General features: G+C 39.0%; 1 long non-coding RNA gene across 1 annotated transcript; it reads right to left on the bottom strand.

The window, feature by feature from the left end:
• Window positions 1-55725: 55725 nt before the first annotated feature.
• Window positions 55726-132868, bottom strand: LOC110468948 (uncharacterized). The gene is made up of 2 exons (XR_013339626.1): window positions 132826-132868; window positions 55726-56023 (listed from the first exon to the last, which is right to left on the bottom strand). It is a non-coding gene; the product is annotated as an uncharacterized LOC110468948 (long non-coding RNA).
• Window positions 132869-144179: the final 11311 nt, after the last annotated feature.

The raw sequence follows: 144179 nt of genomic DNA, 5'->3' as shown, positions 1-144179 counted from the left end.
GGGTAGGACATCCATAACTACTCTGGGCAACCTATTCCTGGGCCTCATCACCCTCACAGTAAAGAATTTTTTCTGATATCTAATCTAAACCTACTCTTTCATAGTTTGAAGCATTCCCTCTTGTCATCTCACTCTTGTAGAAAGTCTCTCTCCATCATTTTTTGGCTCCCTTCAGGCACTGGAAGGCCACAGTTAGGTCACCCTGAAGCCTTCTCTTCTCCAGGGTGAACAATCCCAATTCTCTCAGCCTTCCCTCATAGCAGAGCTACTCCATCCCTCTGATCAACTTGGTGCCTCCTCTGGGCTCTGGCTAGGAGCTCCATGTCCTTCCTGTGCTGGGAACACCAGAGATGGAGGCAGCTTTGCAGGTAGGTCTCACCAGAGTGGAGTATGTTTCTATCTATCTATCTATTATCTATCTATCTATCTATCTATCTATCTATCTATCTATCTATCTATCTATCTATCTATCTATCTAATCTATATATCTATCTATTTATCTATCTATCCAAACATTCTAAATACACAGTTGGTAGAGTCCATCTCCTCTTGTAATTTAACTGTATATATTCCCTGAAAAGGTACAGCAATCCATGGCATTGGGAAAAAGCCAACACTTTGTTTTCTGAATAAGCTTAGATGACAATTTCAAAACTTAAGTTGAATTTTTGCTCGGAAAACAAGTTTTTCTGTCAAGAAAACAGACTTATAAGGGAAAATTGTTCAAAACAAAAGATTTTTTTTTCATTTTTCTCCTTTTGAAGTATGAAATGTGTTTTGGAAAACAGCTCTGTGAACTATCAATGTCACAAGGACAGAGGGACAAGGAGGGAGCCAAGCAAAGCCTCTTCAGAGAGAGCTTCAAAGCGATGTCTTCCCTCCCAAGTGTAGCTGTTTGAGTCAGTCCCTTTGTGTGCTGCTCCCACTAACTAGGTCTAAACTGCATTTCAGGCTCAGAGAGCCAGCAGAACCATGTGGACATGCTACAGGCATCCTGGAGGCAGCAATCCACAACATTAGAGCTGGGTCAGGCAGCAGGCTCTGTCTGACGTGGCTTCCTGCCTCACACCCTCAGGCAAACCTCTGAAATTTCTTCTCTCCCAGGGTTTGAGGCACCTGAACCAGGTAAAGAGCAGGAAGAGGAAAGCAGGAGATCATCTGACTGGGGAGAAGCCACAGAGCTGGGTTGCAAACAGGGGTATGAGCATTAAAGGAGATACCTGGAGGACAAGGTCTCACCTGGTTCCAGCTCCTGGCAGCTTGTGGCACATGGAGGTGGCCTCTGCTTTCCATTCCTGACCCTATAAATTCATCCTCACATTACCAGACAAGCTCACTGGCACCTAAAATTCCAGCCACGGAGCAGAAGTGATGCATAAGTGCCAAGATGCAAATAAGCAAGAAACACAACATTTATCAAGAAAATAATTGTGCAAAAGTGAGACATCAGAAGTTTGGGTAAGGTCAGGATAGATGTAAATATCAACAACACTACAACATTTTTAGCTGAATCCCTTTTCTCTCTTTAACAAAGCATCTTGATAAATGAGAATATGGTATGAGACTATATCAAATTAATTTTTCAATGTCCATTACTAATAAACACCCTTTAAAAATAATTTTTACTTTTTCATTATGATTACATAGAAATTATGCATTAAAATGAAATCTTCAGTTAAATTAATACTGAACATATGTATATAACTGTATATATACCCTTTCTAAGGTAGTCTCCTTTTGCATCCTAGAAGATAAACAGATAAATTTTGATGTCTATATTTCAGTATTGTGTATTCATACATGCATGTACATATTTTGTTCTAATATTGATATTAGAAAATTAAAAATTTCGATTACTAAGAAAATCTTCACCTGCATTTTTCACATTTTATGCACCATTTTTTTGTGATATATCTTTCAGAATCTCTTAGTATCATAATCCTAACTGCTGAGCACCATGAGGAAAGATGGAAATAATTCAGATAGTTGTCATTTTTGAAACATTTCTCCTTTCTTCTTTTCCTACTTTTACGTTTTTTAGCTATCCCGCTATGGAAGAAATGGTCATCCTTATCCATACCCATCCACAGACTGAACTTCACAATAGAGTAACACTGCCAGCCATGGAACTATCATGAATTCCCTTTTCCCTCCCTGTGGTCACTGATTTCCACCTCTGTACTCCAGCCTGTCTCCTCCTCAGGTACTTGGCACTAACATTCATGGTCCTGCACTTGAAAGACCAAGAGCTATCCATGCTTCTTCTTGGATAATATTTTTTTTTTCTGGCATAAAAAGCAAATCCTTCTAAAGAGGACTAAGACCGGTGGAAAGCAGAGGTCATGTAAGACCATCAAGCCAGAAAAAAAGGGAAGAGAATGTAAGGATTGGAATAATCTCTTTTAGAAAGGAGCAATTTATAATATAGTCATAGAATCACAGAATGATCTGGTATGAAAGGGACCTTAAAGATCATCCAGTTCCACCCCATGCCCTGGGCAGGAACACCTTCCACCAACCCAGGCTGCTCCAAACCACATCCAACTTGGTCTTGGATACTCCCAGGGATGGGGCAGCCTTTTCTGGGCAACCTGTGCCACCACCCCAACAGGAAAGATTGTTTTTTTTCTTAATGTCTAATATAAATCTCTCCTCTTTTAATTTAAAAACATTCCTCCTTGTCTTATCCCTATTTGCTTTCCCTTTTTTTTTGTGAGTCCCCTTTGTGCACTGTTCATCAACTTTGCCTTTTTACCTAAATGTCTCCGTGGCTTTTAAAAGGAGCAGGTGCAGGGTGGGGGTGACTTCCTGTCTCGCTGGGTCTTTGTAAAGAAATTGTCTAAGAATCATAAAATCATTAAAGTATTTTACTAAACTTAATTCTCAAAGTGATCCCATGGCTTTAATAGGGAGATGTTAGTCCTAGGAATGAAGCACTATCAGACCCTGTCCTCTGTTCCTGAGGCCAAATATCCTAGTCTATTTCAGAAGCATAAATATTTTTTTAAATGCTCACAGACTCTCCCCATTTTTAGGTGCTCTTTGTGATTATTTTTTCCCCCCCATGATTATTAAGTACTAGCAGAATTATTTTAATGAATAATTTTCAGACATTTTGTTGCTTATGAGCTGTTTGCTGCAACTATTTGATGTTTGTTACTCAAGATGTATGATTAGATGTGTAAGTCATGCATAATTCCTTCTGATTCTCCCTTCTGAGATTATTTTTTTAAAGTAGATGGTGAAGCATGGTGTCTTGTATAAATGTTTGGAAGAATATTATGTTGTACTAACATTTGTGAGAACATCATAATTTATGGAAGATTTCACAAATACTCATTCTTTGTCCACCTGAGCACTCACTGACTTTTTTTTTCAAGGGTTTCTGAAGTTTTTTGCACATTCAATTTTTTTTTCTTGATACCTCATGATGGCTTATTTTAGGCTCTGCCACAACCAAGGTGCTAAAAAAAAATGGAAAAAGTGTAATGAAAAATTTTGTAAATGAAATATAAAAGTTTTCCTTTCCCATATGAAAATATCCACAAATTGGAGTTTTTACTATTTCTACCATTCTACTTTTCTGTGGTGAGTTTTCTTGCTTCGCTTTATGAACAGTTAATTCTATTAGGTGGAACGGCTGGATCCTGGGCTAGCCACAAAATTTCCTAATTAACTTAATTTTCTTGCACTATTTACTATCCTTTGATTTTTCTCCCACTAAGACTTCTGTAAAGTGAAAAAAGAAAATATTAGAAATATGTTTCAACCTAATTTCTTTTTATTCTTTATGTTGTGGGTTTATTGTTTTGGGTTGTTTTTTTTATTATTTTTTCATGTTCTTATAATTCTCAGAGGAAAATTCACTTTTTTTATACCAGAATTAAGCCCTGAAATAAGAAATAATATGCAAAGGAAATCACAGCTTTCTATTAAGCCTCAGAGTTTTTGGATTTTCCTATCAGATTTTTCAGTGTTCCTTCAGTGGGATATTCAGTGGAGGGATACAAGAGTTTGCAAAGTGGAATGTGCACTTTTATTAGTATTTAATGAAAAGGAAAAAAGAAGGTAAAAGATCTTCTCAGCCCATGAGGTGGGTTATTCCTGAAGTAGCCCACCTAAAACGTGCTCTTTCTGCAAACAATATAATCACCACACCATGATGGTGCAGGAGGTACAAAGGCTCCAAGAGGATTGTAAGAAGATACATGCAAATTTAAGGCTCAATTTAACAGCCCCTATCAGATTTAGCAAAACCTAAACCATAACAAAAGAACTTTAAATTAATATTCCAGGAGCATAAACCCATTCCTCTGCCTGTGGTAAAAGAACAGCAAGCTGCAGACCATGACTACAGTTTGACAGCTAAGCTGGCAAATTCCTCAGTCACAGCAACTAAATTTGACAGGGATCATCAGTCAGAGTCTTTAGCAGGTCCACTTGCTCCTTCCTCCAGAGAGGAGCTCATGCCATCCACTGGCTTGCTGCAGTTTGGAGCCCTATCACCTTCACCCACCTATTACTGGAGGCTTCTAGGAGATTTTTTCCTTCCCTTGCTTCCCTCCTCTGTCAAAGCACTACTGCTTCTATTTTATATTTGCAAAGACTTAAAAAGTATAATTCTACAAGGGACCAAAGAAAGTTCTTACTTTTTTTCCCCCCCCTTGATGGAAGTATTGTCACAAAGATGAGCGAAACCCAAGAAATTAAAATAAAAAATTGACTAACGCTTCCAAGAGCTGGGTTAATTTTTAAGTGATAAACTCTTCTAACTCTTAATGATTCAATTCTGTTGATTTGTACAAAAACTTCAGAGAATCATATAATGGTTTGAGTTGGAGGTAATCTTGAAGCTCATCTCATTCCACTCCCATGTCATGGGCAGAGACACTTTCCACTACTCCTGGTTGCTCAGAGCCCCATCCAACCTGACCTTGAAATAAAACTTGAAATTAAATTTGAGTAAAACTCATCTAAAGCTTCTACCTTTGATTTGTGACAGAAAAAACCTGTGGATCTCCCATGAATATACATATTTTTTGCAAGGAGCTCCAGAAGCACAGGAATTTGTAAGTTCTATTCATTACTGTTTGGTTTTACGTTTTTAGGGCTGCCTCCTGTGATTTTCCAGTTGTGCAGAGATGAGGCAATGTTCGCTCCGCCGTGATTCCTTGTTCCACTTCAGACTTTGAGAATGCCTTTGCTTTTCCTTGTCCAAATTCATTAAAATCCTATAAAGCTTCCCCCAAATGGAAATTATTCAAAATCATGGCCTGCAGTTGCTTGGGTTTGTTTTTATTTTTCTGTTTGTTTGTTTGCTTGTTTGTTTGAGCTGGGCACCAGGGATGTCACACTTAATTACAGTGACCTTCCAAGCACAGACTAGCTTGTGTTCCGAGTTTACAAAAGGGTTACAAATAAAAAGAAAAATTTACCTACTGCCTCGATTTTCCTTCCTGGATTTTTATATTACCGTTCCTGTTGCACATTCTAACAGATTTTAAAGACTGGCTTTGCTGGTAGCACTTGCAAATGCCCAAACTGAGAACCACCAAATTACTACAACCACTAAAAAGCCTTGTCCAAAGAATAATGTAATGAGGAGCAGCTGAGGGAGCTGGGGGAGGTTGTCTCATCTTAGAGAAAAGGGGGCTCAGGAGGACCTTATAGTTCTCTACAGGTACCTGAAAGGAGGCTGTGGGCTCGGGGTTGGCCTCTGCTCCCAGCAGAGGATAGGACAATGGGAAATGGTCTCAAGTCAAACCAGGAGAGTTTTAGATGGAACATTATGGTCATTTTTTTCACAAGAGGAGTGGTCAGGCAATGGAACATCCTAATCAGAGCAGTGGTAGAGTCACCATCCCTGGAAGTTTTAAAAAAATGAGTAGATGTGGTACTTCACAACGTGATACTAATCCATGTGAATATTCAAAGGCTGGATTGATGATCTTAGAGGTCTTTTTCAGCCTTAATGATTCCATGTGTGATTCCATGACTAGGGGACATCAGGGAGATCTCCTTAGCAACTTTTGAACCAAGACCATAATTTCCAGCTGCAAAGCACTAAAAAGTGCATTTTCAGGAATTTTTGTAGCTAATAGGAGATACTCTGAGCTCTGCAATGCTTATCTCAGGCAGCCAGCACAGATTTATGCTGAACTCATAGAACCACAGAATCATAAAATTGTTTGGGTTGCAGGAGACTTTAAAAATCATCCTGTTCCACCCCCTGGCGTGGGCAGGGGCAACTTCCTTTATCCCAGGCTGTACCCAGCCCCAGCCAAGCCAGCCTTGAACACTTCCAGGATGGAGCAGCCCCAATTTTTCTAGGCAAGAGCAGTATAACATCTCTTATGCTCAATGTACAAAGCCCCTGCTGCAAGTACTGCAGAAAAATCACCTACTGAGTGGGACACAAGCTGGAAGCATCACATCCCCTACTTCAGTTGGAGTCAGGATAATCTGCTAAACAGTGACAAGGTGCACATTCTGTGCATCTCAGCACAGCTTTTGCAGCATGCAGAGGATGAGGAGAGCACGTTGACACATAACACACACACGAGTCGAACAGCCTTAAAAGTCTGCAGCAAAGGCAGTGCTGGAGAGGGAAAAGGAAAGTCTCTGAAAGCCAAGATCTGCCTGGGAGTGAAGCTTAAAACAGCTGAAGAGCACTCCAGTGTGAAGTGCAGCTTTGACAGAAACTCTGCCATGCAGGGAGGAAAACCAGCAAAGTGATTTTTTGTGTTGAGCAGAGCAGGAGTTAAAATGATGAATAGTCCTAATGCATAATCCCTGGAAGGGGGGGCTCTACGGTACTAAACCAGATTTGTGTAATCGTTTCTCATTTCAGTTCTGCTGTTAGTTTAAAGAAATTGAATGAATTACTGAGATTCCTAATGAGACAAGCCTGTTTTTCTGGAGATAATTGATATAGTAGCTCACAGTAAATAATAGTGACTTTAAATATTGCCAGTGCTAAATGCTATAAAGTTTAAAGTGTTTTCATCAGTCAGGAAAAAAGGGAGCTGGGGAGAGCAGATCTCTTCTTCTGTGCATAAACAAACATAAGAATTGGTTGAATTCAGGACATTTGTTTTTTATGAAGGAAAAAAATAAAAGTACCAACTAAAAATATTCTCCCCTGAAAGTTCTGTAGATCCTACAGAATAAATGTTGTAAACAAACTTTGTTCCCTGACTTTGAAGTCTTCCTTACCCGTTTCCCCCAACTTATAAAAATTAGACTATTTATAAAAGTGCATAAATTGTAATTTAAGTAAAAAGCCTTGAAATTTTTATCAAAAGCATTCAAATTAGTCTCTCCCCAGGTCAACTAATGAGTTGTCATGAGCTGGCCTCTTACTGTAGTGCACCTCCTGCAGACTAAGACAGTGAACCATGTTTTCATCAAAGGAAATGCTCATTAGTAGAGCTTTCAGAAACTGATTTGATTATAGTTTCACTTGTTAAAGTGAAATATTTTCAGCTCATTAGGATGATTATGATTCAAGGTCATCTTTTGAAGCTAGTCCTGTCAATATGAGATAAATGGGCCCTCATCTTTTTCCCTTCTTTACGTCTGTGCTTTTTAAACTCTTCTGTGCAAAAGTTCCATAGCCATAATTAATTTTTAGTTCTTCTTTTACAAAGCTGCTTAAAAAAAAAAAAAAAAAAGAACAAAGATTTTGGCTACCAAAAAGGCATTGAAGAACTATTAAGAGGAGGAGGAGGCTATCTTGTTTTAGAGAAATCAGAGAAAATCCTTGAAAAGTTCAGCTTTTGAAATCCAGCTATTTTCTCCTTGACCTCTTCCAAAGTTTCTAAAAGGTACTTTGTACATATTTTTGCATGTATCTTTTAATCTCAAAAGTGTAAAACGAAACTGAAAAACCACCCAAGAAGTACTGGTGGCTTATTAGATATCTTTGCTTTTATGGCACATGATAAATTTAACACCTTTTAAAGTCCTTTTTTTGGTCTCTCCCTTTATATTCACCACTTAATCTCTAAGTGGCTAAAAAAGCAATTTAAACATAAAGGGAAATACTACTGACTTCTATCCACATCCTGAAAAATATTCCATCTACATAGGGCTTGCAACTAAAGCATAATTGGTCAGATATTGCCTCATGCTTCAGCTTGAAAGATGAGGTCAGGAGGTCAGTTTTTGTGCCCAAAATACCAGACTTGAAAGCTGCATATTAGAAAAGGAAATCAGGCAGGAAAAAAATAATAATAAAAAAGGAAGATTTGGTCTCTCCAGTAGTAGGAAAATGAATTTAAAAGTGACATAAATTTCAATTCCCCACAGTGAGCCTGCAAGTGGCCCACCAGTCTGGATGATTGGGCCAGACTGGGATATGTAATGTGAGTGCTGGGGAGAGAGTCTGGGGAGGAGTAAGAAGTGAATTAATAGACTTGGAGATTAACTGTCAAATGATAAATGATTAATCATTTTGTCAACAAATTATCCACAATGAAGCCTTGCCTCCACACCAAAGCACTACCAATTATACCAGTGTAATTGCATCTGGGCAACCTCCCTAGCCAGAGCCCAGTAATAGAACTATTTATCCAATATGGTTTGCTCCCGAAAGGGGAATACTCTTAGTGCAGCATCCTTGTACTTGTATAGCTGAGCTCATGTTTAGGCTTAACCACCAGCCTTCTGATTAAAAGAAATCAATAAATTCACCTGTAAATGAAATTATGTATGAACAAAGGTTACTTTTTCTGCTCACATCATTAAGACACTTTTTAATAAGGACAGTTATAAAGTCTGGTTGCAGAACCCAAAAATGCCTTGCCCTTCCTGCTGGATACACACCTTTCTTGCGATGGGTCCATCTCCGAGGAGCTTCTTCTATGCTGGGGTTCAGTAACAAATAGTTCTACAATTACTGAACTAATTAAACTTATCCTAAAGATTTATGTCTTCAGGTTGAGTTTTCAAACTGACTCTTGAAATCACCAAGCTGCTTAATCTAATAGATCAATCGGAGAGGTTTTTTTGTTTTTATATGTTTGCTTGGGGTGGGTTTTTGATGTATGCATTTTTAAATATTTTATTTAATATTTTATTTAATATTTTATTTTATTTTATTTTATTTTATTTTATTTTATTTTATTTTATTTTAAATAGGGACCTTGACAGAACTCCAGTGTTGTACAAACTCCCCAGTAAGGTGGTTCATTCTACCTGGAGGTTTATCTACAATGTAGCTCCAGCTATTTTCAAAACTGATTGAAGTGCTCTGGGTCCTGTTGTTGCCATTTGCTTGTCCTGTGACTTTGAATAAATCACTTCATGCTTCTGTGATTCAGGTTTTTTTTTGTTGTTGTTGGGTTTTTTTTGGGGTTTTTTTGTATCATTGGTATTAATTTCAAACCAAACAAAACAGAAAATATTTGCATTAGCCATGCACACTGAGGTAGCCAAGCAAATATACTTTGAGAATTCTATTTAGCCAATGGAGGTAGGTAAGGACTTTCAAAAAGAATTATCAATTCTTAGAAGAAAGAGTGAGCAGGATGAATTACCTGTCGGATATGTCTGCTTTAGACTTTCTAAATAAGAAGTTCATTTAGCAATTCTCATCTTAAATCTGCCAGCTTGTGTGCAAGCACAGCACTTTTAAAGGAAGAGCTGATGGTTTTAAGCTGAGGTCTCCAAAAAGCGAACAATTTATCATTTCTTTCAGTAATTTGTCCCAGTGTTGAACAACCAAGGTTACTTCATATGTCTGTCTTTAATTTCTTAATTAATTTCCAGCTTGTGCTTTACTTTTTGGTTTTCTCTTTTCAGTCATGAACTTGAAACCATTGACAACACAGGACTTCAGAATATTTATTTTCTGGAGTTTTTATAGCTCCCCAGGGAATTATCACAGCCCCAGTGCTGACATAACTCAATAAGTGTTTGGACAAAGCTCTCAGGCACAGCGTGGTATTGTCTGGGTTGTCTTGGGCAGGACCAGAAGTTGGACTGGATGGTCCTTGTGGATCCTTTCAACTCAGGATATTCCATGATTTTATGACAAATGAAAGCCACAGCTTCACTGAGACGTGAGTTCTTTCCAGGAGTAACAGAATAGTGACAGAAAGAGAAGAGCTGCTCTGACCAGCTGATAATCCCCTTGTCCTCAGTATCAGTATTTGTATCTGTGCCTCAGTTTGCTTAGAAAGCAGTCACTGTGTCCTGCCGGGCGGATTAATTTTTCATTCTACATTAAAACAAACAAACAAACAAACAAACAAAAACAAACAAACAAAAAAACCAACCAGATCGAAAAGAGGAAAGGGATTCCAGACAGATAAACTTATTCCCAAAGTCTTGGGAGGGAAGAAGATGTTCACAGAAAGCTGAATTAAATAAAGATATTGTATTAAAAGGCATTTATAATCAAGATTTTCAAATCATTTCAATATTCTGAAGGAGTTCAGATTTTCAGGAGCAGACAAATATCTGATTTCAAATATCCTGTTTCAGTGAGTAAAATGTATTGTGTGAAAACAAATAAAGCATTTGCAGTTATTTCACAGGGTGTGTCAGAACCATAAACAGAACCAGAACTCTTCTGCTTTACCAGGTTTGCCGCACAATGGGCTTTATTCTTTAATCAAATGAGCAACAGGGAAGAATTTTTTTATTATGACAAAAAAGATCCCTCATGTGGAGCTATAAAATCATCAGGAGGGAAGTTGTTCTGATTTCTTTAACCAGACAGGCTGAAAGTTGCCAGCCTCCACAAAGTTGTTTCCTAATTTTCAGAGTCGGTGTGAAACTCTGTTTGTGTGGAACCCTGCAGGCTCACTCCAGGGGAATTTGGTTCATACCTGTCAAAGACCAAACAATGAGGATGCTGAGGTGTATTTTTGTTTTTTTCCTGTGCTAGTATGGTGACACTGATTTCCAAGCACATCATTCAGAGGAAACCAAAGCTGGAATAAATGCTCCTACAATGCTACCAGAAGCACTGATCTCAGTACTCTATCAAGAAATATCTCGGTGGTCTCAGTACTCTATCAAGAAACACCATTACTTACAGGAAAATTAAGAAAACTATAGTTTCAAAGATGAAAACAATTATTTCATTTCTTTATTAGCAGAGATTCAAAAGATAAAGAATAGCTTAAGAAAATGAAGGAGAGGAAAATTGTGGCAGTGCAGAATCAAGGTAATGATTAAAAATCAGGATCTGATGGGAAGTAAAACAAACCAAATACAGACAAATCACAAAATCATACACTTTGTAATCATCAATGGCCACTAGAACTTACTATTATTATGGTCTTAGAAATGTTATAGTCTTACTACTGGCTAAATCATATGGTGTATCTTTCATTTATTTAGTGCCTAAAAATTTCCTTAAAAAGATTTCTAGAGAAGATATTTAAGATGCACCTCATAACACAAGGTAAGTCTAAATGTATTTAATGTTTAGTTTCTCAAAGAGCTAGCTTGGGGTTTTTGTATCAGTACATGCAAAAGATCACCATGGGCAAGAAAAAGCTTTGCATATTTTCTCTTTGACTTGGGAATGTCCATTTCTGACAGGACTTGTGTTGTCCAGTTTTCAATATTTGTATCATAATTCCTTAAGTATAACTAATGTCTCATTTTCTCCCTTTTTCCAAGCCTTTTAGGTATATCTGAGTTAAAAACTTCCTTAAAGTATATTTAAAAAACACCTAAACCCTCTCTTAAAAACGATCAGGATTTTTATTGTAGGATATTGTTATTAGGAGTTGGACTCAATGATCCTTGTGGGTCCCTTCCAACTCAGGATATTCTATGATCAGATAACAGCAGGCCACTCTTGTGCAAGGCTCTTCATGATCTCCCAGAATGAAACTCTTCCTTATTTATCCAGAAACACTGTGGGATTCATCCAATCCACCTATAACAATCTGAAACTTCACCTCTGATCTGAACCATCAAGTCCTGGCCCCTGATCAATAAAGAATCAACTCATTTCACCTTGAAAAGTTTATTTTGAGGAAGTGCTGTGGATGCCCTTATGGAGAGGTTTCCTTCATGAATAACTGAGGGAGCCTGACAACTCTTTCAGAGAAAACTTGAACCACCTAAAATTAAGACAGAAATTAAGTGAAATGAATTCCTTAATGTATAAGCCTGAAGGATACCTCAAAACCACACCATGGAAAAGTGAGGCCACGGAAAGACAAGAAATATTGTTTTACCAGCATGGAAAGGAGAAGCTGTGGAGGAATCATTCATTTTGGTTAAATGCAGAGCATTTTCCTGCCTTCTGAGTCACAGGAGTAGTTCAGAACCTCCTGAACTCACCAAATTTTGCCTGGAAATGTCTTTAGCCATAAGGAACTTAACATGGGTTACACAATACTTCACAATATGGGGACCCACTCCAGCCTGAGATAATACTTCAAACAACATTAAAAGTTTTAACAACTCTGGGACTTTTCCCAAAATGCCCTGTTTTCCTCAGATTAGCATTTCAGCCTGGACATCATCAATGGAGGCCCCTGAACCTTGGAGTTTGTTTCCTGCACTTGGCCCACGCCAGTCTTTATCAACTTGCAGAGCAGTGCATGAAGCTCATCTATGTTCTCTGGCTTTTGCCTGAGGGGCTGGAGATAGGGAACATGTCTGGCTTATCCTAAGAGAGTCTATTTAAGGCAGACATTAGTCAGCATGTTTGCATTTTGTATTTAAATTATGTAAATGTGTTCAGAGACTGATGGGGGCCTATCTGACAAACCTAAAACCAAGTAAATAAGAATAAGTGAAGCATAATGACATGAAAATAGAAAACCCAAATGAAAATGTTTTTTCAGGGGGTTTATGCACACCCAAAAGAAGACAAAACCACAAACCCAAGAAGCTGGGGCAGGACAAAGTTCACAAATGAACCCTGGGCAGAATGAAGGGAGAGATTTCTTTCCTCATCTGTTCTCTGGTTTTCCCAACCTGGAGCCTTAAGGCACCCAGGAGTAAAACAACCACAGGGAACATCCTCCCTCAAGGAAGCAGCAGGAGCAGTAAATGCTTTAACTGGTACCAAGGGCTTTTATATTCATTGCTTCTCAGCAGAGATCTTTAGACATGGTTTTGTCTCCAGATTAGGAAACCATGAGGACACGTGTCTTGGACCGACATGGGAGATGTGGCAGCAAAGCAGCGTGGCTGAACGCAACTTTCAGGAAAGTTTAGGACAACTCTCCCAGTGTTGGCTTTTGGTCTTATTTCACCTGCCTGTGGCCAAATACTGACTAATGTGTAAATCCTGATGCACATGAAGGAAAATGTGATGGTTGGGATGACCCTGATTTCCAAGAGGAGTCATTTGCCTCAAGCTCCTAACATCAGATAATAATTTTTGAAATTGAGATGATCCAAGAAGACTTGAAAGTGATACTTGGGGCTAAAATAAAGGGGTTTGATTGTTTCCTCCTCTCTCAAGTGTTAAATAACATTTTGACAGAATTGAAGCTGCATCTGAGGATTCTCATTTGATAGAAATTTTCACAGAGAAATTCTAAGCTGAAAAATTACCAGGTTTTGGCACTAAGAATTGAAAATTTTTGAACACAAGAAAATGCAAACAAAACTCAAATGTTAAGACTGTTTAGGTTTTTTAAAGATATGTAATGAAAAAGTCTTATTAAAAATTATCCTAGGAGAAGTGAATTGGATTCTGATTCATTTTGCAATGGCTATTTTTCAGACTTTTGCCAAAAATATTCAGATGCCTAACTGCCATATTTTTGAAGTTCTTTGATATCCACTATTCTCTACTTTTGCATTGTTATTTGTTTCAGTCAGGAATTTTAAAAAAGCCAAGCTCAGCATAAGAAACAAAATAATCCTTTGTGACTCATGGCTTACAACAGAACATTGGAGAACCCCAGGAAGAATACACATTGAAGCAAAATTTTTCTTTCCAAATTCTTGGTAATTTTACTAAATACATTTGGTCAATCAGGACAGCATGCAGAAAGAAAATAACTGATTTAATGGAAGAGCAATTCAATTCTCAATTTGTAGCATGTTATATTATTTTGCTCTCTATAAATCACACTTTAGGGAGCAGATTGAGGCAGCCTTGGGTCCTTTAATTTGGAGATTCTTGGTTCATTATCATGAAAAGCTAAACTCCAGTGAATTGGTTTTCCGCTCTTCAATATTGCTTAGTCAATATGATTATTTGTATATATTTGCATAAGAACATCCCAGATGAGGATATGCTTAGGTAATATTTTAGATACACTATACCTAGTAGAACCACTTAATAGCAAGTGAATAATTTCCATGAGTAATCCTGCAACCACCTTCTTCCCCTCCAACAATATATAAATAATTTTAATTATTAATTTATAACTATATAATTAAATTAATTATATATTAATAATAAAATTAATTTGTCTATTACATTATAAATAAATTACTATATATTTTATAATTATTAAGATATAAATAAATAATTTTTAATTATTTATTTAAAATAAAATAATCAAGTAAAAAACCTGTTATTGACTTTACCTTTTCATAGTGTTCATCTTATTTCTATTCTGAATACAAGGATAAAGCAAGGAAAAACATGTATGTGTTTTATGATCTGAGTGTAAATAATCTGGTGGAATGGGATTGAAGCTGAAAAAAAGAAAGTTTGAAACTAAACCAATGACTTCTTATGTCTAGCAGGGTTCTCAGTCCACATCATTTTCCACAATCAGTGTATTATTTTTATGCACAGAATTAATGCAATTTCACATTACAGGTTTAATTCACTGAAAGGAATCTTTTTTCTATTGCATCTTGGACCACTTCAAACCAGTATTTCTGCACTAAGAGTGTTGTGCTTTTGATCTTGTAAAAGATGAATAAGAGTAAAGAAATGTGGAATTTTGTCCTGAAGGTCAGTGAAACAGAGTGAGCATTAATAGGAAGGTCGCAGGTATTTTGTGGGGATATTGCCTCAGACTCACTGTTATTTACACTGGAATAGGAGAATGCTCTGATAATGGAGAAAGTTATAAGTTAAATGTTGTGGACAATTTTTAAAGTAAGCTATTGTATTAATTATTAACTTTGACAGAAACCATCAGTTGTGTAGTTTGTCTCCTCTAAATCTTGAATATTCCAATATCAGTCTGCCATAAAATTACTGTTACACATGGATCTCTGGATTCTGGGGTTAAAAACAAGAAGGAGGTAGTGTTTTTTCCGTGAAGTGGCCCTTTATGTCCTTTTAAAAGTGCATCTTAGGGACTGGCAGAAGTGCTTCTGTATTTCAGGTTTTGAGGGTTTTTTGCTTGTCTTGTAGTTGGATGAAACCCTCAGATATCCTAAGTGTTCATCTATAAAAACTTTAATTTAAACAAAATTTGGTTAATTTGAAATATTTGATTTAAATAATTTGAAATTAAAAGACAAATTATTTATTCCTGAAGTAGTGTTTTCAAACAAAAAGTCATATTAAGACAAAAGTTCATCGAATCTTCAAGGTCCTCAGCCCAGTACCACCACCACATTTGGCAAGCTCTGATCATATAAAATGCATTTTCATATTTTAAGTCTTCTAAAAATTTTATTGAAATGGGAAAGTCATTAAATCTGCTTTCCCCAGCAATGATTTTTTGCAGGGCATTAGTTAGGATTTTCTGACAAAGTTTTTGTTTTGAGTGTTATGTATTTTATAACGGAAGAAGTTTGCATAGCTACTGTTGAAGAAATGGCAGCTGAGGTTTTAAAATTGCTTTTGTTGCCAGCAGCCAGGACTTAATAGCAAAAGTCTTACTGATGTGAGAGTTGCCTCCTTTAAAAAGAGGAGATTTTCCTCAAATAACTATTAAAAGTCAAGATATGTACTAAAGGATGCCCAGAGTGGAAGGAAACTATATTTAACTAATATTTTATAAATACTGTGCAACTCTATAACATTTTTTTCCTGGTTTAAGCAATCTGTCTGCAAACTCCTCACCTTAATTTGACACAATTAGTCTGAATTAATTTAAAATAATGCTTTTAGGTGGTTGGGGCAGAGGGGTCAGCAGGAATTCTTGGGGCAAGAAATTCTTAAATAGCAGAAACTAGGGTAGATATATTGTAATTATAATGTGTCTGATTAAATTTATGACACTTTTTTTTTTTTGCTAGAATATCAAGTATCACAATACTTACTTTCTCTAATTTTTGCATATTTTTCATCATCTTTGCCTTGAATTCCAGCTAGCAAAAAGTAAAAGAGCAGAAAATAGAAGCAAAGCAAATTAGGAAATATTTCTTTCAAATCTAACATATTTTCAAGGAAAAAAGATGAAAAAAATGCCCCATTTCTTACTTTGCCATCATTCTGCTTTCATATTTTTGAATCTGGAAATGCTTAGACATTTTTACCACAACAGAATATTTTTGTTGACTTTTTTTTTGTTGTGCTGCTTTCCCATTTCACCCCACATAATGAATTTGCTGCTGCTGTCTTTCTGGGAGAAGCCATGAACAGGAAGACAGTGTGGGAACAAGAATGTCAGACTATTACATAGACAAGGTTCTTTGCCTGGGGGCAAGAAAAAAAAGGGAAAGGAAAAAGAAAAAGCACAAAACACTTGAAGAAAAATATGACATTTCTAAAAATCTTGAGTGGCAAGGAGAAAATGAGGAAATGATTGTTCCTTGGCTCTCCCAACACAAGGGGGCATCGAATGGAATTCTCAGATAATGTGGACAAAATAAATAAAAAAGGTGTTTATTTACCCAATGCAGAATTAGGCTGGGCAGCTCTTTGCCACAAGAAAAAGATGCTAAAATTGTATTTGGGTTCAGGTAAATATGGATTTCAAACCAACAACACAGACTGAATTTAGGAAAAAATTTAGGGAAAAAAACCTCAAGGACAAGGATACCAAGACCCCACCAGTTTGCTGTAACTGGTTCAGAGCAGGGATTCAAACCTTGGTTTGTGGATGGTTATTGGCTCTCCCCGAAATAAAAGGGAAAAAAGGGGATGATCCTCTTCCACCCATGATTTTAGAAAACTGACTGTGCCTCTTGAATTTCTTTTTGCTTTTATCTTTGATCTTCAGCAGGAGCTTTGATCTACACTTTTTACCTTTTGATGTCACTGGTGTAAGGAGAGGAAAAAAAAAAAAGAAAAAGGCAAGATATTCAATATGTACAAATGGGTGTAGCTTCTAATAGAAGTTACAGAGTGGTTTGTACAATTAAGAATCTGGGTCAATACTCAGAAATTTAGTTGAAAAGGGTGGAATTCAGCTCCCTTAATTTTATCTTTTTATGAGAAATTAGGTGTCTGCAACAAATGTCTTTAGTTGAACTCATTACTGATTTATATTAGATGTCTGCTTCAGAAGAAGATGAATCACAGCCTGATTCTAAAGAGAAGTTCTGGATGTGTATTTGGCAGAATTAATTCCTTTTAAGAGGACACAAAGTAGGATCTGTAACCTTGAACTTTTATCAAATATGTACCTAACAGTTGTTCAGCCTTTCTGTTTCCACTTTAACTGTTCATTGCTCCTCAAGAAAGATTGTAAAGGGCATTCTTTATTTATGAAAATGAGCAGAGATTATTGGTTACATCAGTGCTACAGTATTCAGCATTCAAAGAAAAATTCCACTACCTATAAAAAAAAGGAAAATATTTGTTCTATAGAAAAATGTAAAATTCTAAATCTCAGGCTAAAAAAGAAAAAACCAAAGTGGATTATAAATTCTGTTATAGGCTTTTATTCTGTTGAGTTGCGTCAACAAAGTGAATCTGTTTTTTGCCTTTTGCAGTAAAATGGAGCTGTAAAGGAGCTCCATGATGATTTTATGTGGAGTATTTTTTTTTCACTGAAACCTGTTGATTTTGGATAAAGTGACAAGTAAAAAATGAACAGTTTTTTTCTTCCCCTAATCTTACCTTATACATATAACCTATGCCCAGGATTGGCCCCTAGCACAAGCTTTGAAAGAAGAAGGAATAATAATTATTAAGTATAACAAGAATTAATTAAAGAGTAATTTTTTTCTAGTTGAAGGTATCTCCCATGGGAAGGGGATGATCTTGATGGTCCCTTCCAATCCAAATCATTCTCTGATTCTATGATTAGGTACAGCCTAGAGCTCAAAGAATCCTCCTATATTTGTGAAAAGCCACTAAAAGAAATGGGCCTTTTATCAGCAAGTTGAATCTCACTATCCAAAAGCTCATCCCCCAGCCTAAAAAATGTAGATATCTGCAAATAGAAAGGTCATCGCAACTGCAAGATCATTGGGATGGTCCAACTGGGAGATCCAGCCTGTTTTGGCTCAGTTCTCTGCCAGGCTTAGCAGTTCCACTCTTGGCTGACTTGCCTTGGTTTTACCTTCTATTACCTTATTAAAAACAGATTAGTTTGACTCCAGACAGCTCCATACTGTAGTAAAAACTAGAATTATTCAGAACTGCAGTGGCTGTTACCCAGGACAATTAGGCCAAATTTACCCTGGCAGTCTGAGGGGTTTTGTGGCTCCTCCTCTGAGGTCAGCTGTAATATTGTGGCTACATCCACAGTATTGAACTCTCTTGCTCTCCAAAACAGGTGGGCACATCCTAAATGCTTATTGGAAATGGTCAGTGCCAAAGATAATTCCTGAACTGTGCCTGAAAATTGGCTGGAAGGTGTAGTTAAACTGAGCCAAAAACTCAACTCACTTGGTATCTTCTAATAATGCAAAGGGGCAGAAAATCAAATTTTAGAGTCCATATTGTATGACACAAAACAACTAACAAAACAAGAAGGATATTTGAATGCTGAATTTGGTCACTGATGAGATTTTGCTGCATATTTGACTACACTGAAGCTTCAAGAGGACATGGGTAATATGGGAGTGTGTGGTGACGTAAAGTATCACAAAATTATATATACTAGACTTGAAAATTACTGTATTAAGGTGTCAGGGTTCTTTCTGCCTCATTTATCTGCAGCTGATACAAACAGCCATATTAAATTTCCTACCAAATCAGCAAGATAAAAAATAAGGGAAGAAAGGAAACACCACCACCAGAAGCTTAACACTGCTATGATTTTTGGTAAAATACTCCTGAGTGAAAAAATATTCTTTGCTTAATGGGACAACTGTTAATAATGCCAACTTGGAGACATATTACAAATTCAGACTTTCAGGGGGCTTTTCTAATCCTCAATTGCAGTTTGTCAGTGCTTCAGGAATATTCCCTTGCTCCAATTGTTCATCCTCAGCAGGAGCTGGATTAGCAACTTCAGAGTCTGCAGATGCGTATTGTTTCCCATTAGTCTCAGCTTGAGCCTGGTGTTATGTCCTTTTCATCAGGAACCTCCAACTCTAAGGCAGTGAACCAGGACTAATGATCCCAGCTTTCCTGGGAGACATCAGAGTCTGTGTATGTAATGTCCAGAGCTTTGGCTTCTGCTGCTCTTGGCCATTTAATGTGCTGCTTAAGCCTCAGAGCACTTACTCCCCTCTGCAGCATAAGCTGCAGCCTCCTCACAATGTTTCCAAGAAAATACACACTTGAATATAATTTTCGCTTCACCTCTTTGGATTTCTTTTATAGTTGCATCTGCCAGGTTAGAGGGAATGGGGGGGGGGGGGGGGGGGGCAGTGGGAGGCAAAGAAGGAGGAAGAAGAATCAATGTGTAAAAACTTAAATTTTGATGGCCAGTGTTTGCACTTTTGCTAGCAGACTACCTGCAAATAAGAATTATTTACAAATCATTTTTTGGAAGGAATGGGTGAGAAAAATGCCAGCATTCACATTGATGAATAATATCTGAGGTGGATTATTCAGCCAAGTCTACTCAATAGTATCAGATGGAGAAGTGCTTTGTAAAGGTTACTTCTGTCCTTTTCTTCTCTCTGTTTTCCTGCTAACCCTGTTGGCCTCTCATAGATATCAAATTCGTGTTTCCATCTCAACACAGCGAATAAAGAGCTCCCCTTAGAAACAGACTTTTTTTGATAGAGACGGGGATATTTCTGTAATGGAACCAGCAACTTGAACCTTCTGCTCTGGACTTTAATATGAACATATAAGACTTCCCCTAGCTGCCCTCCTTTTACAACCAGCTGCCTAAAAAATATTTTTCATGCTTTGTGATACTAGGTGTATTTTTTAATGATGGTTTAAAGAATTTCCTCTGAAACATGCACACCAAAATATTCCAGTGAAGTCTGTTTCTTGATTTGCCAGTCTGTTTAAAAGGCTTGTAAGGCAGTGTTAGAGCAGAATTTCACTTTAATTGGCATTGCTCCTAGCTATTTAAGCAATGTGCTGAACTGTCTATCATCAAACCTGGGCAGCCAGAACAGTTTCTTAGCACCAACTTGATATTATCTAGACTCAAATACTTACAGCCTAGATAGTGATATTTGGGCTGTATTGCGAACTTTAGAAATCATTGTCTGTAATTGCCCCAGGTATGTTTCTTATTCTAAATGTTTTAACTCAATACAAACCACCAATATGCAAAAAAAAAAAAAAAAAAAAAAATCTTTTGGGCAGCTGAGATTTTTAACTTGTGACATTTATTGTTATTGTGATAAGACACAGGATTCTAATTAGGGATTGAGATTTTCTTTTTAATTGAGTGTTATCAAATTCCTCAAAAGGAGACTGGATTCCTGCTCTGGAAAGATTGAGTGAGAGAGGGTTTGGATACAGACCATGGGAAGGGCACATAAAGGTGCTTGTGTGGCTGGGCTCAGAGATTGGTGGTTAATGGATCACACTCAGCCTGGAGGCCAGTGAGTAACTGATGATCCCTCCTGGGATCATGTTTAATTTCTGTGCTGGTGCCCCGAAGGAGGAGATGGAATCTGCTCTCAGCAAGTTGTCAGGTAATGCCAAACTGATGGCAGCAGTTGGTACAGTCCCAGGCTGAGTTATGACCAGAGGGTTTCAGCCAGTGGGGATTGATGAGCTGACAGGAGCTGGATGGAGCTCAACAAGGACAAATGCCCTGCCCACAGGAAGGAAGAGCCTTTTGCAGGCTGGCCACTCTGTGGCCAGTGTCCACAGCAGCACCCTGGGCTTTATGAGCCAGAGCAGAGCCAGCAGTCCTAGGAAAGGAAATATCTCCCTTCACTCAGCACTCAGATCACAAACTCTGTACGGCAGTTTTGGGCCCCTAATCCATAAAAGACTGACCAACCACAGCGTGTTCAAGGAGGGTCACCAGTGTGCTCAGGGCTGGAGCAGCTGCTTGGAGCAGGAACATGGTGGGATTGTTCAACCCAAAGAAGTGGCTGCTTGGAGAGGCCTGAGATCAACCTCTAGTATTCATAATAACGTTATTAAGAAGGTCTAGCCAGACTATTCACATGGTGAGAAAATGAGAGACAATACGAGTAAGAGAAAACAAAATTAAGGACAATTTCAATTGGGTATTGGGGCTACTCTTCCTGGGAGATTGTACATCCTGCATGCAGTAATCTGTGCTGACCCCCAAAATGTTTTGAGCAGCTGGTTGGACTAAAGACCTCCTGATGTCCCTTCCCAGTTGAATTATCCTATGATCTCAAGATCATCTTGAGATCTTGTGAGTTCAACCTAGGAAGAGGAAGAAAGCTCACTTTGGGGTTTACAGGCCATTGCTCTGATCTCAAAAATCAGGACATTCACTAGAAAAAAATTCCAGGTTTTTTTTGTTTGTTAGTTTGTTTTAGATTACACTCTGAGTGAGAATGTCTGGGTTCTGTTTTGATCTGGTGTCTCAATGTGATGGCTCTTCAGATGAAAGAACTCTGCTTTTGCTGTAAGGGTGAAAAATTGTATGGCTGATACTATGAAAGGTGTTTCTTGTAAAAGGAGAATATTGCTCCATTGATAGTATCCTATGAAGGTACTTTAAAAATTGTCATTGTCCCTGATGGTGTCTGACAATACATACTCAAATTATTTTTACACACACCCCCCCAAAAACAAATCCAATTTCAATAATCTGTAATTTTCTCTTTATTCTATAGACAGGGATATATTTTCTACACAGGATTCTAAGCTTTCATTCTGAGACTTTTATCCAGTATTTTCAAAGATTCTATATTAACCAGGCTGTCAGGCAGCTGAGGGTCAGTACTTTTGTTTCTTTGGGTCTCAGTGTCAAGCTGCACAGCTTAAGGAGGAAATTGAAAAAAGGGTATTTTTGCCTGAACAGTTTTGTGACTTTTCCTGAAAAATTTATCATCACCAACATCTCTTCATTAAATTAGCCTTCAATCCCAAGAAGTTCTGCATCAAAAAACAGCTGCTTGTGATAGAGAAATAATTTGCTGGAACAACAAAAAAATAATTTCCCATTACTGTAGGTACCAGTTTAACCTACTATTCATAAATATTCTGTCCAGAGCTATCTTGCATTCAGACAGAGGAAACTACACTTAGTACAAAAGCATAATAATTTTGTGTTTGGATATCATTCTCATCAATGATTTATCATTATCTTTCCCCTCCCTCCACTAATTAGTAATGTAATTTCTTTCAATAACTATATTGATTATTTTGGTCAACCTTTTCTTATTCCTTCATCCCTGAGTCCTTCCCAAAACATAAACACAAAAGCATCATCAGCTTCCTAAATCTGCCCTTCATGGAAAGTTCCTTGAATTGCTCTGCCTTGGCAGGACCTCAACAAGTCTGAGAAAGCTTTACCTCAAGGACATATTTCTATTAGCAAGCAAGGAAATGCCAGGAGCCATTCTTCCCAAGAAGCCCATGCTGTGCTGCTGTCATCCTATCAAACCCTCTCCAAATACTTCCCTGCTATTTCAATGCTAGTATTTACATCAAAGCTACTTTTTGGGAATGCACTTTGACACATCCCAAGAATTACACAGGACCTAGGAATAGTTTCAGGATATTGTAGATATTCTGGATGAAAGCTGTGCCAGCAATCATGCTGGCAATGGTCAAACTTCAGTTTGTGTCTACAAAGATTTTGGGCTGAGTGTTTAGTTTTTCACTGAAACTTTATTTGGTGACATAGGACTTCATTTCTCTCAAGTTTTAGGGAATTATTATTTTAATGCTGGATGGCTGAATCTACTGTTGATTGTTCAGCATAGCAAACTCAGGTATATATTTAATCTGTGTATGATTTTACATCAGGACATTTTAGGCTAAAATATGGGTGATTCTCTGGTACTTCCTGTTTAATTTTATTTTATGTATTTTTATCTCCTAAAAATAAATTTTAAATGCTGATTATTAAATTCAGTGTTGCTAGAATCCACTTATCAAGCCTCAAAAACATTCTGTCAAGTGGGCCATGTTTTCTGCTGAATTTTTACTAGAGTCCAAAGTGCACTTCATGCAGTCTTTGTAAGTTCCTCCCCACCATCTACTTTCACCTCATCTGTTTGTATTCCCTTTCCTCCTTTTCCATTTTCGATGCAAATGCTACAGGCTTTTCTGGGCTGTTTGGTATTATGTGAGAAATCACCACTCCTGACCTCATACAGTGAAGCATCAGTAGTTTAACAGATTGGCAGGGATGGGACAAAGTGCACTAAGCCCCTGGAGGATATAAGTGTCTGTTTAGCCAACTTGAAAGCATCTTGACATTCTTTTGACCATTGCCACTATTTATTTTTCTGTAATAGTTCTGTTGCAGCACTAACCATAGTAGACAGATTTGCTATGAATTTCCCTTGGTGGTTTATCATAGCCAGAGAGAAAGTTAATTTCCATACCTTTCCCTTTGTATGAGAGTTTGTGTAATATGCAGTATCCATCTGCTTTTCTGAAAGAAGAGTGAAATACCTCTGCACCCTCAAACCTGGCTGCACCCACAGAATTTCCTAACCTTAGCCCTTATTTTTCTGGAGCCTCGATGACACCTCCAGCATCTTAAAACCTTTCTGATCTTTCCCTTCAGGACATCAATGTCTTGCAATCCACACCTTACAGAACTCAAGGATTGAAAAAAGGAGTGGATAATGGGAACACAGTGAGGGGCTATTTATTATTACAATCATCCCCAATAGTTAAAGTGCACCTGGAGTTTTAATGAGTGAGCCCCTCTTTTTTGTAATTAGTTCATTGTGATGATATTCTTGTTTACTGCTGATCCTCAAGGGATTGCAAGGTGTTCTACAAAGGAGGTTGGTAGATTTCCCTACATTTTACAGAGAATTTAATTTCCAGACATAATCTCATCCCTGTTATCTAGGCTAGGTTAGTAGCAGAATACAGAAATCATAGGTCTTAATTAATTGTTTTTTTCCCCTACAAAAATAACTTGAATGCTTATCCTAGAACTCACAGGTCCCAAATGAGAGAGAAGTACAGTCTGCTTAATTACAACAGACTTGGTCCAAGCATAAATAAGTGCTTGTGCTTAAAATCAAACATCCTATATAGGATTTAATCATAAATTTTCCACTGAGGATACAGAAATAATATTTTTCTCAAAGAACTATACTCACATCTCATGAAGCCCATTAGTTATAGATGCAGCGTATGAAAATGAAATACTAGTGTCCACAGATCTCAAACTTATTTTCAGTGAACATCTGGGTTTTTTTGGGTTTTTGTTTTTTGGTTGGTTGTTTTTGGAGTTTTTTTTTTTTGGCTATAACAGGGAGAGAATTTCAAGGCACAAATCACAATTAGGTTTCCAGCTCCCATTAAAAGAGTGAAAAAATTAAGTCACTCTTTGTCTTTTCAAAACCTACCCTTTTCTTTTAGCATTTTTTGTCAGTCTCTCCTGATTGAACATGGAAGGCTAAAATGACCATGCCACAATGTTCTCATGTCTTTCACACATTTTGAAAAGACAAAGCCTGACACACCCACAATAAATACAATTGCTATTTGTTAATATATAAGACTGGTAAAAAAAAAAAAGCAGTCAGCCATATTGTGTAAAGAAAAAGATTTAAAATGCCCAATTCTTTCTAAGAAGAGTTATTCCAGTTTAACTTTTAGCTAGTTATTGACTAATAGGTAGCTCAAAACTGCATTCTTTGAGGTCACTTCTGCTGTTTGCTCCTCCAAAGGACTGGAAAAGTTCTGGCATTTCCTAGGTGCTCTCAATGTACATAGAAAAAACATTCATGAGCCTTGTTTTTCAGACAATAACAAAAGGTATCAATCTCTCTTGTAACCTAGAATGAGGAGCAGTGGAAGTTTTTTGGTTGGTTTTACTTTTTTAAAAGGAGTTGCATGGTCTCTGGAGGCTCTTTACAGGTTGCCTCCCATTTTATTCTTAAAAAACTGTCCTCTTCCTGTGCAGCCTTTTTTAACTATCTCAGCACTTGTTGCACTGCTCACCATCTCCAAGGTGCTGTAGTGTTACTCCTGACTTTCCTCCTCTAATTATTCTCTCCAACTATTTACCATTTGGCCTGGTTTGTGCAGGAATTCTCTGAAAATGGACTTTGGGTCCCTCAGAAATGCCCATCCATTTGTATTTAGTGTGAAACAGCCTCAAGGAGAAAGGCTGTGGCACCACAGAACAAGTATTTTATGTAACCATAAAAGTATTAAGGTGGAAAGGCAAAATATGAGATTTAAAACACAGATCAGTCTGACAGGATGTGCTACTTAGTAGCTCAGCCTTTGGGAATTTATTTTTCATCATCTATGATGCAGAGAGTCACAGAAGGTGCACCTAGAGCTGCACAGTACCTGGGACCTCTTATATGGCTCAAAAGTGTGAACTTCTCCAAAACACCAAAAGTATTTTCAATTCTGGCCCACAGTGACCAGACCCAGCATAATGCCAAGGGACTTTTGGCACCTCCCTTCTCTATGGTAGGATTTGAACGTGCTTGATAAAGGGAATATTTTCCTAACAAAGAGTAAGTGATGATATATGGAAATTATTTTGGAGGCTGAAAGATTTATCTCAGTAAGACCTTTCTGGACATCTTCAAAAAACCATCTGTCCCAGCTGGTTTATAACCTAAAGGTCCTCCTAGCAAGAGCCTTCTGCTCACAGGACCCCAGTACTTGTGGGCTGGGTCTAGAGCCACTTTTGAAAAGTTTTTGTTGCTGTTCCATCATAATGAAGAGGACTGAGAGTTATGAGTTTGTAGAAATGGTTGTATTTTAGTGATAACTGACAATGGCTGGATATGTGTATCTGAGCAATACTGGGGGGCACAGAACAAGGAACTTCTTCAGCTCCTCAGTGGAAGGCAGAAAAATAAAAGAAGATTCTCCTTGAATGCTTTCACCAGTGTTTATAATCTCACACCAACATAATCAGAAATTCAGAGAAGTCCCTGTACCTCTGACATCTCTCTCAGCCTTGCTGATACTGATAGACCCCAGGTCTGAACTTTTTTTTCATCATTAATCTACATTTTTCTGCCAACTAAACTTTGCCTGCATGTCTCCATTCCCTTCTTTCAAAATATGTAGTTGAGATGTAACAAAACACAAGCCCACCTGGGTTTATCCTTTATTTTAGGTTTTCCCTGGAATTTTTGTGTCAGAAAGTTGCAGTGTGGCTTGACACTTTCCACAAAAAAGTGATCTTTTGTTTAGACAGGCAATGGCACAATCCCAGAGGAAAGTTGAGAATAACAGAGCTACTGGCATACTAATCATGGTCTTCTGTAAAGTTCAGCCATTCCCCAGGATTTGCAGTTCAAAACAGGGAGAGATATTCAAAAATGTTTGATCCTTGCAATTAAAGACTTTTAAGTTCTGATTATATACCAGTTCTGCGTCGTTTGTACACAAATTTTGGAATAATAGAAGGTCTATGTTAGAATAGACCTTAAAGATCATCTTATTCCAACTCCCCTACCACGGGCAAGGGCAACTTCTGCTATCCCATGCTGCTCCAAGCCCCAACCTGCCCTAGGGCACTTCCAGGGATGGGGCAGCCACAGCTTTGGCTACTTGATTGCAAATTATTTGGGTTGCTCTAGTCAACTTCTTGGAACAGGTCAGACTTTCTGGACATGGTTCATTTCACCCAATATAAGGCATCTAAAAAAGTAAAGCCTTGTAAGAGGGGATTCACTCACCTAGGGCTTTTTTGACAATTAATTAGAAAAAAAAAAAATGTGCATTTCTAGAGAATAACTCATCTGGCTCAGTTATCTTCTTCAGGGTGTTAAATGTACCCTAGAGTGCCTCTTTCTCACTGCCAGTTGTAGACAGCCTACATGCCACAGGGTGGATGTCACCTTATGATTGACATCCATTTCTGCCTGTGGCTGCAGAAGTCCTGGTTTGTGACTGAAGAGTCCAGAATTTTTAGCAATGACATCAAAGCAGCTCTTAGCTGGTTGGGTCATCTGCCTAACTTCATTTACTTGCAAACAGAGCACATAGAATTTCTCTCTTTAATGGGAAGAAATAGAAGCTTTCAGAAGGTAACTTAGTCCATGTAGCCCAATCTTTGTCTTGAGATTGATTCATTTAAACTTTTTCCCTTATTTTTCTCCCCTGATTACAGACAGGAAGCAGAAGCCTATACTAGACACAAGGCCTAATAATAAGCTGCTGACAGACAGGCATCAGGCTATTTTGCCTCAGACAATCCCATCCTAAATCACCAATCTAAAACCAGGAGGAATGAGCCCTGTGTAGATAGCTTTTCTCCCTCTTCTCTGTAGAGACAATCTTAAGTAGACACCTGGAAGTTTAAAGGAGTTCAGCTAGGACTTGAAGAAGAAGGAAAGTTCTATTCTGTGTATAAATGTTATGTTTCAAAAACATTTGGCTGGCAAATATTCAGCTTTCATTTTTCTCTCTTTTCTTCTCTGCCCTTTTTTCCTTTCCTGCCCTTTTTCCTTTTTGCAAGTCAAAAACAAAGCCCGAGGAAGGGAAAATAAAAAGACCTGGGATATCAAACCTAAAAGAGCAATTTAAAATAAAATTTAAAAAACGTGTTTGCTTTTCTGAGAAGAACAAGAAAAGTGTTTCCTAGAAGCAGGGAATTGGCTTATGAACTTGTCACATTACAAAAAAATAGTTTTACTTTTTATTTTCCCAGCTTCATTATTCACTTGTTAAACCTGAGCAGCCTGACTGGTGAGATGTGAGGCAGAGATTAGAGATGGGGACAAAGTTTGCACCCTAAGGTTTATAATCAGAGTAAAAATTGTCTTCAGATTGATGTTAACTGGTTATTATCAGCCAAGGAAAATGAAGAAGTGTAGATCTGAGACATATTTACTTACAGGCTTTGGGAGAGTCAGGGTCAGACCCCATTTCTGCAAAGTGCTCAGGCATCTACTCCAGTTCCTGTTATCCACTGAGACAAGTGCCTTTTGCATTATGTACACATGGATTTGCTCTTCCTATCTGAACCAGCTCATCAACTTAAATATAGCTCTTCTAGGTCGCAGGTTTGCCACCTAAATGGACATTTCTATTCCTGCCTTCCTCCTGTTTTACAGCCTTTGTATGGGATTGGCAAAGGCATAAGCAAAGTCTAAGCAAAGGGCAGAGGGTGGTGTTTAGTGTGAGCACAGATCTTGGTGCTCAGAGATCACATAAAATTCAGTTTAGCATTCCCAAGCTCTGTTTCTGCCTGAAAAAAACTTTCACAGCATAGTTTCTTAGCATTTAGTGTGTGGACGAGTCTATCCAATCACCAGTCCCCAGTCATAGCACAGGAACAAGTAATTTATTATAGAAGTACAGTCTTTTCTAAATTAACTCAGAACATGAAAGACAACCAGTGCAGAAACAAAACTGATTTTTCCTAGAATAAAACCTCTAAACTTCGGTCCACATACAGCCATTGTGTAATTGTCTCTGGTTGATTAAATGATGCAATGGTATGTATATTTTTAAAAATTAGTCCCAGTTTCTTAATTTCATACCTGGCGATATTATGGAAATAAGTCATAGACTTGTAGAATGAAAAAATTGTTATGGTTGGAAAAGTCTTTTAAGAACATCAAGTCCAACCATAAACCCAGAAAGTCCACCACTAAACCATGTCCCTCAGTGCCACAGCTACACTTCTAAATATCTCCAGGGATGGTAACTCCACCACTTCCCTGGGCAGCCTGTTCCTACATCTAACCACTTTTTCAGTGAAGAAATTTTCCCTAATATCCAATCTAAACCTCCCCTGACACAACTTGAGGCCATTTCCTTTTGTCCTGTCACTTGCTACTTAGGAGAAGAGACCAGTCCCCACCTGGCTTTTGACCTCCTTTCAGGGAGTTGCAGAGAGTGAGAAGGTTCATCCTTGCCTGTCTGCTATGGTAGTAGCCAGATTAAGTCCTAGCTGGGCTTTGGTCCTTCAATTTTCTCCTGGAGTTCCAGCCAAAGCTCTCTGTTCATCCAGGTCAATCTTCCCCACCAGCTTGTGTTTTGGGACATGAAAAAGGCTGCTCCTTCTGCTTTAGGGTGTCCTTAAAGAAAGTCCAGCCTTCCTGGACTCCTTTGCCCTTCAGCAATGCTTCCCAAGGGAATCTCTCAACCATCTCCTAAACTGGCCAAAATTTGCCCTTTGGAAGTCCAAGGCAGTGTTTTTTACTGACTGCTCTCCTTGCTCCTCCAAGACTCAGAACCTCTCTTGTTTCCTGATCACTGTGCCCCAAACAGCCTCTGACCATCACATCCTTCTCTGTTCACAAACACAGACCCAGCAGGTATCTTCCCTAGCTGGGTCCCTCACCAGCTGTTAGGGAGCTCCCTTCCACAAACTCCAAGAATTTCCTAGATTGTTTCCTCTCATCTGTGTTGCATTTCCAGCAGAGTCTGGTAAGTGGAAATCCTCCACAAGGACAAGGATTGTGAGGCTTTTCCTAATTTGGTATAGAATATTTATATAGAAATAGACTTCTCTGTTTTGAATGCAACATAAATTTATGGGAGTTGTCTTAATAAAAATCGCTATATTTTTAAGGTAGATGAAATATAGTCTTAGAGCAAATCCCATCACATTGTTACAGCCACTTTTGTTGCTTTTTTTACAGCTAAAAGTGCACAGTGGAGACTTTTCTTTGTGATAAGAGAACTCACCTCATTGACATCACTCTTCTCTTTTTCTCATGACACTAAATGTTCAGTTAACCTTTGCAGCATTTTGCAACAATTGACTCTCCCTTAAAATTCCAAAGCAAGACCCACCCCTTGCAAAACGAGACAAAAATATTCAAACCTAATAATAATAATAATTTAAAAAAAACAGTCCCAAGCTGACAAATAAGAGGCAAAACCTCTCCTCCTCTGGTTAGCCTGGCCAACATATGCAACTAATTCTCAGAGAGGTTTTCTGGAAAACCAGTGACAAGATAGGTACTGTGGGCTAGCCCCGGGCAGTCAGCAGTGGCAGAACGCTTCACACAGCCTCATGTGTAAAGTTTCTGAACTGACACAAAGCTTAATGGAAGTGAACCCTGACAACTGTGGCCAACCGACTGTAAGTGACATTCCGGCTGCCTTGCCTCTCCGAATCTGTCCTCCTTCCCTGCCTCCCCCCTTCCCCTTCTGCCTCTCCCCCTTGAAGGTGTAATGTCTCCTGTGGGAAGCCCTGATGCTGAAATGTGTGGTGCTCTTTTTCAGGTGATTTGCCGGCTCCCAGCTCATCAGCGCCAATTCCTCAGGACAGGAGAGCGCCCGGACTCACTTTTGGAAGGCAGCTAACAAGCCGAGTGATGGTCTGGCAGAGGGCAGGATGAGATTGTGGCTGAAAGAACTCTCTGCTTACCCTGACATTACTAAAGGCAGAGAAAGCTGTTTGTGGGAGAAAATCCCCATCTCAAGCGTTGAGAGTGTCTAATAAGCCCCCCATAAAACAAGCGTTTTTTTGCACTTCATGCTTAAATTTGGATTTTAAAATTTGAGAGCTGACTTGAGCTGTCTGACTGCATCAATAAACATCTTTGTGCAGAGTATTTCTGAGCAGGTTCCTGCCTCCCTTTGAAGGTAGGGAGATCAGCCTATTTGTATATAGCAAATTATGGATCTCTCTACAGTGCTAATGCCTTGTAGCACATCGATCACTCCTCCTCAGAGGGTTTGAAAGCACTTTGCAAACACTGGGAATAGCAGTAGGTGTGCAACAGAAGTTTCTTTTTGTTGGGTCTTGCACAAATACATGAAAGCAAAGTCCTGTCCTCAAAAATGCACATTCTACATGAATAAGACAGGCAGAGTTGATAAGGAAAAGAAATATGAGCAGTTATCATGTAGGTGGTAGAATTATAAACAACAACAACTCAGCTCTCAGGACTGAAACCTGAATTTCTTGCTGCTAAACCAGAGTTAGTCCTGGCCCTGCAATTCCTACACAAAATAGATGATGTATCATTTCCACAGACAGGAAAAGTTAGCAAAGCCAGGTAAAACTGTTGTGTTTTGTTTTCTGAGATGAAAGAAAATCTCCTTCTCCATTAATTATTATTATCTGTCTACTCCAGTTGCAGAATCTCAGCATAGTTTTATGGACTATTCCAGCACTTCACAGCAATGTCATGATCTCATAGTATTTGGAAATGTTTTTTAAGGTAATTGCTCTGAGATTCACACTTTTTTTATTCACTGAAAAAGTGGTTAAACTTTGGAATAGGTTGCCCAAGGAAGTGGTAGAGTAACCATTGCATCCCTGGAAGTGTTCAAAAAATAACTGGATGTGGCACACGTGCTATAGTGTGGTTGCCATGGTGATGTTGGGTCAAAGATTGGACTCGATGACCTTGGATGCCTCTTCCGACTTTAATGATTCTATGATTTTCTTCCTCCAGGTGTGGGCTTGGGTGAAAATCTGAATATTTTGCACCTAATATACTCCGTAGCAATCAGTCATACATATCTATACCTATTGAAAGTCAGGACTCTGCTCTTGGTCTAAAGATCAGAGAAAAACAATAGGAATATAATCAACCATTGTTAAATTGCCCTCTTTTCAGTCACTATAACCCTGGTTTTTGATTATTTCACTTATCTGCAGAGACACTGTAAGAAGCATTAACACTCTCTACATGCATGGTTTTTTTGAGGATGTAGGAAAGTCATGAAGGTGAAAATCCTGAGAGTTTAGTGAAATTATTAATGACTTATTTAATAAAAGAAGCATTTAATCAATAAATTTGTAATGATCTTGGGGCAAAACTTAACAAAAAGTTAGGTTGTGTCCTTCCTGTAAACAGTGGTCTTCATTATGAAATTACTTATGAGACTTACTTTTATTTGAGGAGAAAGAAAGCCATAGTATATACTCAGCATATACAGAGTATATGTCCCACCTTCAAAGCTTCCTCCAGTTCTGGGGCCCAGCACAGGAAGGACCTGGAGGTGCTGGAGAGAGTCAAGAGGAGGCACCAGGATGATCAGAGGGATGGAGCAGCTCTGCTGTGAGGAAAGGCTGAGTGAGTTCAGATTGTTCAGTCTGGACAAGAGGAGGCTTTGGGGTGACCTCATTGTGGCCTCCCAGTGCTTGCAGAAGCTACAGGAAAGATGGAGAGAGACTGTGTACAAGAGTGACACAACAAGGGGAAATGGCTTCAGACTTAAAGACAGTAGGTTTAGATTGCATATTAGGAAAAAATTGTTCCCTGTGAGGGTGGTGAGGCCCTGCCACAGGTTGCTCAGAGAAGCTGTGGCTGTCCTATCCCTGGAAGTGTCCAAGACTGGGATGGGTGGAGCTTGGAGCAACCTGGGACGGTGGAAGGTGTCCTGTCCATGGGAAGGGGTCAGAACCAGATGATCTTTAAGGTCTTTTCCAACCCAAACCATTCTAGGATTCTATTATTCTAGACCCAGAAGATTGAAGAAGAAATATAGAGGGGAAGGCTTATTAGAGGGATTTAAACTGTGCTGCTCATGTAGTAAATCTTGCACCACAACTTTGCCTTTTAAAACCATGTTGTCTATTAGAAAATAATTTTTAAGTAGAAGCTCCCATACTCTCTAAAATTGAATGATTTTGGACACCTCTGACACTGCTGGGTGCCATTTTTCTCTATGTACTAGATTCTTTCTTCCACAAGAAGGACACTGTGTGGCAAACAGGAAAACTTTGTGAGTGACTGTGTGAACAGAACTATTTGTACTCAAAGATCTTTGGAGATGCAACATAGATGTTTTACCCAAGGTAACATAAAGAATCAGTAGCAGAGATTTAAATTCAGCTTGAGTCTGTTGAGTCCCATTCAAGTGCCCAAACAACAAGTCCACCTTTCCAACTGATGTTGAGCCTGTCATCTGAGACTTAAAATGTTTTGAGGTGACAGCAACTGACCCCAAAACCCTAGGTTTTATGCGAAAATATTTTCAAGTCTAAACAGTTATGTTAAATGAACCATTAAAAATTAAGCATTGAAATGAACTGACCTGAACAACGAACTAAAACATGCCTGAGGCATCAAACAGGTTCCTATTTTTTTCCTTTTATTTATGATGGGTGATGTGACAAAAGAATTCACTAAATTCTGAATACTAAATAAATTAGTCATAGCTCAAATGCCACTTCAATAATTTTTCCAGAGAACAACCACAACAGGAGCTTTTCCTCACTTGTGCCCCTTTGTCTCACCTGGTCTTTAAGATGAATCAAAAATGGAGAAAACAGAACGACAGTGAAATATAAAGAGTCCAAATGCCAAATCCACCAAAACATTTCATCATCTAAGATACAACTGGGTTAAAAGCTGGACACAAATGTCTGGAATTACATATACATCATTATTCCTCCAATCACAGGAGAATCTTTGTTTGTATAGCACTATTAATGCCATAAGTATGGTATGCAAGTCCTTGTGATTTTGCCTCATTTTGTTTCTGCAATAAAAAATATTAGCAGCTATGAATACTTTCTTTTGTGACATATTTCCCATTTTTTTCACTATGAAGTAAAGCAAACCCAAAAGAAAATTATATTCAGAAGTCTTCAAGTTTCTGCATATGCCTTAAATCTCTGCTGCTGTAAACCAGTTCAGCAGAGAGAGTAGAGTGAGTCTGTGAGTTAGGAATTGCTGCAGGGAGAGAAATACAGGTGGAAGACTAAAGAAAACCCAGACAGAAAGGAGGAAAATTAGAGCAGAAACAACAAGGAGAAAACAGAAAAAAATAAATAATGAGATGACAGCAGATTCCCCCTTCAAGGCACAAACTTTCTTCCTGGTTATAGCTGAGGAATTGATTAAGTACAAATGCTGAAGAATTTAAATTCCTTTTAAAGGTCACACCCACCGCTTGAGGTCCTTCCTAAATACTCCAGACATTGATTTATTGTAGGGTGTGTGGTCCTTACTTGTTGATAGAGAGGCAGCCATTAGCTGAGTTCTCCAACTTTAAACCTTTTCATGGATCCACAGGAAATAACTATGTATGGACCAGGGTGTCCAAAGTCTATACCCTGGCCTGCAACACCTGGCTGAACAGGGGTGCTGACTTGTGGAGTTGAAGTTTTGACTAAAAAAGTCACCTTCTGCTATTCCTCCTGCATATTTCAGAAAACTTTGCATATTTTCCTTGGCTATCATCTCTTTGCTTTATCCCTTTCTTTCCCTGAATGGAAGAAAACCAGTATTCTCACACAGCTTTAAAATGTGAAAGTGAGTTACAGAGGAGAAGTAAATGGCTAGATGAATAATATTTGAATTATTTGGTAACTCATCTTTGTCAGTCTTTCTCTTCATAAGGCTCTTAGAGTTGTTTTTGTTCTTATCATTCCTTTTTTATTGTGTAGATCAGCTGGAGTGGAAGCTGAGTCTCATCTCATGGAATCATGGAAGCATTAGGACTGGAAAAGAACTCCAAGTTCATCAAGTTTTTGACCAAAAAGTCCAGCCTTTGAGGGATTTGATTTGCATCTGATCAGTGTGGAGCACTGACTTCTGGAGCAATGCCTATGGAGGTTTAATCTCCAACAGGCACCAATATCAAGGTGAAAACCTCCCATCATGGCTAAGCAGGATACTTAACACCGTGAGGCTTCAGAATTAGAGCTGATGTTGGTTTTATCTAACTATTGCAGTGAAGAGAGCTGTAAAACACTGTATCCTCACCATTTATTTAATTACTTTTAAACTTGTATCAAAAGAAAAATGACTCATCACAAGGACTTCTCTGCTCCAGACAGATTAGTCACTCGCAGCCCTTGGATGGATCCAAACTTCTTTGAGCTTTGTTCATCAGCTGGGAATTGTTTGAAGGGCTCAGAGTATAAAAAGGACATGAACCCATTTCCTCTGCATGTGTGCAATGGAAAAGGTTGAAAGAAGAGAGTTGTTCCACAAGGATTTCTTTGGTGGGGAGAAAAAAAAAGCTAGTCGGGAGTTCTATCTTTCAAAAGTTTTGCAACAATTTTTAGGTTTTGATAAAACACTGCAATTCACTTTCTCATTTTATTTGCCCTCATTGCAGAAGATTACACCTGCTCTTTTTTTAGCCCTTTTCTTCCACAACCTAGGCAAAAATAGATCTATTTACCAGTACTTTTATTACTTGCAATGTCCATTTTTGCAAATTGGTTTTCTTTGTAGCTTCTTTACACTTGGGGAGATTCAAAAACCAGCTGGACATGTTCCTGTGAAACTGGCTCTAGGTGTTCCTGCTTGAGCAGGAGGATTGGGCAAGTGAACCTCAGAGGTTCCAACCTCAACCATTCCCTGCCTCTAGAACTCTATGATTCGACCTTCAGCTTTCAGTATTCATGCCAAATCTTCCCTTTCCCATTTATTTCTTGGGCTGTGTTGCCAAAAGGGCTTTCTGGAGAAGCAAAGTTATTCTCTGGCATGCGACAGGCTACAAATAACCCCACCCTGCTGGAACCCATTGTCCTTTGAGCTGGGTACACCCTGCCCAAGAAACAGAGCTGCAAAGTCCCTCCTTGTGCTGTGCAAAACAGCCTTGGTGAGGAATGTGTGGTGGGCTACAATTTGTGACAGCTGCCCCCACTCCAGGGAGGTAAAACATCCTCAAAGAGAATGAGAAATGCTCGAGGTCTCCTTCCCAAAGCTGTAAAAGCTTCCCATCACTCCAGCCACCTCCCACCAAAAAAGCCGTGTCTTGACAGAGAAATTTGAAATCTTGGCAACTTTCCATGGAGGAATATAATCTTTAAGGAGCCTCAAAACTGCCCTTGGGCAAATCCTCTTTTCATAGTCAAAATAATAATAATTAATGAAATTCCACAGTATTTAGAAAAAAGCCAATGCTTTTAGAAAATCTCCAGGCTGCCATTTCCAATTATAAATTGCCATATCCAGTAACATCACCCTGATAAAGTGGAAGGCTGATCGGTACAGGCAAGCGAGGATGCATCTAAAGTTGAGATAATATCAACACCTCTCCCTGAAGATATAAAATAAACTGCATCATTTTATTAGATTAACATATTAAAATAAAACTTAGCATCTCTGCCACTCCACCCAAACTAATGCAAAGGAGCTTAATATTTGTTTATTAGATTCATCTCACTGTTTGGGGATGATGATTAACTCTTTCCAGTGAGAAGACACCTGATATCTCAGTCTGTCTGCCATATGCTTTCTAAAATAAATATTTTTTCTGAAAATAGACACAAAGAAAGAAAATAAACAGGTAAAGTCTTAAAATTCAGAGTGAAGTGGGGTTCTCATTTTAATAAAATGCTCTTTTTTTTAGAGGTTTTAGAAGCAAACTGCTCTTTGCTTCTCTAATTGTTAACATATGGTGATGTCATTTACAGGGTCAGATTAGGTCATCATTCAGGACTGCCATGATATAATCCAATGGTTTTTAATGCAGATTCATAGAGCCTTGAACATATTGAAGAATTCTACAGCACTGTAAATTTGACCTATGCAATGTTTTTCAAAAATTTAATATGATGTTCCAATCATCAAATTGTACAATGCATTGATTTGTTCTTCTGATGTGGCAGGTTAAAAAAAGTGACATAATTCAATAAGGTGTAAAGTTTATCTGAAATAAGACAGTGTGCTTTTGTGGAAAGCGTAGAGAAATATGACTAATGAGAAAATAGATTCTGTGTGTAGAATTGAAATATTTAATCTGAAATATCTAATATTTGCCTGAAAGTATTAGAATATTGTAACCTTTGTTTTTCTGCCCTGCTTTTCCTCTAATCTCAAAATTGTAATTTATGCTTCTAAAATGCCTTCTTATCAATCTTCCTTTATTGTTTTTCCAAAACATTTGCAACATAACATTTTTTTCAGGGAATATGTCCACAATGACAAGACATATATCCCTGTCATAATAAAGTTAAGAATCAGTATTTGAATTTCTGTACTGAAGTTTGAAAATCAAAGGGATTGGTTTTTACACCTAAGATGTAAAATGAAGGGGAGAAGGGAAAACATACTATTCTTTCTGGATTTTCAGTTAGTACAGAGTTCATCATCATATCCTGAATGTTTTTCTGTGCTTCCTAAATAGGGGAAAAAAATCTATTAACATTATTATTTTTATTTTTTTTTAATTCATGAGACAAGCTTTTCTTTACAAAATGTTGTGAACTTGAAGGATTGCTCCACTCCAGTCCTGTATTTGCAGCATTTTGTTCAGACCAGCTACTGTGGAACTCAGACCAAGCCCTTGGTCCCAGATCATTCCTACTGTTTCTAGCATTGAGGAATCACAGTCACAGAATTAAAGGAAAGGAAATTAAAGATTGTCTGATTTCAAACCTCCTGTCATGGGCAGGGACAAGAGTGCCATGGGTTAACCCCAGCCATCAACCAAGCACCAAAGCACCATGGAGTCACTTGCTCACTTCCCCACCCACAGGATAAGGGAGAGAATTGGAAGGGTAAAAGCTGGAAAACTCCTGGATTGAGACAAAAGCAGTTTAACAGGGAAAGGAAAAAAACACAAATGTATGTAAAACAAAAGAAGGAATCAACTCACTGCTTTCCAAGGGCCAGGCAAGTGTTCAGCCACTTCCAGGAAGGCAAGACCCCATCATGAATAGCAGTGATTTGGAAAGACAAAATCAATCACGCCAAATGTCTCATCTTCCTCCTTTTTCTTATATACTGAGCATGTTGTCACATGGTCTGGAACATCCCTTGGGTCAGTTGGGGTCACCTCTCTGGCTGTGTCTCCTCCCTTTCTCATGCACCCCCAGCCTCCTTGCCTGTATGGCCGTTCAAGAAGCAGAGCAATCCTTGGCCCTGCATGAGCCCTGCTCAGCAATGACAAAAACATCTCTGTAATATCAACACTGTGTTCTGCACAAATCCCAAACACAGCCCCATGCCATCTACTGTGAAGTAAATTAACTCTACCCCAGACAAAATCAGCCCAGGTTGCTCCAAACCCTGTCCAGCCTGGCCTGGAACATTTCTAGGGATGGAGCAGCCACAGCTTGTCTGGGCAACCTGTGCCAGGGCTTCTCTACCCTCACAGGGAAGAATTTCTTCCCAATATCCAATCTACACCTACTCTTGTTAACAGTTCCTCTCCACATTCCTTGTAGGAGCTTTGACCAAGGCGAGACTGGGCAGCTCTCACCACCATTCCAGGTTATCCCCTATTCCCACTTTTGGATCAGGCTTCCAAATTAAGAGGTGAACATTTCCCTCTGGGAAGGCAACAGCTTCTCACATCGATATCCCTGAGGGTAAATACTCTTGCCAATGTCAGAGTGGTCAGAGTTGCCCTCTGTGAGATAGGGAACACCCAGGGATCAACTCCAGAAGAAATCTACCCCAGTGGAAATGAGAAATGTGCTGCTTTTAGATACCTAAACTGAGCTGAGACCAATCCTGCCCCATCAAGGTGAAATGATCCCTTTCAATAAAGTGTTTTTTTATAAACAAATACCCAGTAGTGAACATGTCTTTTTCTAAAAAAAATTACAAAACTAGGTGTTTTTTTCCTTCTTTTAGAAAGGCACTAAATTCCTGTACAGTTGATTAAAATGTTTATTAGCATTATTCCCTCTTTGTCCCTTTTCTACTGAGGGAAAAAGCAATGAAACAACAGTCCGTCATACCCTTGTACCCCAGCTACTGCTTTTGTACAATATACAGGAAAACAGAGACATTCTAATTCACAAATAGTTTTAAAAACAGTGGCGAGTCACCATCAATTGTAATTTAAACATCTCCTTGTGTCCCAAAGTTAAAATATATTGCCCTCAGCCTCACAGAAATGTGCTTGTAGAGGGATGATTTATAAATCATTCAGTAACAGACAATGTTACAACTAAAGCAGTGGGAGTTTTGAAATACCTACATCAGATTAGGCTTGTGTTTATTTCAAAAAAAGCTCTGATCTACTTTGGATTTTTGGCAGGCACAACATGAGCCCAACATGAACTACTGTAAATCAAAGCCTTTTTTGAAAGTCAAATTTGGAATGTTTCCAATCTCAATTAAAAAACATTTGATGTATTTTGGGCTTCAATTTTTTAAAAATATTTTTGTTCTTCTCATTTGCTCTGTCCAGACCTGTCCATAACAAAGATCCCAGCAGGAACTAATGAAATTCTAAATATTTTTATGTTTCTTTTATTTGTGGCTCCTTTTTAAAATATTTTTTTTCTCAGTGATAATGTTTTAATAAACAAATTAAAGGAGAAAAACATTCACAGACACCCACTTAAATTAGTCAAGATTAACATTTCATATTCATTGAATAGTTTATCTCAGACATAAGTGGCAAGATAGAAAGATAGAAATCAGACAGCATTCAAAATCATGAAAGCTATTCAATGGAAGTATTCATGCCTTTTTTCCCTCATCCTTCCAAGATTATGATACACAAATTAGTTATGAATAACTCAGCTGCATTTGTGTGGTCTAAAAACCAAATCCACAAGCAAAAGAGCAGATGTTGAAAGTTAACAAAACCCTAATATAACAATTTTTTTTTGGTTTGATAATAAATATAAATATCAGCAGAAGATATGCTGAGAAAATGTGTGCCATCCTGGAAAATACACTGCAGCTCTGTGCTCAGGATCCCTTAAGTTCTGTGATTTGTATATTTTGCTACAATGGCCATTAGTGTTTCCATAAATGTTATTTTCTGGGTGCAAAGCCTCAGCCAGTCTTCACTTAAATTGTGTTGACACAGGGCTGCAGTGAGATGCAATGTTAACCATCCTTCAACAGAACTAAAAGGTGTTTATTTCTGGACTTGATCCATATCTGTCTCAGCATTTTGTAGCTTGACTTGCCACATTCAGTGACATTCAGTAAATGCCTCGGTGAAGTGAATGTCACATAATTTCAGGATATGTTCTTGGCTCTGAGCAGCCTAGGGTTACCTAAGATTTGTCACAGTTCTGTCAAATCTCAGAGCACGATACATTTCTGTGATAGACCCTGCACAAAACCCTGCAGTGAAGGAACTTACTGAAACTTTCCCAGTATTTCTGTCTGATTATTTCCTGAGTTGGGGAAACAACAAGAGAAGTTTTCAAAACGAGGAGAAGTGAAATCCAGAAATGTGCTATTTCATGACAAGGTATCTTAGCTTCAAAAAACTCAGTCTAAGTGCACCTGTGTGAGATGTATTTGTTACCTAGAACTTTCTGTATTTCAGATTCCAGTGATAAACCACTGCGAGAGAGGTGAGCTGACTTGTAGCAGTGGCACAAGAGCCGGAGTCAGTGAAATTCCTGACTCCGTTCTGAGTTTTGTGATTCTAGACACGGTCTGTAGCACATGATACAAGATACTCTTCTCATCCCTGTTTTACTAATTAACTACAAATTGTTTACCCTGACAAAGTGCCATTCACCTCCAAGCTGAGGAAGCAACATTTCAATGTCTACAGAGCATCAGTGTGGTCTCCATACTCAAATGAGGTGACAAAGCTCCCTTTACAGCCAATGTAGACCAGATCAACATTATCAATAAAGAAGATTCTTTTCCTTAACAGCATTTCAAGGCGTCCTTCCTGACCTTTGGCTACTCTCCAAAAGAATTTTGATCTTACTTAGATCCTTTTATTTTTTCTGCTGACTGGGGGAGGGTGTTTTTGTCTGTCTTGGGGCACTATATTCCTATTACTAGGAAAATAAATCACCTTCCAACAATTCTCTATAATCTTTTTGAAGTTTAGCCACTTTGTGTTTAGTTTTGTCATCCCTGCCAGCAGAGTCTGCAAATAAGGTCTAAATTTCAGCCTCCTATCCCAATTATCAGATGATAAGGGCCAGTATATTGAGATAAACAAATCTTTAGCTACTTGGTCCTGAGGACAAGCCAAAGCAAAGCAATCACTGCAGAATCACAGGTGATATAAAGTGCTGCAGCCATGGGTTATGCAGCTGGGTTATGTGATGAGTGGCAGAGGCTGCCACCCACAGCTTTGCGCTGTGTTTTCTCTTGTCCTGTTGCCTGGCACCTCCTCAGCCCCACCTCTGAGCTGCAGACCATCTTTGTGCAGTGTCACCAAGCCTGAAAAAGTCCATGTCACCGAGCTGCCACCAAATATGTTCAAAGGAATTCAAGCTGAAGCTTGGATAAATTGGAGCTTATCAAAACGCTCCTTGTTTGCACTTTTGTGGCAGGAGCACGGTAGGAACATAAAGAATTTTATGGCAGTCGTTAAGAGCTCATTAGATATTAGGAGGTCAGTTGTTATTTTGGCACTTATTTCTGAATGTGTTGCAATCATCACTGTGCTAACCTCCACTGTTCTAATAGACTAGATGGGAAATAATTACATATTTTTATGAAGATAAGGTGTAAGGGATAAGTCCACATTATACATAGCTTTGAATAAAAAGATTACTCAGTTGACTCCCTTATTTTTCCTTTAAGTTTGAATTAAAACCTACCTGAAATAGTCTTATGTTGCTATACTTTGGCTCTTTTTTTATCACGTAATTATTCTTTTTTTTCATGCTTGCCTTTCAATATCTCTTTGCAGCATTCCAGCTACATATTTTAATATTGCAAAAGCTGTGAGTAAAACATTAGAACAAGAGAGCACCAGATAAAAATTCCCATTTGTGGATACAAACCTCCTTAAATTGCCATTATATATTTTGATGATTTCTTAGCCTGTGGGTGCTATCACTATAATTTGCAGTGTATAAGTTTTAATAAGTCAATTATAAATGTAATGTATGCTGAAAATATCACCACGGTAGCAGCTTAATAAACAGAGCCCTTTTTAAATCTTATCCTCAAAACAGAGTTAATGTACCGCTCTTCTAATTTATAATCAAAATGCAAAACAAAATTCAGCTTAACAGTTATAGAGTAGCTGAGGTGCTTCATATCATTAAATTGAAATACCTGAAGGCAAACCTGTTCTCTGACTGTAAAAGACACTAACCAGCTACATGTGCATATGTGGATAATTCACATATTTGTGTCTGCATATGCATGTATCTGCATTTACTTCTACCTTATCTGCATTTACTTCTACCTACATTTCCAGATAGTTAGGAAACATGTATACACATATTCCTCTGGAGTATATGATTTCTCAGCAAGGCACAAAGTTTATAGCAGAATGAATTTGTCATATCCACATGGCTCCAGTGGAAAAAGGGCATTTTGCAGAATGTATGAAATCTGGTTCTTAATAAGGTACAACAAAACCCCAAGGAAACTCACTCAGAGAGTCTCAGCCTTACATGAACATTATTATTATTTTTCTAATTCCCACAGCAGTCAAACCTATGTTTCTACAGGGTATTACAGCCATAACCCGTCTTCCTGAAGTGCCTGAATTCTCTACATAGCCAACACTTCTGCCTTGGGAAAGGCCAGGTGTGCCCCTGACAGCCAGGTAAATGGAATAATAACCTGATAGAAAGCCTGAATTTTTGTTGATGTCTTTCATTTTGGAAAGTTAGTCTACTCTATGTTATTCATTTAAGCTATTTCTCCTCAGTGTGAGAAAATTAATATTTCCAAAATATTAATATTTCCATCTCTTCTGAGAAACCTGAAAGCTGAAGTTGCCTGGAGTGCTATTTCTCTCTGCTAATTACACAGAAATCTTTGGTGATTAAAGTAAACTGCATGCTTAAAACCAAGGTTGCTTCACTCCTTTCATTCCTCCATCCACAGTGTTACAGGGATGATCTATTTCATAGCAAGCTCAGGATATTGGATGAGTAACCCTTTGTATTAAATATATGTCAGCTTATTGGAAATCAGACTTTCTGCAGTTCTTTTAACACTCAAAGTAATTGATAAAAATTTATTTTCACTGATGTCTTAAGAAAATAACAAAATTACATTAAGGCATAATTAACATAGGATTGCTCAAATCCCTTCCATGACTTCTCAGTTGTTAATTATAACACAGGCACATGTGTATAAACATTACTGAGAGCCAGCAGAACGAACTTGCGGCAGAAGTTAAACCCAAAAGATGCATTGTGTATTTTCCACAGAAAAGTCTTTTTTTCCCCATTGCTTTGAGTGCTGATCCTATTCCCATTGCCATGATTAACTAGTGTCCACTTTGAGTCCAGTAATGTGACATTCTTTTCAAAGTTAATTGCATTTAAAGAACTGTGTGGGAAAATTTGAATTTGACTGTATGTGAAAATACCATTTGTTTTAACATGGAGGCAAATGAGAGGGATGTCAGATTCAAGTGGGGACATGGACAAGCTCTCCAAAAACATCTGGAAAGCCTTGGTTGATTTCAGTTTCAATTTATACCAGAACAAAAAAAGTGACAAAACAGTTCCAGATGCCACCACTGAGCTGGTCTTTCCTCCCCTCAGACTGACATCTAAACCCTAAAGGTAGGATTGAGAGAATGGTTTGATTTGAAAATGACCTTAAAATTATTCAGAGCCCTCCCTGATATGGAAGGTATCAAGTGATCTCATATTAGACATTCATATGATACTTGTCAACTTCTAAGGAGATTATTTTATAGGAAGTCTTTCCTTTATAAAAGGAAAAGAAGTACTTTTAAGACAGAATTCATATGATGTATTACAAATGTCTACTTTAAGATGAGATGAATAGGAAACTGAAAAAGCCAATTTCTCTCTTTTATAGGACAGATAGCCAAGAAAACCCTCAAGACATCAATGTCTATACTCAATCCCTCTTTAGTGTGTAACTTGTCATGTTCTCAGAATGCTTTTCTGTGTAATTTGTCTTGTTCAGTACAGTCAGGTACCTGTGCTCCCCTTTTTACATGCATCTGTGATGCAGAGGCACAAAGGCGGAGCACAGCATGCCAGCATTCCCTGGGAATCAGTAGGAAGCTGGGGAACCCGTCCTCTACCTTTGTTTTCCAGGAAATTCCTAAATTTCTAGCTCATGGACTACATCTCCTTTTTGTTTGGGAAGTGTTTGGAAGATGACAAAGATTTGATGGGTGGGTAATTTTCCTTGTGTGCAAGAACAAATAAGTTGCAGGGTCAGAGGGAATGTCCTGATTCATGAGGGCTGGCCATGAATTTGACCAGCACCATCTTCTTTCCATCAGTTTTCACACCTGAGGGAGAAACAGGACATTGGGAAGAATTTTACTCTTTTATTTTATCAACATAGTAGTAACACCCCTGTACCACAGCGAGTGCCTGAGCAATTTCACATCCAGTGTGACTAAAAAGCACAATATTTCACGAAAGAGAGACACATTTCATGACCTTTTCTCAGTTTTGGTTGATGTTACATGAGGAAGATGCACTAGATATGCGTTGACAGCCCCTGGAAGTCTTCTCAAGCTGCATAGAGATAAATTAAATTGACAAAAACAAGAAAGAGTTTTGAATCGAGATTGGGCTTAGGAATTGCAATGGCAGAATAGAAGGAAATTTTAAATATTTTATAAAGTATTTTATAAAAACAATTTTAAAAATTATTTCTTCAATAGGTTCTGAAGACATATTTTGATTTTTCGCACATTTTACTTTTTAACTGCCTTTATTTCAGTTTTCCACCTTGTCATGGTTTGACACGGAAAAAGAATTTTTTTCCGGAAGGAAGAGGTCAATTTAGATATTGACCAATTGAAGGTGGACACGCCTCTGAGAACACAGAGGGGTTGAAAGCAGAATTCCCAGGGGAACTCGCTCTCTTTGGTTCCGGTCAGCGTGCAGTGCAAACTCTCCCCTGCCCAGCCACAGGTTGGGTGGGGCAGGGGAAGCCCCATGGCCTGATGACGGTAGGTCCCAAGGGTGGTGGAAGGACTGGAACCGGGCTGGCCCCTGCAGATGGAAGGGTGGAAGAAATCTGGGATGTCTCCATTTCCCCCCCAGAGTTCCTCTCCCGAGAGGGAGAGAGAAAGCTGCAAGGAAGGAGGAGCGGGGGGAGCTGCTGCAAGGTGCCCAGTTGTGTGGGAGTTGCTGGATGTCCGGGCATCGAGCCATCCTGGGAGTTCGAACTTTTAACCCTTCCTTGAGAAATGAAAGCTTTGTGAATTTTCCTTTCCCCTCCTCGGTTTGAAAGAGAGGAAGAGGGACACCTTGGACCCTGGGATGCTAGAAGGAGGAATTCTAGATGGGAGGGGGACAAGGAGTGGCTTTTGGCTGGACTTTTCCGTGTTAGCCACAACCTGAACCAATCTTCTCCTTCAAGAGGGACTGTGTTTTGGGAAGATGCCAGTGAGTCAAGAGACCTGCTTCAGCTGGGAAAAAGACAAAAGTGGAGTGAACAGAGAAAAGGTTAGGGGGTTTGTGGTGGTGCCCCCTTGTCCTGGAAAGGAAAGAGAAGAGAAGAAGATCTCTGTTCTTGAGCCCTCGGCCCCAGGGGAAAATGGGGGGGACTGTGGTCCCAAACAATGAAAAACTGAACTGTTGTTTTCTCCCCTCTTGGCAGGGCATCCTTGAAAGGAAAAAATCCTAAAAGCATTCTGTCCATCCATGTACTGGTGGTGAGAGCACTGTGCATGGAAAGGAGAAGGGTCACCATGGCAAACTTTTTCTCCGGGCAGTGCCATGTGTGACATGGAAACACAGGATGTGGAGCTGTGTTTCTTGGGGGGTCTGTGGCACAGGAGAGACTCTGTTCCCTCGAAGGACTGAGTATCGATTGTTTGGAGGGTGGAAACCTGATTGGGGTCCAGATTGTGTCTCACTGTGGTTTGTTGGAGTTGGGTGGTGGGGGGAAGAATGTTTTGCAAGGTTTTCATTTGATCTTTGTGTGGTTTGTTTATTTCCCTTCTTTAGTTTTCTCTTTTCTTTTGTAGTAGTAGTTTAATAAAGTTTTTTTCCTGTTATTAAGCTTGGGCCTGCTTTGCTCTATTCTAGATTCCACTTCACAGCATTCAAGGGAGGGATCACATTTTCATGGGGGCACTGGCATTGTGCCAGTGTCAAACCATGACACACCTGTACTCATTGAATCTGAACTTTTATGTGTCATATGAACACAATGCATTTCAAATGCTGCCTACACAGACCACCCAAAATCTGTCAGCCTACAACAGTCACTGATGTCCTGTACTAAGCAGTAAAACCTTTTGCATGAAGGCTGAAGAGAAAACTCTAAACAGCTCAAATCAGAAAGCATTTGCTCTGACAGATCAAAAAAATTAAATTGAGAAGTAAAGGATATCACAAATTGCAAAATTCAGAATGCACAAAAAAGTGGCATTGGGTTCAGCTGGGGTAAAACACCATCACTCTGTTCCCAATTCCCAGTTCAAAAGCCTTGGACATAACCCAGGACATTCCAAGAATTGCCATCAAACAAACCTCCTGCAAAGGTTCATTCAGCGTGTTCTGGTGAGAAGTTTTTCTTTCAAATGGATGAAATTCCTGTGAAAGCCAAGGAAATTTATCAAGGAGCTTTATCTATTGTCAAGACTAGAGGCAAAGAGTGGGCTCACTCATGAGAGGGTTAAGCACTGGGGTCTCTTGAGGGTTTCTGTGTCTTGTGTCTTCACTTCTGAAAGTCAGAGCTTGCATTGCCCAGACTTTTCTTCTCGTCCATGTCCTCAGCAGAGGCAGCAAGCCCAGCCCCTGAGTCCTCAGTCTAGATGATGATATTATCCTTAGCTTTAGGAAACCTTTCTGATTTCCTTATGCAGAGATAACTTTTCCCCACCTCAATGATAATTCCAGCCTTCCAACCAAAAAAATAACCTACTAAGGAATAAGTGAGGATGTGTATGCCAAGACTCACAGATCATTACTTTTCCTGTCCATTCCTCTCCTTCTCTCAGCTTACCTTAAGCTTACATGGAAATCTGGAGAACTTAATGAGAGATATCAGAGATAATCTTTTCCGACACTTGCAAAGCGTGCCTTGCCTTCCAGACAGGATTTCCTCAGTCTGCTCAGTTCTAGATAGGAAACCATCCTTCGGTCTGCCAGTACCACTCAGGCACAACAAGGGAGAAAGGGGCATTACACAGAACATTTTCCACTGCTGTGCCGTATCTCATTTACTCTTGCTACTGAAATACACAGCCTCTAATTAGCTCGTCCAGCTCCGCTCTTTCTTTTTTTAATCTGAGATGGAAAAAAGGAAAAAAAAAAAAAAAAAAAAAGTCATTTATTACCAACTAACATTCATTAAAACTTGTAACTAGTTTGTTTATTGAAACCAGACGGCATTTCCTCCCCTTTCCAACCTGCCACTGTGTGGTATATTCACATATAAGGCATCAATAATTATACAATGCATTACAAATGAGCTTTTAAAGCCAGGATGCAAATTAGGAATGTAAATGTGGCTTCTAAATTGGCTATGTTAATATGAAATATGATTCTTTCTAATAGAGTGGGAGTAAGCCCCAGTGGTATTGATCTTTTCCCTTTTCTGCTTGAAATCCCCCCAGTTAAGCAGCAGTGTCTTTTCACCTCCCCTCGCTGAGACTCATCTGGTCAAGTCGAACTCTTTCCTCTTATTTGCCTGTGCTGAGCCATGAGCACTAAATGAAGCGAGTAATTTGGTGCATTGTTGGGGGGGACGGGAGGAGGGGGACTGGGGAAGGGGGGCAGCTGACAGTGAATGGTGTCAGCTGCAGAGGCAGCAGAAAAAGCCGACATCTTAATAAAACAGCCTCGGGCAAAATCCCATTAAAGCCTTCAGAAGCTTGTTTCCCTGCAGTTGAGCAGGTAGGCGTCGTGCACTGCGTGGCAGCCCTGAGTGCTCTCTGGGAGCCCAGTTCAAAAAAAAAAAAAAAAAAAAAATCGGGGGGAAAAAAAAATTGAGTGCTTTTTTTTTTTTCACCCCCCACCCTCCCTTTTCACCTCCCCCTCCCGATCTAAATCATCCACCAGCCTCTGCTCCTCAGAGTCATTTGCAAGGCAGAGAGGGAGGGAGGGAGGCGCGCCTTGATGTGCGGGGAGCGAGCGCCCGAGCCGGCAGGAGCGGCGGCGAGCGCTGCTCGCCCATTAGCGCGGCAGCGCAGACCTCGGGCTGACCTTCGCAGAGCGCAGGGAGCGCGGGGACACGCGAGGAATGACAATGAGGACACGGTGGGGCACCTGCCGCAGCCCCAACCTGAGGATGGTGGCACCTCTGGCCCGGCGGGATGGGACCGGGAGGGCTGAGAACAATGGGAGAGGATGAAACTCTCCCCCAGATCTCTGCTGTTCTAGCATCGATTCCTGCTAGATATTTGAGAGGAACTTTTATATTTTCCATATATTTGTAATCCTGCAATTCTTTAGAGTATAGCTCTGAACTCCATGTGGTGTTAGCTGCTATCTTCACATTTTGGTCAGACAAAACTATTCCTCTCTAGGCCTGGGAATCAAGGACACCTCACTGTCTCAGGTACTAAGAAATGTAAACGAAAGTAGGTTGGGGTGCAGCAAATTTGGGCAAAATGGCTTCATTACCTGAAGCTGTAATTGGAAGATTAACCCCCAATATGCAAATAGACCAAACTTATAAAAGTATGAAAACACATGACCTGTCGCCCATTTTTTTGGTATAGCCCCTGGAGGGTGGGGGGAGGGGGGGGGGGGGGGGGGGGGGGCTTAGTCTGCCCAAAATGTACCTGAAAGCCCTTGAGGTAAATTTATTCTCTTATTCTTTTTATTATCTTGATTTTGTCTAGACACAGTTTTTAGGTATTCCCAAAAGTCATCAAAATCATCCCATGCATGTTTTGCTTCAAAGAGCAGTGGATGGACATCATTCAGACACCACAAATGCCAGGGACAGGACAGGCGAAGCACACAGATCACTTATGTCCTTCAGCAATCATTACTTCAATAAGCAAAAAGACCCAGACACAATTAAAATGCACAATTAAAATTTTTTTTCAACCCCTTTTCAGCCTGGAGATACCTCCTCAGTGCCACACACAATCTTTGCTTGATGATGCTTCTTCTTCTTCATAGATGAATTCTGAGTGTATGGACTTCTGGAGCATTTCTAGACACTATTTATACACAAGTTTAAATTGTAGAGTTCTGGTGGATATTGACAGTTCAATGCACAGGGAGGAACAATTCTGCCTGACTCACACCATCATGTAGTTGATCTGACTCTAATAAAGCATGGCAGCCTCCTAAACAGAGAGAGGATGCACTTTGTATGTTTGAAAAAACAATCAGGTCTCTTAAGAGAGTACAGTCTGCTTTGGCTCAAGATCACTGTGCCTCTGCATCATATATTTAATGTTTGATGGGTGTCTGGCCAGAAAAAGAATTGTTGCTTTCTTAAGTTAAATCAATTTTATCTGTTCTGTCAAAACCATTTGGGTTTGTGAATGACCCCGTGCTGAAAGAATTTCCTTAATCATCTGGAACTTGGTGCAGCAGCTTTTGTTCAGTTATCAGTCATTTCTACTGAGGGCAAGGAAACAAGAAGTCTGCTTGGCTCTTATTTTAGTCAAAAATTACAGTTAAATCTGTACACATTTTGACTTCATTTTCCTCTCTGTAAATCAGTAAGAGTAAGAGCCAAGATTTTGCTTTTCCAAGCCTCTGCCATAGGTTGTAATATTCAGGAAAGTACCAGAAGGAATAATAAGATTTCTGACAAGAAGACCCATTCCATTATGGCTAAATTACTTTGGTTGAGCCAGAATCATAAGACCAAGTTGAGCCACCAACTGGGTACATTTCTTCAGTAGGAGCTTCTCTACATTTCAGATTTTCCCTGGAGCTTAGCTAGAAAAATGTCAAATCATTCATGTACTCTGAATTCCTACTTCTTTTTCCCCCTCTGTTCTTTACCATTTTTATTCACTCTTTATCAATTCCTCATTTTCCCTATTTCCTTGCCTTCCTTGCTTTTGATTTTATAATCTGTCTTTCTACTCTGGAAAGTCCCAAAGCATTTTCCAGCCTGCAGTTTTAAAGTTTGATTCCCCCACGAGTGCACATCCACTGGCAGAAGTTGAACGAATGGGATTATTCCCTCACCTCTGAAATGCAGCCACTTCTGAGGTGGAGCACTGCAGCCACTCTGTCTTCAGCGTGTGCCTGGGTCTCTGGAGAGGGAATGAAGGATAACCTTTTCACCTGAAAGTACCTTTTTCAGGTGAGCTGAATATAACCTGGAATCAAGCCAGAACACTTCTTTCTGAGCATAGCCTGGGATTATGACCAGAAATGTCAGACTATGCCTTTGATGTCTTTCTAATGGACCTGTAAATGGAAGCTGCAAAAGTTTCATCTTCCTTTTATATGTGTGTGTACTTATTGCAACTGTGTGTGTCTGTGTATGTGTCTGTACACTCCAAGATTTTGGAAGCAGTTCAAACAACCATCAGGGAATGCTTTTACAATGGCAATCTTTTTAGTTCGTCCATGTTCCAGTGGACCTCATCATATCTGCAATGCTTTCAATACCTCTGAGGAAAATCAAAACTCCGTGGTACAGCTCCAGTAAGGGCTTCCTTCTCACAGTGTTCTGAAGTGAGATATTGTTATTTTGATGATGTGACAGTAGACACACTGTACCTCCATCTCAACTTTTGGGCTCTTTTGCTGGTCATGGGTTCTCTCTTCAATTCAGTCTGGCTAAAACTCATTTAAATATCAATAAGCCTACCTGTCCTCCATGTCTGTTAATGCTTTCTTTTGTACACACCCAATTCCCTTGCCCTTGTACAAGCTCTCTGGGTCCTTAGTATTACCTGCATCTACATCTGCAGAAGTTCAGCTTCAGAGAGAACTTTTCTGCCTCCTACCTGAAGCTGAACCATGGCCAAGACAATGAGACAAAGTCCTTTAAGTGTACAAAAGAGACCATGAAAGGGTCAAGAATGAAGTAAACTCAGGGAAGATGCCACTTTAGATCTCAAGATTGGATGCCTCACTTGGATTAAAAGATGCCATTTCCATGCCTTGTGCTGTTTTGCTGGATTATGTGATCAAATCACCATCTCATGCATTCCTTGAGTGACACTGGTGAAAAAAAGAGCAATCTTTGAGGTTCTACAAGTTTTTTCCTGTAATTTTATGGTGAGGTGTTTTTGCTAAACCAAAGCAGAATATCTCCAGATCTGACTTTCTGAAATGCATATAAAGTTTGCCACAAACAACCACTGGAGAGAGAGTAAAGTCTTTTTTTGGGAGCAGCAGTTACCTTTAAATGGGAAACATCAGCATCGAGATTGTGACAATTATTTTTTTCTATTCCTCTGTGAGTTAGAACATTGAGATTCTGGATTTCTGACCCAACTGCAACAATCAGAAAAATCCTAGCATAATTTTCCAGGCTTTGTTTCCCCCCCTCCCCGCAATATCACATAAAGAGTAGAGAAGTAAATCTATCTTTTGTGTGTCCACTGGATTGACTTTTATATTAAACTCATTGTTGTCTAGTTCATTTGATCTCCAAAGGGTGCAGGAAAATGTAGTTAATTAGTTTAAAACTCTTGTAAATAAGGAACCCTAACAGTGGCTGAGGTGTAAAAAGGACAAGCAAAATTTGTTGTTTTTCCACTTTCATCAGCATAGTAGCATGTTTACTACTGACAAAAGACACAAAACAACAAAAGCAAATCTAGCATCAACAGAGGAAACAATACCAGGTGAGTCAGAGCCTTATTTTTCCTTAGATCTGTCAAACACACCCTTGTGTGTCTGTGTGCACATGAATAAATACATATATATGCAAAAATATGTAATGGCCTGTCTGTTATGTGTTTGTATACATTTGAATCAGCTGTAAACACCAAAGCAGCAAGGGTGCATTTGCATATTCAGGTACACTTATTTCTTGAAAAGACACCAAAAGCCCTCCTCCCTTTCTATGTTCATGCATCCACACTTAAATCTACAGTGCTATTTTTTCTCCTTCCTTTTTTTCTTTTAAGTGTAATCAAGGAAGAGAACTGTTCCAATTTTCTTCAGCTGCTTATGTTAATTCCTGGATGATTTCTTTCTTTGAAGTGTCCGTAAGGAGGTGTCTCTCAAGGGTGTAGTCCCTCACTGAGTTACCACCACTGTTCTGTATTTGAGGAAGGCATAACACAGAATTAATCCAGCTCTATCCTGACCCACCAGAGACATGAGAAAGACATGAGCAGAACTATGATTATGTGATTTTTTAATGTGCTACAGTTATTAAAACCACAAATAAATAGTCAGGTTGCATAGAGAAAGAGGTATCTCAAATAAAACTTTCCTGCATCACAAACATGAAGGATTTAATTTGCTGCATGAATTTTAAGTACATTTTTCCATGGTCTATTTCCACTGAAGTCAAAAGTAAATCTTTCACACTCTTCTGTATTTCTCCTCATGTGAAAAATCCCATTGAATTCAGAGGATGTACATGAGCAAATATTTAAGCTTCTACACACACTTTCTTAGCAGGATCAAAGCCTAAGGTCAAATCTCATTTCCAAAAAGCTTCTTGCCTTGGAAATCAAAGCAGATTTAGTGTAAAAGAAATTCTCATTATTGCCCTCTCTTTCCAATCAGCCATGAAATAACCCATACCTCTTGGAAAAAAATAGGTTTTGGGCACAAAAATTTTCCAGAAGAAGGAAGATAAGGAACACAAGCCTTTGTATGAGATCCTGTTTGTCTCAAGACAGGACAATAAAGCTGTGATTTCTTAATAATGGTGTAAAACGTGTATTTTAAATATACATACCAATAAACTCTTAATTAAAACCTTTTCCTACTATACATAATTTGTTTTTCTGTCTATAAGATGTAACCTTAAGCTGATGCTCTAAACTAAGCATTTCTGTTCTGAAAAATGCTCAGTATTTGAGCCAGTTTTATCTTGTCATATTCACCTCCTGCCTTCCTATTTGAAGAGGGTTTTTTTCCAGGGTTACCTGTGAAAACTCCTTCACGATTTTGGCACGAGGATTTCGTGGTATGAAGTGTGTTTTTGGTAGCACAGGAAGGAACTGTTCCCCCCATTCTCATCAAGTTGCATCAGCCTTGGGGCTAGTACCTGCAGGTTGCTGCTTTGCCAGTAAATTAGTGTCAGGACAATGGAATCAGATGCCAAAATTATCTGTTTATGGAAATAAATAATTAGAACAGTCCTTGACATCTTTTGGCATGGACCAGCTTGCACTCACCCCCTTCAAACAGTGAGTGCTGTGGTTGGTCTCAGCACTATTCCAGAGGAGCAGAAGGGTGAGATCAGTCGATTTTGAATGATAATAGACATGAAAAAATGTGGCCAGAGAGGAAGTTCTGGCAGTTTCCATTTACTGGGAGACACTCTGCCTTAAATTCCATCAAAATGCTTTGAATGATCTTCAGACTGCCTGCCAGGGTGGGCTTTGCCTCCACTGCTCCCAACGCTGCTCAATCCCCATGTGCAAGTCAGATCCCAGGCATAGCTTTGCTGAGAAAAGCCCAGGGTGGATTTTGAGGACAGACAGACGTGCAGGAGTCTCTGTATACACACATGGATGCAAAGATGTTTACATAAATATGTCCTGATCCAGAATGGAATTTTAGAGTGCAAGCATGATGCAAACAAATAGAAGAAAAAATTAAAAGCTTCTTGACATTCACATTTGTTTGGAGTATAGGGGGTGTTAGAATGAGAAAAATAACTGCATTTGAATTCATAAATTCAAACAACATTTTGTTGGAGTGTTTTTCTGGTTATAGGCAAACTAAGCATATGAATTCATATCCTCCACTGAGCAATATCTATACAGTTACCGTAGAGCAATTTTGTCTTCAGATTAGTTAGGGGTAATTCTATTTTGGTTTATAAAGTCAATGGAGCATGACATTGTCACAGGATAGTGGTCTCCCACTGCTACCTCGTTTAAGCAATCAAGCAAAAAATAAAGCATATGTTACACCTTGTAATGTATTTCTCATTCTTGTATCCTTACACTATTTTCATTGTCATAATGATCCAGTCTTTATCTGCTTGGACTTTTTATATAAGTTAGCTTCTCTCCAAGGTTTACAAATTAATAATTTAATCAACAGCCATGTACTATATATTATTTTTTCACCCAGAAGCACAGCCTTCCTGAGTTACAGTCCACAGAAGATGGTTCAGCTACAAGAGGAATGGCCTACATCTGACTGCTTGGGCTGCTGCTCCTGTCGCCTGGTGAGCATCAGTCGCTGTGCTTGTCTCAAAGTGTGACTTCCACAGACTGTTTCTGACACTCATGAGGGCAGGAAGACACCTGAGGCTGGTGTTCAGCAGGATTCCAGGGAAATAGCGTGTGACTCTTGTAGGAAATGAGAAATGAGATCAACCTTTCTCCCACTCGACTGAAAAAATGCGAGGGCAGGTTTGTGCTTAAAGTATTTGATGCAGATTGAAATGACTGTGCTGAATCCTTGGTTTAGCCCTGTGAGACTTTGGGTGAGAGACTTTGCTTAAGAATCACTTAGGATGATGCTAAAACATGCTAAAACCGATGAAAATTTCTAAAATACTAAAAAGCCAAACAATTTTCTAAAACCCTGGAAGCCATTAGGAGTTATAGTCCTTGTTAGCTCTCTTTTGCTTTATTATCATTCAGAAATAATTGCAAGGTGAAAAAAAGAGCCATTATTCTCTCTCTGCTTTTTCTATCTGGATGAAAAACATTATTTGTGACACACTTCATGCTACTATGCATTCATATTCATCTCTCACAAGCAGCTCAGAAAGGTGCTGCTGAGGCAGTATAACCAAATAAGAGGAATTTACATTCACAGTTTCAAAGCAAAGATGTGGAGTCTCAGTTAAGTTTCTCAAACATCAACGCCTCTAATGAAATTCTAAATGCCTTACAGTGTTCTACTTCTCCTCCACCCATCAGTGCAGAAGGGTAATAAACTCATCTGTGTCCTGCATCACAGATGCCACTCTGTTGGCATTTCATCCATCCTTGGTCTTTTCAAATGGCACCAAATGTCAGAGCAGTCAGTCCTTGGTGTACTCTCAATTTGTTCATCAGTAAAGACAGTTAGACAGGACCTTTTTCCTGGACTTTTAATATAATTTGCCTTTGTGACTCTCTTCTGGTGGTGTCATTGGTGTATTATTTTTTCATAGGTTGCTTTAAAATCTGTGTTTAGGGATCTATGTCCTGACTTTATCCTGAAAGCCTTAAGGAGAATGAAATTACAAAATTTTGCTGTGAGGGTGGTGAGTCCATGGACAGGGTGCCCAGAGAAGCTGTGGTTGCTCCATCCCTGGAAGTGTCCAAGGCCAGGCTGGATGGGGTTTGGAGCAGCCTGGGACAGTGGAAGGTGTCCCTGCCCATGGCAGGGTGGTGGAATGAGATGAGCTTTCAGGTCCCTTCCAAACCAAATCATTCTGTGATGCTTGCCCTACCCTGTGGTACAGTGGCAATAATAGCTGGAATTATTTTTTTTTTATCTTAGATGGAATTGGGGAATCTGGGAAGTCTGAAATGTCATTTGAAGTTCTGTGCTGTAAATGGAATGAACTTTTGTTTTATGTTTTATACAGCACGTTGCACATAAAAAACTTTACCCATGATCAGTACCCTTGAGGAGGGGAGAAAAGAAGGCTGATGAAAGAAACATTGACTTGTAGCAAAATATTTTTATTTCAGTAGGAAATAGAAGAGGCAAATTTCAGATCTCCAAGTCCAGTCTGCCAAATTCTTATTCCTTTAAGCTGCACCAGGATGTGAGGAGTGCATGGGAATTAACAGCCTGATATAACTTCAGAAATGTTCCTTCTTTGAAGAAGAATCTGGTCCAGATGATCATCCAAGATTCCTTGCAGCCTAAATGGTTCTATGGCTTAATTATCTTTATTTCTCCGCTTGGAAGCCCTGTAGTGAATTACCATATATGTGGCACTGATGATCTAGAGACTGAGCCTAGAAACAAAACAAAGAATCAGTCAAATTAACTGCAGCATTTAGATGAAAAAAAATCCTTTGTCAAGTTCACTGTTTTCTTTGTACATCTACAACAGAATTGCCATATTTTGATCCCCTTTTTAGCCAAGAGCTCAGTGGAAGTCAATGTAACTCCAAGCTGTATTACAAAGGTTTTAACTCAGTTTCCAAGGCTAACTATATATGCAAGTCACAGACTCTCGATTTTGTACTGAGAAACCCAAGATTTACTTTTTTTTCCTCTGTCAGAAGCCAGGACACTAATCCTGGAAAAAGAAAAAAAAGTATTGATCCCATACCTATTAATTTAAAAATATGTGGTTTTGAACTCAAGCTGGCTTTGAGGAAGCTGTAATGAATACGAGTCACGATCCAGCATACTTTACTTCTTTTGACTAATGCCCTTTTCCATAGGAACTGTGAAAGGAAAAAAAATATCTTCTTTTACGGTTATTCTTTCTTATTTATATACACACTCTGGGGCAAATGACTTTCCTGTCACTGGAGGGACATCAAAAAGGAAAGCAGTTGCAAATTTCTCACAGAGCTGAACTTCCTGGAATACTTTACTTGGCTTCCAGAAAATATTATTAAAAAAAGTGGTTTCTTAGTTTCACTTGCTCCTTGAGGCAGGTGGAACTGAGAAATAGCTAAAGGGTGGTTCCATAACTAAGGAATTCTCTAGAGTATTTTATCTTGATTTTTTTAAGTATTCAGATCTGTCGTTTCAGACTCGTTTACTATTAGTTGGACTTCCTGATGATATTTTTTATATATATATTTTTAATTCCCAGCTTGAAACACCATAAGTGAGACTAATTTTCAATTTTCAAGAAATTATTCATGCTCTTTTTTTTTTTTGTTTGGTTTTTTTTTTTTTTTTTGTTTTTGTTTTGGGTATTTTGAGATGATCAACATTTTGAGTTCATCAGAAAATCTTAGGTGCCCAAGAAGTCCTAAGAATTGACATGTGTTTGGCTTACTGCTAATTTCTATTAATAATCAAGGGATGGGAGAGGAATTTTTATTTGTTTCTATCTCATCACTTGAACATTATCATCCAACATGATTCAGCACCTATTTTGTGGCAATTGAAGTGGTGAAAATCTATTCAATATTGGTTATAATAGATCACTACTAAACTGAGTGAGATTTTTTACTCCTAAAGGTTTTATAAAGTTAATACTAGCTAGAAAATTACAATATTAAACAGTGGAAATTGCTACAGCAGACATAAACATTTATCTCATAGATTGAAACATGATTTCAGGCAAAACCTCCTCTGCTGTTACCAAGCCTAAGTTTTAAAAAAGTAAATGTCCCGATTGGAGGTAATGGTCTCCAATGCTGTTTAATAATTTGAAAAAAAGGCAGAAGAAAATAATAATGAAGGAATTTTGCAAAATTTTGCCAGGACATATATTTATTTCTGTTTTGGAAGATTATTGTATGGCCCTACGGGAGCAATGAGATGGGCACTTCTGGAGTCCCATGTACCCTTTGGAACAGATCATATTTTCCATAAAGTATTAAAACCTTACTTCCTGATAAGTTGTGATGGGGTTTCTGTAGCTTCTCAGAGATAAAATCCAACTCTTTTGTAAGTTTGGACTTTCATATTTGGATCATATAATAAAGTTTTTGTGCGGCTCCCTGCAAAGCTTGGGGTTGTCAAACTCTTACTTCAATAGAGTTTGAGTATAATACCTTATCCTGTCTTTTTTGCATCAATAATTTTAGCCTTGCCCTAGACCAGTAGACCACCTTCAAATAATTTTTGGTTTTAGTGTCCAAGTAATGGAAAAGGAAGAGTTCTTTCATTTCTGAAGGGTGTATATGTACTAGTCTACTAGAAATAAATACATACATACATATATATATATATATATATATATAAAATATGATTGGTATTAGATAATACTACTGGTTTATGGGGCATGTATATATATCTATATAAATATATATATATATATAATATTTATACAAACATATATATGTATATATTTACACTGTACTAGAGTGCTGGTTCCATGCAGTTGAAGGAAGTCCTTTCTCAGCTTTTGAAATTTGAAGCTCTGTGCCTAACAGTATTTTTACCAAAGGCATTCCTACTGCTGGGGAGTTTAACTCTTACAGACCATCTCTGTCTGTGTGGCAAAGAGTATTTTCTCCAACAGGTCCTAAATGCACTGTGAGTGTTGACTAAAATTTACTGCATGAATCCAGTATAGTTCTCTTTCCTCAGTGAAAGACCTTCAGAGAGGTTTTTAAGAGCATCTGTAAAGAAGTCAGAGTTTGTACAGGGGGTTTAGAATTAAGGTATGGTAATTTTAACAGAAATTGTTCTTGGTCAATAATTTTTTCCCTGTGAGGGTGGTGAGGCCCTGGCACAGGGTGCTCAGAGAAGCTGTGGCTGCCCCATCCCTGGAAGTGTCCAAGACCAGGGTGGATAAGACTTGGGAGGTGTGGAAGGTGTCCCTGCTCATGGCAGGGCATTGGAATGAGATTATCTTTAAAACATCCCTTCCAATCAAACTGTTCTATTGATTCTGTGTAGTTGAACTTCTGGGTATGTGACTTAGTTTTGTTGAGTGTTGTCATGCTACTTCAAGCTATTAAAAAGCCCCACATGGTTTCCTACACCTTCACTGCTCTGGTGTAGTATTGCCACAGCACTAACTGTGTACACAAAACACACTACATTACTGCACTTGCATTTGTATTCAGGACAAACTACTAGTTGTAACCTAATTTCCTTATAGATGTTACAGACCTCTAGTTTAACTACAGCAATGTCCTGCCCTTGCCTTCACCTTACACAAGAAACACTCTCTAATTTGATAAAAACCCACATGTTTATTTTAGATTGGCAGACAAATTTTACTGAAGCTGTTGCAAAGGGGGCAAGGAGGGTTTCTTTCCAAGGGTAACAAGCTGCCAGACAGCAGAAATTCAGTTTTGGTCCCTAAGATGCTGGAGCAATTGAGCCAGGCTCGAATCTCTCTACGGCATCACTGCAACAATGTGAATATGAGAAGCCACAGAGGTGACCTAGAGCTGTCTTCTTCCTCCCATCTCTGGGGTGCAAAATTTTCTGCCGTTGCCTCTAGATGTGGTTTCTGCCAACTCTCTCTCCATTTTCATCTTTGCCTACAGAAGTCTCCGTGGAGGCTGGTAGAAAGGGATGGCTGGGCACTGAGAACTTGTCATATTTACTACTTTATCCTCTGCCAGTCTGCAGGGGGAAAAAGTTGCTGTGAAAGGAGAATAGATGGAGCAGGAAAGTGTCTGACTTTGGAAGGGAACATTTAGTACAGAGATATTCAGACTTTATAAAATTTCAGCTACAGCTCTCTTCTCCTCCCCATACACAGAAAAAATCCAGCCAGCATCTCAACCAACCTTTCAGAACCTTTTTCTGGCTTGAGGCTAATTGCAGCTCTGCATTCTGGGAAATAGAGAGGGTGTCCCAGCCATTGAAAATAAATCTTAATTTGGACTCACTTTCTCTCCTTGTTAAACTGTTGGTAATTTGGTACATAAGAGGGCTGCTCCTGTGAGCAAGAGACACGGCCCCCTCTCCACCCTCTTATACTACAAAGCTTGCATTTTTCATAGTGGATTAGCAAGTCTAGACATCTTATAAAATGTCAATGAATGTATGGATCTTCAGTGTGTATTTCTCAGGAGAGCTCTGCTTGTTTGCAATGCCGCTCTCTCAGCCCGATCAATACAGCCACAACAGCCTTCTGCATTTTCTGTCAGAAAACAGAACCCCACTCTCTGGATTTTTTATTTTTTATTCTTCTTTCCAAGGCAATTAATAAAATAGTGGAGGTAAAGAAAACAGAGGGTGGGCGGGGAGTTGGATCATATGCCGAGCACCCAGGGAAGTTGTGAATAAAGTGTTTTATTTTAATTATTATTACTAACCACGGAGGCACAATAAGAATTATCAGGAGGAAAATCATACCTCAGGGGCGAGACAAGGACTGTGGAAGAGAAGGGAAAGGAGGAGCAGCTGAGTGAAAGAACCCCCACGGGATGTGATTATCTCCTGATAACAACATCCCCAGACTTATTGCTATTATGAAATTTCATTTCTCCACTTTTTTAATATACACAGATACATATATAAATTATTTAGGTGAAGTATTTCAATTCCCTGCAAACCACGAGTTTGCATTAAAATGCTTCAGCTGTGAGATTCTAAGGTATATTAATTTCCACTCTTTGAGGATGTTGAGCAGTCCATCAGAATAAACTCTTCATCCTCGGCTGTTTTATGATATTATTACAATGTATTATACTTGGGGAATGGTGGGTGGAACAAGTTTTCAGAGAAATAGTCTTGTTTGGGTTCCATTTGGTTGCTGGAGGGGGAAAACTCCACATAAAATGACTCTGGCTGTTCAATAAGGCATCCTGATTTCTTCTTATTATTATTATTTTTTCCCCCCACAGTTCTATTTCTTGTCCCCTTTTGAGAAATCCCAAGTCACCTCCCCACCTACTCTAATAACAGAAAGGGGATATTGCAGTCACAAGACACAGGGACCTCGAGGACTGCATTCAGCTGTGTGTTTTGTATGTTGAGCTTTCTGGCAATTATATATAAAAATGGGGACAGGTTTATGTTGTTACTGAAATCAGTTTTACAATTTCACTTGTGATTGAAAACTTTTTAGCGCTGAAAGATACTTTAAAAATCCACCTCATTTTTTTGTTAGACTGGCCCAGATTGTGTTTGTTCTATTTTCCTTTTAATTTTTCCAGAAGCTTTTATTTCAATTCAAGACTCTGACTGCAGCTCACAGATTTAATTTTTGGCTAAAGTTCACAGAATCAGCAAATGGTTTGGGTTGGAAGGGAACCTAAAGATCATCTCATTCCAGCCCCCTGCCATGGGAAGGAACAACTTCCACTACAACAGATTTCTCAGGAATCACTGCAAATCAGAGGGATCACTTTGCTTATTGGGTGAGCTTTAAAGCCCTTTGGATGTAGTGAAAAACTCTGTAGCAACTTCAATATGAGGGTTGCGTTAATCACATAATAAGGTGGAAAATATTTTCCTTCTCTACTCATTCAGTTCACAAATTCCTTTAATAATTCTTTCATTTGGTTGTTTTGGTTTTTTGCAATCCCAAATATTCAACATCAGGGAAAACACTGTGGAGTTTAATGTGGTCAAAACCTCTGGTTCATAGAACACTCAAGATGCTGCACAAAATTAAGTGAGCTAAATCTTTTTCCATAAAGTTTGGCATTCTTTTTCTCTTTTCTTGTCTATATGTTCTTTGAGCTATTACCCTTTTCTAAATTATTCCCAATGGAATTATTTGGGAAACACAGAAATATTTGGGGGAAGGTATTATACTAAGCCAACACAGAGCTTAAGGAAATTTTAAGCCAGTATAAAAGGACATTTAATACTCTTAGATCTGTGGTTATGGTTTTGATATCATCTCCTTTCTGTTCCATATCAGAATGAGTGAGAGCCTGGGACTGTAATATTCTGTTCCAGTTTGTTTTTTATCTTAAAGGGCTTTGACAATTATGTTTTGTTATGAAATGATTTGCAGAAGGGAAAATTCAGACCAGGAAAGAGAAATTTCACTCTCATGAAAACAATACTGATCCTTACTTTAGTTTCTTCATTTGCAGTAATTTCACTGCTCAATTTGTGTGTTGTTTTGATGCTTTTTATCTCTGCTGACATCTCTGGAGCAACGCCTGATACCCATTTGTTCAAGCAAAATCCCAATCACGCTGGCAGAATTCATCTAATTGTTCCCCTCACTGATGTATCACACAGACATAAAAAGTGAACTGAAGACAATGTTTCCTAGGCTTTTTAAAATCTACTTGAATAATTTTCTGAGAAAACAACCCAACACTACTTCACTTTCAGTTAAATGAACACTTTCTTTCAGCTGTATAAATCACAATACAGTTGCAACCTATGGACTCACTGATCTTAATTGCTCTGCCATCACTAAGAAAATCTTACACTACTAAAAAGTAAAGATAATACTAAAGATTTTCACCTTGCATAGCCTTCTTTAGCACAGTTGAAACTAAAGGAATTATATTTATTCCGTCCCTGCTGATGCTCTTGCTCAGGATCAGCATCACAAGCCTGACAGGGTATATACAGACAAAAGAAAAAGAAATAAATGTTAAAAATAAATAAACACATGGGTGCATACACATATATGTATATATATACACATTTATAAGTGTATGCTCAGGAATAAAGTTGTAGAAGATTCAAGATTTTAGGAAACACCATAATTTTGGATATGAAGGGAGAAGGCCAGGCTTCTGAAACCCAGTGTGGGTGGATGGTCTCAGAGCACTCTCCCCTCTGCCTGTGAGCCTCAGAGAGTTTTGCAGCAGAAGGGTGATACAATGGATGCTTGGCTGTTTCCAAGCCCTAAGTGATCTGCTCTGATTTGTTCCACCTAGTGCTGAATCACTGAGGGTTAAAAGGCAGCAATAAGGTTTAGAAAAAGAAAGAGTTGAAAATCTTAAGGGTTCTATTCAAATTTAGTTGCAACAGATTTAGGAACATGATGTTGTTTTCATAGAAGCCCTAGCAGAGACATCAAACAGGTACATAGTCAACTATCACAGAATCACAGAATAATTCTGATTGGAAAGACCTCTGAGAACATTGAGTCCAAATTTTAAAAGTAGGAGTAAAGTGTATTAAAGTGCTATTATTTTAAGTATTTGATGGATATGCAAACATTTTGCTTTGTTAGAGCACAGAAACACTCAGTCCAAACACCACTAAAAGACTTGATATAATTTTGCCTCTATAAAAATGTTTCAAATAAATTTGAAGCTGGACAGGGGAATGTTGTGACCATAAACTGCTTTCCTTAAGAGAGCATAGCTAATTTTCAGGAGAAGAGGGATGCACTTCACAGAGTTCAAAGGAATGCCACAAAACTGATCCTTGGGTTGGAAAACAAGCTCTGCGATATCAGGCTTAAGGAGCTCAACTCAGATTATCAAAGAGGGAGTGGAGAGGTGAGTTGATCACTGTGTAAGGTACTTAGAAATGTTTGATTACAGGGAGCCTGTCATCCCTGCTAACAAGGGCATAACAACATCCAGTGTCTGGAAGATGAAGTTTACATAAATACAATTTATTTAAATAAGATGGAATTCCCTGGCACTGAGAGGATGTGGATCACTGGCACCTGACCAGTGCAGGTGCACTTGGCTTTTGGCTTTTTTTGAAGTGTAATTTGACCTCTGTTTACCCATACATTTATTTAGGTGTTGCAATAATTATTTGGTCTGTGTCTGCAGCAGCAGCAGGAGGAATCCAAATGCCTCACTTGAAGTACCTGGAAGAAATCCATGGTGATAGGTCTTTTGCATGTTCAGGAAAAGCACAGTCTATATTTAGGCAATATTTGCAATTCCAATCATGTTTCTCAATTTTATCCTGATATGTGTTGTGAGAGAATTTTGTTGGGGGCAATATCTTGGCTGTTGATGATTTACTTTCCTCTGAAATGTAAGCAGTTGTTTGCAACTGGAAATGAGATATAAAAGAAAAGATATTTTGATCCCTGTTCTCTACATATTTGCCATCAACACCGAACTGGGTGTTTTGAGTGAGATTTGTTCAGTTCTTATCAGTTCTTCAAGAATCTGACCTTCCTCAAGTCTATTGGGTTTTTAGCACTTAAATTCTTCTCCCAACACATTTTGTCTTCCGCTTGTCTGTGTTGAATTTCATCTGCCATTGTGTTGCCCAATTACCTACAGTAGTTTAGTTAGGTCCACCTGGAGTTCCCACCAATCCTCTCGGGCCCGGATAACCTAAATAATTTTATGTCTGTGTCATAATAGCCATAAAATAATTCTGTGTCAAAACAATTTTGTAAATTGGTGTTTCAACATTTGTCCTGAGTGCAGCTGAACAAAACCCTTTGTGTATAGCTCCAGTCTTTGCGCCTCAAGGACTCCCCTATTATACACCTGTTCTTGACAGATTGAGGCCTAAAACAGGAGAGCTTAGTCACATATTAACCAGCAGGAAGAAAGTCTCTCCTTTTTATTAATGCCTGCCTATGAGTTCAGTGTTTGGAATGCAGTCCTACCTATAAATCAACATCAGAGACTACAACCCAGTGTGTTCAAGAGCTTTGTTTAAACATCAAAAGAAGAACACAGACAAGCACTATGGTAGAAATATAACTAATCACTTGCAAATACATCTTTCCTGACAGTAGGAGCTTAACCTTTTTGTTTAATGTTACTACAGGAAAATGCACTTATTTACACTCTATCTATTTTCTTTAAAGCAATAGACAGGATTGCTATGAAAAATGATTGTATTTATTACTGCAATAACACAAAGAGGATTTTAGAAGTGTTCAGTAGCACGAGATTTATGGAATCTTGGGAATTTCAAGGCTTCACAATGATTAACAAGAACAGGAATTACTGAGATTGCTGAGCATATTTGGCCAGCCCATCTCTTGATAAAACAACAGCTTAGTAAAAATAAGAAATATATGTAGGGTTTTTTCTCATTTGTTGACTGGTAATGAACACAACATGATTGCATGTGGCACATTGATTAGATCAAATTAACTTCACACTCTTCTCCTGGCTTTCTTAGCTCGTAGGGGACTCCACTAGGATTTAGCCATAGTGTGCAGAAAATCCTAGAATCTATTGACCATTCCCTTTAATTTGAATGCTGCAGATTATGGATAAAAGATTGGTCACTTCTAGGATTTAAGACTTCAAAGGAAAAGAAAATAAAGAGAGACACAGAGGGGAAAAATACAAACAAAGAGCTCCTGTGAGAAAGAAGGGGAAATGCAGGCTCCTACAAGATGTGGGGCTGGGTTCGATAGAGCTCCTGAATCTGATTTTCCACTTACTCACACAAACTCCATTGATCTCAATGGCATTACTCCTCTTTTACACATTGGGAAGAGAAAGCAGAATCAACCCCATTTTTCTACTGTAGCATAGTTCATTGCCAGGAAACACAAAAAAAAAGATCACAACATTCCAGATTTGCTTTCATGTTTTGGGCTTGATGGTGTTTCAGTCAATACGAGTTTGTCATTGATCAGCAGCACACGCTTTGTCAGCGGGATCAGGACCTCTGTATTCCTTGTAATCTGTTTTGTAGATAACAAAAACTGGTCTTCCCAAAGGTGTGGCTTCTAATGCAAAAATAAATTTAAAAAAAAAAGGTAGCACATTGGGTACAGGGCCTTCCTTCAGATGATAAAAGTTTTCTTAACTCTGTCCAGATACAAACCTTCCAGTGGGGTTGGTCAGCTCCAAACTACTCAGCCCCAGGTGGAAAATTCTGGCTTGCATTGCACTGCCCACTTTGGAATCCAAGGTCTCACCATCTGTTGTGGTTTAACCCCTATAGGAAGCTGCTCACTCACCTCCCCCTGGTTCAAAGAGGGCAAGAATCAGAGAGGTAAAAATAAAGCATCTTGCTGGACAAAATAAAGACAGTCTTATAGGTAAAATAAAATCTGTGGGGAAAAGCAAAGCAAAATAAAAAATTCATTCCCGACTTTCTATGAGCAGAGAGGTGTTCAGCCATTGTGTTCAGGTGTTCATTCCTCACTTTCTATGAGCAAAGAGGTGTCCAGGGAAACAAGACTCCATTACATGTAATGTCTGCTTGGGAAGACAAATGCCATAAAGCTGAACATTCCCCATCCTTCCTTCTTCTTCCCAGTAGCTTTTATTGCCAACCATGACACCATCTGTTCTGGAATAGCCCTTTGGCCCATTGGAGTAATCTCTGCCCCCTTCCAACTTCTTCTGCACCCCCAGCCTCCTTTCTGGTGAGGGACAGAGGAACAGAAAGACCCTGACCCTCTGTAAGCCCTGTTTTGCAACAGCAAAAATCAACACTATTGCCAGACTTATCAACACGATTGACAGCACAAAACCCAAACACAGCCCCAGCTACTGTGAAGGACTTTACCCCAGCCAAAACCAGCCAACAGCCCTGTCGTGATGCACCACAGGTGTCACAGGATATGATGGAGCTGCCTCCACTCTCCACATGCATTTATTCCTTTCCTCCATCTCACTTTTGGCCTCAGTAGATATTTTTCTCCTATCCCTCAGGAGCTTTGTTTCACTCAGTTGGTCCTCTCACTTCAACCCCACTATGAGTCAAGAGCAATGGCTCCTTTTTAGAGGCTTTTTCACCATCTGAAGAGGAAATGGAGCCAAAATGCTGATGGCAGAAACCTCAACTTCACCTTGAACTCACGGCAAGAACTTCAGAGTGCTGTAATACTAAATTAGGCAACAGCTGTGCTCCTAAATTTGAATTAGTTTATGTTTTTCACTCTCTAAGCCTTTCTTTTTCAGGTTTTGTTCTTTCTGCTCTTTTCTACATTTTCTCTCCATTCTTAATACCATCAGGTAGCAGAGGTCTCTTCTTCCAGTCACTAGTTCCTGACTCTTCATAGCCTTCCACCTCTGTTCCACTGTGCATCTCAAAAATGAACTGAAAAGCAAAATTATGACCTTCTGTGGGCTTTTATTTCTCAGTTTGAGTTTTTTCTAGTATTTTGGCCTAGTAGCTGTTTATTCCCTATTCCTGTAGACCACTTCAGGCTTTAATTTAAATGAAAGCTGCCCTGACAAATATGACTGCCATGAATTGCCCCTGTCCTAATGTAAGCTACAGTGCTTTCATTTCCTGGAGTGCTAATGGTAAAAACACAGCACTAGTGAGCATCACAGGCTGTACAATGCATTATAAATAAAGGTACATGCACTACAGTATTCAAGATAAAAGGTATTAAGCTTACTGTAGGGGTACTGTAAAATTTAGTGCTCAGTAGAATATGCTAGTAGTCCCTAAAACAGCAGTCAGATACTCACCAGGCACAAAGACAAAGCAAATTCAAGAAAGAAACTGTCAATAGCACAAGCTCTAGAAACCTTCAAAGGGTTCAGGTCTGACCTATTTGCTCTTATCCAGTTACATTTTTTTCTTTCTTTTTCTTTTTTTTTTTTTTTTTTTTTTTTTTTTTGGTGAGCTGCTCCATTGAAATCACGGTGTGGAAAAAAAAGTATTGTGCAACATGGAAAAAGTCAGCACCTGCAAACTCTGCAAAAGAGCTCTTGCCAAAACCATGCTTCTTGAGACCCCATCATGTTCAATAATGCTCACATAAACATACACCCTCCTTGGGCTGTAACCCCTCCTGCAGGTTTTGCTCTGGGCTGATGCAGTACCTGACCCTACAAGATCCTGGGAAGCTCAGTTTCCCAAGCTGAAACAGAAAATCAGTGTTGTCTATGGCTTCATTTTATTGACTGCAAATTTCATGAAGTTCATCAAGGCCAAGTGCCGGTTCCTATGCTTGGGTCGCATCAGTCCCAACAGTGCTGCAGGCTGGGACAGAGTGCCTGGAAAGCTGGAGAAGGACCCAGAAGTGCTGGTGACAACAGCTGAACATGAGCCGGGTGTGCCCGGGTGGGCAGCAAGGACAAAGGCACCTGGGCTGTGCCAGCCATGGTGTGGCAGCAGGACCAGGCAGGGACTGTCCCCTGTGCTGGGCACTGCTGGGGTCACCTCGAGGGCTGTGCCCAGTTCTGGCCCCTCAGTTCAGAAGGGACATTGAGGGGCTGGAGCGTGTCCAGGGAAGGGAACGGAGCTGGGGAAGGGGCTGGAGCTCAGGTCTGAGGAGGAGCAGCTGAGGGAGCTGGGGGGGCCCAGCCTGGAGAAAAGGAGGCTCAGGGGGATATTCTGGCTCTGCACAACTCCCTGACAGGAGGGTGGATTCAGGTGGGAATTGATCTCTTCTTCCAGGTACCAAGTGACAGGACAAGAGGAAATGGCCTCAAGTGGCATGAGGAGAAGTTTAGATTGGATAATCTCATTACATGTGTGGGTTTTTACAGCAGAAAACAAAGCCCAGATGCAGAGAACTTTTCTTCCAACAAACATACTTTGTCTCTGATGTTCTCTGATGTTCTCTGTTCAGGTGCATTGCACTAGCTATGTGAGCAAAGCACTTACTTTTGAATTCCCATCCATGTAGCCTCATAGAATTTGGTTTTGCCAAAATATCAAGAGTTACTGATCACTATCTGGACCCTCATATGCCATTATTTAACTCTAAATTTCCTTTAAGTTACTGGAAATCTTCTATTTGCTTCGCAGTACTCTGCACCCCTCCTGTCATGTCATTAAATCTTCAGGCCCATTCAGATGTATTATTCATACACTCATTGCTTCCAAATACAGAATATCAAATATAACTCAGCTGGGCCTCCATCCTGCAAAAAAATATACCTGTGTTATTCTCAGCACCCAAGCAGAGAGGAAAAGCTGGAGAGAGTCCTTAGCCTTAAATTGTGTATACCTGCTTGTAGGATCATGGCTCCTGTCAGTAAGGGCTGAAATAGCAAAGTATCTTGGTCTAATTTATCACTTCTTTATTATTCCCTTTAAAAATGTAAGCTGATTTTAAAATAAAAAATCCTTCTGAAGTGGAAAGTTCAAACATTTAACTTGAAAAAGAAAAGTCTATGCCAAGTCATTTAATGTTTCGTCTTTTCTAAAGCTCTATTTCAATGAAACTATTAAAAAATTGTGATTGAATTTGGGTGTATTTTTGTTCCTTCCAGGAAAATGCAGAATTGAATAGTCCTCTGAACTGATCAGCTACAAACTTGCACAAAGTCCAGGGGCTTACAATACAAAAATAACTATACAATAAGGGGGGAAAAAATAGACTAAGTGAGCCCACCCATCCTTGTACAGTGGGGTCCAGTGCTACTTGAGAGCCCTCAGAACATCCAGGTCACCTAGAAGAATGACCAAGTGTGAAATGGGGTTACAGATACCCATTCTCTTCTGGAGCAGCAGGTCAGCAGTTGGAATTTCAAGTGCCATTAAACACCCTGGAGCTGTGTCCAGCATATCTGCATGACCATCACTGTATTGGTTAACCAGCTCACAACACTCAGCTGGCAGAGCAGGAAGTGGTCATGAGGTCATAGAATGGAATCATTTAGGTTGGAAAAGTTCTCCAAGATCATTAAGTCCCCATAGATTGAAAAGTGAAGGTTTCCATTAACTTGCACTCTCTGGCTACTTGACCACCACTGTCTCCAGCCCATTTTTCACATTCCACTGGCTTTTGTCTAAACAAAAACAGTGCCAGGAAGGTCATAGAGTGGAAGAAGTAGTTGAAAACTGAGGTGTAATTCTATAGGACCAAACAAATACAGAGCATCCCCAAAGCATGAGATGTGAGAGATCTGAGCACAAAGTAATACTCAAAGATGGGGAGAAAGGATGGAGCTCCAGATCTCTGAAAGCTTTCAACAGTAAAGCAAAAAAGAAATATACATATATACATACACACGCTGTGCCTCGATTTTAATGATTAAGGGAAAATTCTACTCTTTTATTTATGTCCTTGGAGTTTTCCAATAACCAGTTCAGGAACTGTGAGCTAAAAATGCTTTCCAATGGCCTGTGTGCAGTGAGCCAAACTCCAGCTGAAAGCTCTGTGCTTAGACACTGATCAGATTAAGGACCTGCAACACTCAAGCTGGAGCCCTTCGAGTGCAGACAGCGTGTTCAGAGGCAGGGGCCACTTGAACAATATGTGCCTGTGCATAAATCCACCTTCCACTTCTGCCTGGCCATGGGGCAATTGCCCATCCATTGAGAACAGGGCATTCCCTGCCACTCCGATTACCTCCTTCCCCTGCAGCCACTGGAGCTCTCGTGGATGCATGAAAGGAGGCACTGGTTTTATGTGAATCAGAGCTGATGGTGCAGAGGCCTTTGGGAAATAATCAATTACTCTGTTAGAGCAGTGCCTGGTGCTGATGGAGATCTCTGCTGACAAAAGCCTGCCCTCACAAGGTGCTCGGCGCTGGGTCCTCACTTTGCCTTTCACACCTTTCAGGACATGGCATCCTGATGCAAATAGACCCAGCAGAGGCTTCAGCTGATCTGGCCTTCGGTGTAAATTCATTGTTTTACTCTGGCAATTAAGTCAGAAAAAGCAGTCTAACAATTTCTCTGAATGTCCCAAGTGGGACAGAGAAGGGATGCAGTTATTTAGATGCTGAAATCTTTGGTGGGGGGGAATGGTCATTGACCACATTGTTACTGAAGAATGTCTCTGGCAATAACAGGATTTGGCATCAGGACCTTAACTTGATTTTTTTTGGAAATTGTCTGGGCCCAACATGCTTTGATAGACTCTGTTATAAGGAAAGCTATGCAATTGCTAATAAGCAACTAATAGACTTCTTATGGAGATTTAGCCATTATTATAGTTTTGTTTTGTTTTGTTTTAATTGCTGATGATTCTCTTATTTGTGCTTCTGTAGCCAAACTCCCTGATTGGAATATAAGGACACTCTTGTGAGGCTTTTGAAGCAAAATCTGCAGTGGAGCAACAGCAATTCAGCCCTAAATCCTTCCCCATTAGTGATACTAAGCACTGTAGCTAATCCTTAGCAGCACTAAAGGACGCTTGAGCTTGCAGACTGTCATATCCCCTCACCGCGTTCTCCAAGAAAAGGCGTGGGGGATAACAGCACAGCGCATCTCCTCCTAGTGGCAACGCAAGGGACATCACAAATTCACGGGATTCTACCACTGACAGGATGTCATTTCAATTGCCTTATTAACCATATGAAAAAATATATCACAACAGTGAGAAAACTTCTCAGTTATCTATATCTTACCCCTAAGGCTATTGTCATGAGCCAGTGGCATACTAGGGGAAGAGTACTAATTCAGTTGTCAGCTGCCTTGCCTATTAAACAGGAGGAAAAAAAATACCAGCAACAAAATTGAAACAAGTAATAAGGGTAAGAGAAAGGTCTGGATACCCTTGTCCACTTGATTTCTTGAATTAAACAAATACAATTACTTTTCCTGTTTGCCCTGTCACACAGCATTGTACTCGGAGTATCATCTGCCTTCTAATTGAGTATTTTCTCTGCTTAAAATGGTACATGGATTGCACTTTAAAAACGTAAGTGCTGGAATATTATACTCCAAGTTCATGACCTGCATTGTAAACCATAAGAGGATGAGCAATGATCAGCTGAACTAAAACATGTTCAAGGGCTGGAAAGAGCAGGCTCACTGCTAAGGATTAAGGAAATCTGTTGGTTTCTCTGTAGATTACCTGGTTTGTTTGATTACCGTAGACAAACTCTTCATGGGAGGAGGTGAACAGTCTCCAGATACTTGTTCTACAGAGAAAAAGGCAGTGAGATGATTTCCTATGTCCCTGCTCTTTGTAGAGGCACTGCAGACAGGGCTCAGCTTCCTTATTTTGGTGTCACTTGGGAAGACTTCGCAGCTCCCAAGGACACAGATCTGCAAAACCAGTGCCAGACCAGACCACTCTGGGCACATATCACAAGATGCCTCAAATGTCCCTACATGACCATATTTAACCAACAGGAACCTACCATAAAACTCAAATGTTAACAACAAATTTGTTAACATTAGTGACTGGTAGTGTGTCACTCCAATTTTGGAGCACCATGCTGGTGTTAGCAGTGGTGCTGGCAGAGGTGTAAATCCTAAAAGTGTTCTTTTCAGAAGACATATTTTCTTTTTCATCATGATTTTGGTGGCTGATATGGTTAGAGACATTTGGGGAAGGTTCATTTTAAGAGTAAGCCACCCAGTGTGCAATGCATCTGCCGAACCAAGAGCAACTACGGATATCAGAAATGTCTTGGAATATTTGCCCAGAGAAGCTGTGGCTGCCCCATCCCTGGAAGTGTTCAAGGCTAAGCTGGATGGAGCTTTAAGCAACCTGGTTAGTGGAAGGTTTCCGCCCATGGCTGAGGACTTGGAAAGAAATTATATTTAAAATGTCTTCCAACACAAGCTCTTCTATGACTCAATGAGCCCTCCTTGCCTTGAGTCACATCTCCAGAAGGATTCAGGAATCCTGTAAGCTCATGGACCATAGGCTTAGGAAGCTGAGGCATGTGCTGCTTCCCCATCTTCTTCTCTGAATCCATGTTGCCATCACCTTTACTGTATTTTGTCATTTGCACTTCTGCCAAGGATATGTGCAATTCTATACTTTTGTTTTGCTGGCATCTTACAGGTGTAAGTGACTACAAATTAAGGGTAATTAATCCTTTCAGAAGACATAATAAGGTAATTTCATACCTACAGGAATAGGGTAGAACAATTTCAAGTTATGTGAGCAGGACTTCTTTCCTAGGTACCAGCTAGTTGCAAAAGGTGCACCATAAGTTAAGCAGGATGATAACTGGGGAGGAAGATGTTCCAGTGAAGATTGTTGAGTCTGTGATCAGAAGGCTGTTAATTAAAGTCCAGCTATGGAAAGAAGATATTCTTTCCCCAGATGGAGACATGATCCTGGGTGATCGATCTGCTCTAGGTGCTTCAGCAGGGAGGGGAGGGACCAGATGACTTCCAGAGGTCACTTCAATCTCAACCATTGTCTGATGGAGCAGCAGCAGGTTTGGAGGCCACTGGCAGAAAGAGTTCTAGAGCTCTTGTACCTTCTTCACCACCTGAATCCCACAAGAATTAATTTTTACTGAACATTCTCTGTGCCAACTGTCCCTTTGTCTCATTTATTTGCAAGATCTTTTGGGTCCATCAAGCATCACAAAGCAGAGACCCCTTTGCCATGACCCAGCTGGTTTTCCCCAGGCACACCTCAACAGAAGACCCAGGAGAAATCAGGATAGCCCCTGCTGCAGCTGGCCCCAGGGGCAGAGAAAAGGCCCTCACACTGTTCATCCTACCAGTAGGAATGTTGCCTTTAGTCTTCACTGTGCTGTCATACTTAATAAAATCATAACAAATAAAAATATGGCACACATCCCACCCACTGGATTGAAGATATTGGGAGGTAGGATAATTGGTATTTCCAGGGAGCAGGAAGCCAGTGTGGATGGTTCTCTTCACATTATACCATGGCAATGTCGCTATCATTCAGAGTACTGATATTCAGCAACATCAGCCTGAACGAACTCACAGCTGTGAAAATAAGTATAAAACCTCTCCATGGAGATATTTCACTGAATAGTTGTTCTCAGTATTCATGAGGAGAAATATTTATTTGGGTAAAAACATAGATCCAGTTCCTTTCAGTAAATTGTTACAGACAATGCAGAGTCAAAAGGGCATCTTTTTTCTCCTTTAAAAAAAAAATTATTTGTAGCAAGCCTTCAGCAATTTGTAATTAGATCTTTCATGCTGAGAGGAAGAAAAAAAAGCAGAAAGAGAGGGGAGAGAGACCCATATTTCTGCAAAATTATTAGTACTTTTGGCAGCAGAAGGCTGGATCCTCAGCTGGTGTAAATTGGAGGTAGCTGCAGTGAAGGCAGCAGGGAGATGCTGATTGACATCACAGGAGCCAAGTCTGGAGCAGCAGCAAAGGGGCTGAGCCTGTATTAGATCAGACATTAAAATGTTTGAGAAGAAGATGGAGATGAGAAATACAAGAGGGAGAGCAGAGCAGGGTGCAAACTTGTGGGGTTCTGGAGAAATCAAGCCTGTGGACAGGCAGGAGAAAATGGAGAGGAAGGGGAGGGAAGGATTGAGAAATCTGATTGCTGCAAAAGCCTACTAGAAATCTAAATGAAGGGGCAGGAGAGACATGAGGGCATTGAAAGAGGAAATTTAATTTTTAAAGCTACTCAGAATTTAATAATGGGTGCTTGAAAGAGTATGGGGAGAGATAAATAATTTTAAGCCTTTCAATAATCAATTACTGAATAGATCAGTTAATTTAACAAGGACTAAAAGACACTTTTTATATTTATTGCACCAATACAGTATCTTCTGGCAGTTCTGGTTTTATCCATAAAACTAAGTCAGAAAAAGCAGTCCAACAATTTCTCTGAATGTCCCAAATGGGACAGAGAAGGGATGCAGTTATTTAGATGCTGAAATCTTTGGTGGGGGGGAATGGTCATTGACCACACTGTTACTGAAGAATGTCTCATATCTACATAGCTGTATACATATTTATCTACAGAGTAGTGTGTGACGCAGGACCATTGGACTGTCCTATGCACTGGAACTCAATAAAGGTGTGTAGGAATATAAAAATGTAAAAGATTTTAGAAAGTAAAAAGGTTTTAGAAAGTAGACAAAAGTTGAGAAAGGCTGAGAAATTTTAAAGCTTTCTTATAGGAAGTTAAGAAAATAAGAACTAAGTGAATACATTTATATTTATCATAAGAAACAAGAAAGAACAAGAACTTATTGATAGTTCGAGATGTGAAAAGTCTTAGATGTGTGCTTAGCAAAAATATAACATTTTTAATCTTATACAGTGAATTATTGTGTATTGTTTGAGGCTCATAGAAGTCTTTTTGTTAACGTTAAACTCATGTGGATATTTTTCTTATTAGTTAGAATATTAAGACTTTTTACTTTTTCCTTTATGCTATTAGTTTAAAGAATATGTAGAAAAAGGCTTTGCATAAACTGCCATCTTGTCTTTAATCTAGATTTATATAGATGTTTGTTTTTCTGTGTCTCTTGCTTTTTGCTTGTATGATACAGACAGATAATAAATCCTACAACCAGCCAGGGTGCCACCCCGTTTTGTGACACATAGACTGACCCAGCAGAAAAGTGGAGTGAATTAATCATGTCCTGGGTCTGTAAAAGCTCTCTGCATTTTTCATGACAAAGGTTCATCCACAGCCAGCTGTTGATGAAATCTCCAGTTTCTGTACAACAGAACCACCACTGTTTGTTTCTGTTTCTTCAGGACAAATTACCTACTTGGTACTGATGCCTTGTGAAGATTGTCTTAGAACAGAGACTAGACAGAGCTAAAGAATAAAGTAAGTATTTATTAAGAGGCTTTAATAGATCTACTTTGTGTAGCACAACTCAAAATGGTTACAAAAATGGACAACCGGAGGTCTCACACTTTTATAAATTGTGGTTAATTAGCATATTGGAGTTAATTGTCTAATTTCAGCTTTAGTTTATGAAGTTTCATCTTTCTTATTTTCTTTATTTGGTCTACTGCTGTTTACACTCTTGGGCTTGAGACCTGGATCAGCTGTCCTTGGGTGCTTAGTTAGAGAAGGAATTGTTTTGTCTACTCATTCTGTGAAGAGAGCTTCCTATCCCCTAATATGAAACCTAGACTTGCACACTCGAGCAGAACAGAATCTGAAAAATATAAAACCTGAGGCATCAGCAGAATCCCCAGGAGAGTTAGATTAATTTATATTGTCCTTCATCTCTGTCCCTGTGCTTTGCTTCACACTTCATTGAGACTTCAGTAGCATAAGGGCTTTTCTTTCAAGACAGGGCTCTACAGCTTGCAGGGAACTGCAGTATCCCAAGACTGCTAAAGCTGTCCTTGACCAGTTGATTTGGCAGCCTTTTACTATGACCTTGTAAAAGATAACCCTTCACCCCAGTTAGTCACCTGGATTTTCTACCATGGCCTGTGGAGGCAAATCTCTCCAGAAGGTGCTTCATCCTCCTGTTGATGTTCCTGTTATTCAGTGTGTCCCAGTCTCATCTATATTTACCTTACAGTTAAAATCATTGTTTTTCAGGGGGGAAAAGGGAATTTTTCTTCTGAGAAGTAAGCCTTTGTGTGTCACACATACATTTACTTCCCAGCCTACACAAGCCTGTCTTGGAATACCCAGTTCCCCCTTTGAACTCTTCCCATTTACAAGCTGTAGTCTGTGTTCTCTAAACATCCTTTTGGATTTTCTACAAGTAAACTATTTCTAAAAATTAGACTATCAGTCCCTCTGTCCATCTGGCTCATTCATCTTCTTCTCAGCTTATTTTTCTGAGGTTCTTTTTGCTGTTGTATCCCTGTGATTTTCTCAGAGAAAAAAAACAAGCCAAACTGCCTGCAGGTTAAATTGCCTGGAATACTTGGGTGAGCAACAGGTCTGAGGACATGAAAAACATTTTTTGCTTAAAAATATCCAGCAAATGTCTGTGGGAAAATTCTGGTGGTGTGACCATCTGTGTATTGACATATGTTTGCTGTGGAAGGCTGAATCCAGCATTCAGTGCTTCAGTGGGAATCTCGAGTGCCCAGAGTGAGGAGGGCTCAGCCCTCTGTGCCTTGCACAGGTCTGAGTCACACAGCATCACCTAAACATCTGCACAGCTGGGACAGAAACTCCAGAGGACATGGAGTGAGTTCTGCTTGGAGCAATCAGTGATTCCTTTTAAAAAATAAGAGAAAAACTTCAACCAGGTAAAAAAACCTAAAACCACTGATTATCCTATAAGACCAGGAATTAAAACTTTGCAATCTGAAGAGTGTAAAGTCTCATTTTGTCCATGAAAGAAGATTGCAGCTTCCTTCAGAGCATTACAAAGCATTGAAATTTAGAGTTAACACTTCCTTTTCATTGAGCAACCACTTTAAATCAACTTGGCGTGTAATCCAACAGAATTTATGGGTTTGAGCTGGGCAGAAAAATGAAGGTTTTGCTTTTATGTGTCTGCGGAAAGTCATGGACTGTGTAGCTGCATCTTTGAAAGGTTTCACATCACCATTAAAACAAAAGGAGTTGCTTAATTTTTCTTCATCTAATTACTGTTTTATGCTGCACTGTGGCATGAAACTTTCCAAGTCATTGTGCCAGAATTAACATCTTTCTCACAGCCAGTTTTGCTTTAACAGTTTATAACAAAACAAAGTGGGCTTCATGAAGGCCCAGGTTACCTTTCAAACACTGGATTTTGATGCAAGAAGCATCAAGAATTCTGTCTTTCACTCTGATGTGTGTCTTTGCCTGTCTGAGATTGGAATTACAATAGCTGAAACTGCACATTGAAGCCATACATTAATGGGTCATGTATATTAAGCAATTTAATCCAACCCTGGGGTGCCCAGCACAGGAAGGACATGGACCTCTTGGGGCAAATCTAGAGGAGTCCACCCAGTAGACAGAGAGGTGGAGAACTTCTGCTATGAGGAAAAGCTGAGAGAATTGAGTCCTTCCAACCCAAACCATTGTATGATTCTATGAGTTATTGAATTTCCTCTGCTTATTTGAAAGATATTTGCTCTGAACTCAAAAAAAATATATCACTTAAAGAGAAAAAATAAGATGTTTTGATCTGTGGTTTGTTGAGTTTTTTAAACTCCAATATGTCTTTTTAATTGTCTGTGCTGAAACAATAATAGAGATATTCTTAATTGTAGTTTTCATTTTTAATAAATAAAAGCCTTTTTTTTGTCATGGCTTTTTGCAAACACCACTTACCAAAGTATTTTATTAAAATTATGGGTGTGAAAATTAATGGGAAGGAGGTTCAAAGGCAGGGGATGGGTGGGTGGAAGTCCTTTTTTGAAAAGCCAAAAATAATAAAAAAAATTCACATTCCAGCTAGAAGTTTCCCAGAGAGTATGGCATTTTCCAGGATTGTTCCAACTGCTCTAATGATCTGGTTTCTTTACCCAGTTCTAGGACACCCGACTGGGCTCATGTGCCTATTTTCAATCTTAAATTTCTTCCCTGGGATTCCTCCTTGGGAATTCTGTTAAGACTGTAGGAGGTAAATCACACAGGAACCACAAATGCTCTGTGTAAAGGAAGCCCTGTGGCGTTTAAATTGCCTCTCTTGAGTCATGGTGTCTTCCCCAGGTAAGGAGAAAGGGCATTGCTCTTCCCATTTTTTTTTCATCAAGGAGTTTGGAGTCATTCATTTTGGAATGGTAAGGAAAAGAAAGGTTTGGATGTTGCCTGGGGTATTTGTTGGGCTGTCACTTCACTGTGATCCATGGGAACAGATCAGGGATATTTTGATGTTTGGAAGGGTAGGGTCATTTCAAAAAGGCTTGAAATTGTAGTCACATATTTCAGCATCCAACAACCTCTGGAAATTCCCAGTAAGGCACGTAATGAGAAAAAGGCATCATTCAAACACTACTGATTTCAGTATGTAAAATTTCATTAAGTTATTTTCAATTAAATTAATTCCTTTGTAGATGTCCTCATATCCCTGTCTTGGTCAAAGGAATTTATTGACTGAGCACATGGAGAACCTAATGGCAAGAATATAGTTTTGAAAACTTGCTGATATGTTTTCTCAGAGGGAATTATGGGGAGATACACTTTGGGAAGGGGGATGGTGGACATAAACTCTAAATTGGCACAGCTGATACTTTTGAAAATGTTACATCCAGTCTGTTCTTTGGGCACCATATTCTTTTTCCCTGACATCACAAATTTTTTTCAAAAAATTTGCATCAAAAAAGTGTTTTCTGCTGGTCTAGGAAATTTACTGTGCCAGAAGCTAATGAGACATGAATAAGGCCAGAAATGCACATCCTTTCACTTCTTTAAACTTTCCACCTTATAGCTGCTTCTGATTTTTCTTCAGATATCAGCACAACTTCACTGTGCTGTCAAAGCTTGTATAGGATCACATGGCTAAACCCCAGCAAAAATCCCTTATTTCTTTCCTGTCTTTATTCTGGTCTAAATGGATGGCTCTGAGTATGAAAAATAAACTACTCTTTCCATAATAGCAAAAAAAACCAAAACCTTTTCTTGTTTTCCTTCCCATCTTGTAATGACATATTAAGGGAACGAACAAAATCCAAACCTACAAAACTCCTCATGACTAGCATCTACTTTTTGGTTGTTATATATTTATTCATTCATTTGGTTGGTTTTTTGCAGTATATTTCCTCAATCACCAAGCAGACCATGGATTTTTCCCAACAAACAAGAAGAAATATATTTAAACAGTCAATTTCCCTGCTCTGACACACTGCAGGAGAGTTCAGTGATTAGGGAGGTGCAGGAAAATGTGGTCAGATAAGACAGGGAAAAAGTAGGAATACTTCTGGGGCAGTTGATGTTCATATCATTTGTGAAATCGGGATCAATGAACTAGTCCAAAAACAATTCCACCCAGGTAGCTAAATTTACATGCTTGTGATAGATATTCCAAATGCATTTTGGTGAGGAAAAAAAATCTATATAAATGGGAGAATTAAAAAGGAAAATGTACTTGTCTTTTAGGTTAGCAGCACTACTCATTTTTTCCTATAGGAAATTGCTAGAAAGTCTAAATTTAGCATTTCAAATAAGAATGCATGAAACAACCTCACATATTTGGCTACACATACTCATGCAAAACTTTAGGAAGTCCATGGATATGCATCCATTCACTTTTTTTATTTAGCATTACTTAGTTTTACATTTGGAAAATAATCATAAATTCACTTAGATTGGAAAAAGGCTTTAAGATCATCAAGTCCAACCTTCATATAATGTACATAAAATTATAAAAGCATTTTAGGACAAAAATAGTGAAGATTAAACTTCTCCTCACTCTGGGACATGGGGAGGTGTTTTCTGTACTGAGACCAGTTTTGCTATAAACAGGATGCAGTGTTTCCATAAAAACAAATTAAAAACAAGTTCCTGTAGTGATGGGATAAACTCAGACCAGAACAGTTCCTTGTTCTCCTGGTATCCATAGCTACAATTCACAGAGTTTATGATAATGGTAAATTATATTAATTGAAATGGATAAAATAAATACTGGAAGTGTGGAGAGGACTCTCAAAGTCATGACCTGATAATACTGATTAATTGTATTATATTGTATTGTGTCACCCTCTTCTTTTGAGAGTTTTAAAGTTTTCTAAAAGTTTCCTATGCCTTCTTATGTTTACATATTTCTACTGAATTTTCTCACACTGTTCATGTAAATAATGATTATTTTACATTCTTTGTGAGTGGAGAGAATTAATGGACTGTTAGTTTGACCAGTGTGGTTGGAGAGGTGGCAATTTCACCCTCCAATCTACTGTCACTTTTGCTATTCTATATGTAGTGGAGTCAAAAAATAAAATCCTCTCTTTGAGTTCTTTTCTTTCCTCTTTTACATCTAACATCCATGTGTGAGTTATTTCGTGTTGTAATATGACAGTATTGGAGTCAATTAAACACAGATTTCTGGTTGTGCTGTACTGAACTGGTAGCTGTAGAACACTTGCACTGGCTTTTTTGTCTTCAAAATAACTTATCTTAGCAAAAGCTGTCCACATCCAAGAGTTTATATCAGGAATATTGTCTTTGATTTCACTGCAAGTAGTACACATGGAAAGAGGAAGCACAGCTGAAGGTTTTTATGATCTCACCCACATTATTAGGATTAGGCTTGAGTTTTCACATTCCCCAGTGAAATGGTTGAACCCCAGCCTGGCAGGACTGTCAGCTCATTCCTGTGTATTTCAAATTTGTCATTCAATATTCCCTGGAACCACTAGGAATTATATGGGGAAGACCAAACTTGTGCTAATTGTCAGGCTATCATCTTTGCTTTATACTAAAAGTGGAAACAAATCAACCACCTACTCCTCACTCAGAGCAAGCCTGAGCAAGCAAAACCACAGAATCATGGAATCATGTTGGTTGGAAAAGGCCTCTAAGGTCATCAGGTTCAGCTGTTAAACTAGCACTGCCAAGGCCACCTCTAAGCCACATCCACACACCTTTTAAATGCCTCCAGGGATGGCGATTCCACATCTTTCCTGGGCACTCTGGGCTTAACAACCCTTTTCACAAAGAATTGCTTTGTAATAATCATCTTAACTTTCCCCTGACAAAACCTGGGGGCAGTTTCTTTTGTCCAACAACCACTTGGCTACAATCTCCTTTCAGGGAGTGGTAGAGAGTGAGAAGGTTCCCCCTGAGCCTCCTTTTCTCCAGGCTGGACCCCCCCAGCTCCCTCAGCTGCTCCTCCTCAGACCTGAGCTCCAGCCCCTTCCCCAGCTTCGTTCCCTTCCCTGGACACGCTCCAACCCCTCAATGTCTGACTTGTCATGAGGAGCCCAGAACCGAACCCAGGATTCGAGGTGCAGCCTCCCACTGCCCAGCACATGGGGACAATAAAAAAAAAAAAAAAAAAAATTCAAAAGGATGTCCTCCAGCCACTGGAGAAGTGGTGTCAGCTCTCTGAGCTTGTGGTTGGCATCGCTGTGCTTTAGGGAGCTGCTGGGTTTTCGCTGTAACAGCATTGCCACCTAGTGCTCCTGCAGTACAGTTCAGCCAGGGCCTGGGAAATTATGTGTTTCAGCAACCAAAACAAGTACAAAACAAGTTTGTCTAAAAGGGTTCTTATATTTTAAAGGAGTGGACAGGCTACAAGAAATACAGTAGGGTTTAGAGGTGATCCAGCTTGGTTAAAGTGTGTGTAATGTGCTCCCAAGAGATGAGAAACTGCAATAACTGCACACTTCTGAAAAAACCTGGAGTTCATACTATTGAAATCTATCTGCTCTAAAGCTGTAAGTAAAATCCAAACTGGTCATCTAGACTCCTTCTATAAATAGAGACACAACAAAATACATTCAACCTACATAAGAATTTATTTAATAAAATCTTGATTTATTAATAAACGTGTTTATTGATGAGCATGTGTCTATCAGTATTTATTGTAATAAATACAATAAATATCCTCTCTGTGTTTTCATTCTCTCTGCTCATTGTCTAGGGAGCCATAGGGACTCTGACTGGATGCCTGACTTACAGGTAGATAATTGTAGGTGAGGTGAGTGTAATTCTACACTCAAAGTGTAGATTACAGCAAAGCTCGGAAAAGAATCAGAATCCTTATAACCCTGTATTTTAGACAGGATAACACCTCTCCTGTACAACAAATTTTTAGTGAGTGTGAAGGAAAACTCCACTTCTGAAATAAATCAAAACTTGCTTATTTTTGTAGTGATGTGTGAGGTATAGTTTCACACTGCCTTTTGAGGAATTTGGGGTTTTGAACATTTTAAATTGGATCCCAGTAACTAAGCTACTGTAAAGAGAGAAAGGATACCTGCAGGGGAGGGATAGGATTTTATTCCCAAAAGGAAACAACATAAGAACATCTATTCTAGAGAGTCTTGGGGACAAGGTTAAAATTTTTGCTCACTGTAACTGTGTTGATTTGAGTTTTTTCCAAGTGAAATCACTGCTTTTTCTGCATATTTCCAGGTCCACTGCAGGAGGGAGATTCCTGGCAGGAAAGATGTGGAGATGAGATTGAAACAGACTGGCTGCAGATTGTGGTCTTGAATTGCTCCTACACAGAAAGATTTTAAAAGTTACTTAAATCACCTGTACCTTTTCATACAAAATTTAATTTTGGGCACTATCGTGTTGTTTTCATAGACACATAGAATTTTTTTAGAGTAGAAAACGACTTGTAAGCTCATCAAGTCCAACTGTTAATCTAACATTGACAAACACTGCCAAGGCCACGACTAAACCATGTGCCCAAGTGTCACATCTGCACATTTTTTAAATCCCTCTAGAGGTGGTAACTCCACCACTGCCCTGGGTAGCCTGTCCCAATGCTTGACACCATTTTAGTGAAGTCTCAGATCTCACTAAAGTCTCAGACTTCAGTGAAATCTCTTTAACCAAAGACAAGGTGCTTTAGCTAAAGTCATATTGGTCTACAAAGGCTCTGAGATCACATAGGCACCTGCTGCTAAAAAATAGGACAGCACATCTTATTGTTTCATTGGTACTAAGCTGGGGACAACATTTTGGGGAATACCTCTATCACAAAATTTAAGTAAAATATAATCATCTTCCTCTTGTCTTATGTTTTCTCACTGAACAATTATATTACTTGCACACCAGCATGGATATATTAAATAACTCTCTCAGACTGGTTACCCTTACTGCTACCAGTTATCATAATAAAAATACACATAGAACTGTGTTTCTTGCTTCTCTGAGGGCAATATGTGTCTGTACAGTGATAGAAAACACAAGTCATTAGAGTTCTGGTTTGAAATCTCCTGTAAATGGTGTTCCATCAAAACCTCTAGGCAACTCTGATTTGGATTAATCCAAATGCAGCTCTATCTGTCAACATGAGATTTCAGGATTACTCTACTGGCAGTGCCCAAGTTACATGGGGACAGTTCAGATAGGAGCTGCCTGGCTCAATATTCCATGGAGACAAAAGTCCTGATATTTGTGATGCTTTACAGAGACATGCTCAGTGTCCTACAGCTGTATCTGCAAACTTAAAGAGTTTAGCAAATCAGCAAATTCTCCTTCTGGGCCTTCTTGTTCTTGAACCAGAGAAATATTCCTCTGTGCCTCAGCTGTCATCACATGCTTGACAGATTTTGGAATGGGATGTAACAAGGTGTCCTAAACCTCGGAGACAGATTTTGGTCCTGCACTGAAATATACAGTAAGCAGCAACTTGGTGTCTTTAGAAAGCATCATGTGCTTTGGAAAACTGGCAAGGGGAGCTTCCAGCTCCGTACATGACTCTGTAGATACTTATAGAAGGGGTTTCTACTCCTTTTAATGCTTTTGTAATGTGTTTTTCCTTCTTTTAAAAGTAAGAGATATAATTGCACAGAGATTAACCCCTGGTAAAATGTGACTTCTCTGAAATACCTCTGGTGTTCTAAAATTTATTGTTATAAGTATGATGCTTATCTGATATTGGTTCTCTCTGTCATATGGAGGTGATCTTTGTCTTTATACCATAATCTCCATTTGTGTAAATAACAGATGAACAAAGCTTTGTTTTTCAGATGAGTACAGGAAAATCTGTGTTTAAAGCAAAACTGGAGCATTCCAGTGCCTGGGATTCATTCTTTCCATTGAACTATGTAGGCACTATCTCAACCAATCTATGACTTCCAGATTTGAATATTAAGGAAATGTAGAGAAGATAATCAGGTTGGCATTCATCACTGCTAAATGGAGGGATTTATTTCTGAGACATGGTAGGGAGTTGGATCTACACAGTCTTTAGAGTCTCTTCCAATCCAAACCATTCTATAATTCTCTTATTCTCTAAATGATGGAAACATAAGCAGATCAATCCCCCTCAGAGCAGGTATTGCTATAAATGACTTCCTGAAAAGTAAGGTAAGGATGAGTTCATCCAATTTATTTCCCAGTGTCATTCTGAGACTCAAAACCACATTCAAACAATTTTCTGACCTCAGAGTTAAAAGTTCCTTCATGTCAATATGCTCATTGTCCATGAACTTCAATCACCTCAGTCCTTGTAGCACAAGGCTGTTCAGAGGGAAGAGGTCAGGCACAATGACAGTGACCATTAACAATTGTGTCCTCGTTTCATAGAATAGAATAAAAAACCTGAATTAAACTGTTACCGTTCTAGTCAAAAGTGGAAGTGCTAGAATACTGATATCTGGTAGGTCTTGCTAAACTAAGAAAGAAGACATGAAAATCCTAATCAATGCAATTGTTATTGCAGTTCAAAATGATGCTTTTTCACAGCAGATTCACTGAGAATATATTTATGTAGACACAAGATTTGCAGAAATGCTCTAACTACTAGGAAAAGGCTGAAGAAAATTCCAAGCTGTCAGTTCCTTTACTCAAAATAGTTTCTTTATCACAGTCACCAAACAAACAGATCTCAGGACTTTCAGCAGTGAGGTCTGATGTGCAGAGGTGTGGTCTGTGGGGTACAAGAGATCTTGGTTATCCATCATTTGGGGTGCCATTGGAATCAGTTCACCACATAATATGAGGTGTACTTCTCCACAGGGAAGAACAGAAACCGAACCCATTGAAATGAATTTTAAATTGATATTTTACTGAAGCTGATAAACAGTAGGGTTCCTCCAAGATCCCTAATTCCCAAATTAAAAAGTACAACAGACTGTCATTATGCAAACCTGCTTAAATTCAAGTCCAAATGAGCAAGAGACTAAATGAAATAAAGCAAATCTTATCTTTCACTGCAAATAACATATGTACAAATGTAATGTTGAAAAAGAAAAGCAAAATAAAAGTCATCTTGGATCAATAAGAACAAAACAAAGTTGATTTTTTTTCTTCTTGTTTTTAAATTTTGTGGGGAAAAAAATCTTCTTCGGAAGTTTAGGACTAGAAGCCAAAATATTGCACATTGTAAGGCCAAGAGAAATGTGCTCATATTTAAGAACAAAAAATCACTATACTGGATTAGACCAGTATCCTGTCTCCAGTAGAAGCCAAAAATTAATGTCTATGTACAATATTTCTTCAGAATTCTCTCCCAGACTTCAATAACTTACAGCTCAGGGGGTTTCATGAGATTGAAATCCTGCTTTTTACATAACACCATGAACTTCTTGTCTACAAGGCTGTATGGGCAACACTTGAAATTATCAGAAGATTTAGCCCTTGCAATATCTGATATCGGTGCCTGGAAAGACAGAGTTCCATGGGCTGGCTGCCTGTTCTATGATGAGAGACTTTCTCTTAGCTTGTTTTAAATCTCTGATCTGCTCTTTCATTGGATACACCTCATTGTTGCACCAAGACCACAACCAGTGTAGTTCTTCTCCTGGGTATCCATTTTTACTGAATTATAAGAAAAACATTCCTAAACATATACAGTTTGCTGAAGAAGTGTGACTCATTTCTTGCCATGAAATGCAAAAAAGAAAATGTTTGTGTCATAACTACTCTCCTCTTCAGCTGTTGGAAGATACATAAGACTGGGCACCTCTGCTCTTGTGTGTAGAGGGGAACATTTTTGAACGGAAATCCCCACTGTGAGCTGAAAACTGCTTTGGCATCACAGAAGATAGCACAATTTTGGTCATGGCAGCTGTTGCTGGATGAGCAAAAAAAAAAAAAAAAAAAGTTGTTTTTTTTTTTAAAACTTGTCTCTGACATCATTTTTTGGGCAATAATGCCAAAGTAGGGGAAAAACTGCCTCTGTGACTGAAGTCTTCCTACATATTTCCTCTGGCTTTGCCCGAGGTGTCTGATTTCCTTTCGAACGTCATTGTTTTTATTATGGTCACAATTGGTGTTATATTTCCTATCCAAGCCTCACTGGGGCCACTGATCTCATTTCTGTAGCATTAATGTGGTTCCCAGCTCAGATTTGGTAGATGATGACATTCAAAAATGATGGAAAATACTTCTTAAGAAATTTTTACCTTCTAGCCATTAAAAACCTGTGTGCCAGGTCACACACATGCACACACCCCCACTGAGAGTTCTAAATAAGATCTGTAAACTGCAGAACCATAGAAACACAGAATGGTTTGTGTTTAGAGACACCTTAAAGCTCATCCAGTTCCACCTCTGCCATGGGCAGGGACTCCTTCTACTATCCCAGGTTGCTCCAAGCTCCATCCAGTCTGGCCATGGACACTTCCAGGGATCCAGGGGCAGCCACAGCTTCTCTGGGCAACCTGTGCCAGGGCCTCAGCACCATCACAGGGAAGAATTTCTTCCTAATAGCTAATCTGAAGCTCTCCTATTTTAAAACCATTACCCCTTGTCCTTGTCCTTTCTGAAGCATACATTTTCTCACCAATCTGCATTCAGATGTCAATGATTAGATTGAGGTAAGAGGATGAGAACCTCCTGTGAGCATCAGTGTTGATCCTCACTCATCTTGAAGAGCAAGGAATACTCAGGAAAAAATTAACTTCTTGGTTTGCAGATCTCTGCTGAATGGACATAAACTTCATTTAGAAGGTGTTAATTATGTTCTGTTGGACATTCTGGATAAAATGAGACATTAATTCTGTAATTTCAGATTTTAGAAAGGCGAACAAACCTTTTTTCGGTCTGATTTCTAGCAGGTCCCATTTCCCAGGACCTCTGAGGCTCCTGGCCCCTGTGTGGGCGTGGGCTTTGGTGGTGCTACCTCACAGGTAAGAGCAGGACAGTGGAGGAGGTGCAGAAAAGCAAACTTCCACCTGGCCATGGATCACCTCTGTGTTCAGAACATCCTAAAGGCTCAGCCTCAGTGTTGACTAAAACCATCAGCAAGGAACTCTGTCATGTGAATTTACACAAAGCATATTTCTTGGGTCAGGCATGAAATCAAAATTCCTTTAAGGAAGACCAGACTTTAAACACTTGCTGTTGGGGAAAAAAAATAAGTCTCCAAAGGCCTTATCTCACACATGATACAGTAACAAACATCTGCTTCCGTTTCAGTTTTTCCTTCTGTTAAAAACTAAAGAGAGTGTTTCCAGATCCCTGGAGCAGCTGTCCCTTTTAAGCCACATTCACCACAATATGACACACACTGTTGGCCTGTGGATGGGAAAATGCTGTATTTATCAAAACAGACAATTTTTATCTCTTATTTTTGGACAATTGTAAGGTAAAGAAGCAGAATTCTGTTGCCAGATTTTTTCATACAGTATTTTGAACTCTGAATTAGAAACTGGCAAGTGTATCTGGTGTATTTCAGGAGTCTCATCAATAGAAAATGTGAGATGCAAATTCAACTAAATCCTACAGTTTAATCCTCATTAAGGGACTCATTGGTGTCCACTTTATCAGAATAATGAGATAGAAAACAAGAGTCCTGAGGGAGGCCTTAATTAGGAGTTTTGGCAAGTCTTAAAATGAGTGTATGATGGCTGATTCAGGGGGTTTGCTGCCACTGCATTTTCCTGCTAATATGCTTTTGCAAACATATTCTTATATTCTTGTGCCTTAAAATGCACTTGGGGTCTAGTTCGAGTAGTTCTCCTCATTCTGTGGTTTTTCAATTCCTTCCTCCAAATTCCTGCAGATCTTCAGTCCCCCTGCCCAGTCAGACATTAAGACACAAGCTTTACTTAGCTTTACTTGCAGGGCTCCTTAGAAATTGTTATGTGTTGATGGCCAATGTGGGAGGCAGTTTGTATCTTACCAAACTGAAGAAAATCTAAGGCAAAAACAGGGGAAAAAAATTCTTGCTCAGGATACACATATTCTTTTCAAGCAGGGGCAAATAATTTATTCTCATTATGCCTCTGATCACTACCTAGAAACAGGAACAGAATATTATTTGCTTGCTGGTGTTGCTTTTCTTATTATTGTTTCCTCTTTTAACTTTCCTCAGACAAAATTTTCTTTTTATTGTGTGAGCAGAGACCTCAAGCTCTCCAATGATGATTGTGGCCATCAGCTGCTCCTGCAGCAAATCCTCACCACAGCACATTCCTGTTGGACTGCAGCACATCTCCCTTCTCTGCTTTCCCCACAGCTCAAGCACTACCTGGCATCAGACTTGGCTGCTACTTTGGCCAATTAAATGTTATTTCATGGACAAGTGAATTTCCAGAAGCTGAATTTCCCTGTAGAGCTCTGATCTCAGAAGCAGGGAGGGTTTTCAATACCTCAGACCATCAGGGGGTCAGGAATGCCCCAGGCCTTCAGCTGCTGGAGTCTGGAGCAGGTACTGGAGAAATAGCTGCCTGTACCAGCTTTGTTCTGGCTTTCTCATGACTCTTTTACCACCCAGCAGCAGGCTTTCCAACTCTATTTCCAGACTTTTGGTCTGACTATAGAAGTAATAAATTAAGTTTAACCTGTAATGATTATGGTAGCAATTACATTTAATAACAATTTATTACTCTACTATATTTCTATGGTTATAAAACTATCCAGTGATTTCTCCCCAGTCCAAGACAGAGTTCACATCCACACAGATCAGCTTTCTCACCGTCCACAACCAACATCTGCACTGGAATTTTCTACCAGCCGTGATTCCTGCGTGCAAACCCCAAGATGCTCTGTGGTTGTTGCTGTTTGGAATGGGCCAAAAATGAGTCCAGGAATCATTCCAGCAATGAACAGTGCAATTTTACCACAAGGCAGTGCTTGGGGCTGGGGTTGGCTCTGCCTTAGGAGCACAGCTGCACTTGAAAACTTTCCTCATGAAACTTCATTGAAATCCATGATTGCAACTGCCCCTCTTGCTGTACTGTAATCAAAGTACTTCAGCAAAATTGTTCTTTTTTTCTTCTTTTACAACTTAAAATAATAAGAAAATGGAGAAAACTCAAGCAACTGGTTGAAAATATAGCAGATAAAATGGCTTATTTAAGCATTTTTGCTGTCACTAGACTAAAAATTATTGTTTCTTTTCCTCTGTATAGATATACATATCTATATATATATACATATAGTGTTTAGTACTTACTGTTCTTGTACTTATTGTTCTTGAACTAAACAATAAAATGTGAGCAAAAAAGTGAAAGAAGTTCACACGATATTTAATCTTTACTTTTAAAATGTGTAGGATTGTATTGAAGTACTACTCTTAACTTTTGGAATATTGTCATGTTTACACTACCAATAATCTACAGAGCAATGTTTTCTGGAGAGGACAGAGGAATGATTTGGCATAATTTGACTACCATTGTCCTAGGGGAAAGAGTGCCCTGACTTGGGAGAGGGTCTGTTGAAATATTTTCAATAAGAATGTAGAGAATGCAATAAGAATGCAATAAGAATTTGCAATAAGAATGTAGAGAAAAGTAAGTTAGTTCATTGCAGATGCTTGGTATGGAACAGCCAAAGGGACCCTACCCAATACAGACACTTGCTTTATGGCAGAAATTTTATCCTTAATAAGAACAGAGTGTTCAAAACTCCAAAACATTTTGTCTGGAGAGACTCCTGCTTTTGCTGACACATCTGGGTTGCTCAGGACCCAAAGGGACATCTGGAAGAGAGGAAAGTGATCCCACTGGGATCAGGTGACCAAGAGTTTATGCAACACAGGCAAGGATTGGACCTTCTACCTTCACCTCCTGTCAAGGCTTTGCCATGTAGAAAAATTTCCACCCATTAACTCTGTTATTCATAATGGAAATATTGAAAAAAAAAAAAAAAAAAACCAAACAAAAAAAAAGGTAAAAATCCAGCAGTGAATTTTTCCAGGGGAGGTTTATTGGATAGTAGGAAAAAATTATTCACAGAAACAGTGGTTAAGCATTGGAAAAAGCTGCCCAGAGCAGTGGTGGAATCACCATTCCCAGGGGGATTTGAAAGATGGAGAGTTGGAGACATGGTTTAGTGGTGGGCTTGGCTGGGGGAACCATCAGACCCAACGATTTTCCAACCTTAATGATTCTGTGCTTCCCAATTTACAGCAATAATTACTACATGGTTAAAAAAACAAAACAAAACAAAACAAAAAAAAACCCAACAAAACAATATTGTTTTCATTGGGGCTTTTGTTTTGGTTGGCTAAAATACTTCAGCATAAAAAATCTCTTTGTAAAATAATATAACTTGTCTCACTCTCTGGATAGGAGATGGAGGGGCAAGAGCTATGGCCCTGCTGAGAACAGGAAATTTTGTGTTATCAGACCCCATTTCCAAAGCAGTGCTTTGGATGAGGACGTTGCATAAGGCCTCTGGAAAGGTATCGTAAATGTTTTTTTCCTGAAATGAAAAAGTTTGAGATAGCAAACAAAGACAACAAGGTTGTCCTACTTTTCTGGCAAGGCTCCAGTTTGATAATTACAATTTCACCTTTGCACGTTCCCTGTGCAATTTTAATTGAAAAAGCTTACATGTGTGTCCCCCTTGAATTCATGGGGCATTGCTCAGTTGTGATTCACGTTTGCCACACTGACTCCCAAAATAAAGTGATTTTTTTTGGCAGAGCAGAAAGAGGTGTACTAAGTTTCTTTAACTCTGAAATTCCATATACTGGGAAATGCTGTGTCCACATGTGCCACCTTCAGGAAAAGATCTTTGGATGATTTGAAATCACAGGAATGTTTTATGTCTTCTAAGACATTTATATCAGCTAATCATTTGAAATGGAGGTGTAGCTTTTATTGAAATACCCTGTTGCTTTGATGGGTATTATAAGACTCTATTAAATTCCATAAAAATAATTTATAATTCCATATGTTATTTTTCTTATTATTCACAGCTATGAATGAAAAAATAGTTTTTTCTAAAGTAAACTTGCTTTACAATTAATTCCAGGCAGTATTATGAACTTTTCTCTATGAGGCAGAAGATTCTTATGGTTCCTGATGTGGTTCTGTGCATGTGAAATAAAAATTCAAGGTTGTCATTGTTTAGATTTACAGATGCATTAAAGGAGGTGGAACTCCTTAAGTTTTCCACCACAAGGGTTTCAGTGCTGGCAGGAGCTTTCCACATGATTTTCAGTTTTCCAACATCCTTTTTTAATGTCTAGAGATCCGAACTCAATAAAGTATTGATCTCTCCAGTGATGAGCTTGGAGACAAATTCACTGCTATTCATTACTGACCCTATGTTACATATGTAAGTACATTATTAATTCTCACCCTAAATTTTTTGCTTGCAGATGATAAACCAAATCATCAAACAGAGCTTTCCTATTTAGAAGTATGGCTTTTCTTCTGGCATTATTATATTTTAGTATTATTTAATTAATATTATTTACTTTTGCATCATTATTTACTATTTGTTACATCTATTAAAACAGTGTTAATCAGAAACCAAACATTTTAAACATGTTGATGTGGAATAGGCATGTTTGACTAAATATTTCAAGTCATTCTATTTGCAACAGCCAAGTTATTTTAACTCTGAAAAATTCACAGAATTCTTTATGGTGTATCTTTTTTTCCCACTCAGGAACTTGCTGCAATAGTGGTTCTGCTTGCTTACAGATTTGAGGATTTATTGGTTTATTTGGTACTTCTGGGCATGCAGCAGGTAGTCAACTGTAACGGCTCCTGAATCCCAGCTGTGCCTACTAAGCACACTGAAACCTGAGAACATTGGATCTGCTGCAGACATTTATCCCAAAAATCCCTTATCAGAAATCCCTGTGCTACACTGTACCTCTGAAAAACACTGTTTGTAGCAGAAGAGTTTTATTCAGACCAAACTAGCTTTCCTCTGTCCTACAAGCCACCTCTCGACATAAGCAGTTTCTCTCCCTCTTTAAGCATCCCCATTTGAGGGACAATATCGATAAGGTTATGGAAAATCAAGTGTGGAATCACCCAGACATTTCAGATTTCCTGGAGGGTTTCCAGCAGTGCTCTGCCTATCTGCACCACGTTTGACTCCACGGTACCTGCACACCAAGCTGAGTCAGAAGGACTAGAGCTGCTGATGTTTTTTATCTCTGAGAAAATACACTGTAGATGATTTCAGAATTGCCTCAGGGTCTTATTTGTGAGGTTTTAGTGTGCATCAGTTACAAGGGGAAAACAGCATTAACTAGAAACCAAACAGAAAATAACTAAACTGGGTCATTCCACAGCCAGTTATTAGAAGAGCTTTCTAATCTCTCAAAGGCTTTCCTATTTCTGTCCAGACACTGGTTTTATAAAGTGTCCCTTCGGAGAGACAACTTGCATCTTCATTTTCCACTCCTGTCTTTCACATTTTTGTGGAAACCTTTGTGGTCATTTATCACCAGTTTGCAGCAAAACAAGCAGAACCTCTGAACCTGTCTCACACCAGAGTGCCATTAAGAAAAACAATTTTCTATTTAACTCAGTATTGTTCACATGTGAAGTTTATCTCTCCTAATGAGACATTGTACTCCATGGGTATTTTTCCCTCCCTATTTCATTATTGCAGCTCCCTTTAGGCAGGTTTCCCTTGAGTTTTAATTATGAAAACAACACCTGTTTTCAATGCCACTGTTGGAGTTTTCATCTGCTCCAGAGAAAGCGTTTGCCTCTCTGTTATCTCCAATGTCTTCCACTCTCTGCACTGATTTCCCAGAAAATGCTTTATCGATTTTTATCTTGACATTTCAGTGAATGCCTCATCTTCCTCATTGTTCCTGCTTCTGAATTTTAGAAAGAGCTACTTACCTTTGCTCTCTCTGGGTTCCCAGTTAGGAAATACTTGTGATTTTCCTTTTGGGTTTTAAACCCCTGTGTGATGAGACCTTTTGCTGCTGTGCCCTGTGCTTTTTGAACCTGTTCTCTGGGCCACGAGGGAAATGGAAGGATTTTTTTTTTTTCTCTTGGTCTTCAGTCAAACCTTAAGACATATTGCAATATTTCTAACATTTGCTCTGCTTTTAAGCTTGATTTTAAGAGTTGTTTTCATCCTTCACATTTATGTTGGTTTAGATTAGAGAGCCTGATGTTGTCATGTTCAGTACATCCATCTAATCATTAAATTATGCTGGTGTTGGCTTCAAAATCTTGGGCAATTTTTTTCTCCTAAATAATTCTGGCTATATTTGAAGTGCTATGTTAGTCTTCTATTATACTGGAAATAATAAATAGTGGTGAATAATAACGTAGTTATCACCTTCACTGTCTTCTGCCTTTAATTCATATGTAATCTTTCATCACTGCTGAGGGGCAAATAAGGCAAAAAGAATAATTTTCACTATGTATTCATAATAACAATAATAATAAAGCAGTTCTCATCTAGCAATTTACACTGAAAGAACAAAGAAATTTAGTTTTAGAGCACTGGTAGGCTTATAAAATGTTACTCTAAGAAGCTGGACAGACCTGAGTACTAGGAAAAAAGACCTATACAGAAATTGCTAGATTTTCATTAAAGAAATGAAAATGAAATGTGTCAGAGCCAAGCGATATCCTGACTCACAGATTTGGATAAAGCAAAGAACAGGATTAGGTTGATATCCCAAAGCACAGCCATGTGTAGAGGGAGTTTGGGATCTGTTTTGTCCAGCACTAACCTAAAGAGTAAGTAACTACTTTAAACCAGAGGTTCATCTTCCTCCTAGAACTTACAAAGATAAATAATCAAAGTATCAAGACACTTGTTCTTAGAAAAGAATGGATCATCCCCAGATCTACTCTCTCAATCTGACATCAGAAGAATCAGACTGAAAGTTTAAGTTTTTTACTCAGGGAAAGCTATTTTCCACCATAAATCTTACTAACAAAAGTGGTTTCAGGTGTCATTCTTGTATTCTAAATGAGATCACTCAGCCTGGCACAATAAAATCATCTGTGAAATGTTAATGGAACACAAATTATCACCCATCCTTCCATGCCTCATTTAATGATTGTGTTATTTCCCAGTTAATTCCCTGTCTTCCCACTCTCAGAAATCCAAATATAAATAAATTAAATATTGTTTTATAAATACTTAATTAAATATTGTTTTAAGACTAAAACAAGAAGCTCAAGCAAACAACATTAGCAATGTATTCTTTGGCCATTTTTAGGGTGTTTCCAGATGGAAAAAGTTTAAAATTATGCCATGTCTGTTTCTTTCTTTCTTCTCTAGTAGTGGTAAGTCAAGACAATTTAATTTTCACCATAGTTTTTTTGGATCAGTGTTACCTCACTCACAGAAATAAATTCCATAAGCATTTCTCATCCTGATGGAAAATAAGCAAGTGATTGAAATTAATCTACTCTTAGATTAAAAGTAAATAGTTAAATAGATGACAAGTATTGGAAGAATGTTATAATAGAAAATTTGCATTAACATCCCTCCTCACTTCAGTCTTCTCCACTTTCTCTTATTCCTCCCAGATCTTGTTTCTCTTGAAATACGTACAGATTTCTGGAGATCTTTAATTTTGGGTTTATTTGCAAAAACCTCCCCTTTGAATGTATGCATATGCATATATCTATATATACACAACGATTTCTGGGACAAGCTAAAAAAATTTTGGCTTAATTAGATCTCTATGTCATTAAAATATTCTGCTCCTAAAAATGATGGTTTCATTTTTTTTTTCATTTTCTTATTTTGAAGACTGAGAGGAATAAAGGTGAACTTAAATAAGAGGGATTCTCATGGACAGCTACTAAAATTCACAGATCATGCTTTAAAATAAGTAATGGAGAAAAATAAGTCCAATGGAGAAAAGCATACTTAAATGGTCTGCAAAATACAGAAATAGCAGATTTTTCAGTTTGTTTGGAAATACTTTGTCTTAAGTCTTTGCCATTCCAATCACAGATGGAAATTCATGTTTGAAGATGGACATGAGCAGCATCTTTGTATCTTTCCTGCCACTTGGAAGAAATATGACAAATTCCCATCAAAGGATATGAATATAGATTTAAGCCTGTATTCTGACTTTTGTCACAGCTTCTGAGGTCTTAAATTCAGGTAAGCAAAAGTATAATGAGGTTTTTCTTGCCCACACAGGACTTGCTGAGAAGCCCATCACAATTCCTATACCAGTCTGTTTCAGAACTGTCCCAGTTTTCCAAGTCCCACCACAGGTCAACATGTTTCCTCTTCAAGGTGGCAAAATTAATTAGGTACCCCAGCTTTTCTGTTTTGTGTTGTATTTAACCTTCAGTGCTCCCAAGCAATGATATTTTTGTGTAAATGTGTGCTATACTGGGGTTATCACTAATACAGAGGTGGTTTAGTATTACTACTGAAAAAAAAGTCCAAAACTAAGGGTTTTCAGGATAAAAAGAAGCCTTAATTAGAGCAGAAAATTTCAGATACAGTGAAAAGGCAATGAGGAGTCATAAGGGCCATCTATTGTGCTGGGTAATAGTGGATCATATTGGAAAAGAGTTTGTGCAGCTGCATGATAAAAAAGGAGATGAAGGATCTCACAGTGGAGACTTGTTTTATGGGAAGGTCTTCAAGTTTTGGCATTGGGAGTAATTTTTTTTTTTTCCTCAGGGGATTCACAATATGTCCTGCAGGTTGTGGTTCAGGCTTTTCCTAAAATCTGTAACATGGGGATGTAGTGAAAAAAGAAGTGCTACAGAAAGCAATACAGGGAGAAGATTTCTTAGTCTTCCAGAAGTTCTACAAGCTCTGAGCAATTCACTATAAATTCACTTTCTCTATTAATATGAATATGAACCTGGTCTTGTGGGAGGTGTCCCTGGTCATGGCAGGGGGTTGGAATGAGACCTTTAAGTTCCCTTCCAACCCAAACCATTCTGTGATTCTGTGATTCTATTAATAGTCTATATTGTTGCAGAGAAAACCCCACAGATTCCTATTTAACATGCATTAGTATAATCTGCCCTTTAACATGTTGTGAATTTGATTCATACCTTATTTTTTATCTAAAAAAAAAATCCTAATGAGGTCTGAACAAGGACATTCCAATGGGGTTGCTTTTGTTTTGTTTTTTTTTTTTTTTTTTTTTTTTTTTACATTGCAGCAAGAAAAAGAAAGGAATAACATTTTCAGCTCCCCAGGATCCCAACAATTCAGATGACTCAAATCCACAAAGTCATATCCCTTGAAGCACTGGCTTGCGGGAAACTTTGCTAAAACAACCAAACATTCATCAAGAGATAATTGCCAGCACTGGATAAACGTGCAGGAGCCAAAGAAAGCTGAGGGACTTTTTATGTTGGCAAAGGCCATTACTCATCGCGTGGCAGTTGTAGCTTTGGAACGGCAAATGCTGCTGTGCTTTGTTACCTTTGGTATTCACAACAAAAAAATAAATCCACAAACAACACAGAAGTGTAACAAAAGCCCTGCCAATGTTTAAATTTTATAGTGAGATACAGCCACCAGGCACAAGCAGAGGATATTTCTGATTGGCTACCAGCTGTTGGAGCTGCACAGATGAGCTGGAAAGCAGCAATTTACAAGCTATTTCATATTTAAAACTGTTAAGTCCTGTGCAAAACAATGTTTTGTTTCTGAGAAAAACAGCAGAAAAAAAAATATCCCCAGAACAAAGGAAACAGTCACTAGAACAAATTCTCCCACCACAACAACAAAATTCAGATTTCTCTTTATTTTTTTCAGATACTTTATTTCTAAAAGTGAATTAATTTCATTTCCTTATGTTAAAAATCAGACTTGTTCCTTAGAAACATTAATTACTGCCGTGTCATGAAGTGTCACAGTTTAACTTGCAACTCATTTTTTAATCATTGCTGCATCAACAGAGCTATTTTAATACAAAGTCTTCCAAAATTTCTGGATGCAGCTACGTAAATTGTGATTAACTAAGAAAGATTATGGTGCTTAAACTAGAATTGAAGTAATAAATGTTTATTTCAGGAAAATGTAAAAGATTCGTGCAAAACCATTGCATTCTATATATAGTCCTTCATTTAACAGCTCTACAAACCTGCAAAAGTTGGTTCTTGTTGAAAACTGCCAGGCTACATACAATGAAATCTGGAGTAATAACACCAGAGAGCTGTCAGTCAGCCATCCATCCATCTAATTGGCTTCTTACCATCTTTCCATCATGTTTTTTTTATAACTGGTCGCCTCTGGCTAAAATGCAAATCACGAGGAAGAGCCGTCTAGAAAAAGCTGCTGCTTTCTTAATTATCTGTCAGAGTATGGACCAGTGGACCCTGGGCCGCGGAGTGGAGTTATGCTAAGCAGAAAGGCATCACGGGAATTGCAGTGACAGCTCATTTTCCTCCTGTGTTTTTTCCGCGTTCGAATGACAATGCAGAAATACGGGTTTTTCCCACACTTTCTCTGAACACCTGGGCCAATGCTCAGGGGAACACAAAGCCAAAACTGTCACATTTCCAGACATGGTCTTATTGCTGTCACTGTGACAGGATTGTTGACAAATGCCAGCAGTCATCTCAGCATCTTGGGAAATGTCTGCCGTGGTTGTGTCAACAGCCTGACAGAAATTGTTAATGTTTAAACTTCTTCCACTGACAGAATCCTGTCTTGCTGACAGTATTTGTCATATGAAACTCAATCTTTGTCAAACTTGCTTAAAAATTAACACTTCCTCCATTTCTTTTGCAGCTAACTGCCTGTGTGCTTTTTTTTCCCCCCTTCCTTAAGTAATAAGAATTCAACAAGGTAATATTCCACAGTCCACAATGAGTCCAAGAGCACAAGCACATTATGAACTTATGGCCAGCTTGTCCTTTTGACCTCTGCTACAATGATAATTATGCTTTTATTCCTTGCCCATTTTTTTTGCCTTAGGAATCAAAGTTCTGAATTATTCAAGAGCCATAAAAATCCTATTTCTCAGTGTACAATGTGGAAAATCAATTAAACAGAGTTAGCTTAGCACTTATATAAAAATCAAGTTGCAAGTTTGTAGACATACATTAACTGAGTCCTTCTCCAACTTAAGTTTTGAAGGTCAGTCCAAATGGACAGAGAATCAAGAGTTGTACCTGAGCACCTTATTCCAGCTCTAAATCTGAAAGTTCATCAACACAGAATCACAAAATGGCTTGGGTTGGAAAGGACCTCAAAAATCACCCAGTTCCCACCCCCTGCCTGGGCAAGGATGTTTTCCACTGGATCTGGTTCCTCAGAGCCCCATCCAGCCTGGCTTAGGATGAATATAGTTTTGTACCAATGAAAAGACAAGCCACATAACCAATGTTGTATATCTGCCAAATATCTGGCATGGCAATATCACTAAAATTTACTTGTGTGCACATGGCTGTACCCAAAACCACATAAACTAATTAATCATCAATAACCACATAAACTAATTAATCATCAATAACTCACTGGGTGCTAAGAATGAACTAATAGCAGGGAAGATTTTTTTGCTTAAGGAAGAAAATTTGAAGGACAAATGTGCAGCCAGAAACGTGGAGACCTTAAGAATGGTGCAAGGTATGGTCTTGGAGCTCCATTAGGGAGAATTCTCCCAATGTATCCATACTGATACAACCAACCCATGTCCCCTGGTGGCATTATGTAATCCACAGGTATTAGGATCTTATTAAATAAATTAAAAAACCAAATCTTGTCTGTTCACATAGATTGGACATTTTGCAAGAGTGATGTCCTGGATACATTTTAAAGCTAGATATTTATACCTTCTCCCAGTGATTGCCTTCACAGAAATATTTAGTGGGCACTACTCTAAACTTTGGGGGAGTGAACCTATTCCAACAGCAATCCTTGCAGAGGCATAATGTTGTGTCCCAAATGTTTCATTCATATCAAATATTTATCTTTGTTTACCTTCTCAACATGCTTTCTGCATATTGTCATTTTCTGACCACTGTAAAGGACAGAAGCAAGCCCTAGGCAGGCAAAGGTTTGCTCACAAGTAGCAATGATATAAAACAGTAAAATCAGAAACAATGAACATGGACCAGAGAGCTAAGGCTGCCCTTTTCTTCACTGACTCTGCTTTTCAGTGTGATCTTCTCCAGTTTCATAGCCTGAAGTGTTAAAACTTGAGTGCCTGAAATTAATTATGCAGCACCACACAAAACAAATTAAGGGTATCTGACTCTTCAATGGTAGTCAGTAAAGGCTAATGGTTTTCAGCAACTCTGTGAGACAGGTTTTTCCATAAGCACTGAGTTCTTAAATAACTTTTGGCATTTGGTCTAAAGGTTGAGTTTGAACTTCTTATTGTCACATCTTTCTTCTGCTGCTGGGTGGTTTCCTGTACATGGTATGAGAACAGCTGAATACCTAAGGATGAGCCTTGGAGAAGTCAATAACCTGAATAAGGGACTGGCTGCAAGACTAAGAAATGTGAGAGAAAAATGAATCTGTTTTCACAGTTCTTAATCATATGGACATTTATACACTTTGTGTCACCCAGACCTCTTTCACTTTCCCAGTGGATTGAGTTTGACTGACAAGAAAGATTAGGCAGTGAGTTTTCTGTGAAATGTTGGGATTTTAGGTGATGAACCTTTCAGAACCATGATATGAGTAGCTCATATTCACTGAAAAAAAGGAGGTTTTCCTGGAGAACAATCATGATATCAGGGAGAAGTGGACTCATCTTGCATTAAGAAGGAGCTGGGAAAACATTCTTCATAGTCCATGTATAGATTTAGCAATTCTTAGTTGAGCTTAAGAAATTATTTAAGAACAAGGCCTTATTTTGCCTGTATCTTCACTGTCACACTTACCAGACTGAGGTAATTATATTCAGCTACTCTGATATGTCTAAGAAAACTAGAACTATAAGATTAAAGAAAGGTCTGGCATTATTATTTCTTATTTTGAAGTTATTTGAATGTCTTTAACCAAAGGTTTACTCTCTTATACATCCTAGAGAGTGAAATCAGTCTGAATGTGTTTGAAATCTTGAACTTTTAAAAATTCCTCACAAAAAAATTGGAGATATTGACTACATAATCATGACCTGAAATTTAAACACTGTTAAATTGAGATGTATAAGGCTTTGCCAAGCTTTCCTGAATTTTGCATTGTCTAATCTCACAAAGATTTGTTTATGCTGCTATATTTGAAGCTGGTTATCAGGCAAAGTCATTTCTTTTCTTTGTACAGGAATGATGTCAGATGAATGTAGCAGATGGCAAAATTCAATATTGCCAATGTGATCTGTAATGCTAAGAAAGTTTCAGTTCAGCGATTTAAAAATTCCTCATAAAGCAATGCCACCCCTATTTATGGCAAATAAACTCAACAGACCAGCCAGAGTTCCAAAGGTAAATTTGTGATAGCAGAAAGACGTATTTATGAGACTTTGTCAGAGCCAAGAGGTGAACTGATTTCTGACCCAAGTTCCAAATTTCATGTGCTCAGAATCCTACCCTGTGCATAATAGAAATAATTCCATATGTGTCTGTCAGAAAGCATGCTAGAGAGTTGGAAACAAATCCATCCTGCCATTCCAGAGTTAGTTCTGGGTGAAAGTTATGTGTGTCTGTACAAAACAAAACTCTGGTCATAAATTTGTTTGGCTTTTAAGCCATCTCTGTCAAAAAGAAAAGTTTGGAGGTTTAAAGTTGATTTCCAATTTTCATTTATTAAATTTGCCTGGAAAAAGAGAGGGGTTTGACTGCTAAAAAGTGAGTAGTACTCAGCAGTTTCATACCAGACACGAGCAGTACAAAAACTTGAGCTGCACAGATGGGATCCTACCAGATGTAAGATGCAAAACTCAGCCCTGCAGTGAGAGATTTTGGATCCATGCAGGGTTCATCTGGAGGCTCCTGGAGCTGAAAGATAGATACTGAAAACTTAAACTGGCTTTTTGTGTTCCCTGGCCAGCCTTGCAGCCGCCCGCTCTTCCCCAGCTATTGGCACATCTGCGTGCAGCTTCTGGGAGTGATCACCTGCACCGAGCGAAACTGAAAATCCTTCATTCTCCTTGACACAACCAAGATGATGTAAGGAAGAGAGCAGAGCTGGAAAGCCTGTGAGAGCAGAGCAGAATGTCGAATATACAGCCTGAGTCCTGGGCTAAATAATTATCTTTGGGTATTGTATTATTTGCATAATTAAAAAGTTTGGCTGAATTTCCGACACGCTGTCTCCTACGTCGGGGAGGTGGTGGGGGCGAGTTAATCAGCAGGAGGAAAGAGAAGGTTAATGAATTGTTATTCAGATGGTGCAGGCCCTGTGAGATTTGTGGATAATTGATACCATTTGGGAGCTAAGGCAGAGTGGAAGACGAGAGAGGAGCTGCTGCAGCAGCTAGACTGGAAAAGAGCAAGCAAATGATAACTTAGCAATTATCATTTTTATGGGCTTGTTTGTCTTTTTTTAAAAAACTTCTTTCTCTGTCTCATTCTTTTAATTTTTTTTTGTTTGTTTTGAGTTCTCTCATGAGTTCAGTGGAATTAAGATGGATGCAAAAGAATAATTAAAAAAATTAAATATCTGGCAAAAGACAACAGCCTTAGAAATATCATGTGGAAAATTACCACATGGAGTGTGGAAAAGATAAATTAGTGTGGGCTGGAAGTATAATAGCAGCATCAGTTTTCAGAGGTTCCTTTTATTTCAGTAGGGGATTTTTTCAGCAGGCTAAATTCCCTTCTTGCACAAGTCCAGGGTAAGCCCTGTACACCATTAACCTGCTATTGCTGATTGCTCATGCTATAAAAACATTTTGAGGACATGAACTCCAGCACCACTGCATTCAGCATTGTCCAAAAAGCTCATATCCCAAGGACCCTCCTGTTTTAATCAAGTAACCATCATGAGAAGAAATCTCTGAGGTGACCTATAGCACCTAAATCTACAAACATGTGAGTTAAAGAAGCCACATCTCCTGAATTGGGCCATTATAAATCAACAACTTTAAACAACTCTTCTGAACTACCCTGCAGGGGGTCACCAAGCCATCAGAATTTGACAACATAAGGAAGATATGAGAAACATCACTGAGGGAATTCTGTCCAGACACAGCTTTAAGATGACTGTGATTAAAGATTGGCAAGAAGGAAGTGTTATCCATCTTGGACATATGTCCTCTCCAAGAAAATTATTTATAATTTAATTCAGATAAAATAATTTCTAATTTAAATTATTTATTTAAAAATACTTATAATTTAAGCCAGGCAATATCCTAATAATGGAATTATTTAGGGGCTCAAAATAAACCTCAAGGAGATCCTTGACACTGGCTGCCTACCAACATCACTTTGAGACATTTCACAGACACATTTCAAATGCTTACTTTTGGCCCACAATCAAAACCATATCAACAAACAAGTTGATTTTATTATCAGTACAGAGACAGAACAAAAAGTTATTTTAGCATCAGTGCTGTTCTTAGATAAAACTGGTGATTTTAATGTATAAGACTTCCTCTCAAGAAATCATTTTCAGGTGTCCCAAGTTTCCTGAACGGATATCTGTCCATTCTCTGCTGCTCTCACTCAAAAATCAAAAGGTTTGGATGTTGAATAATTTGGTTTTCAGTGAGTGAGCATTTTGTGAAGGACTGAAACCTGTGCTCCACACAGAAAGGTGGAGAGGAGAGGTTACTCAAAGCAGGGTAGGCATAAATTGCTTCTGTTTGTTGCTTCTTATTTAGATGGAATCACAGAACTAAGGAATGGTTTGGGTTGGAAGGAACCTTAATGATCCTCTTGTCCCCTGCAGGAACACCTTTTACTAGACCAAGCTGTTCCAAGCCTGAAGTTGATGGTGAAAATTATTTGTAGAAAATAGTCTCAGAATTCATTTACTCTGCTTCTAAGACATCTCATGGTTGCTGTGATAGAAACATGAGACCTTTAGATACAGAATGTTAGCACTAAGTGTGAGTCCCAAAGGTCTTGATGTGATGGACCATATAATTAAGGAGATTATGCAACAGCTTAAATGTATAGGACTTGGCAAAAAAAGGGCAAAGCATTGCTGAGGCATTGGAACAGGCTGCCCAGGGAAGTGGTGGTGTCACCTGCAAGTGCTCAAAAGGTGTGTGGGTGTGGCCCCTGAGGATACTGGAGGGGCTGGACACAGAGATGGTGGATAAATGTTTAGAATTGGTGATCTTAGAGGTCTTTTCCAAACTCAATGATTCTGTGATTCTGTGAAAACACTGAGATTTAGCCTGATTTTAGGAAAAGCAGATATTGATCTGTAAGACATGCCTAATATATTAGTAAAGCCTAGTCTACACATTAGCTAAGAGGAAGAGGAATCCAGTACAGCTGCATCTTATTGGAAGGAAAGAGATCATTTCCTTATGGTACCAATAATTACTGCCTTACTGGAAAATCTGTATGTTGCTACCAGTGAAAGCTTGTAGTATCCCTCCCCAAGAATGTGGATTCTCTTTCTAGGTTTTGCAGCAAACCCACACAAGTTTCACCCAAATGAATAAAATCAAGATGATATTTATTTGAACTTCAATAGTATTTCCCATCCCTTCCACTGACGTTAGTCTAGAACAACTCCATTTTCCTGTCATGTCCCACAGAACAGATATTTTCCTTTCTACCTTGGCTGTCTGTCTTTGAACTCTTTTTTTTCCCTTCTTTCCTTTTTATTTTTTATTCTTTTTTTTTTCTTTTTTTTTCATATTACAAGTTCCTGCACCTTTGAGACCTTAGCAACTTCAGGAAAGTTTTATTTATTTATTGAATAAAAAATTCAGTGGGAAAAGAACACACTCTCACACGTACCTGTATGGTGGGAAGGGGAGGGGGTGCAGAATCTAGGGCACAGCTTGCTGTGATGAAAAAGATGACAGGTGCCCCCCACTGCAAGCGTGGGACTGAGAGACCGTGGCTTGAATTTAAGGAGGATTCGAGTGACTTCAGGGAGAAATCTTCTACCTGCAACATTTCCTTGTAGTTAAAATACACAGCACACTGCTGCAGCTAGTTATAGAGACAGGCAAGTGTGAAAATTAATTTAAGAGGCAGTTACACAGATTTTGGGTGAAGGTCTGAATAATGAAAATAGCACTGCTAGGGACATATTTTTGGCTGATTCCAGTGCCGAAATACACTGTAATGTTGGCTGATCTCAATTTAATACAATCCTGCAAGCAGGTGTCCTTGATGGTGCTTCAAGACTTCTTGCAAATAACTCCTTATGTCGCCACTTTTAAAATATGTGGGCAGTATTGTTGGACAGAGCTCATAAAATACAAAATAAATGAAAAGGAAAAAAAAAAGAAACATGGCATTTGCACTGAGAAGTGAAGAATATGAAATAACTGGGTTATGCTCTAACAAAGAGCATGGTGGGAAATGTATCTCAGCAAATGTATCAGGGGAACTGAAATAAGAGTTAAATTAAAACTTTCTAGGTTGATAAATATGCTCTGGGTCACACAGCAGTGATCAGAACAAAAGGTTGGATACATAGAGAGAGTTACTGACTCATTGCTATTTCCCTGCAGTCCATCGTATATAAAATACTGCTATTTGCCCTCTGTGTCTTCTTTTCCTATTTTTTAAATTTTCCTGTCAGTATTTAGGTGCTACTGCCTTTGACTCAGGAACTGCCTCCATCCTCATAAAAATTTTGGAAACAGTTCAATTAAATAGGCACATCAAATTGCCATGCTTACAACCTGAAACCTGAAAAACATAAAGGAAGATTTCTGAAAATCAGACATATTAGGCACCATTACCAAAAGACAGGATGAATTCTTATTGCTTCGGCTCAGTAAATTCCAGTCGCACTAGAATTTTCATATCATGTTTAATTTTCTAATACTTGTGCACTCAGTATAAACTAATCATCAATATTTCCTCACTTTTAATAAAATGGGACAGCTTCAGGGCAATATTTTACATTAGATATTAAATATTGTGGTATGCTGAATAACTCACTCAGGATGGTTTTTATTTTTCCTCATTGACAACCTCCATGTTCAGCTTAGCTTTCAGACCTCTGTTATCAACATACTTTGAATTAGTAACATTCCTGCATATCTGAATTTCAATTAAAAATACACAGATAAATCCTACCATTCTACCATCTTCAATAACAGATTTAAAGCTTTTGTTCTTTTCTTCATCAATATCTATTATTTTTTATAGCAGAAAATACCTGGTTTGCAAAAGAAGCAGAATTTAATGCAGTCCTAAGCCTTGATTTCTCACAGAAAGAATATATGGAGTTTTGCTGCAGCAGATGCTACAGCTGACCGTTGAGTTAAAATTTTTCTGCTTTATGGATCTGGTGTAAAATTGAATCCAATCTGTTTGATTAGCAAAATCCAAGCAGTTTAAAAGTGCAATCACCTGCTCTTGGAGTATTAAAATAGAAAGGATTTTAGTGTGTGAAGGAGCTGAGCTTTCCAGGAGCCACCAGGGATACCTGTCCTTGTGACAATAGAGAGTAGATAATCCTATACCATGACAATTTCTTCTGTTCCAATGGGTGGAAAAGCAGGAGTGGAAGAGATGCAAGCCTTCACAGGCTTTTTTGCCCAGCCTAGTGCTTTACCCCAAAGAATATTTCTTCTGCATCGACAGCTGCACAGCAAAAGCAGCTCCGTCTGTTAAAATATGCAAATGACCAGCATGCATCTTTCTTCCCTCCCCTACTGGGCAGGGAATTCTGAATCTAAATTTATGGTGGAAAAAATATCAGAGAATCAGAGTGAAGTGAATCTCAAACTGGGGGACTGCAGCGCATTTTGTTGGATAACGATTTCAGCAGAGGGAAAAAAAAAGAACAATGACAGGCATACTGGTCCTAGTAAAGAAATGCTTCAGTTTAGATTGGCAGAATCAGTAGACAGGCCAAACGATCACTGAATTAAGTCATAACACTGAGACCTCATTGAAAGAAAATTTAATTTTGAGTTATCAATAAAACTACACTGAAAGAGAACAAACTGGTGAAATTATCTAAGCTGAACAAGAAAATTCAATTTGTCCTAGAAGAAAACAGATTTTATTTATTTATTCAAATAAGAGATCTACATTGACTCCACTCTCTGTTGTGTGTTCATTCATTTTGCCTTTTCATCTATTTGGCTACTGTTAATGTAAGCAATGATTTAGGCAAGGTAAGGGCACCTGGACATGACAGTTCAAGACACCAAGTGCTGGCCTACCTTACAATCACTAACTTTGGTGTCTAACCTCGGCATTTATTCAAAACCATTATTCAAAGTCTTAGCTATAAATTTTAATACTTTCTGAAAGAAGTGAAGATTAAAGATTAACACATTACAACTACGAGGAACGTTTGGTCTCTCTCTAATTCAGATTGTTGTGGTACTTAGCATTACAAATTCAGATCTTTATTCAAAGAATAGCAAATTAACAAGCTGGAACATGTTAATGATACATCTGACCACTCAGTGTAAAGTTATATCACACTTGACTTCATAAATAAAGAAGCTCATTTTTTCACTGTTCTTTATTGTACCATTCAGAATTTACTGAATTTGGGTCTTGTTATTAACCTCTTTAATCATATCTCAGAAACTGCTTCCCATAGTCCTATTTTTTGAGTCTTTTTGGAAAGCTAACCAAGAAAATCCAAAATGTTTTCTTGAAAGCAGGTTATACTCTATTTTCTGTAGTTGTCTTGTCCCAGTTTCTTCCAGTCCCTCTAAATTTTCCCTTACCATGATTTTTAGAATTTTTTTGTCTTTACACCCTAGGTCTCAGGAGGTGTAGGGGGAAATGCCAGAGGATGCTGTCTTTGTATCCATGGTCATTTAGACACCTTGGTTAGAAGAAATAGAAAGAAAGAGAATATTTTTATGGTAATATTTGGTACTTTCCTAAAACAGTGATCTTAGGCACATATTGCACTAAGAAAACTTTTCTTAGTTCCTTAGAATACTGAACACACTCTAGTTAATTCTCTAGTTTTGGAGCAATTTTTTTGCATGTCTCTCTAAATTTCTAGATCACAACAAAAGTTTCTGATCCCCATAGTAATAGGTAAACTAATGCTACTAAATTTACACTTTATTGGATTTGTATGAAAAAGAAAGGCAGTGAAGATAACCTGAAAAATAATATTTAAGCTCTTGTTTCAAGATATAGGTCATGTCCTTATTTTTATGCCCAACAAATTCCTTTTCAGCTTTAGTCCAGACATGAAGAATTGGATTTGTGGACCTGTTTTACTGATGGAAAAGCAATGGCACATAGTCTATACAGCTGTGCATGCAGTATCTGGCACAGGCTCTGCAGTTTTTTACTTGCCAGCAAGCCACAGTTTTGGCTGGAAGAACCAAAGTTGTCCCAACTTTATTGGCCCTAATCACACCAATAGTTCTACATCGCAGTGAAAGGTGCCAAAGTCATTTCGCTCCCTAGCAATGACTTTGTGATCTAAATTTGTTGTCCTTAGAAATGATTATGTTCATAATGCTTATAAAAAACTTTGCTGACATACAGCATTTTCTGTCAGCAGATCTCAAGGATCTTTGCAAAAGAGGTCAGGATTTTTATGCCCATTAGCAAACAGGGAAACAGACATAAGAAGGTGGAGTGTGTTTACTGAGGTTTTATTTCTTTGTAAAATATATAATAAAAATAATAGAAAAAAACAGAACCCAATTCCCCAGACTAGATCTATACAAACAAACAAACCAGCTCCAGGACACAGATTTGAGCGTGGTCCCACAGTCTTCCCACCATTTGTTAGCAGATTCCTGAGCAAAGCTTTGTTTGGAAGCAACAACCGTTCCATAATGCCATGTCCCTCTGGTGAAAGGTCCATTTTATTTGCTGGTACTGATTCATTCTCCAATGTAAATCCTTGCCTCTTCTTATGATGATCCTTTTTTGCTCTACATAATCAATGGATTTTCTTGCTTGCGTTGAAATAAGCACAAGAACTTTTACAACTCTCCAATTCATAAAATCACAGCATGGTTTGGGTTGGAAGGAACCCAAAAGATCATCCATTTCCAACACCCCTGTTTGTCTTTCATAAACATGGTTTTCTTTGCCAATGTTGTCACTTTTATTTTTTTTAACCCAGATTTTAATCTAGAACAATGAATTTTAAGATAAGAATACTAGAATGAAATAAAATAAAATATAAACTTCTGTTCATGCCCAATGTGGAAAGCAAGAATAAAAGACATCAGACGTGAAAAGGTGAGATCCATGAGAATCTGGGTCCCTGTTTTGCTGAGGAAGCAAGAAGCATGTGTGAATAAATCTTCCATGTGGGAAGAAGGCACAGGCAGTTCTAGAAATGAAGATGGCATACCTGAACACAGCAGCTACATTGACAAAGCCAAGCGTCCTCTCACTGGCAGTGACCAAACCAAAACTGGGTCAAAAAACAACAGGAAAGATAAGCTGCCATCCAAACCTTTCCTGCCACCTTTCCTAAGAGCCATATATTTTTAGTGATTATGTTCAGAAATTTTCCAATTGAAGCTTTTTATTTTTCCCCCCTCAGCAGAATATTAGAATATGCCAATTTCACAGAAACAAATTTTTCAGTGTGCGAGAAAGTATCATTTTCAAAGATTTTTCTATCTCAAGAGCATTCCAAACTGTGAGTTAACTTGCCACTTAAGAATGTGTAAAAAAAACCTGCTTTGGAAACAAAATGCTTTAAAAGGATGAAAACAAACATTGTTTTCGACCTGATCCAAAATAGCATCTATTTTGTTTTATTCTGTCTAGTAAAAAATCGTTGCTGTTTCACGCTCTCATTTTGTACCACAATTGGGAAAAAGGTGTGATAATTTAAAATTATCATGATTTAGAGGCACTTTTCTGCCAGTTCTGATTTTGAGTTATTCACCTCTGTCTCACTGTTGTCAGAGAGAACATAAAAAATCCCCATGAAGTCTTAAACATTCAATATATTTTATATGGATTCAATAAATTTTATATGGAATTAGGAAAGTGCAGGCTAATTCCACCTGCTGGGGACAATTCCTTCTTGGTTTCCATGGAGGTGTCACTTCATAAAATGAGAGTAAAATCCACTGAAGCTGAAGCTCTGCTCGTGCCATCATCAAAACAACCCCTGAATAAGGGAGATATAATCCTGAATTGCTCCTTTGAGTTACTGGTGTATCTAGAAAGACCAACAAACTTCTTTGAATATCTAATACTTTTTTTTTTTCATACATAACTGTATTGCATATAAAATTCATCTTCTAAATCTGAAGAATTCCTCCAGTGTGGGATACTTCCAAGCCTTGATTTTTTTAGATATAAAAGGTGATAGTTCCTCGACCTTATCTAGAGTTGATATTTTCTATTCTAAGAAAAATGCTGTCATCAGAGTTGACTTTTGATAATTTCCCAGTCTCAAGGACACCAATACAAATACAATAACAGAAGTGTTTAATTATATCTATTATAAAGCCCATAATGCAAACTTTAAAAGATAACAGTAAAATATTCTACCAGCTCAATGTTAAAACAAGATTATCAAGTTTGCTTGATTAAAGCTATGTATTTAAGTCTACAGAAAAATTTATTTCAAAACATCCCTTCCATCCCTGGAAGTGTTCAGGGCCACGTTGGACAGGGCTTGGAGATACCTGGGACAGTGGAAGGTGTCCCTGCCATGGCAGGGAGTTGAAACTGGAGGATTTTTAAGGTCCTTTCCAACACTAACCATTCAGTGATTTTATAATTCTATGATCACACAGTTTAGCAGCACTTTTCAAGACTCCATGGATGATGAATACTTTCCCATACAACAATTCTATTTTGTTTTTTGATATATTCTAACTGAATGAAGTGAACTGTAAGCACTGTAAATTGTTAGGCTAGCATAAAAGTTTAAATGCTTGAGCTCAAAGATCCAGCAGAAATAAATCCTGGTGTTACCCCTATCTTTTTATGCTACCTCAACTTTTTGGATCTTTGTTCATAATTACAGGATTAAATAAAATCCCGTTTTAGAGGCTTTAAAAAAGATGACAACCACAATAATAGAAAAAGAACTTTATTTTATACATTAATAAATACGAATTTGCATAAATCAGACATGGATTTGTACCTTAGATCTAGGGCTGACACCTATTCCTATTTCTCATCAGAGACATTTATTTTAGATGTGAAATGAGTGTCTAATGCTGACTCATGTCATTTCCACTTTCTAAATCATATCAAGGTCCAGATTGTTAGGAATACAATACACTGTGGTGGGTTTTTAATTATTATTGTTGATTTAATCTCAATTCTTTGCTATCAGTAGGCATTTTGCCATTGAATTCCTTGAGCATTGGATAAACCCCTCAAGGAATAGGAGTGTGTGATGTCCTTTCTGAGGTTAACCCAAACCTTCCATTTCTATGGCCTATTAACCACAGGAGACATAAACAAAAATACAAATCCTTCTCATAATTCAAGGAACTGATTGCACAGGGGTGATTTTCCAGAGTCTCAGTTGCAGCTAAATGCACCATGAGATTAAGAAAAGTCTTTTCCCAAGCAGTTGCTGTGCAGGTGCTTCATCCAACTGTGACTTGGCAAACTTTGCTGTAGGTTTACACAGTCCATGGTTTTAAGTATTTTTCAAATACTGCACAGCAGTAATTAGCAGCCAGAGGCAAAATAATCATTGCTAGATTCATTTAATGCTAAAGCCAAAACTAAAATATTTTGTGTTGGTTGAAATGTCAGACCTTATCTGCATTACTGGAAGATCAGACAGAAAAATAGAGGTTCTTTTAAACATGGCTTAGAATAGGCCTCCAGTTTGTAAATACATTAATCAGAATGTAAGGTGTGCCTTCTAGTGGATAGAGAGGGACATCTGAAATGAGCTAATGTATCAGCATTACTGATTTATGAAGGAATGCTAATAAATAAATCAGAATTTAAATTAATAAATTGAATCAATGTTGAAATAATTTGGGTAAACATTAATATTTTAGCTTGATTACAGTCATGGGAATTTTTTAGTAGAACGGGGTTGATAATGCTTCTGATCAACATTTCTAAAAGAGCAAAAAAGGAGGTGTTTTCTTAAGTCCTATGATTTCCATGAACTGTTTCACTTTCTAAAGCTTTTTAAAATTTAAGCCATCTTTTTGCATCTAAAAAGTCTTAAAAAGTTGCTTGGAAGTCACATTAAAATTCACCTAATTCAACTCCCCAGCCATGGGCAAGGACATCTTACACTAGAATTTGTCATGCTCTAACTGCCAAGAAGAGTCTCCTCTGAATTATGGTAAAAGGACACTGAAGGATGTCAAACAGCCAACTTCTGCTTGGTCACTTTTCTTGTTGGTAGATTTGGAGCATTAGAAGTGGCTGAACAGACCTAATTTTTTTTTCTTTAAATTTTGAAAAAAAAGAAAAAAAGAGAGACGTTCATCTCAGACCTTGTATGCCACATTTCAGCAAGGAGTGAATTTTTACGGTCAAATTACAAGCCCCTGAAAATAGGAGTTTATAATGGAAAGGCTGATACAACCATAACTATGGTATTGCAACTGCAGCTCTATAAGAAAATTGGTTTAGATAATATACCCTTCTGGAATGACTGCAGTTCTAAATGATCCTGCATCTCCATAAATCTAAGCTAACTCAGTAATTCAAAATTACTAAAATTTAAGTTTAGTACCAATAAGCAATAAACTTATGGCTATTGCTATAATAACCGCTGGTCTGTGCTCCTTTATTTCACAGCAGGTGGTCTTTGGGCTGGTTTGCAGCCTGAATGAAAATACTTCCAACTAATTGAAAACTAATTCCTGAAGTTGAGCAGAGGCACATTTCCAAACTTTCTCACAATTCCCTTTCACTAACAAAGAGCTTGGTTGTTTGGAGCTTTTTTCCTTTCCCCTCTTCTCTTTAATCAGTGCCTAAGCATATTGTCCCTTTTTACACTGTTTTATACTAATATATTGTATGATGACAGCTGACTCACTGTATTTCTGCAAACTGTCAAGGAAATGCACTGAGGAACATGTAAGTTCCTCTAAATACACTGGGTCCCTTTACATCATCTTGTTCCCCACCCCACCCCCCCACCACCACATCTCTTATACACCTAAAATTCCAAATGCTGAAATCTCACGCCTGAGTCTCCTGTCAGACTGATCAGCTTCATGCAGGCATGACTTTAGTGACTGATTCAGGCCACCAGCAAATGAGAAGAAAATTAGGATAATAAAGTCTAATTCCACAATTTAGAAGAGTTTGAAATCTCATTTTTCTTCCTCTGAATGTCATTGAGGGGCTGGAGCATGTCCAGGGAAGGGAATGGAGCTGAGGAAGGGGCTGGAGCAGCTGAGGAGCTGGGGGGGGGGGGGGGGGGAGCTCAGCCTGGAGAAAAGGAGGCTCGGGGGGATATTCTGGCTCTGAACAACTCCCTGACAAGAGGGGACAGCCAGGTGAGGGTCAATCTCTTCTCTCAGGGAAGAAGGACCAGAAAGAGAAGGTTGTGACAGGGAAGTTTTAGGTTGGATATTAGGAAAAAAACATTAATAGAAAGTGTGGTAAAGAACTGGAGCAGAGTGCCCAGAGAAGCTGGGGAGTTGCCATTGCTGGAAGTGTTCAACAATATGAGGATATAGCACTTAAGGACTTGGTTTCATGGTGAACATGATGGTGGTCCAGCTGGGCAGTTGGACTGCATGATCTTAAAGTTCTTTTCCAACCTTAATTCTACTGGTGCTGTGATAGAGGCAACACAGCATCATCCATATCCTTTCATGACAGGGTGAGGCATAAAATCATAGAATGGTTTGGGTTGAAAGGGCCCCTAAAGTTCATCTCATTCCAACATCCTGCTATGAGCTTGCTCTAAGCCAGGTTGTTCAGAGCCATATCCAGCCTGGCCTTGAACGCTTCCAGGGGTGGGGCATCTTCTTGTTGGCATCCACCAGCAAACTTTTGATAAATTGGCTCAATTATTTAATCCTTCAAGATGCAACAATAATTAAAAAAAAAATAATTGGGAACTAGCTCTTCCATTCTTTAAACTCATATATGTTTGTCTTAAGTGGTCCTTGCTCTGCAGCCACAATAAATCCCACAGGAAGCAGAATGTAAATGATCTTGCCAAAAAATAATTAAAAACTGGGTTTTATTTGCTGCCAACATTGCATGGGACTCTGTGAAAGACACTTTATAAAATCCTGTTAGCTGTTGTTGGAACTCATCAGACTAAGGAAGGTGATCCCGCCTGTTGCAGAGGATAGATAGATATGATTGTTATCTTAGCTAGCCGAATGTCACTTCTACCCTTGGATGAATCCTGGAGTGAAATGGACTGTTCCATCCCACCCCGCAAGAGATTGTGGTTCATCCCGCACCTCTGTACCTGCCCCTAAAACAGAGTCTGTAACCCCATTGGCCCAGGCCTTGTCCCAGCCCACCTGGGAGCCCCTGATAAGGGGGCTCAGAGCGGCCATGCAGCCTCTTGGATTTCCTCCCTCTCTTGGACTTCCTCCCCCTCTGGGGCTTCCCCTCTCCTAAACCCTCCGTTTCTCTCTCCCCTCCCCCGTCCTCCTAAGCCCGGCCACGTGCTACGCCTGAGAGCACGAGGCTCGGGCATCCCTGAATTCTCCAATAAACCTCTTCCCCCAAGAGCAAGCTTCAGAGATCTCTGCCTCCCTACACCCCAACCGTGCAACAGGAGCTTACTCGTCCCACACCCGCCTCTCTGCTCTGCCCTGTTGAGGCACATCTGGGGTGCTGTGTCCAGTTCTGGGCTCCTCAGGACAAGAGAGACATGGAGCTCCTGGAGTGGGTCCAGTGGAGGGTGCCAAAGATGATGAAGGGACCGGAGCATCTCCCTGACAAGGAAAGGCTGAGGGAGCTGGGGCTGTTCAGCCTCCAGAGGAGGCACAGCTGAGAGGAGCCCTCAGCCCTGGGTGTCCCTGTGAGCAGGGAGGGTCAGAGCAGGGCCCAGGCTCTGCTCTGGGACCAGCAATGGCACCAGAGGAACGGGCAGGGACTGATCCCAGTGAGTTCCACCTGGACAGGAGGAAGAAATGTCCTGTGCAGTGACTGAGCACTGAACAGATTGTCCAGAGAGGCTGTGGAGTCTCCTCACTGGGGATATTCCAGAACTGTCTGGACACAATCCTGTGCCCTGTGCTCTGGGATGACCCTGCTTGAGCAGGGGTTGGACCAGACGAGCCACTGTGGTCCCTTCCAGCCTGAACCATTCTGAGTTGGAATAAGCCAGCAACTGACTTCTGCTGGAGTTCTGCCTCTCAGACTGCCTATCTAGAAACCCTACAGGGTCATTATTATTTCATAGAATCATAGATTTATAGAATGTGCTCAGTTAGAAGAGACACACAAGGATCACTGATTCCCACTCCTGGCCTAGCACAGGACACTCCAAATCCCACCATGTGCCTGAGAGAGTTGTAAAAACACTTCTTGAGCTCCAGCAGCCTTGGGCTATGACCACTTCCCTGGAGAGCCTATGCCAGTGCCCAACCATGCCCTAGGGTGAAGATTTTTTTCCTAGTATTGAACTTAAACCTCCCCTCACACAACTTTCAAGCTACTTTCCACTTACCCTGGTCACACATTATTTTGTTCTGTGGTTTCTGGAGGCAAAGAGCTGCTGCAGTTTGACTGCAGTTTGCAATCTATTGCCCATCACACATATTGGCATGAGGGAGGGTGGGAGTGTAAAAAGCTGGGGATAGGACGTTCTGGCAGCAGCACTCTGCTGTGTAAATGAAAGTGATCCTCGAGTTACTACTTTTTTTCAGGTGATCTTTCTAAAAAAATCTCGCATGAGAATTTATGAGAATCTAACGGATAGCTGGGAATGTTCCAGGTTCTTATTTTCTGAATTCATAGATAGAGAATTTTATTGTTTGTTACAGAATAAGGCTTAATCCCATACTCAGAAGTCAAAACTAAGGACATTTTCAGACATTTTCAAAGCCTCTGAAGGCTTGGCTCTGAACTTCAACCCTGTGTGTGAGTAAACCATGTGAGATGATCTCCATGGAAGGAGTTGATGAGATAACCATTACCATGGAATCATAGAATCACAAAATGGCTTGGATTGGAAGGGACCTTAAGGATCATTTTGTTCCACCCCCTGCCATGGGCAGGAACACCTTCCACTATCCCAGATTGCTACAAGCCTCATCCAATCTGGCCTTGGATACTTCCAGGGATGGGGCAGCCACAGCTGCTGTTGGGAGTTTGTGCCCAGCCCTTACCACCCTCACAGGGAAGAATTTCATCCTAGTATCTAACCCAAACCTGCCCTCTCCCACCTTAAAGCTATTTGGTCTTGTTCTGTCGCTGAATGCCCTTACAAAAAGTCCCTATCCAGTTCTCATTGAGCCATTTTAGGTGCAGGAATGGGCTTTAAAGTTCTCTCCAGAGCCTTCTCCATGCTGAACAACCCCAACTCACTCAGCCACTTCCCACAGCAGAGACAGCCCTTTGAGCATATGGGTGGCCTCCTCTAGCCTCGTTCCTGCAAGTGAGCATCCGTTTTGTGCATGGGCCCCACAGCAGGACGCAGTATTGCAGGTGGGGTTGCACAAGAGCAGAGCAGAGGGAAGAGCTGTTGTTGGGCACTAAATGGAAAACTATAAAATGGCTCATTCTCTGCATCTCTGAAATCTTCCCTTGTTGATGAACCACAGTAAGACTTTATCCTTCCCTCAGAGCCTTTTTTCCCTTCCTGTAGCAGGATGAAAATCTGGGGAGGAGGAGTTTTAATAGAGAAAACACTACATAATTTAGAAGACAAGTACAAAAACACAAATAGGAGATTTGTGTAGAAATGAAAATAAGAGTCTCCATAAGAGCCAAGGTGAATGGCAGAGAAAGCCCTAGGCTGGTGAATCATCTTCCTGTTCTCAAAAATGAAGACATTTGCAAAGCCCAACTGTCAGTGCCTGGTTGGTGAGCAAAAGAGTCTGAATTCATCAAATAAAAGAACAAAATCTCTACCAATGGAAAACCACCACGCTGTTGACTTCAAGTCAAACTGTGCCAACTTGTGAATTCATCCCAAACTGGTAGCTCAGTTCTCTTTGGTAATGACCTTGAATAGATTCAGATTGGTGTGAAATAGATGGAAAATGGTCTGTAGCCTGTTATCAGTGCTTTTCCCTGCTCCTGGCCTATAATCCCATGAGAGTAGCAGAAGCGAAAAGGTTTCAAACTTCTTATGAAAATATTTTTCCACCATGCCTGTTCCCTAGCCCTGTCTGTTCTCCTTTCTCTCTGCATAAGCAGTTTTAGACTTTATTTAAGTGTCGCATTTCCAAGCGTTCACGACTCTGTACAAAGCTCGTCACACATCACTCATGCCTTATTTCACGGGTTGAGCTGGTAATTAGCATATTTCACAATTAGCCAGTGTATTTGCTTTGCTAATTTCATTCCATGATGAAGGTGCTAACTTGGCGCGAAGCTGTAATGTACTGGTTGATTTATTAAGCTTCCTCTGATGGATGAAAATCACATGCTGTGCCTTTACTGTCGGGGAAAGTTAACAACATCCATTTGTAAGAGATGGTATTTGAAAAGTGATGTTGGTGTGATTGAATGTGTGAATCTGTAATGAAGCCAAGTCAGATAGCTCCTTCCCCATAAAATAGTATTCAACTTCTGTGGTGCCTCCTTTTTGAAACTGGGCTTTTCTGCCCAGATTCCTCCCCTGAACTATGCAAGTACCAAAGACTCAGCAGGTATTTAACACTCAGGTTTGATTCCAGCTACTGTTTTTCAACAGCTGTAGAGGAGTCAAGTGCCTAAACCCTCTAAGAGTCAGAATCCTAGACTGAGTGCTGACAGGACAAAGAATATGCTGTTCTTTTCTTAACAAAGCTGCACATAAAATGAATAATTAACCAATCAGTCAATTTATCCATCAGATCAGGTTTTCAAGACATCTTTTTGAGACAGAACTTCCTTATCTATGGCCTTTAGTTGTGAAACCTGGTGCATTTATTTCCACATAATCTTTACCTTTCCAAAGAAAAATTTTATTTTATAGTTTCAACTATAATATTAAATTAATTTTGGTGAGTCAATTGTTTGTCCACACACCCCATGGGTAGACAACATAGGAGAGGGCTGGCACAGGGAAAGCTTCTGTGTTTTCATGACCAGTGTGTGATGTGATGTAGCAATACACGTGATGCTGGGCAGTGATGATGGGAGGAGCAGCTGAAGCGATTTTTTTCTCTGCTAATTCTGCATTTTGCTTTTATAGGATTCAAAGGATCTTTTCTACTCCAACCTGCATGGTTAGCCAATCTGTATGTAATAAATTTTTTTGTCTAGATTTTAAATATCCCTTATTTTAGCACATTCCAGAGAGGATCCACACTCACCTGAAGTGATGATTCTTATAGAAGGATCCCACCTCACTTCATACTATTCTGTGGCATATGGTTGAGCTATATTAATCCATTCTACTATGAATTTCCCAATATTTTCCTTGATTATTTTCACACCTCTAAAGATTATGTGTTGTCTGGAGAAATGTTTTTGAGAGAGCACTTTGAAACTTCAGATGTCTGTCTGTACACCCAGACAGAGCAGATTAAGTTCAATCTTTCTCTTAAGTCATCATATTTTATCTTATATCTGCATTTTCTCCATGCATCAGATATGAGCTATTGACAAATCAGCATTAACCTGTCTTGTCAGCAGACTTTAGGGTTTCAAAGAAATCAGATTGTTCTGTATCAGAATTTGCATGTTTCACTACAATGGGAAAGCAGAATGAAAAAGGAAAGAAAGGGTTGCTAAGGCAAAGATCACAAGAATTAAGCAACCCAAAATGAGGATTAATTTAATTTAAATGTTCGGTAAAATTCTGCAGATGAAGTCAGCATGAACTGATGATCTTCATGTTTTGCTCTGGTTTTTCTGCCTCTCCATTCTCTGTGTGCTGGGTTCATCTTTGCTTGTAAAGCTACACACATGATATTGTAACAGTACTAATAAAACAAAAAACTTGGATTCAGAAAAAAATTCAAGCAAAATCTAAGATCTATGTATGCTTCTCAGGATGTGTGTACCTCCCCAGTCAGGAATGTGCTTAACTGCTGTCACCTGCAGCAGCTTAAAGACAAACACAGATTTGGAATAGGTTGTTTTCCTGAGTAATAAGTTTGCTCCTTCCTGAATTATGTTAGCAGGTTTGGGACCAGGGTACTGCTCTCTTGCACAAGTGAAAGCAGTTCAGCTGGGACATAGCCAATCTTTCCCAGTGAAAAGCCAGGAAAATATATTGTATCAGGAGCATTACTGTCCTGATTCTGGAATGCCCTTCCACCAAAATGCTTTCCTGAATCCCTTGTTCCCCCTTCCTCCTCTCTCATCACCCCATCCTTACCCCTTCAAGTTCCTTTTATTCCCTGGCTCCGATTCTGTAAATCAGCAGAAGGCAGGAGCTGCAGTTTCACACAAATGTCGCCTCAGTTCACACTTCCAGCTGGGCTTAGAGACCACAGTCATTAATTACTGTTACTCATGTTGTTGTTTATGCTCCAAGACCTGCTTTTTCACCCCAAAAAGAGTTACAAGAAGCTTAAGAGATGCCACTTGGCCAGGCTTATATCACCAAGGAGTGTATCTGTCTCAGTATTTTAAAGGTAACTTGACTGCTTTTTTTGACTGATTTTTGCACTGCTGATTAGATTTAGCTAGCCAAAAACCTAACCCACCTACCAGATATGGAGTATTACAGAGAAAGAAGAAATCATTTTCTTCAGGTATGGCAAATGCAACCTTTTAAAAATATGTAACCAGGAGCTTCTTAATTAAGTTAATCTGTCCAAGTGTTAATTATGTCCTGTTGTAATTATATAACTGTCATATGAACAGAAATATTCTATTTAAATATTTTTAGATTTAAGACAACTCTAAATATTTTTATAAAAATAGCAAGCAAGCAAGGTACATTCCTCCTGCATTTTATATGAAAAATAAGGACTGTATATGTTCTTAACATATGTCATTTATTATAACTGATTTTGTTATCACAATTTCAAATCATATCTCCATAAAGGAACTGACCTACCACTGGGGCAGCCAACAGGCAAGGATCAAAATTAATGGATTGTCAGTCCTGAAGGGCATCTTCATTTTATTTTCTTAATTTGTCTTAGTCCAGTAGCTGGACATGGATTACAGAAAAGAAGACTTTTCTGCAGTAGAAGTTCCCTGGACTGGTGAGACTATTGATTTCCATGAGATTTTGACATCTTTTGCTGAAGAAACAAAGCCCAAGTCATTGAAATGAGGCTGACTCCAAAATGCTGTGTGTGATCAGGTGAGGAATGTGCTGGATCTTTTACTGAGACTGAAAATGACTGGGAGAAAAACTGGAATTATTCCATAGCCAATACTTTTGTTAGAACAACTTCACCACTACTCTCAGTTCCAGCACCAAGCAGAAATCCTTTTGCACTTTTCCTGTACAAAATACAGTAACACAGCACTTGAAAATGCATAAATGCATCAGAGAAGGCGGGGGGAGGGAAGGAGAGGGGAAGGGAATTTCTGGGACCTCACAAGTTTAATAATGATCCCAATTGCATGTTTATTAATGATCTCAACATTTGAAGCTGACCCTTGATGTTTCCAATCAGCAGGAAGCAAGGCTGGTAATAAAAAGTGACAGGGGCAATGCATGATGCAATATCCAGGGAAGTGGATAAAGGCAGGGAGATGGATCAGTTACGTGGATAGGGACACCTGCTTGATAGAAATTTTAATGCATGTGCCTTCAAGTCTGACAAAGCAGTGTGCATAAACTCAGGTGATGAAGGCCTGGCTTCTGGTTCCTGCCCTTCTTTTCCTTCATTAATTTGCTACCCAATTGCTTAGTTTCATCATTCCAGTATTAACCTCTAGGTGCCTTAGGACTGCATCATTTTAGAGGCAGGGATGGGAAATGGGTGGAAAATCCTACACAATAGAAGTGAGACACCATGACAGGACAGATGTAGTGATATAGCAATAAGACAAGAGGGCATGGCTTTAAGCTGAAGGAGAGATTTAGATTAGATATTAGGAAAAAAGTCTTCCCTTTGAGGGTGGTGAGGGCCTGTCACAGGTTGCTAAGAGAAGCTGTGGCTGCCTCATGTCCAGAAGGGCTTAAGGGCAGCTTGGATGGGGCTTGGAGCAAGGTAGTGTAGTGGAAACTGTCCCTGCCCACGGCAGGGGGGCTGGAACTGGATGAACAACCTTATTTAAGGTCCCTTCCAACTCAAACCATTCCATATGTGTTTCTGGAGAATGAGTCTCCTGTAAGACAGGTGAATCCATAAGTTTGTTGGGGTAGAAGTAAAGGGGTTTGGTCAGTCAGGCTGCCAGCTGGGGAAAGGTGCAGACCAAAGCTGAGTGCTGTGTTTGTAGATATGTCTTGCCACCAGTAATAACATATCCTGTTGTGAAGCCTAATATGAAGGTTGGACTTTATGGTCTTGGAAGATTTTTGTCCTGAATTATTTTGATTTTAGGTTTAACGATCCCATGACTGAGTCTTGGGGGATGGGAGGATGAGGGGTTGGGCAGTGGTGAGTGGGCAGAAAAGAGCAGGACAATTCCTTTGGCTTGAAACCTTTCCTCTGTGCAGTATCTAAGTTCTGACAGAAGCATTTACTGGCAGGTTCTGGGAGAAAAGCATGAAACTGTCACTATCCTGTTTCTGAGGAGTCAAAAGAGTGCTGTGGGGGACAGCAAGGTGTAGAATCTGCAGTGAAGCAGGGTTTGCTCTTCTGTGCATCCTGCAAGCTTGTCTTTCATGAATGAAGCGTCTTTCAACAGCAGCCAAGGAGAGAAACACCAGAGGAAGGTGATGAAACTTCTGCTGTCTCTGACTTCAGTTTATCATCTCCAAACTGCAGGACCTCAAACAGGGAGAAGTGCCAGGTTCTGCTTTTGGGTCATAACAACCCCTGAAGCATTACAGGCTGGGCCAGAGTGGCTGGAAAGCCAGAAAATTATCTGAAAGTGTTGGTGACAGTGGCTGAACATAACCTAGGTGTACCCTGGTGGCCAAGAAGGCCGAAGGCACCTGAGCTGTAGCAGCCATGGACCAGCAGGGCCAGGGCAGGGACTGTCCCCTGTGCTGGGCACTGCTGAGGCCACACCTCAAGTTCTGGATTCAGTTCTGGGCTCCTCATGATGAGACAGACACTGAGGGGCTGGAGCGTGTCCAGGGAAGGGAATGGAGCTGGGGAAGGGGCTGGAGCTCAGGTCTGAGGAGGAGCAGCTGAGGGAGCTGGGGCTGTTCAGCCATGAGGAACAAAGACCTGGGGATCTTCCTGCTCTTTGCAGCTCCCTGACAGGAGGGAGCAGCCAGCTGGGGCTCGGGCTCTGCTCCCATGGAACAGGAGCGAGAACAAGAGCAAATGGCCTCGTATTGTGCCAGGGATATTTAGACTGGACATTAGAAACAATTTCTTCATTGAAAAGGTGGTTAAGCATTGGAACTGGCTGCCAAGGGAAGTGCTGGAGTCACCATTTCTGGAAGTGTTTAAAAAACATGTAGATACCTTAGAGGCTTCTTAGAGGCCTTTTCAAAATTTGACGATTTTCCAAGCAAACCAGAATTGTTCCGTTCCCCGTAAACTCCCCCGGCGCCACTAGATGGTGCTTTTAGCTGCTGAAACCCGCACTTTTAGCTGCTAAAATCCGCACTTTTAGCTGCTGACACCCGCACTTTCAGCTACTGAAACCCGCAGTGCTCGCACACACAGAACAGAACCGCGCAGGAACTCCAGAGCTTTGGGGAACAAGGATTTTTACAGAACAGAAAACTTATCCCACATGAAGACAGACAGCCACAGATATAGCCACAAAAAAAAAAAAAAAAAAAAAAAAAAAAATCAAAATAATAATTAAAAAAAGGGCCTTTGTGTTGGTTTCTTTCAGCAATATCGGTACTCATGTGATCCCAAAGCAAAAGGCGCTCCCTGGGCACCCTGAGAGCTGCTTCTCTGCAGTCTCACTGGGCTGGACAGAAGAGAAAATTGCAAAATTTCGATCAGGAGACTGGTGTTTCCTACAGTGTGGCCCATCTGTGGTTTTTATTTCCATGGGCAGTTCCACAACAGAAGAAAATATGGGACCTTTCGTGAGAGTCATCCCTCTGCAGAGAAGTCTGGACTTGTCCCACAACTGGGGAAAGTTTAACAAACCTGGTTATTTCACTGCTGCTTGCTGTAAAACAGGGGAAGCAGATACTGTAGTCAGAATGGCTGGAACTGTCAACTTAATCTGATTAATATCTGCTGGAGGGCATAAGGAGCATCTGCTGCACCAGGATGGGGCTGCACTGACTGGCCTGATGTAAGAGCAGCTGCCTGAAGGCTCTCTCAGCTGACACTAATATCAGATTAGCTCTGTTACACCCAGGTAGATTCTGTTAAATAATACACAGCATTGCACTGCAAACTGGGTCTGCCCCATGCCTGGAAGTGTTCAAGGCCAGGTTGGATGGGGCTTGGAGCATCCTGGCCTAGTGAAAGGTATCCCTGCCCATGGCAGGGAGTTAGGAAATAGGTGATCCTTAATGTTCCTTCCAACCCAAAACAATCTCAGTTTCTGTGACTTTGCCATTCAAATGGCACATATTGGCTTATTAAGTTACTGTATTTTGAAGATAATTTTCATTTCCTGTCTCAGGAGTAAATACAGAAAAAAAAAAAAAAAAAGCTCTTGATGTTCAGAACAGTATGTCAGTGTCATTTTTATTTCAAATAGAGGAAACAACTCCTTTTATTGAAGTAGTTCATTTGTTGCAGTGATACATTGCTCTCCATTTCACATCACTTTTCTCCTTTCATAAAACCTTCCAAGATAAAATATGGAGAAAAATAACATTTATATAAGAAGGTCACAAACAATCAGAAAGTACTGCTATTTTACAGCTGTCCTGAGCACAATCCCAAATGAAGACCTTTACTGTTGACTTTGGAATTTTATAGATTTATAAAGGGATGGTTACAATTTCTGACATATTTTGTGCAGTACAGCAATAATATCTCAATATCAATATACCACTGTATCATCCTAAACCCCCCTGAAGCTGCATGAGAATAGATATTCTGTAAAGACAGCCTGATTTAAAGGCATCAAGATGAAATATTAGGGATGTTCATCCTTCTGTGTTAAATACATGTGCAGTACTCTGCTGTGATTTGTCTGGCTTTGTCATGGACCCTTTATTCATTGTTATTCCTTCTTCAGCTGAAGAGAAAATAAATTCCATAAAGGGACATGGAAAATTCATTTATTATTTATTTGTTTTATAACTGGGTTATAGACCTCACAACATATTCAAGCCAGCTTGCTAGGACAGCAACAAAGGAAGCCTGAAGGAGATAGATATTTTCTCATGTTAGACTTTTCTACAACAGAAGAAACATTTACATGGTAAAGACAAAGCCACCATTTACATTCCAAATTCAAATAACAGTAATAATATTTTCTGGCTCCAGATTTATGTTTCCATCTGGCTGAAGTGACTTGGCAACCAAAAGCATAAGCTTTGTTTCAATTCTTGGTATCAACAAGTACCCTTAAGGCATATTAGGGAGGTATGACAAAAATTTAGTGAATGCCAAAAGCAGTGAAGCTTATAAATTGGCTTGCCAGCATGAGAGAAATATAATCTGCATTTTGTAAGTATGAATATAGAACAAGCCCTGGCATTGCAAGCCGCTGTCAGTCAGGAGGAACTTCCTACTTCTTTTCAGAATATATTTTATTTTATGCCAATTTATTTTTGCAGCATGATTTACTGAACAGAGGATTAAGCACAATGGTGTGGCATCAAACAACACATGTGTAGTCTTTGAATACAGATTTTCTTATTCCACACCACTGCATTTAACCCAGCATTCCTTGAGGAATGGATAACTAAGAATAAGTTAATCTCAGAGCTTTCTTGGGCATTAATTTTGTTGTCCTAAAAATTACTTAAGAGTATTTAGATGCCTCATGTAATTACAAGGCCTTCATGCAGGGTGTCTGTGTATCAGAGGCCTTGGCCTTGGATACAGAAAGCTTCATTGATGCCTTTGGCAGAATTTGAATCAAAATGTGATTCAAATAAGAAAGGGAATCCATTACTGTGAAGTGGACAATAATGAGTAGGGCATTGTGCTCTGGAATGACCCTGCTTGAGCAGGGAGGTTGGATCAGATAAACCCACCAGTGGTCTCTTCCAACCTTACACATTCTGTGATTTTGTGATTCCACACTGGATCTTCTCCCTTTGTTTGGGTGTGTCTGTTATTTAAGCTGTTCAGTTTAATTCTGCTTCCACAACTTTCTACATGACGTTTTAAGTGTTGAAAACCTGTGTCCTGCTTTCCAGTGGCTATGGAAGTGGCTAATCTGTCATTCTGTGGCTCCTGAGCAGTGCTGGAACACATCACCTAATCCGCCATGGATTTGTGCTGGGTGAACACTGCTGGTTAGTCTGGCTCTGCTGAGAGCAAATGAACCAGTGGAAGCTGATGAAACTACCACTGCCAAATAGTCCAGGCATCTGGCTAGATATCCATGTTCTGATCCCATGATGTGAAGCTGGATACATGAATGCTTTGGTATGTGACATACTGGGCCCTGGAACTTGGCCTCCTCCATTTAAAAGAGTCAGACATGAAATAATTCCAGATGCTGATTTTTGTTGGTTTTGTTGCTGTTGTTGTTTTGTTTGTTTGGTGTTTGGTTTTTTTTTTTTTTGTTTGTTTGGTTTTTTTTTGGTTTTTTTTTGGGGGGGGGGGTGGTTTTTTGTTTGTTTTTAACTTTCTCTGAGTTACAGGACTGATCTCCTGTACAATGTTTCCCTTGTCTCTTGTTATTCAGTGTAAGTTTTCCACATCTTTCAGCTGAAGGCACAATGGGAAAAGCTTAACACAACCATCTTTCCCCTTTGACCAAATTTTTATTTTTGTCAAGATTTACGTCAGAGGATGGGGCTGAGATCACCTATTGCACCAGGAACCTGAGCTATGTTTGCTGCCATTTCCAGAATGTGGCCCTGAATGCAATGAAACTTTTGGGAGTTATTCTTATCTTATTATGCAATTTATCAAATCCTAATGAATAACAGACAAATTGCACTAGATTCTGGAGTTCATCAGGTCTAAGTAGGCTTTCAGCCTCCTGAACTGTTTGGAGGTTGAGATTATGTAGGAAAAAAATCCAGATTTTGAACTCCAAGACAAATGTCTCTTTCTCTTTCTGCTGCCTTACAGTAGAACAAGTGTCTAGAGACATTTCTGTGTCCCTCTCAGCAGTGCCATTGTCTTTGCTGTGCCTTCTCCTGCCCTGAGCCCAGTTTCCCAGGGCTGTTCCAGGCTTTGCCTGCATCCCTTCTCCCCATTCCACTGTCCTAAGGCAGGACCAGGCAGATCCTTTCCCAGTCTTCTCTGGAGTGATGGAAAATCAAGACTCCCAGGGTGTCAATCCTGGGCAATTGCCTTCTGGGCTACACCACAAGAAGTGTGGCCAGAGGGTCAAGGAAGGGGCTGCTCCCCCACTACTCCACTCTTGTGAGAGCCACACCTGGAGCACTGCACCCAGATCTGGGTTCCCTGGTATAGCAAAGGCATGGACCTGTTGCAGAGGGTCCAGAGGTCCTTTTCCTATAAGGCAAAGAGAGTCTTTTCATGAGGGCTTCTAGTGCCAGAAACGGGAGAAGTGGACAAGAAGCAATTGTTTTAAACTGAAGGAGGAAAGTGTTAGATGAAATATGAAAAAGATATATTTGAAAATTAGAGTCTTGAAGCCCAGGCACAGGTTGCCCAGAGAAGCTGTGGCTGCCCCATCCCTGAAAGTGTTCAAGGCCAGGTTGGGTGGGGCTTGGAGCAACCTGGGATAGGGGAAGATGTCCCTGCCCATGGCACAGGGGTTGTCACTTGATGATCTTTAAGGTCCCTTCCAGTCTAAATCATACTATGATTCTACATTCCTATAAAGGAATGTTAGAGATAGAAGGTGCTTTTTGGAGTCAAAGAGACTGTCAGTCACCTGAGTGTTCTGTGGTGCCCTGCAACTTCACAGTGTGATCAGCTGTCAGGGGGAAGTTAAGGAAAGGACAGGAAGTGGGAAACGCAGCTTTGACCATGGAATATCTTCCTGAAATCATTCACTGCTCTTCAAATCTTCATCATAACTTCTTGGTCTCACCTCCAAGCCCCCCTTCACATCCCTGAAACTTCCTGCAAATCCACATCTTCATTCAGAACCCCACTGATCCTTCTTGTCACCCATCATTACATCGATCTCCATAAAAACCTTCACACTTCTGTCACAGCCGCAAAATGCGAATTTTTTGCCTAAGACATGTCAAATCAACTGCGTATAAGGTGTAGGAAAAAGATTTAAGATGCCACAACAGCCTTGGAGAAATCACTAACAGTTACAAACACAGTATTTCAAGTGAGTACAAGTGCTCCTGAACATCTGTATTTGGATGTGTGTACGCACAGTGGGGTGCATCGTACAGCCTATGTGGCAGAGACTGATACTGCTCCAAGACTTGCCTTACCTTTCTAATTAAGTATTGTGTAGTAAAATAATTAAATTGCAGTGGTTTCTGCACCTGTTTGACTTTCCTCTTTATGATAAAACCCAGATCAAGGCATGTGGATTCATTGAAAAAAGGGACTGGTCTCAGTTTGGAAGAAAATATGGTTGGTAAAATCAGAGTTGCCTCATTCCCTTTTTTTTGAGTCTTCCAGATGTATTTTCTTTAGCTGGACAGAGAAATACAGGAAACAAAATCAGATGTGCTCCAGGAAATAGTTTTTTTACAGTAATACTGCTGCCAGTCTACAGGAGCTCTTTTCTGAACACTGACTGAACTAAAACTGAGAGAAAATTTAAATTGATGTACATAAATTTTATTAACCATCCAGTTAGGATGAGATTAATTGCAACCAGGAGTTCTCTCTCCATGACTGTAAAAAGAAGAATATGAAGAATTTAAAAGGGCTTTACAACCCATGTCTAAAGTAGAGGAAATGGATCCTGGTTTAAGTAATTCTACAGATGTTGAATTCTCAGCCTCTATACTAGAGATATATGCTTAGAAATAGGCTCAAAACAATGAGTTGAAATTTAGCTATAGCATAGATATGTTAAAATGAGAGGAAAATGGGAGGATGGAAAAAAATATCACTAAAGTCATAGGATAGGAGGACTTTCACTATTTTTTCTTAAATTTAATCATGATTGAACGGCTAATATTCTGATTTTAATACAATAAAACGTATTGCTTACTTTTTTTTTAGAGGCTCAGGTTTTCTAGAAGGATTTAACATGAAGAACCATTCATCCAGACTTCATTGTACCGGAGGAATATTTGAGTAAATTCTAGTAGTTGTCAAAAACATCCTCTCTCTTGCTCTCCCTGTTTCTCTGTATAAATATCTATATTTATGTAGACACAGTATTTTACTGCTATATAGAGTGATATAGGCACAGAGTATAATATGGCTACATGGAAGTAAAATGACATTAGAATAAAGCAGCTCTTCCAGAAAGGATAAGGTCGTTACAGATTAACCAAACTTTACAATTAAATGGGAAGCCCTGGTCAATGATCCATATTTCCTCTCTTTCCTAATATCTACTCACTCTGCTGAGCACCTTGCTAATGTTATTTTATTCATCCTCACTGCAATACTGAATCCCTTTCACTTGAGTTGGGCACTGAGCAAGAAACAAAGGGACAAGTTTCTGCAGGGACACCAGGATGAAAATAGATCAGGAGTCAAAAGCAGAAGTTGTTTGTGCTGGGGTTGAAAACACCAAATATTTGACCTTTCATTCAGGACGAAAAGAAACACAGCCCTTTCCCTACACATTTTTTTTCAATGTATTTTAGTCACTGAGGTGCCATGAGGAAGTGGAACATTGCCAGCGGAATCCAGGAGCTTCTGTTGCTGACATTTATTACATTAATTACACTTTATTTCATTAAAATAGCACCCAGGATTCCCTGTGGAGTACAGTCTCTGTGTTACACAAAAAGCACGTTCAGAGCATGATTACGAGGTCTGCTTCCTTAAAAGACAGGGCAGTGGAATGGCATGTTTGTGAGTCAAACCTGAACCCAGACATGAATTCCAGCACTAACTCTTCTGTGATTCTATGAAATGGATATTTATCTGCTTGTTTGTTTTATGGTGTACCAGCCTCTGGGGAATTTTATTGTTACAAAACAGAGGCATCTACAGCTCTGAAATTACTTTAGGATTAGCAAGAGGAGTTGGAAAACAGAATTTTTAAAATATAACCAGTGATTCTTTGTAAGTTCCAATTTATATATGCCAAATACTTTATCAGTTAAACAAAGTGTGTGCCAACACCCACTGGCTTTGTTTAAAACATAAATGAGATTTTGTTATCTCTGGAGCAAAACTTTATAATGGACTAATCCCTTAAAACACCTCCTAGTTCTAATTACAGAAGAGAATCACAGAATCATTAAGGCTGGGAAAAAACTTCCAAGATCATGAAGTCCAACCTTTGACTGAGTATCACCATGAAACATATCACATCTGCTCATTTTCTGAACACTCCCAGGAATGGTGACTCCACCACTTCACCACTTTTATAAAAAAAATCATATAAATCTGCAGCTGGAGAGGTTTATCCAAGCAGTTTTCTTGTGTGATTAAGCAAGAAGAGGCTCTGTTTTTCTTGCACTGAATTTTGAGAAATCAAGTTGATACTTAAAAATAGACACAATTTAAATTTTCCTGTCTCAAAATCATTGACTGGCCAAAGTTAAAATCATGATCAACACTGAGGTGAGATAAATTTAATTACCAGGATAACAAGAGTTTTGGCATTTTTATAATTTCTTTGTAGGTGTGAACACACTTATCCAGGTAATAAAAGCTGTTTGTTTTGAACTTAGAATAATAGGATGGCTTGGGTAGAAAAAGAACCTTTAAAAGTCATCTAGTCTGCCCGCTAACATTACTGTTCTGGTTATCAAACCTTGATATCAGCCATATCTCATTTTCTACATAAAAGAAAGTCATAATATCTTGAGGATCTTCAGCTATAAAATATGTGGATGATATTTCTGTATATATAGAAACAGGAAAAGATTAATAATGCCTTACTAAATAAATTACTTTTTAAACAGAAATATCTCATTACTAAAGTTTTTTTAAAGCCTTATTAGAGACAAGAACTCCAAGATTTGGGTCAGAGACTAACTTTTCTCATTGAGAAAATTCCTGCTCAATTCACAATGAGTAGAACATTGGATTATATGACTATATTATTATTCTTTGTGTCAATGCCTCCATAGAACATTCATCCAAACAAGCAAGACCTCAGCCAGGATATCTGATGTTCCTTTTCCACCTCAGTGATTTAGTCACTGCTCCTACCTCACACTTGTTCCTATGTCCTAGGAGCACCACATTGCTGACAGAGGTGATGGTATCTCCTTTTAAATTGTGTTTCCTTGAGTTTTTTTATAAGGAGTGGCACTGGTAGTCAATTTAGTGGGGGTTTTAATGTTTTTTTTTCTTTCTTCCCAGCAGCAGAATTAAAAACAAAAAAAAAAAAAAAAAAAAAAAAAAACCACAAAAAAAAAACAAACAACAAAACAAAACAAAAAAACCCAAAACAATCAAACAAACAAAAAAAACCAAAAACAAAAAAAATCAAGAGTCTAAATTATGATGCTTGTTCATCCAGAAATTTCCCACATCAGGTAAGTTTTTTGCCATGAGGGTGAGTGGCCTCTTGCTACGTGTGTCATTGCAGTGATTGCAGCCCAAATCAAAAAAAAATAAAACAGGTTTGGGAAGGAACTATTCTCCACATTAAGGCAATGAAGAATGATGGTGAATCTGGAAGGAAAGAAAGTCTCTACCAAAAATGATCTTGAAAATGTGGTTTGAGGGGTTTGAGAGGTTTTTTTTCATTTTTTTGTGGGGAGGATAGGTTGTAAACTTTTGTGGGTACATTTATAAGAAAAAGTAATGTTTGAACTAAAAGATTTGAGACTAAAAGGACAAAAACTACCCTTTAATATGTTAGTAAAGAGGAAACTGTAAACTCCATGTATGTATACTTGAGTATATATATATATACACACACATTTATATACACACAGACATACTGGTGACTATGATTTATAATTAGCAGGCTGATGTTCAATGAAATTTCTCTTATAGAAAAAAGAATAGCTAGTTCTTTAAACATCTGTCCTTTTGCAACATGATTCAGAGGGAAGCACAAGGGAATAATTGCTCTCTATTAGATTCTACTGTTCAAGTAATTTGCTTGCACAGTCTCCCATTGAAGTAAACCCTGAAGGTGCAGCTTCTGCAGTTCTGGAAAACAAGAAAGTGAAAATCCCTTTGGAAGCCTACTAATGTTCCTATTGTGGCTAAAAGAAGAAACTGGTATTTCTAGATTTCAGCCTTCAGGAAATACTAAATATTCCAGTAAGAGTCAAGTCACGGTCCCTTTCTCCCATTTACTTCTAAGAGAAATCAAGCAGCTATGATACAGGCATCTGTGTTCACAGGAATGCCATAATACTTCTGTTGTGAGCTCTGTTGCTGTGTCCTGACCCAGTTCAAGTGATTTTATCCCACTCCTTTTATTTTCATTTGTGATGATGTCAATATTTCTTATGAAGTCTGCAATATTTACACAGATAAATCACAGAATTGCAGAATTGGTAAAGTTGGCACAGGGTGCCCAGAGAAGTTGTGGCTGCCCCTTCCCTGGAAGGGTTCAAGGCCAGGTTGGATGGGGCCTGGAGCCACCTGGGACAGTGGAAGGTGTCCATGGCACAAGTGGTGGTCTAGATGACCTTTAAAGGTTTCTTCCAACCCAAACTACTCTATTATACTATTCTAAAATGATGTACTGGTGTCTTTATCTGCCAGCTAAATCACATCTTCAGTTCCACTGCTCCCAAAATTGTTGTTTATTAGTGAAAGTGCTTCAAGACAAAGTTGTCAGCTAGCAATATCACCCTCAGTTTTGAGAGATAGTATAAAGGTGACAAAAACACCCTTTACTTGTCAATATTGTGTTTCCCTGCCCAACCACACAAGCTCCAAGCTTGTGAAGCCAAACACAAGCTACAAAAATCTCTTTGTGCTATTGCTCCATTCAGCATTAAAGCTGCAATTGATAAATCTAATTTTTATAGTTAAGATGCATTTGCAATAATAAGCATAGATCCATAGTAGACTTGGATTATAATTAAGCATGTTCAGTTTTACAGGATCCAGGAGCTGTTGCTTAATGAAGTTCAATGTGATACAGTCAGTAACCAACATGATAATTGGTTACAGAAAAAAGGCAATTTCAACAAATGCTCCTCATGCAGGTGGCTGGGAGAAATTGCTTTCACTCAACTATCTCTTTAATTATTTTGGATGAATGAGGCAGGATCCTTTAGCTCATTATAAGCTCAATTCCACAATAAGTAAGTAAATATTTTGACACAGTGCTGAAAGTTTTGCAAAAGCATCTATAATATTTATAAGCATTGGAGAGGTCACATATTGTATTATCATCATTTGGTGCATTCAGTGCCAACTAAAAGAAATTAATGGTTTCAGTAGCCAATATCACTGGAATAATACTGTAAGTAGTCAGTACTTTTCTGGAATATTGACAGAGGTTTTATGGCTAATAAATATCCATGTCTAGTATCATCTCTAAGAATGGAGCATTAAGCAATAGGAAACATTTGCCCTGGCTATGGGGTAAACTATATGTTATCATACACTGTATTGGAAAAGCCATATCTATCAATTTAGGAATAGAATTTGATATTAATTTACATCAGAGATAAGACTATATTAAAAAATATAAGAATATGAAAAATCTGAAGACTCATTTGATATGGTTGAGGTCCAAATATTGTCATTTTCTCTTCATGTCCCAGTTCATCCTGAAGGAAGAACAGATTTCCACCACTCCCCTGGCTGCCCAAAAAGCCAACTGTAACATTTCACTGGAGCATTTCAGAATGAACATCCACAGTCAAAAATTATTGCCAAGATTTAGGTAATCCCTTCCTGCATTTGTATATGTTTTTTTTTATTAATCATTCAATAAAATCACACTCTGGTGCATTAATTGTATTACTTTGTCAGAGAGTTTTATGGAAGCTTTCCAGGTGATGCAACTTACAGCACTTCAGGGAATTCAATTTTTTTTTCCCTTTTCAGAGATGAATCTGCCACCTGTGCTCATCTAGGCAGTTGCTGGATCTCTTCTACCTTACACAGGTATAAAATTCAGATTTGAGATACCCCTTAGACAGCTAAGACTTCCTTAGAGGCCTTTTGAGGAGGTCCAACATGTGGCCACAAGAAACACTTGTAGCAGATATGGAAAATTTCAAGTATTGTTGGCAAACATCTCTCCCGGGGAGGGGAGGGGAGAGGAGGGGAGGGGAGGGAAGGGAAGGGAAGGGAAGGGAAGGGAAGGGAAGGGAAGGGAAGGGAAGGGATACAGAACAAAAAGTTCTCAGAAACAGAGGCTCCAATTTGAATAAAAATTAGGTCCTTTTTATATCATAAAGACATAAGGAGGCACAGGACATCACCACTTCAAGCAGCCAATGGATGTTTTTTATTTCAATTTTTCACCTGAACCAGCCAATAGATGATGATAATTTTGGTTCTTTCAGACCATGATCATGTCCCCAGACTGTTTCCACTTTTTCAGCTGATAAATGGCTGTTACAGTTTCTTGTGCTTATCGATGGTATCTCAGGATGTCTCTGGCTTCTGGGAACCCCAGCTGTACTTTAAGGAGGCCAGATGTAGTTGTCAGGGATATTTGCATTATGAGAGTTTAGTTCCCAGGCTCACAGCTGCCAGGCTGGCTGGGAATATCTCTGCCAGTATTTTCCATCAGGCATTTTCTTTTTCTCATATTTTCCCTTTCTAACCAGGCCACATTTAAGGCTGCTTACACTGAAGCCTCTGCAAAGAAGATCCAGTCTCATTATCCCACCTGCTTTCCTTGTCCAGTTGTAAATTCAATCCCTCCTCAAAGGATGCAGCTTTCTTAGTGCAAATGTCTACCTCCTCCAGTGTGAGCACCTCTATTTCTTCTTAGGAAAAGGAAGTGTTCCTGAAAAAAAAAAAAAAAATCTAAGATATAACTCAAAATTAAGCAGGATTTAGTCTGGCTATACTACATGCTGTGGAGCTGAAAGAGTTCAAGAAGGTAGAGGTTATAAATCATCATTGATCCTTTTCATCAGAAGAATAAATAGCATTGATGATGATAAGAAATGCAGAAAATCTGGAGAAGAAAGAAAGGAGAGGAACTGCAGAAATTAAGGATTGAAACTACTGTTAGCCACTGAACAAAATGTCAAGAGTTGGGGAAAAAAAAAAAAAAAGCCTTGCTTTGGACTCAATAAAACCAACTTGCTTTCTGAGTGGTCTGAAGAATTCCAGAATTCCTTGAGTTTTCAAGACTATTTGTCTGAAAATATTTTTCTTCAATATGTATTGCACATGCGCACAAGGCTCATATGCTTTTAGGTGCTCATATAATAAAAGCAAGGTCCTTGCAAAAAGCCTTGGAAAAATCCGTGCATAAAACAAGTTTCTAAGGTAAATTTTATTTTATCCTGTTAAATGTTTTGCCTCTGCCATGAGCTGCCTTGGAGCACTGTCCTCATGATGCACAAGGGATATCTCACCTGGTATTTATGACCAATTTTGCATTATCCACAGTGAACCTGACTGCTTCCCCCACATTCCCAAGGATTATAAACCATGGATCTGCTGCTTCATATTACTTGACTGAATGTTAGGTGAATCAGTTTCCTTTATAGCATGTGAAAATGAGCTTTTTTAGCAGCCAATTGTGAATTTTCTGGGTTTTTCTGAGACTGTGCTTAAGGGTGACAAAAAGAAAAGGAAGGATAACTGCAAGAAGTCAGAAACAAGGACTTGTGGGACTGCAGCAGATCGATTTATAGTGCTTGCAGATTGTGTGCCCAGATAATTTCAAAGCACATGGTATGAAGGGGTCAGATCAGCCTCATGCCAACATTTTTTGCAGCATCAGGCAAGACTGTCACTTAAGACCCAGCCAAGAGATTTACAATGTAAAATGGTTAGTGCATATGGGCATGAGATTGCCTAAAGTCCCCAGCTGCCAGCGTAGACAAAGCCTTAATTAGCCAATAATGCTGGAAATTTGTGCTTCTGTGGAAGTTTTCTTTATTCAATAAGCAGTTCCCCAAATACTACTGAATTGAAAACAACAACCAGTTTGACAAGGAATTGAGGAATGTGGCTTAGGTCAGTATATATTAACTAAAAATTCAATCAGTTAGCTAAAGGTAAAAGTTTATCATTATATCTCATGAGACATTTGGTACACTAAGTGACTGAGAACATGTTGCTTTTCAAAGATTAGATATCCATGTTTGGGGATCTAATTCCTCAGCAAGAAACCTGATTACATGGCCTGTTTTATAGATCCAGAGAAATGCAGTTTCCATGAGGGATATAAGAAACTGTAAGCATTTGTTCTGCAGACAAGAACTGTCTGTCCACATATGTGGGCTAAGAAATGCAACAGGTTCTAGGGATTTAGACTCAGTTCTCAGCAGGCATCAAAAATAGCAGCTTTTATATTCAACGTTAGGTAAAGCCACCAAATGAGACAAAATCCCTTCAGTGGTTTCTTTTATTGTTTGAAGTAATGGTATTTTTTACCCCTTATTTTCTTGATGTATGACATGCTGCTGCAAAGAATGTTCAACCTTAAACAGAGAAGTGCACTTTATTTTGTAGTTTTAAATATGCAAGACAGTACAAATATGTTTGTTTGTTTGTTTGTTTTCCTCAACTACTCCCTAACTTGTCTCATATTCTTGACATCCTTTTGCATGTAGGGAAAAGAAGAGAAGAAATATAACAACATTATTTCAAAAAATACAAGAATTCTGAATTACCTGCTGTGCTGGAGCAGAGTCAAAATGCTTAAGGTACATATAGGCATACACAACCAATTGGCCTAAAGCTAATAAAAATCATTGAGGTGTGTCCAAAATGGTACTTTGAAACACTTGCCCTGTCTCATTTGTATGCTATGCTCTTTAATTCTGGAGGGATCTCAATTATTTCAGAAATTTTCCTTGACATAATATGTATCATCTGTATTTTTCATGTGGCTAAAAATCCTTAGTTGCAGGTGGGCACACCTCATGATCATCTTCAATCCAGGACTGGTTTGGTGAAATTCAAACCTCCATGGACCAATCACATCCAGAACAGTAGTGAGAAATCAATCCCAGGTATTGTTTGAGCTACAAAAATTATCCTGCATTGGGAGAAAAAACCTTTTGCTGTTCCAAACCTTTTGGACTTTGTAACAGCTTTGTGCTAAGTACTATTAATATCTACACTTAGTTTCAGAACTTGGTTAATTATGCTATAGTTAAGCTTTTCCTACAACAGAAAAGGTGTGGAAATGAGTGAGACCAGCATTTCTCTTCCAGTCCCAACACTTCATGCAAGTTAGAATTCAGCTGTCTGAAAATTAAATAAGTACTAGATACTAGTTTCTTTTTTTGGGATTACAGCTCCAGTACCAGAGAAAAAGATTCCTTGTCTTCTTTGGAACAGATGTGAAGAAAAAAAATTGTTCCATTTTGCATCACTTCAAAATTTCAAAGGGCAACTAATGAACTACGTTTACACTCTGTGTCCCAAAAGAACCTCCTGCAGAAACTCTCCTCACATTTGTAACAATGGACTAAGCAATAAGTGAAGAGTTGATAGGAATTTTTGTGGATATTTGATGTGGTTTTAGCAGTGTTGAGCTGGTGAATCCATTACAGGTCCAAGGAAGGGGATTTGTCTTCCTGTTTGCTTTAAAAAACAATTGTTTGTATTAACAAATGTCTTCATATTCACATAAAGAACTCCCTGACACATCAACAGAGATGGGATGTACTGTTATGGCCTTTTCAAGTAGTTTATATCTCTTTAGGGAATAAAAGTGGTAAGGGGTAAATTATATGTCTGGGGGTGCAATGGCTTTCCCCTGCCCAAATGCGATGGCTCCTGTGGACTTACACCACTGGTACAAAAGTAGGGTCAAACTGTTACAAAAGTAGTGTCAAATGAGCCAATTTCAGTGGAGCAGGTGCAAGTATTTTGCCAGTTATCTTGTCAGAACAGAACTTTGTGAAGTAAAACTACACACGTGTCTGAAAACACTGTACTGGTTCCTGTAAGTGCTTCACTTATAAAAAAACACTATGCAATTGGCACACAGGAGGTTAGTTCTTGCGATACAATGCAAATTATCTGTATTAAAAACTATTTTCAAATCTACAAAAACTATGTCTGCTTTACTCTATAGTTACACTGTGGCCATATTATAATCTTCCAGTTGGCCTTTCTTTTCTATGAAGTTTTGCCGCCTATTAGCTAGAAATATATCCCCTTCAAATCTCCTTGCCAACCTAATTCCTCACTGAAATAGCCAGACTCTCATAGTCTTTTTTTTTTCTCAATGTTATTTGCCTTGACACCACTTGAGAGAACTCAAGAAAATGCTACTCTTACAAAGTTGCTTCCAGCTTTTAATCACCATTGAATTCTAAGCTGATCTGCAATGTCTTGTTTTTCAGGTTTCTGAACATCCAAAGAAAGTTCAAGATATCATGCCTAACTGCAGATTTCTAAAATTTAAGGAGATGATCCAGTGCAGCCTTTTAATTTTCCCTAGATTAAAAAAATCTACTGCAGAGAATGCTTTATGCCACTTTTCAGACATCTGCAGTGATGTGGAGCCCTCTTGCAGCTGTCCATCTCTCTTCATCTAATACATGGGGAGCCTACAGAGCCTGTTAAATTGGACATTTAATGTGAGAAGATCAAGATGGGTCAGATCAAGTCTACCCTCTGCTGAACTGCTCTATATTTGCATTTCAATTGAGTAATTATGATCAGATTAAAACCAGAGCAAAGAAATGTGATCCAATTTCTGTAAAAAAAAAAATTAAATGTATATAAAATATCTTCTTTTTAATTCTGGAGGAGACAAATTAAGGAGTTTTCATACCATATAGACAAACATTGCACAGGAGCACATGCCTAACTTTTGTTCAGGCAGAAATTCAAGGACTTGAAGAACAGGAAAAAAAATGAAGCCTGGCATTTAAGCAAACTGACATCTGTTTCATTAACAGACAACCTGGATAGCTTGGGTTTGTGTGTAAGAGGTTTTCATTTGTCATAACTCTTGAAACTGGAGGAACTGTTTAATCAGCTTCAGCAGAGCATAATCCCTTAACTTTGATACTTTCCCCTCACAGCACTTAGCAATGCAAACAATGTTATGAATACCTGGAAGCATTGCAGCAGATTCACAATAGCAACTTGTCTTAATCTGCCCATGTGAAATTGTTCCTGAGACAAAAACAAACAACAACAACAACAACAAAAAGAAACTACCAAGAGAAAATGGCTGTCATTTGGGAAACTCATATTAATTGCCTACAGTCATAGTCAATGTGAACCTACTCAGCAAGGAATATTTAACATTATGATTTGAGCAGTCCCCAGAAAATCAGCTGCACACTTTAGCAACTGGCAGAAGATTTTTCACTAAGGCAGTTGCTCCATTGATCTGGAGATGACAAGATTTAGGACATGCATTTACATAGAACAGAGGTGGGGACAGCTTGAAAAGTTAGCAGAGTATGGAAATTTTCAAGAACGTAAACCTGAGGTTTCCATCATGGACCATATGTGTGCCCCCAACAGGCACTGACAAATAGGTTATCCTGGGTAACTAAAGCTGTTTCAGACTGGCAGTAAGAAAGTCAGAAAAATGAAACTTAGAAAATGTTGAGAAGAAATGCAGGAATTATTCAAGCAGATAAAGTTAAAAAAAAATAAAACAACAAACAAAAGCAGAAGATCTCATCCTCTGTGAACATCTCTAGGCTGCAAGGGAATCAAATTAATCAATCTCTCCTTAAGATATCTGGAGGAAAGAGAGAGGTGGAAAAAAGGCAGAATAACACAAATTCTTCATTTCAATCCCTGTGATCTCTGTGATTGTCATGGTGCTCTAGTTTCTTCAGGAAAACCAGTATATGACCAATGTGTTTCTGTTGTTAGTGAACATTTCCCTTATCAGTGTAGGGAATTACTCTCTTCCACAATTTTAATGCTGATGAAGATCTCATTTTCCTTCCTCATAAGCTTCACACAACACATAAACCATGAAATGGAACTTTTTTTCCTCTACATCTTTGTCCCACCTCCATTTACAACTCCTTTCCCTTTGTGTATTTTTTCCCTGTATACCTGTGAGAATCAGAAGTATTGTGGTAATCAATGCAGAATCAATGGCAATTCCTGAGATTTTGCTGGGTATTTAAGAAATCAGTCATCTGGAAGAGTTGTAACACCAAGTGAGCTCCCCTTGATATATCAAATCTCATGGAGATTTATCTTACTGAAACTATGAACTATTTCTGATCAGATCCACCACTTCCTAAAATAATTCACTGTTACACTGCAGCTGAATGACACAAGGTTGTGCAACTAATTAAGAACAGAAAGTGTCAAGAACATCAGAAGAAAAGAGGACATTTATCAGTGCTGGCAGAACTGGCATGGAAATGGTACAAACAGTGATTAGAAAACTGGTGAAAATGTTTTGCTCCACCTGTAAATAACCATAAAAATTTTTGACATGACTATTTAATATGAGCAAGATTTTTCTTTGTTTCTCTGTTTACAGATTCTTTCATAACCTTGTTCAAAGTTTTAATTAATTACTCAGGAAAAGTTTTTATTAAAAGGAGTTTCATCTGAGTTTAACAAAAAACAAACAAAAGTACAAACGAACAAAACCTCTCCAAACCAAAGTAGAGGGAAAAAATTTCATTCCAAAGTCAAAATTTTGAGAGTTCGGAAGAAATTATGGTCTTTTACTTCAGTGATTTTTAAGACAGAGGTGTGTGTCCAAGAGCTCTGACATCAATGTAGCAGTGCAAGCATTTTCAAAAGCAGTAGGTCTGGTCTTTAGTCTTTATCCTTGTGGGTTAAATCCTGCTCCAGTGATGTCTTTTTCAGTCTAATCACTACAGGACATCTATACGATTATCTTAGACCAGATGCCAGGCTTTAAAATAAGAAAACTTTGTAGAAAAATTATCTCACCATTCATACCTAAATATGGTTATGTTATCTTTTGATATAAAAAAGAGAAATACCATCTGTTTTGCATAACTCTGATCAGTAATAAACCCTTGTTCTTTTATAAATGGAGTGAAAACTAATATAAATAAACATTTTTCAGTGCAACTGTAGCTTATTTTGCGTAAGGTAATTTTGGGCTGTGTGTGTAGGTCTGGTGAGTACAAAGAACCTATTGAATGGTGAGACAACAGCAAGAGAGATTGCAAAAAAAATTAGTGAAAGAGCAGACCTTTGTCAATAATTTAAGCCCCAAATACACTGCTATGTAGCAACATTAGGGCACAGAGAATGTGCTCTGTTATTTGCTTCACGGTGGGCTTTGAGCCAGGGAGTCATTCTGCCCGAGAGACAAAAGACACTCTGTCTGCACAGAGATCCTGCATCTTCCCAACACGTTTCCTCATACATTTTGTGAACTGTCTTTCCCCTCCCCTCTCCCTCTGTTATGTGAGCTGTGAACTGCACTGAAAATCTGTCTGTGACAGACACTTTCAGTACTTGGTCAGCTGTCAGACAAGCATGAGGTGAAAGACTTCAAATATGGCATTGGGCTCACAAACACACACACACACATAGAGAGAGAAACAGCCAGCACTGGCTACTGCTCGTGTCCAAGCATGGAAAAAACAACAGAACACACCAAACCCCCTCAAATAAAATCCAAGGGAGAGAGTGCTTCTATATAAGTCTGAGATCTTGCAGACAAAGAAGGCATATTTTATGGTTTTTACAGATTCACAGACACAATGGGTCAGGTTGGAAAGGGGCACAATGGGTCACCTGCTCCCACTTCCCTGATCAGTCAGGATCATTCCAGATCACTTTTGAGTTTGTGCTCCAAGTGAAATATCCTCTCTGGGCCCTGTACAATAACAAAAATACATTGTCTTCTCCTACAGCACCCTGCAAACGCAATGCAGTACTCGGGGAAACCAAAGGAAACATCCCAGGTGGATCCAGTCTGAGATCAGATCCTGAAAAGCCTTTTTTGTTAAAAACCTCACCAGATAGAGCATCTGGGCTGGAGTACACAGATGACACAAACTCCTTGATTTGTTTTCGACTCTGAGAGAGATATTTTTGATCCCTTGGGCTGCAGGACTCTTTCAGTGTAGTTTATAAATCTAAACAAAAACCATGGCCCACATGAGTATGTCTAATATTCAAAGGTATTCCTAATGTCTCTGGATGCCTGTAGAAAACTGAATTTTACTGCCAGGGATTACAGGACATGTTCCTCAAGGGTAGACATTTGCAATTAGGTATGTGAATTTGAATCCTGCCATAGGCTCACTCCTTGTCACTGCAGAGATACAGGCACCTGCAGTGGGTGGCTCACCCTTCTTTTTGAGAAAAAAAACATGTCAAATATAAATTTCATAGAAGTGTCTGAAATTTATCTTCATTGAGCCCCAAAGTGAACTAAATGGCTACCATTTAGACAGCTGAGTGTCCATTCCTCTCCCTAAGGGTTATTCTTGGCTCTCTGAGATGCCCTGTCAAGTCTGAGGCAGACACCCAGGGCTGTCAGATACTACAAAACATCAATGGGACGCTCAAATTTTCTGAACAAGTAGCTGATGTTGAGGCAGAATATTTTACAGCATCTCAAGACAGTGCCAGGCACTGAAGTGGAGACAAATGAAATCAAATTTGAAGGAAAATTACTAAATCAGACAGTGGGCTATACTTAGCTGCCCAGACTTTGGTGTTTAGTGTCATGTACCCCAAAAAGAGAGGGAGGCAGGCAAAAACATCAGAACTACTTCCTGGATATACTCAAACAGAAAAAGGAAGCAATTGGCAGACAATGCCTGGTATATCCCCAGAGCTGGAAGTAATTTGACTTAGCAGACATGAAATAATGGGGATGTGATTCATTTACCTCCATGTAGACATTTGGGGTTATTTTAAGTACTGCAGAATGTCCTACCTTGCCTCCATCTGACACTCCAGAAGGGGAGTCTCCCATAAGTGCTGTGTAATACCTGTTAGTACCATGCATATGTCTCAAATATGCTACAGCAAAATTGGCAACAGACATCCATGTTTCAACAACAAAATCCTCTCTTGTGCCTGCACTTCCAACTTCCCTGAGCATTTGGAGACCCCACCTTGCAAGTTGTCACCCAAATAGCACAGAGCAGCGTCAGCCAGTGATGGCACAGAGCAGTGCAGTCTGGTGTGCAATCCAAGATACCCTCATTCCCAGGCAGTGGGAGCACATGGCTCCATGAATGGAGACATTTGTTCCTTCTTTTCCAGCCATGAGGGGATTGGTTTCCTCTCCCAAGTAACCAGCAACAGGACAACAGCACATGGCTTCAAATTGCACCAGAAGAGGTTAGGATTGGGTATTAGGAAAAACTTCTTCATTGGAAGGGTGGCCAGGCATTGGGACAGGCTGCCCAAAGAAGCTGTGGGTCACCAGGCCCAGTGCTGGTTGTTGATCTGAGTTGTTGATCCAGCTTACATCACATCAATTCTGTGATTCTATGATTCTTGCAAATAATCCAAGCTTATTCAGTGTTCTCTACACTTAATGGTGAGGACATATCCAGAGAAGATGCTCAGACCCTTCTGGTGCACGTTCAGCCTATGGGTTGAGATCTGCATTCTGCAGTTCCCCATAATGACATTTTTTTCAAGAAGGTGAAAGGAAATCCTGACTTTGTGTGCAGAAGTTGAGTTCCATCTGTGACTGAGCCACAACCTTCCTGGATGTGACAACCAACACTTTTCCTCTAATTTCCTTCCATCTCATCCTGTAATCAACATTACTTCCCCTTTTCTGAGATTACATGAGTGGGTACATCCATTGGTGCTTATCAAATATGTCCAGAAATATCTTTACCACTGAAATTTTTAGAAACCTTGGGGGTTCCTGGCAGAGAGATAATAATCAAAGTTTCCTTCTGACAATGCAGAACTTTCTCACTTTTCTCCACCTCTCTGTTCATTCTTACTTTGTGATGAACACCAAGAAGCCCCAGTTAATCTCCACAAATTCAGCCTTCATGTAATAACAGAGTTTTCTTTCTCTTCCATAATTTAGCATTTAGTATTCTCCTCCCCTTGCTCTGACTCTGACTGAATTCTACCTTTACTCAATCTGTCTTTAAAAGTGTGTCTTTTCCCAGCATGAGAAACCACACAAACCAGAGAGGAGCTGCAGAATTTCTCTGTGAAGGGAAGAACAGAAAAGATGAATTCTCCAGGGATGTTTGTTAGTTATTCCCTTACTTCACCAAAATTTCCTCAGCTTCTGCTACACATTTAACCCAATAAGGTGAGCTTTTAGTATCCTTTTCATTAATAAGTTAATTACAAATAATTAAAATAAAAAGTTTGAATTAAAAATATATGAGACTTTAATAAGGCCATTCAATAATCATAATATGATTACAGATAGTTCTAGGACAACATATGATTTTGTTTAAATGTTAAGTTTGGGATCAAAGGAAACATGTCCCAAAAATACCCGTTAATTTTCAAAGTCTGTGAAAGGACTCTTCCTCAAATGTAGATGCCTATGGTTATTTAAATTAAATACATTTCAGGTGCATCAATGAACTGTAGAAAGTGGTCTTGATGGTCTTTGCAATATTTTTTTCTTCAGAATGTCTTGTCATTTTTCCTGGTAAAATTTGGTTTTAGGTGGATTCCAAAGGGATGTGACTATAAAAGCTATCAATGCAGGATATGGCCAGAGATATAATGTATAGATTGCAAAGACTTATTTCTTTAAAAAAATCAAAATGCACAATGGGGTAGAATAACCTCTATTTCTTCCTTACACTGTTATCACAATTTAATTTTGACACAGAAATTCTTTAGATCTGTAAGTTGATAAAGTTTATTGTGTCTGTAACACAGCATACCTAACCAAGAAGGTTTATCTTTTGTTATCTTTATATGCATAGGATTTAGCATGACAATAATACATCAAAGCCCTTTAGGATTATATCCAGGTACTTGATAGCAGGATATGATTTCAAATTTAGAAGAAAAGGGAATTAGTCACAAATACTGTGGGGTTTCTCAATAAAACTGGAAGTACATTATTCATAGAAATAACTATTAAGCTCCCCAACAGTGGAAAATTTGTGTTTGAACATTTCCTGTGCATGGTGTTAAGACAAGGCCTTTTTTGGGGAAGCAGATCAAAAAGATTTTGGGGTTTCCCTTCCTGTGACAGGCCACAATGTGTAATTCTGCACTGCCATTACGGAGGACCTAAATGTGTTCGGTGCCTGGAGAACTACAAGTACTGGGGAAAACCAGATTTGCACTGTGAACAAAATTCTCCTTGTCCAGTGCATTTTCTTCTCTGTGTCAAGGAAAGTTAAATAAACATACACAGGGATAAAGAAAAACAGAAATACAGCTTGGCAATAAAATTTTCTGCCACTTAGATACCTGAACAGAGTAAATTTTAATAATAAAATAATAATAAAATCTAATTCTATTTTCTTTATAATGTATATCACTACTCAAACACAAGACACTGCTGCTCTTGTAAAGACACTTGTTTTAGATTACCTCAGGGTTTGATCAGGCCAAAGACCTGGAAAATCACATTGGAAAGAAGAAGATAAACAAGGACTCTACTATTTCAGTGCAGCAAGCAATGATGAAACTGAATTTTTGAACTTTTCCACGGATGTACTTCACTGATCCATGCTCAAAAAAAGGTATGAAATATATATCAGACATTTATAAAAATCCACATAATGCTTCTCTTCTCTTTTTTTTCCCAGGCACAAAAAACTCATCATAAACTTTGCCTTCCATGACATCTAACATTTTCTTCTTGACATTTTAAAATCAGAATTGGTAACAGCAGGCATGCTGGGAATTAACTATACCAAAGTTCTAAAGGAGACATTATAGAAAAGTGTGGTAAGGATATAGCCTTGCTATACTGCTAAAATAGTGGCAAACAACATCTCACCCTAAACACAGAGACACTTCTTTCAGATAAATTATGCAAATTTAATTTCATTTTTAGCTGCATTTCTCTTGTCATTGCCTGGTCGAGTCAATCCTTGCAAAGGAATTCTTCTAAATAAATGCACTGTTGCTAAATGCATTTGCTATGGCAGAAATCTGAAA

Source organism: Lonchura striata, chromosome 3 (assembly GCF_046129695.1).
Source record: "Lonchura striata isolate bLonStr1 chromosome 3, bLonStr1.mat, whole genome shotgun sequence".
NCBI classification, from domain to species: Eukaryota; Metazoa; Chordata; class Aves; order Passeriformes; family Estrildidae; genus Lonchura; species Lonchura striata.
This window is presented reverse-complemented; position numbering and strand designations above follow the sequence as displayed.